The sequence below is a fragment of the Somniosus microcephalus genome, chromosome 3 (assembly GCF_052327205.1).
Source record: "Somniosus microcephalus isolate GS21.2 chromosome 3, FLI_Smic_1.0, whole genome shotgun sequence".
In the NCBI taxonomy this organism is placed as follows: domain Eukaryota; kingdom Metazoa; phylum Chordata; class Chondrichthyes; order Squaliformes; family Somniosidae; genus Somniosus; species Somniosus microcephalus.
In genome coordinates this window covers 263962343-264106521 of record NC_140989.1, presented here as the reverse complement: position 1 = coordinate 264106521, position 144179 = coordinate 263962343, and the positions used below count along the sequence as shown (strand labels likewise).

The 144179-nt window shown below is 46.4% G+C and overlaps 1 protein-coding gene across 1 annotated transcript; it reads left to right on the top strand.

Moving 5' to 3' along the window:
* Positions 1–32542: 32542 nt before the first annotated feature.
* Positions 32543–136315, top strand: LOC147121886 (uncharacterized). Its single transcript, XM_085977714.1, has 2 exons — positions 32543–32607; positions 134358–136315. Exon 2 carries the CDS (start codon positions 134362–134364, stop codon positions 136168–136170), a length of 1809 nt encoding a protein of 602 aa, XP_085833840.1. The 5' UTR covers positions 32543–32607; positions 134358–134361; the 3' UTR covers positions 136171–136315.
* Positions 136316–144179: the final 7864 nt, after the last annotated feature.

Genomic DNA, 144179 nt, shown 5'->3' with positions numbered 1-144179 from the left:
TCCAAACCCACACTCTGAGCGTCAGCAAAATTCAGCCCTTGAGAGGGAAAGAGAAAGAGAGAAAGAAAAGAATTAGATCTGAAGCAGAGACAGAACTCAGCGGACAGTAAGGATGGGCAGAAATAAAACTCACTTTGTTTTCCTGTCTGCTGGTGAAGACTGTCCTTGGGTTGTTAATTATGGTCTATATTACTGTCTGATGCATGGGAGCCTATCTGTAATCTCATACTCTCATCGTAAGGCTTGTTGCCACAATTTGTTTTCTTGATATAAAAGTAGCCTATGTATTATTAATATAACAGTAGCCTATTGGCAGGTAACTCCTCGTGTAAAGGTAGGGATGCAGCTGCAGAAGGCATTATGCACTAAAGCTCATGCACATTAGCCTCCAATGCAAACATTGCTGAGCGAGATCAAGGCAGCCAAAAACCATGGGCATGTGAAAGGCTTCCACTCACCTCAGTACAAGCAATGAATCACTCTCACTCTGGCGAGTCAGTACTCACCTCTCCCTGCCATTACAACAGGTCCTGGCATCAAGGAAAATAGCCCCAAGATCGATTTCACTGTTGCAGCCCATCTTTGTGGTTATTGGTTGCTCTACACTCTACAACCACTCTGCAATATCGACTGGGCGGTTTCAGCAGCAGAAGCATGGTTATTAGCCAGGAGAAGACTTCATAAAGGGAGTACTCCAATAGCAATGGGCTGTATGAGGAACTTATTAGAGGATGTATTACAGCCTTGGGGCTTCATACAATGCTTACAAATCACTCAGGCTTCACTCTCATTGTCATAACATTATCAAGTTACCTTAATGGTGTCAATGGCTTGTAACTTTTGGGCTCTCTGTTATTCTCATTATATTCAATCCAAGTTCTAGGCACACAAAGACCATGTTCATTAGACCACAGTGTATGCATCTGCTCAGAATACCATGAGAATCAAATGAGACCATAAATCCTAATAGCTTTGCAGCTGCTCGTAAAATATCATGTGCTCTCCAAAAGTGCATTGTTGTTCTTCACAAGAAATCAGTTTTGAAAAGCAAAGCAGTGCAATCACTGGAAACTTCCAGCAAATAAATTGCTCCACGGTGACAGGGCTGCTAATATACTTCATGAAAGGATTTGTGAAAGCCCTCCATTCACCATTTGTGTAGCCACTCTGACAATAGAATGTTCAGAGTGCTTTGGGTTTCAAATTTGTACCTCAGGATTATAATGCAAACAAGAAGCCCAACCATTGAAAAAATTATGACAGTTGAGTTGTTATTTACCACTGCAATGATGTGCATTTTAGAACATTATAGAATCATTGAATCATACGGCACAGGAAGCCATTCAGTCCTTCATGCCTGTGCCTGCTCTTTGAAAGAGCTCTCCAATTGGTCCCACCCACCCTGCTCATTCCCCATGGCCCTGCAAATTTTTCTTTTAAAATATATACCCAATTACCTTTTGAAAGTTACTGTTGAATCTGCTTCCACAACCCTTGCAGGCAGTGAATTGCAGATTATAACAACTCACTGCGTCATTTCTTTCCCTTAGCTCCCCTCTTGGTTCTTTTGTCAATTACCTTAAATCTGTATCCTTTGGTTAACGACCCTCCTTCCAGTTTTTAAAAATGTGTTAATGGGATGTGGGCGTCGCTGGCAAGGCCAGCATTTATTGCCCATCCCTAATTGCCCTTGAGATGGTGGTGGTGAGCCACCATCTTGAACCGCTGCAGTCCATGTGGTGAAGGTACTCCCACAGATCTGTTAGGTAGGGAGTTCCAGGATTTTGACCCAGCGACGATGAAGGATCGGCGATATACTTCTAAGTCAGGATGGTGTGTGACTTCAAGGGGAACTTGAAGGTGGTGGTGTTCCCATGCGCCTGCTGCCCTTGTCCTTCTAGGTGGAAGAGGTCGAAGGTTTAGGAGGTGCTGCCGAAGAAGCCTTGGCGAATAGATGATGGAAAGGCTTTGGGGAGTTAGGAGGTGAGACAGTTTCTCATTATTTACTCTAATAAAACCCTTCATACCTCATTCAGCTGCACAACAAGAGGACTCCAAAGCAACTAATTTACAGAAGCAACACATTCCTACAGCGGAGAGAAGTGGTACAAAGCCACCTTGCAAAAACTATTTTAGGTCTTGCAACATCCCACTGAGAAGCCTTTCCACCATCTACAAGGCACAAGTAAGGAGTGTGATGGAATACTCTCCACTTGCCTGGATGAGTGCAGCTGCAACAGCACTCAAGAAGCTCGACACCATCCAGGACAAAGCAGCCCGTTGATTGGCAACCCATCCACCACCCTAAGCATTCGTACCATGGCTGCAGTGTGTACCATCTACAAAGTGCACTGCAGCAACTCGCCAAGGCTTCTTCGGCAGCACCTCCCAAACTCACGACCTCGTCCACCTAGAAGGACAAGGGCAGCAGGCGCACGGGAACACCACCACCTCCAAGTTCCCCTCCAAGTCAGACACCATCCTGACTTGGAAGTATATTGCCGATCCTTCATCGTTGCTAGGTCAAAATCTTGGAACTCCCTACCTAATAGCACTGTGGGAGTACCTTCACTACACAGACTGCAGCGGTTCAAGAAGGCGGCTCACCACCACCTTCTCAAGGGCAACTAGGGATGGGCAATAAATGCTGGCCTTGCCAGCGACGTCCAGATCCCATAAGCGAATAAAAAAACACATGGCACTGGATGGGCCATCATGGCATATTGCTCTGCATCCTGTAGTCTCATTTCAAAAACAAACACGTTGACAAGAAAATCGCAAAGCTACACAATGGCAACAGCAACTGGCGGACTCAAACCAAACTATTTCATGGTGTGACTAGTGCAGGAAAATTTGTGGTTTGCAAAACTTGTGGGTTCATCACTCACTGGAGGATTTGAGATACTTGTGATAGTCCAGCCATCCTTGATAATCCAGTCAGTTATATTTTTATCCTTTTGACGTATATTCAACTTCTAATGAAGCACTGCATTCATATAATTCTGTGTATGAGGCTCACGTTATTTTGTTCATGATTCACACTAAGCTTAACTTCAGTACTGGAGTTTTAATCCAGCATGGCAGAGTCATGACTGAACACCTCCATTCGGTCGGCAAGCATGACCCTGAGCTTCCGGTCGCCTGTCACTTTAATTCTCCGCTCCACTCCCACTCTGATCTCTCCGTCCTCGGCCTCTTACACTGTTCCAATGAAGCTCAACGTAAGCTCAAGGAACAGCACCTCATCTTTCGATTAGGCACTTTACAGCCTTCTCGAGTTCAACAATTTCAGACTATAACCTCTGCCCCTATATTTTTTTTTTTTTTTTTCCCCTTGTCTTCTCACATGGTAGTTGTTGATGATTCTGCCATCACCATTCACATCTCATCTAGAATCATTTTTTGTTTCTTAACTTCTCCCATTACCTCTCTTTATGCCTTGCACCATCATCCCTTTTGTCAGTCAATCTCTCCTGCCTTCCAGCCTGTCACAGACCTTCCCCTTGTTCTTTCCTCCCCTCCTCCCTGCCCCTGCTTAAAAATCTCTCTTCTCTAGCCTTTTCCAGTTCTGACGAAGGGTCCTTGACCCAAAACGTTGACTCTGTTTCTCTCTCCTCGATGCTGCCTGACCTGCTGAGCGTTTCCAGCATTTTCTGTTATTTCAGATTTCCAGCATCCGCAGTATTTTGCTATTGTGGCAGAGTCTTTTCTTGTGTGAAGCTGAGTTATAATGAAACAGTGCAATGCCAGTTGCAATGGTTGCAACTGAGGATTGCTAGTACTAGAGTGAGCACACAGCTCTGAGATTCTTACTCAGTCACATCTAGCAAAGCAGATGGGTTGGCATCTTGCATAAGTTGAACATGGAATTTTTTCCACATCGATGAGATAAATATCTGTCACATTGGGAGGAGATTTTTTCTGTGCTCCATTTAGAGCAAAATTGTAAACCGATGATTACATTGTCGCTCCACCTAGCACAAAAGGAAAATCTTTCCCCTTTGTTTGATTAACCAGATGCATGCGTGTGCATGATATAATTCAATTTAACACCAACATCCCAAATAAAACCACAGTCAAAGTGCATTTGTGACAAGCTGGGAGATTTATCAGCTAGGGGTCAGTGTGGTACTGGTCTGAAATGTCACACCTGCCTAAATTGAGTTTGATCAGCCAGCTTGGGCTTAGATTGTATGGAAAATGGGGGTTTCTCCCGTAGTATTAGAAATGGAAGCTCGAATGGTCAGCTGAAGACATTTTTCCTTCTTGTTCGGTGCTCAGAGAACAATTTCCATACTTCAGATCTTATTTGGTGGCTGGGATCATAGAAACATAGAAGATAGGAGCAGGAGTAGGCCATTCGGCCCTTCGAGCCTGCTCTGCCATTCAATGAGATCATGGCTGATACATCAATTTGTGTCAAATCAAATTGAAAAACTGAATGGAGGCCAATGCACTCACTGTAGCTACTCCACTTTGGCAAATAGTGTCAAATAAAGCAGGAATGATTTGAGCCAAAGAAAATGCTCCCTTTGAAAGAGTTGTAAGAATACGCTATGAATACATGGAAGAAGAGCAAACCATTTTGGCCCATCAATCCCACTCCTCCCAGTGACCATGCACAATGTATTCTGTTGTGAGGGAAAGTTCTGAGCTCACTCATCTCAAGAGGCAATCAAGCAAAATTTCCAACTCTTCATCCATCCTCACTTCTCATATTTAACCCTCCACCTTGCCCAGCCCATAGCATGGAAATCATTCTGACTCATGGAATATATCATCGTCTCAGTCGATATCTATCCTTATACTCACTCCGAGCCCATTCTCAACGCTCCATAATTCCTTCATCAATGAATGAATTGTCTCAGCTTCATCAGTGTCTTGCTTGCAGAACTGTTCTATACATTGCCTCTCCCTCCCGATCACTCCCTGCCGATTGCCAACCCCTTCTCAATCGCCATCCCCCTTTCCAGGACCTACCTGAGGTCTGCTGCCAGTGACGCAATTGCCAATTTGCTGGCAAGCGCCCTGGGGATGCCCAGCATGCGTCCACAGATTACTGGTCTCATTTAAATGAGGCCAGAGGCCTAATATCAGGTGTGCCTCAGGCCTACCCACTCTGACACAGGGATCGTTCCACAGTTCATACCAACAGGCTGCCGCGAATACATTTCTGGGCCATCAGCGCTCTATGTACTGAAGACATAAAAGTGTTTGTGCTGTGGGAGCTTGGCAATAGTGTCTTTAAATGTACTGCTGCAGGTACAGTAGTGCAGCAGTTTATAATAAGCTTGTTAGTTCTTACTATGTCTTCATGGAACTTAATATTAAACTTGTTTAACTAAAGCCCAGGGATCTTACTGAGTCTTTATACAACCAAAGAAGATTAAAGATATCTCCCAATCCCCAAAGAAATAATGTGAAAGTGCTCTAGAAATAAAAATAATAGGTTCAATTATGAAACTAAAAACCAGTATGAAGAAAAAAAAACAGTGACTATCCTTCTTTGGGGAGGAAGGGGAGACGGAGAGAAAAATCCTCTTTGGTGTCAAGTTGGCATGCTTGGTGAAGGAAATTGGAACCAAATCAGTAATTTATTTCCCAAGCCAAGAAAGTCCACAGTACTCCAGGGTAAATCATAGGATTACATAGGATATATGGCACAGAAACAGGCCATTTGGCCCAACCAGTCCATGCTGGCATTTATGCTCCACATGTCTTTCCTCATCTAACTCTATCAGCATAACCCTCTAATCTCTTTTCCCTCATATACTTGTCTAGCCTCCCCTTAAATGCATCTATAATATTCACTTCAACCACTCCCTGTGGTAGCGAGTTCCACATTCTCAAATCTGAATACTAAATAGCCAGACTGGCTCATTAATGGGCGGTGAAGGGGTAGGACCTGTAACTTGGGTTAGGAGCCTTCCCGCTTGGCTTGAGATAATGTTACAAGCCAATACTCTAACAGGTCGGGTCATCCTAGTTAGACCAGCAGTGGGACGCTAACAGTCATACCCTTATGCATAATTGAGGACCTCTAAGCCTCGGGCCTTGCCCTGAGAACTGGGTCTAAGTTCTCTGGGCTTAGCTAAATGGTATTATACCTCGGGGCAAAGAATGTGGACCCCATCTCAGGAAATTGGTAACTGCTTCTCTGGATTTTTCAGTAGCCATGATGATGGGATTTTGCAGCTTCTATGTTACTTTATTTTCTTTAACTGTCTGGCTGTTAACTTAAGCACAAATCTAGTGGCGTGCATTATGCAGTTTTTTTTATTTAGCTGATTGCAGCTGAGTCATTTCTTTTTAGCATAAACTACAAAAAGTAACTCCTCACATGTGCTCCTACTTTCCTGCTGCAGTAAGGGATTTTTTGAATGATAATAGGCCAATGAAAATAAACTTAGAAGTGAAGCTCAGAATTTATAATTAGTGTTTTGCTGTCATTGACTCCTCCCCTGGTTACTGGCTATAACTCATGAATCAATCACAACAGTTAGAAGCCATTGGTTAATTAATCACTGATGACAGCGCATGCAGAGTATGACTTTACAGTTTCATGAAGAGTGCAAATTTGCAGTTCTTGCAGTAATTTCAGAATTAAAAAAAAGAGATCCAAATAAATGTCTTTAATTTATATTTTCTATTTCTTGCACCCAGTGTCACATTAGAGAACTTCCAGTTAAGGTGTATTATGGATAAGGAATAAATGATATATGGAGTTTGTCTCTGCTCCTTCCCAACAATAGGCAAAGATATCCGTAGTTGTCTGGGGCAACACAATCCTTATTGTCCTCATACACACGAGCTGCCATGTTAAATTACACAAAAGTGATTTGGAGATCATTTTAGGACTTGGGCAAATAAGACACTGGGCACAAGACAAAAGGCAAGTGTCTGAAGGTACTTCGATGAGAACATGTTTTATTCATGAGCTTGGGACAGTATTCCTTTCTGCCATCCATAGACAAAATGTATTTTAGAGCATTCCACTGTCACCTCTCAAGCTGGCGACATTGATACCAAGACTAGACTACCAGCAATAACAACAGAAAATGCTGGAAATACTCAGCAGGCCAGGCAGCATCCATGGAGAGAGAAACAGAGTTAACGTTTCAGGTCTGGGACCCTTCATCCAGACCTGAAACGTTAACTCTGTTGCTCTCTCCACGGATGCTGCCTGGCCTGCTGAGTATTTCCAGCATTTTCTGTTGTTATTTCAGATTTCCAGCATCCACAGTATTTTGCAACTAGACTACCAGCATATTGCTTGATGGCTCCAGTGCATAATCAAATCAAATCAAATCAACTTTTATTGTCATTGTTAGTGCACAAGTGCAGTACAATGAAATGTAGGCTTGCGGCTCCCAAGAGTGTACATTTAGATTAAGACATTTAAACATTCAACATACATTTGGCTTGTAATACATTAACATAAACATAACCATAATAAAGTGCATTGGCAGATGTGCAGGCTTTAGAGTTTATTTGTGGAGTTCAGTAGGATGACAGCCCTGGGAAAGAAGCTGTTCCTAAATCTGGTCGTACGGGTGCGAATGCATCTGTAGCGTCTCCCAGATGGCAGGAGGGCAAACAGACTGTGGCTGGGGTGGGTAGGGTCTTTGATGATGGACCGTGACCTCCGTAAACAGCGTTTCTGGTATTTGACCCATTTGACCTTTACCCCCTCACCTCCACACACATTGGCCCTGAATTTGCGGTCAGAGGTGTACCGCCAGAGTACGATTCCGGCCCGAAAAAAAATCAGAAAATACCTGGTGTCTCCGGAGCTTCGGAGTCTTTGGGTCCTGGGCCTCCAGGCGTAAAGGCCTATGGAGCCAAGGGCTGCAGACGGTTCAGAAGCGACCCTGGAATCACGTGGGCCAGGCCAACCAATTAGAAAGGGGGATTCCTCATAAGCTTTTGAGAAATCACCAAATAAAACACAATTTTAATAAAAATAAATATTCCCATGTTCATAATTAATTAAAAGTCCCTTTGATTAAGCATTTAAAATAAAAATTTAATTTTTTGAAAAATAATAAAAACATTTTATTATGGCCCAAAATTTACATGAACTAATTTTAAATGTTTTTGTATGTTTTAATCATTTTCAAAATTTTAATTTAACATTTATTTTAACCCATGCACTGGTAAAAGCAGGCGTAAGGGTTTTGTGGGCATTTGCTGGGCTGTAGTTGGGCAAATAGCGCAACTCTGTGCCAGTGAGTGTTTTTGGGGCGCATGCGGACGATCTATCAAGGAGAAACTTGACAGATCGCAAGTTCCGGGTTTTCACGCATGCGCAGTGCATACGGAAACCCAGAACCTGTGGGGCCATTTTGAGGACTTACGACGACTACGCTATCATCGGCCCTGCAAGGTCCGGGCCAATATGTTTGTGCCAATAGAAGATTTTAGTCAACTTATTTACATGACATTTTCTATCTTCCAAATCAAGCATCCTTATTGCTCCCAAGTGCAGTTGCCAAATTAATACCAATTTGTGCTAAATTGTGGGCTTGTGCCCACTGAAACCTGGTCTGAGACTATCCGAAAACCAAACTCGTTCCATTTTCACCAAATCACCTTCTAAGGCTTCAAGCATGAGCTCAAAACAAATTGGGAACAGATAGATTCCTGACCTTTACGTGCCTAACTTAATGCCGTGGTCTTTGTGTGATTATGCAGTACACGTGATAAACAATGATTCTTGTGGAGGTTTTTAGAGTTGATTGAGTTTTTTTTATTGAAAATCTACTGACCCACTTTCTGTACATCTGCCTTAGAAAGCAGAGATTAATTTGGCATGGTCTAATCACACAAATCGCTTTTGAGTGGTGAGGGTCTTATATGCTATAAGCTTTGGCAGTAAAGCACACAGAGTTCTTAACATTTCCATTCCAGGATATCACTGTTTACTCATAAACAATCCAGTGTGCATTTAAATGCTATTGCACTGAATGGGGGGGGGAAGTGTCTCTCTACACAGGGTTAGCAACTGCATTACATTATCCAAAAGAATGTTGTAATGTATCCTGTGCCGTACTCGGCAAAACACGGCCCATAACATAGTGTCATAATATATTCGCAATAAATACGGATGCAACAGTGCAGAGTTATTTTAGTCTGAAGTGATTGTTCCATCTGGAGAGCTGATGCTGTCTGAGTTCTTCTAATAAAGCTTACCACCCTCAATCTATTCAACCACAATCAAACTGATGAGCTCCAGACTTTTCAAAACCATTTAGGTCGCAATTGTCAATTCACCATGTCTGTTGCTAGGGGAAACCACGAGGTATTCTGTACTCTTACACACCCATGTTGTTTGAAATGCCAGCAGACCCCAAGACAAATTCAATAATTGGAAACTAAATGAAAAATATTTATTTTCCATTCCTGGATTCATAGAATAATATTAACGTTATGTCATATGAAATGATAAGCAATTTAAAAAAACATGGTTCCACTATTTATTCTTTTCCTCTCATAACAGATTCCAAAACTGGAGTGTTGTACATTGAAACACATTTGTTCTTTAGAAGTGAGGGCAGATTAATTTTTGCGGCTCAGATACGCGTTCACTCAAGCAGAAATGAAAATAATATACTCAAGTGACTTATCACTTAACACCCTGCCCCCAAACCATATTTCAATACTCTGCAAACATCCACTGTCCAGTAAATAGGGACTAATGAGCACCTTGGAGTGATTACCTGACAATATTCTGATCAAGGATTTTCAGATGATGTCGAACTAAGAGTACGAAGCATGGAATAAAGTCGAGCTATGTTTTTGAATAGTGAATAGTGTACTTCAGGGTCCTTATCTTTTTATAATCTGCATATTGGTATAGTTTCAATTTTTTTAAATTTGCTTATGGGATGTAGGCGTCGCTGGCAAGGCCAGCATTTATTGCCCATCCCTAATTGCCCTTGAGATGGTGGTGGTGAGCCACCGTCTTGAACCGCTGCAGTCCGTGTGGTGAAGGTACTCCCACAGTGCTATTAGGTAGGGAGTCCCAGGATTTTGACCCAGCGATGATGAAGGATCGGCGATATACATCTAAGTCAGGATGGTGTGTGACTTGGAGGGGAACTTGGAGGTGGTGGTGTTCCCGTGCGCCTGCTGCCCTTGTCCTTCTAGGTGAAAGAGGTCGTGGGTTTGGGAGGTGCTGCCAAAGAAGCCTTGGCAAGTTGCTGCAGTGCATCTTGTAGATGGTGCACACTGCAGCCACGGTATGCCGGTGGTGGAGGGAGTGAATGTTTAAGGTGGTGGATGGGGTGCCAATCAAGCGGGCTGCTTTGTCCTGGATGGTTTTGAGCTTCTTGAGTGTTGTTGGAGCTGCACTCGTCCAGGCAAGTGGAGAGTATTCCATCACACTCCTTACTTGTGCCTTGTAGGTGGTGGAAAGGCTTTGAGGACAGTACTGGAGGACCACTTCGACCTGTCGAACTGTACACCAGCTTGAACTGCCACCCTCAGGAGAGGATGGAAAAAAAGCTTTCGTGCTGCTTTTATTTTAAAAGAAATCTGTGCATGGGTGTTTTCCTCAGCAACAGTGAAGCAGACCTTTTGCCTCAGAACCCCAGCACGTTTTCTCCACCATAATTTTATTTATTCTCCCTCCCCTCCTACGCTGAAGGCATTAACTCCTTGCTGGGGTATGGTTCCATGGGCGCCTCACGTCTTCTGGTAGCTCACTGGAGTACCCATTATTCATCGATAGGCATGACTGGAATTTTCAACAGGTTGCTGGACCACAGGGGGCACTACAGCCCAGCCTGAGCCTGTCTCCATCCACTACGCACATCAGGAATGGGAACCCTGCTGACATGCCCTTTCCCCAACCTGAGGCCAAGTGTAGTGGCCCTACCCTCCACAGCGGGCAGGCAGCACCTAGCCCAGCACAGGCTGGGGATCAAACCTTGGCCTTGCTGGTGTGCATGGCTCTGCCACTTACTGGATAAACTCAGTGAACCTTTGGTAAGTCTAGGTTTTGAAAACATCTTTCAGAACCACCTCCTACACATCATTCATATCCTGAGCCAGTATGTTTCATAAATAGCCTCGTTTTTAACATTGAATGCTGGACTCATCCAAGCAGAGATTATGTACTTCAACTTTAGTGCTCCAAAGCAAATAAATAAATTGGCTGCTGTGTGCTCAACGATGATTTATGCTGCCTTAAATACAAATTACCTGAATTGTTCTTTGAAAAACTGAAGCAAACTGACAGAAAATAATATCCACAAAACCTGACGGAAGACATGCAGTTAATTGAGTGCGGTGGTGCTGTGAGGTCAGTTGGAAGCCAGCTTGTGCTCACATTCCCCATGTGGGAGCTACTAATCTCAGCTGGATACTTCCTTACGGGGAAGGAGGAAGGTGGGAGGGGAAATAATCAGAGACTAGGTCATTGTGGGTCACACTGGCATGCCTCCCAGTCACTGGGTACAAAGCAGCATTGGCAGAAGGCAGAGACTGGCCAACGTCCCACCTACTTGGCCGGCCAATCATGTAGGGGGGACATTTAAAATTTTTAAAGAAGTACAGGAGAAAATAATTACTTAGCTGATATTTTTTAGCAATATAATTAAATAGCATTTATACACCAAACTAATTAAGAGATAACACTGAACATCAAGTAAATTCTCTGATGAATGTTTATTAAATGCCTCATTATCTGAATTAATAAATAATGCAGCATGATTCATAGACCAAACAGGAAGGAATGGAATGCAAAAACAAACCATTGTATAACTTTTTGTGAATATGTAATTAAGCCTTGGTTATGTTATTGCCAATTTTCCTCTAATTTAGACAGTCAGTTTTTCCATTAAAATTCTGTCTGCTGAGTAAAGAAAATATTGAGAACACAAGTTTATCACAAAATCGGCAGCCCCTCTCAGCAGGGCCATCTTGCAAAAATAAAACAAACCATCACATTGTGGGCATAGCTCTCTTTGTAATATTGATGCAGTCGGTACTGTTGGAAATTCAGACTCTACTTATTCCTGTGAAAGGTATTTATTCCAGTTATACTCTATACTATTCCAGTGAAAGATATTTATTCCAGTTATACTCTATACTATTCCAGTGAAAGATATTTATTCCAGTTATACTCTATACTATTCCAGTGAAAGGTATTTATTCCAGTTATACTCTATACTATTCCAGTGAAAGATATTTATTCCAGTTATACTCTATACTATTCCAGTGAAAGATATTTATTCCAGTTATACTCTATACTATTCCAGTGAAAGATATTTATTCCAGTTATACTCTATACTATTTCAGTGAAAGGTATTTATTCCAGTTATACTCTATACTATTCCAGTGAAAGATATTTATTCCAGTTATACTCTATACTATTCCAGTGAAAGATATTTATTCCAGTTATACTCTATACTATTCCAGTGAAAGATATTTATTCCAGTTATACTCTATACTATTCCAGTGAAAGGTATTTATTCCAGTTATACTCTATACTATTCCAGTGAAAGGTATTTATTCCAGTTATACTCTATACTATTCCAGTGAAAGATATTTATTCCAGTTATACTCTATACTATTCCAGTGAAATATATTTATTCCAGTTATACTCTATACTATTCCAGTGAAAGATATTTATTCCAGTTATACTCTATACTATTCCAGTGAAAGATATTTATTCCAGTTATACTCTATACTATTCCAGTGAAAGATATTTATTCCAGTTATACTCTATACTATTCCAGTGAAAGATATTTATTCCAGTTATATTCTATACTATTCCAGTGAAAGATATTTATTCCAGTTATACTCTATACTATTCCAGTGAAAGGTATTTATTCCAGTTATACTCTATACTATTCCAGTGAAAGGTATTTATTCCAGTTATACTCTATATTATTCCAGTGAAAGGTATTTATTCCAGTTATACTCTATACTATTCCAGTGAAAGGTATTTATTCCAGTTATACTCTATACTATTCCAGTGAAAGGTATTTATTCCAGTTATACTCTATACTATTCCAGTGAAAGGTATTTATTCCAGTTATACTCTATACTATTCCAGTGAAAGGTATTTATTCCAGTTATACTCTATACTATTCCAGTGAAAGATATTTATTCCAGTTATACACTATACTATTCCAGTGAAAGGTATATATTCCAGTTATACTCTATACTATTCCAGTGAAAGGTATTTATTCCAGTTATACTCTATACTATTCCAGTGAAAGGTATTTATTCCAGTTATATTCTATACTATTCCAGTGAAAGATATTTATTCCAGTTATACTCTATACTATTCCAGTGAAAGGTATTTATTCCAGTTATACTCTATACTATTCCAGTGAAAGGTATTTATTCCAGTTATACTCTATATTATTCCAGTGAAAGGTATTTATTCCAGTTATACTCTATACTATTCCAGTGAAAGGTATTTATTCCAGTTATACTCTATACTATTCCAGTGAAAGGTATTTATTCCAGTTATACTCTATACTATTCCAGTGAAAGGTATTTATTCCAGTTATACTCTATACTATTCCAGTGAAAGGTATTTATTCCAGTTATACTCTATACTATTCCAGTGAAAGATATTTATTCCAGTTATACACTATACTATTCCAGTGAAAGGTATTTATTCCAGTTATACTCTATACTATTCCAGTGAAAGATATTTATTCCAGTTATACTCTATACTATTCCAGTGAAAGATATTTATTCCAGTTATACTCTATACTATTCCAGTGAAAGATATTTATTCCAGTTATATTCTATACTATTCCAGTGAAAGATATTTATTCCAGTTATACTCTATACTATTCCAGTGAAAGGTATTTATTCCAGTTATACTCTATACTATTCCAGTGAAAGGTATTTATTCCAGTTATACTCTATATTATTCCAGTGAAAGGTATTTATTCCAGTTATACTCTATACTATTCCAGTGAAAGGTATTTATTCCAGTTATACTCTATACTATTCCAGTGAAAGGTATTTATTCCAGTTATACTCTATACTATTCCAGTGAAAGGTATTTATTCCAGTTATACTCTATACTATTCCAGTGAAAGGTATTTATTCCAGTTATACTCTATACTATTCCAGTGAAAGATATTTATTCCAGTTATACACTATACTATTCCAGTGAAAGGTATTTATTCCAGTTATACTCTATACTATTCCAGTGAAAGGTATTTATTCCAGTTATACTCTATACTATTCCAGTGAAAGGTATTTATTCCAGTTATATTCTATACTATTCCAGTGAAAGATATTTATTCCAGTTATACTCTATACTATTCCAGTGAAAGGTATTTATTCCAGTTATACTCTATACTATTCCAGTGAAAGGTATTTATTCCAGTTATACTCTATATTATTCCAGTGAAAGGTATTTATTCCAGTTATACTCTATACTATTCCAGTGAAAGGTATTTATTCCAGTTATACTCTATACTATTCCAGTGAAAGGTATTTATTCCAGTTATACTCTATACTATTCCAGTGAAAGGTATTTATTCCAGTTATACTCTATACTATTCCAGTGAAAGGTATTTATTCCAGTTATACTCTATACTATTCCAGTGAAAGATATTTATTCCAGTTATACACTATACTATTCCAGTGAAAGGTATTTATTCCAGTTATACTCTATACTATTCCAGTGAAAGGTATTTATTCCAGTTATACTCTATACTATTCCAGTGAAAGGCATTTATTCCAGTTATACTCTATACTATTCCAGTGAAAGTATTTATTCCAGTTATACTCTATACTATTCCAGTGAAAGGTATTTATTCCAGTTATACTCTATACTATTCCAGTGAAAGACATTTATTCCAGTTATACTCTATACTATTCCAGTGAAAGGTATTTATTCCGGTTATACTCTATACTATTCCTGTGAAAGGTATTTATTCCAGTTATACTCTATACTATTCCAGTGAAAGGTATTTATTCCAGTTATACTCTATACTATTCCAGTGAAAGGTATTTATTCCAGTTATACTCTATACTATTCCAGTGAAAGGTATTTATTCCAGTTATACTCTATACTATTCCAGTGAAAGACATTTATTCCAGTTATACTCTATACTATTCCAGTGAAAGGTATTTATTCCAGTTATACTCTATACTATTCCAGTGAAAGGTATTTATTCCAGTTATACTCTATACTATTCCAGTGAAAGATATTTATTCCAGTTATACTCTATACTATTCCAGTGAAATGTTTGTGGGTGTGCGTTTTCATTTTTATTTTACCGCTGTTTGCTTACATTTTAAGGAGACAATTTCAACCAGGTAGAAAGCAGCACAGTGAAACAATAAGTTGTTTTTATTTTTAAATTGGGCTTTATTGTGTTTGTGGGATGCTAAAATGGAACACTTTCCTATTTTGGGGTGCACGGTGGTGCCGTTAAGTATTCCCAGCTCAAACAGAACATGGGTTAGAAGCAAAATACAGCCGGCACCAATTTGCCAGCCTTGACCTCAAAGAGGCATCTTCCATTGCACTAGTGTGACCATTTTTATTTCCAACACCAGCCATCCTGTGGAATCTGTCTGTATATGCCAATTTAGTGCCAGTAAAGGCAACAACAACATGCATTTACGTCACTAGGACCAAGTCTTCATAATTTACACATGCAAAGTACAAAGGCTTGGTGTGATATCATTGCTGCTTCACTCATGGGACATCATAAATCAAACATATAAGATACAAAAATGGGGGATATTTTGCAAATTTACAATACGTTCTTATCCAGACAGCCTGCTCCTATTCCCTCCCCGCCCCCCCCCCCCAATCCCTCACCTCCATATTGACAAGGACGTTTGTTATTGTCCAGGGATGAAAAGTGAAGGGTATATCTAGCCAACTCTTTCATAAGTCATCACTTCTGAAGTAGAGAGAGGTTTTAGTGCTCATCAGTTTCCCGAATCCAACATGAGTCCATTTGTGAGAAATGATTAATGCAGATCTCCAGTGATAGCAAAGAAGTACGTTAGCTTCAAATACAACAGTATGAAAACTTGATCATTCCCTCTTTTGCTCCCTGTCCAGGTCCGATCAAGTCAGGTGCTCCCTGCAGATGGCCTGCTCCAGACCTCCTCCAACACCTTTCTTTGGTTTGCAGCTCAAGTGCATGCAATTCAGCAGATTACAAAATGCTGCGCTACAGAGGGATCTGGGGACCCTTGTACATGAATCACAAAAAGTTAGCATGCAGGTACAGCAAGTAATTAGGAAGGCAAATGGAATGTTGGCCTTTATTGCAAAGGGAATGGAGTATAAAAGTAGGGAAGTCCCATTACAACTGTACAGGACGTTGGTGCGACCACACCTGGAGTACTGCGTACAGTTTTGGTCTCCTTATTTAAGGAAGGATATACTTGCATTGGAGAGGGTTCAGAGAAGGTTCACGGGGTTCATTCCAGAGATGAAGGGTTTGTCTTATGAAGAAAGGTTGGGCCTATACTCATTGGAGTTTAGAAGAATGAGAGGGGATCTTATCGAAACATATAAGATTCTGAAGGGGCTTGACAGAGTAGATGCAGAGAGGATGCTCCCCTTGTGAAGGCATAATTTTAGAATAAGGAGGCACCCTTTTAAACTGGAAATGAGGAGGAATTGCTTCTCTCAGCGGGTCGTGAATCTTTGGAATTCTCTTCCCCAGAGAGCTGTGGCGGCTGGGTCATTGAATATATTTAAGGCGGAGATAGACAGATTTTTGAAAGGTAAGGGAGTCGAGGGTTATGGGGAGCGGGCAGGGAAGTGGAGTTGAGGCCAAGATCAGATCAGCCATGATTTTATTGAATGGCAGAGCAGGCTCGAGGAGCCAAATGACCTATTCCTGCTCAAACGTCCTACGTCTTATGTTCAATTGTACATCATGGCAACCCTCCCTGTGATTTTCTCCTTTCCATAACCTTGCAGTTGAAAATGGGAACTCTGCCGAGTGGGAGATCGAAAATTCACCTCTCCGTTCCTTGGCACTGTACACTTGCTTTTCGAACATATATGCCACCTTGCCACTTTCAGTTTAAAATAAAATCTCTTGATATGCATTAACTATTGGTAAAAATAGATCCTCCTCCCTCCACTTAATCTGCTCTCATTAATTCATTCATTTATTGCCTCAGAGACATGGACCATATACAGCAGGCACCTCAAAGCACTGGAGAGGTACCACCAACGCTGCCTCCGCAAGATCCTGCCAATCCATTGGCAGGATAGGCACACCAATGTCAATGTTCTTGCTCAGGCCAACAGCCCCAGCATCGAAGCTTTGACCACGCTCAATCAGCTCCGATGGACGGGTCACATTGTCTGCATGCCCGAAACGAGACTCCCAAAACAAGCGCTCGACTCGGAACTCCGACACGGCAAGAGAGCCCCAGGTGGGCAGAGGAAACGCTTCAAGGACATCCTCAAAGCCTCCTTGAAAAAGTGTAACATCCCCACCGACACCTGAGAATCCCTGGCCCAAGACCACACAAAGTGGAGGAGAAGCATCCGGGAAGGCGCCAAACACCTCGAGTCTTTTCGACGGGAGCAAGCGGAAGCCAAGCGCAGGCAGCGCAAGGGGCGCACGTCAACCCAAGCACCCCACCCACCCGCCCCTTCAACCACCGTCTGACCCACCTGTGACAGAGACTGTAGGTCCCGCATTGGACTCATCATTCGCCGGAGAACTCATTTTTAATTTGGCAGCAAGTCATCCTCGGTTTCGAGGGACTGCCTAAGAAGAAGAGTTAAGTACAAACCAGTTGACTTCTTTTTTAAGTATACTGATGACATGATCTGAAAACTCTGGTAAATTTATCATGTGGGCAGCATGAAGAAGCCGGTGTTTGATACCATTGGAAAGTTAAGGCAGTGACAAAGGGATCCCTGTGCTGCCTGTGCCAGCTGCCCAGGCTGATTATGGGAGGGTCCCTATCCTTTACAGTGCCCCCGTTCACTTAGAGAAACAGAACTCTTTGACCTTACTGCTGTATGCTCCGAGTGTGCAGGGACTGCAGATATACTTTTAAAGACAGAGTGGGGTAGATCTTGACTCTGTACGATTAGTGTGAGACGGGTGATAGCAAGTCGACAGCCCGTTTTACATTGAAGTTAACGGAAATAAACATCGGGAGAGACGTAAAACAGGCTCCTGACTCGTTATCACCCGTTTCACGCTAATCGTACATGTGAGTCAAGATTTACCCCAGTAAGTTTAGATCATTTACAAGGTTCTTACATTTGCACAGATAAATTAACTCCCATGTTACACACAGATGCATGTACAGTATCCAAAATAGCAAACGTATGTCCTGCTTTAAAAAAACATTTTATTTCAGTCCTGCAGCTAAAGGTTACAGTAAGTATACAATCCAAAGCCTCCCCACTACAGTTTCATTGACCTTTTGCTCTAATTTCGGGTGTCAGTGCAGTGTGTGCAATTCACTGCGATCCAGGGACACAAAGGGACACATTACATCATACAAGTGAGCAATGTAAATGAGTGCTTTTGAAAGCGCAAACTTCAATTTGAAGAACAGCTTTGATTTCCATTTAACTTAACTTTTACGTAATACTGCCAGATTGTAGCTGAGCACAGCAAAAACATTCCATAGCCCAGGCAATTAACATTTTACTGTACGTTACTGTGTTAACTTTACAGTGCGCTAAGTGAAAGCAGATTTATTCTGCAGATGTGCAATACGGTCATTTCTGAACAAAGTTGCCTGTTGCAAACCTGGTGTAATAAAAGAGTAATCAGGGTGAGCCTTTATTTATGACACTTTGCAGCCCCAGGTTCAAGTTCATTTTCTGTCTCATTCCTAAAAATCTCACTGACTTTACACAGTGGTGCTAATCCAGTTGTAACCCATCCCTACCCAGCTAAAACTTCCGGTCGTTTTTTTTTCCCCCAATGAGAATTCAAAGTGGTTTTCTTTGGGTGGAAAGGAGTTCCTCTTTGAATGTAATGCTCAAACCAAGTCTGCTGCAAACGCCGAACTGATCACAGAAACCTGCTGGCACAATCAGCATGGAGGGCCAATTCATGAACAGTACAAACGCTGAGCATGTATTGGGGAAGTCAGAAGAGATTTTCAGAGCAGCCTAGGCGTCACACTTTTTTAATGTATATGCTTACAGATTCTGTATATCTCCGTTTCAGATCATGTGTTCATCTTTTACCTTACACTCTGTCCTCTATAGTTTCATAATAGAGGGGAAAACATCCCCACAGCCATCTTGTAACTACGTAGCAGAGTGCCTCGCCTAAAAACTAGTCCAGCAGCAGCCCGTTAAGAAATCTGTGGCTCAAAGCTTGTACTGTGCTAGTTGTTCTTCCGCCACAGCTGAAAAATGCTTTGAAGATTATAGCTGCTTCCTGTGTGGAGATACTGTTTCCCCCTCCTAACGACCATTTCCCATCGATACCCACAGAAGCCTACCTTCTTAACCACTGTTTTAACGGTTTCTCACCACTTCCACCTCTTGCACTTTCTGCAGATACTGTGGTATTTGTTTTGGTGGGTGCTCATAATGGTGTCCAGGTGAAGCTGCCGAGGTAGATAAGATCTCCGAGGACAGGGGGAAGAAAGTCGGTAGCTTTGCATGATAAACAGTTCTGATTACGGCATATGTCACCTAAAGCAGTAACAGGCGCAATAAATAAAAAGCAGAGCTGGTCATTTCAACTGAAAGGGCTTTCAGGATTTTCATGCTCATTATTCATTTTTGTTGGTGGGTGGGTGGGGGTCCTTTATCTTGCTCTTCAAATGAAAACATTTAGATACAGTGTTGAACTACTGGTTTTCTTTTCTCCATCGCATTTAAAACATATTTTATCAACCCACCTCCCCCAACTCAAGAAAGTCATATCCTCGCAGCCAATCACACTGTTGGAGAGACATGTGCATTCCAGATGTCCCTGCCAGCTCGAGGAGCAAGCGTGTTGGTGAAAGTAAGGATCTCAAGGTGGGTCAATGAGGAGAAAAAAGTCAATCTAAAGGAGACACTGTTCTACTGCATCTTTATCACACGTATTTGATATGCAGAATACAAGTAAACAGCAAAAAACAAACCAACACTCCTCGTAGATTGGAGGCCCAGATGAACTTATTTTTATGTGCTTGTTTGTGAAAAGGTTACAATCTTTAGAAGCAGTCATTGATACCTTTATGCTAGTAATATAAAATACAACACATTATTAGATGACACTTTTGTCATTATTTGTATTGTCTTAAAGGCAAGTTTATTTTTTAATACTAGTCATTTCCAAATTCTCGATTCCTCTCATAGTTTTCCATAATTTTACGAATGTGCAAATATATTAATGCTGACCATCGTATGAGTCATGGTTCAAATCGTTTTTTTGTTATTATAAAATATATTTGGACTGGCAAAAACTCAAAAGTGGTTACACAGAATGTACTAGAAATGCAAATAACGCTCTCAGAACTGTGAATGCAGTTTTCACAAACGTTAAAATACTTCTGAATTTTGTTTTAGATATCTCATTCATCAACATTTCAATATATTTATCATTCAGACTGCTGCTTTGCAATTTAAATCAACACATTGCACATCTTAAGAGTAATCTGACATAAGCTTTCTTCTCCTCAACTCGTGCTGACTTAGTGACTTTGGTACAGTAATAAGATTGTGACCAGAGCTTTAAAAAGGGACCAGTTACATCATAAGGGCCTGTTCAGAAACATGGTCAGGATTAATATCCTTTTGTTTTTTCAATTTCTGTAAAAAAAAACCAAATCATTTTGTTTGAGCAGTGAATGCTGATGACAGTGTTGGCGGGAACTGGCACGGAGGAGTTAATCAGGCCTGACAGGATGAGTGAGCTGAATTAGTATGCTTCGGTGGTCATGTCATTTCAACAGTGTACAATAATTCAGCTCCTTTTGCTTGGTTTGGTTCAGTGACTCCAAGGCTGTTCCCCCATGTCATCATCGCCATTCACTCTTAAAACAGAAATACGACGCACAAAAACGCAGAGAAAGAAAAGAGTCTTGCATTTATGTAGCGCCTTTCACGGCCACCGGACGTCTCATAGCGCTTTACAGCCAATGAAGCACTTTTGAAGTGGAGCCGCTGTTGTATTGTGGGAAATGCGACAGCCAATTTGCGCACAGCAAGGTCCCACAAACAGCAATGTGATAATGACCAGATAATCTGTTTTTGTTATATTTTGTTACATTGAGAGGTCAATGAAAATGAAAGACATTTAAGTGAAGCCATGGTTTTTTGTAGCAATGATACTGCCGATAAGACAGCTTCCAAACTACTGCTAAAAAATATCCCTGAATATTGACACCTTAACCAAGGCATCTTTCCACAAGTCTTTCTGAGCACATACTGCTGTGGAATGTTGGATTGTCTGGTTCAATATCAAAAAACACGGATTTATGAAAAATGCAAGCTCGTATCAGAGGTATTGTTCTTAGCTTATAATTGTTGAAACCTTCTATACTGAAAATGCAGGAGTTTGAAGAGACAGTCGAGTCTACTGGGCTGAAAACTCCTGGCAGAATCTCTGGGGTCACTCAGACATACAGGATGACTTTGAGCTCCCAGCGTTAGAAACGGTGATCATTGGGAGCGTGCCTTTTGCGGGGTTGCGGGATTTAAAGAGATGCAGCAGCTTAAAGGGGCAGCACTCCAGAAGGACAGCAGCTCTGAAAGCTCGTCCAAAGAAATGCGTCTGTTGGGTTTTCAGGAGGGATGAGGACCTCTGGCTTCGCCAATGATGAGACTGTGAAAATGCTTCTCAATGAATTTAGGCAGGGAGGCATTATTTGAAACCCTGTGCTTCAACCCGCAAGGATAGCATCGCATCACAGCATGCAGTGGTATGTGATGATCAGGGCAGTCAGTGCCAACTCAATGAGCCCACGTGTGGCAACTCAATGTCACAACAAGTTTAATGACCTTACCTGAGGTTGGTAAGGTAGGAAGAGCCAGCCCTGAACTAAGCATGTCTGTAACTTGAAGTCATCCCCCCCCCCCCCATGTGTTAACAATGCTTCAATAGCTCAGCATCAGGGCCCATGAGGTAATGTGAGGCTATTAGCATCCCTTGGCCTCCACCTGCAAGGGTTCCTTCACTCATCGGGTCAATTTGCTTCCCGTTCATCTCATCATATTGTACTCTGCGTTACTTGTCAGCAAACTAGATCACGAAACCGAGATTACAAAACCTTCATGCTGCTCCTACTGAAAGTGATATGTGAACTCTGCTGCTCAGCAAACCCACTCTAAAGCTCTTCCTCTTTTCCTGCTCTAGATGTCCCTGAGGAAGAAGCAGCTGCGGGCCCCTCTGCATCCAACTCTTGTCAGCACGTCAAATCGCAGGCCGCTACTCAGTCTTTTCATCTCAGGCATAGGCCAAGTGACATCCACCCGGTGAGAATTAGAGAGTGAGGCAGAGGGTAATGTACTGGGTGGAACGCAGACTACAGGCAAACAGGGGTGGAACGTGAGCAGGAAAATGTTGCTGACTGGAAGGTCGGAAAACACCATCCCTCGACTGAAGAGCATGGGGGCTCAGATTTTGTGGCTCCTGCCTTTAAAAGGAGGATGATTCTACTGCATGAAACTATGTATAAGATGCCAGGTAACCTGCATATACTCTGTTGGATTGCTTAGCACCACTGCCAAACTTGCAGCATGTGGCAAGCCGATCCAATTGAGGCTCCCATGACACAGGCTGTAAGGGAGGTCTGTGCTTCCTCCATGGACTGCTGCCTGGGGCACCAGACTGGGCAGAATTGCCTCTTCCAGCCACCAAGAAACTGGGGCTGGGTTACGGACAAGCATATCTCTGGGGCTTCTCTGATCTCATTGGCACCATTAGGTCTGCTTTCCTGCAGGTCCTTGGCCAGGCGGAGTCAATGCCCTCCAAATAGTGCCACGGCAGGAATGCGTCACGTGATGCTATTGCCTCTCAGGTAAGCAGTATGCCCTCAGATTAGTGCACGTGGCAGAAAGAGGCAGGGCCAGGCTGCCCACGGAGCAGCTGAAGAGAAACAGTCCCCACCAGGTCACTCTCAGGACTTAGTTGCTCTGAGATGAGGAATCGTTTTTTTATTTACTCATTTATGGGGTGTGGGCGTCGCTGGCAAAGCCAGCATTTATTGCCCATCCCTAATTGCCCTTGAGAAGCTGGTGGTGAGCCGCCTTCTTAAACCACTGCAGTCCGTGTGATTAATGTACTTCCACAGTGCTATAGGTAGGGAGCAACGTTCCCACTAAGCTGCCAGTCCCACGCAGCCCAGGACCGGCTTTTCCCATTTTAAATTTCGCGTATACACATCCAAAATAAATTAGAGGGAACATTGGTAGGGAGTTCAAGGATTTTGACCCAGCAATAATGAAGGAACGGCAATATATTTCCAAGTCAGGATGGTGTGTGATTTGGAGGGGAACTTGGAGCTGGGGCTGTTCCCATGCGCCTGCTAGGTGTTAGAGGACACGGGTTTGGGAGGTGCTGTCGAAGAAGCCTCGGCGAGATGTTGCATTGCATCTTGTAGATGGTACACACTGCAGCCACGTGTTACGCCAATGGTGGAGGGAGTGAATGTTTAAGGTGGTAGATGGGGTGCCGATCAAGTGGGCTGCTTTGTCCTTGATGGTGTTGAGCTTCTTGAGTGTTGTTGGAGCTGCACTCATCCAGGCAAGTGGAGAGTAGTCCATCACACTCCTGACTTGCACCTTGTAGATGGTGGAAAGGCTCTGGGGAGTCAGTACGCGAGTCGCTCACTGCAGAATACCCAGCCTCTGACCTGCTCTTATTGCCACAGTATTTATGCGGCTGGTCCAGTTAAGTTTCTGGTCAATGGTGACCCCCCCCCCCAGGATGTTGATGGTGGGGGATTTGACAATGGTAATGCCATTGAATTCAAGAGAAGCTGGTTAGACTCTCTCTTGTTGAAGATAGTCATTGCCTGGCACTTGTGTGGCGTGAATGTGACTTGCCACTTATCAGTTCCAGTCGGCCGATATTGGCAGACAGTAGACAGCATGTATCTCTGCCAGTCAAGTAGCACCTGGGAGGAGCACTGTCTTCGGGTTAAGAATTCCCACTTCCCACATTAGGATTGGTGGTGTGTAGCATTGAGAACAAATGTTTACTTCCCCCAACCCCCACTAGATAAATTTTAATTATTGAAACTACAATCAATTACTTATTCCACCATGAGCTGCTTAATTTTACTTCAGAGGCACAGCTCAACTTAGAGACAACCAACAACACCTACACTTTCTTTTGTTTATAGTTAGAAATCCAAAACAAGGATGTTATAGGAAATGTATTTAGTGTTTTCAGTGGAAAAGTTGAATGTGCATTTTCTCATTACTTCAGTATGTTTTTCCAAATAATTTGAAACCTAGGTGGAACATGAACTTGAATTATTGGGTTGGACTGTAAATGCCTTAGTCCCTCCTGATTGGTTACTATCCATGTCAATCATGGCAATCCATCCTTCTTCATCTTGGCTCCAAATGGCAGTTAAAAATCATTATTTTGTGAGTTGAATGAATATTCTTAGAGCCTTTGTTTGTAAGGCTGTTTGCTGTTACTTGGAAAAACCCAGAAGTGTGAGAGATTGTTGAATTCGTTTTGATTTTAAAACAATGCAAACCATGAATTTTGGGACTTTAATCTGAGGTAAATAATCTTTCCTGGAGCAAAATATCAGGATTTTTTATGACCGCAGCAAGACTGGTCATTCAGTGTCCATTGTAAGTTCCAAGCCCAGCCACTTTTCAAGCATTGCAAACATTATTGACATAGCTAAGCAATTTTGGGGGTTAATAATAAATGTTTTTGCATCAAAATATGGTGAACAGAATAAAGGATGATCTATTAAAGACTCTATGTGGAGTAATTTTTGAAACAATGTATATGCTCGGGTATTTATAATTTATGCAATGAAAGCAACCGGGTGTTTAATTGTTCCCCAGAACTAACGAGTGGCGCAGAGGCACAGAGTAGGATCTTTATATTTTACCACCTTTTATCTTTCTGTGCCCCATTTCTCTACTCAATCCTGCCAGACATTGTACCCTCCCGAACCCCCAGTGCTGCCAGATCCCAGGAATTCCCCATTAGATGAAATCCCACAATCCACCCCCAATTCTGCCAAACCCTAGGTGCCCATTTATCAAATTTCTAGGCCATTTTGTATAAGAGGAAAGACGCAAATAAGAGATAAAGGTTCATAAATGTCTTGGTGTTCACTATGATATGCTACATTTAAACAGATAGACAGGAAAGAGCTGTTTCCCACATGCAGTGAGATATTTATATAATTCTGGTATTTAATTATTTCTTTACCTACCTGGAGTGGGTAAGGAAAATACTATTCATTTATTTTCAAGGAACTAACTACTTCACTGTCTCTGAAGAGATCTCTTACAAGCATTTCCCAAATTCTTTCACTGGACTTGTGTACTACTCGTCTATTTCCATGCTGCCACCTCCCCTGGCAAAAGTGTAACATTTGACTGAGTGAAAAATGTCACAGGAGATCTACTATTATTAAGAATTTTCTGGATTTACTGTAACAAACTTCTCAGTGTAAATTATGCAATTTTGATCAGTGTAAGCCAGAGATGGACTTAAATAGGCGACCAGAACATCATTTGATTACGGTGGGGTCTGTGATCAGCATTTATTCTGGTCTTGTATCTGTTTAGTTAAGGCATGTACAGATTGGTGGTGCTGTAAAATAATCCACCTTTTTGTCACAACCCAGCATTTTAATTGCATTCATTTATTCATTTTATCAAGGAGACAGCGCAGTTAAATCTGCTAATCTATGATATTTGAGAGAAGTGTACCATTTGATTTGTGAATCCAACCAGATTACAGGGATCATTACACACAGCTCGTGGGAATCGGGCCAATCACGGCAAGGGGCAACTAATAGTTACCTTTACAAAATGACTATGTACCATTCAGACTTACAAAAGCTCAATGTACACACACACTAACAATTCCTCCTGTGACATTCCTTTCTGAAACTATTTTTGTCTGTACTTTGTTCGCATGCTACAGTTTTACAAGAGAAACATAGTTAATTGAGGGCTTTCTGCCTTTTGATTTTCCGTGTGGTTTCCTGCACAATCAGAGACTTAGCCCACATAAAACCTATGTTTAAACTCAGTAAATTTGGACATTCATGTAAACCTGAGCAACCTCCCAAATCCTCAGACTGTCTGGTGGTTTTTCTCTCTCTGTATATACAGAGGGTTCATTCTCTGGGTAGATGCAGCTCATTCCTGGAGACCTTTTTTTTAACTGGTCTGATCCAGCCTCACTACTCAGCCTGTGCCCTGATGAAGTCAGTCTTCCATTTCCTGCCACAGGATATTGTGCATTAAATCCCAGTTATAAATCAGCCAGTCGGCCACCAGTTATATAAAAGAAGTTCAGATCCCAATATGACGTAGAAAAACTCGATGTCATGTCAGGCTTTTGGGGATTTTCTTCTGAAGCACCGTCAGTAAGACATGCACAGGCCTCTTAATGCTCTGATGGGAGGGGAGGGGAATCAATTAAACAACACCTTGCTGTCCAAATAAATCTATCAGGATGCAATTCAAAAGTCCCAAGGATCCATAAGGAACCAATCTCGAGCACTCAGCTGATCAAGTGGCCCAGACTTCCGCAGTGCTGATATACTGTACAATACTTTCCGGTGTTCTCTACATTTCAGCCCAACAGTATCCCTTAGATCAATGGAAATAAAATAGATTGCAATGTACTTTGTTGCTCGGCCCTGCATCTTAAGTGTTCTTTGAACATGTGTTACAGATTAAGAGCAGGGACGTCGTTTTCCAGGGGTTGCTTTGTTCTGCTCGCAAACTTTATTAGTGGGTTTAATTTCCAATTTCCAAATGGAATCTTTGATTAATAATTGCATCGTTCGAGCCATATTCTCTGCAGCTTTTTCCACATGAGTTGTTTTCTCGTCAAATATTCTTAATGGTTTATAAATAAAAACCGTCAGGCAGTTGGAAACAAAGGAACTTTTCATTTTATTTCCAAGGACCCTTCGATAATGCACACTTTTCCTGAAGTACTCAGTTCAGTATTTTACCTTTACAGAAAAATCATAGATACAGAGATAGAAATGTGTACTGCAAGTCGTGAGGAATTTTGAATATTGAAAATAAGAAGAACTGGAAGTAGATTGGATTTGGCACCGGAAAAAAATGTGTCCTTGATGAATGTTTATTTGTGTGTGCCCAACTGGCCTTATTTGTATTGTTACGGGTTCAATTATTAAAAATTTGCACCAGTGTGCTACTCTTATGAATGGGACTCGCATAAAACAGATGCAATCTAGTGGGGACTTGGGCAGGGTCGTAAAAACGATCATCAGCAATTAAAACACAAAAGGACCATTCAGAAACAATTTCACAGCCACCAGAAGCGAGTGCTACACTGAGAACTTCAGAGTCATCACAATAAGCCAGTATAAGGACGAAACACTTACAAGCAGCTGTCGTACAACATCATTGCAAACTGTTCAGGAGATATAAAATAATGTATGGTCAGCCCTAAGTCTAAAACCAGGCGGACTGGCAATTTTATTCTTGTATATAAAGTCTGAGCTGCTTTGTGAAGTGCAGTGGAGATTCCACCTGAACAATGAAAATAATTTGTCCTAACTGCAGCCTTGGAATAATGAAATTGCCATGTCTAGATTGCTCGTCACAGGAAGTTAAATCCATTAACTCGTTCAGTGCACACTGTCATTTAGATGTCACTTACCACATCCCAGGTCCATTCTGCACAGATGCAGTAATGACACCATCTGGCATTGTCCCAGAATCAGAAATGAGGGTGGGAATGATGCCAAACGGCGTCTTCAGTCGCCGAACAAGTTAAAGGAACCGCCTTGCGTGAGGCAGCCACATTGTATAAGCACTGCTCAGTTCTTCCTGACAGGTTACTGACAGGCCGGCACACATTGAAAATGTACTTCTTATTCACAATGAAAATGATAACTTGCGTTCAAAATGGGAAAAAACACCTTTGGAAGCTTGGTGCTAGAAGATTTTGAAAATGATTGCACTGTCCAGATTTCCTGGTTCGTAATGATGAAATTCCTGACATAAACAATTGCCCAATTGGTTGGAGGACTTCAGGTCTTTCCAAGCTCTGCTGATCTGAAGACGATATACAGTGCAATCTCTATATAGAGAACCTCGAAATAACGGCGCTTTTTTGCTTAATAGAAGCACAGTCATCAAGGTGGGTTGTTCAGGCAAGCTGTTTCTGGCTTGCAAGTCAGAGAAGACCGTGTCCACCTCCCTCCACCCCACTCCCCCCGATCCTCATAACAAATCCTACAGGCATCAAGACATTTAAAATGAGGGTGGTTTACAGGTCTCTTTGAAATGGGTTTTTGCCACCCAATCGCGAGAATTCTTACACCTAAACACTGAGCACAGGGAACCAACAGCAGATTTTCCAAAAGCACAGTTCGGGAGTGTTTGAACTGTAATGCTTTCAGGGAATCTCCACTGTACAAACATTTCTTTCCCCCCAAAAGTATATACTGTTCTAAAGATCAACGAAAACTTGCTACCCATCGTTGTTCTGGATAGAATTGTTGACATTAACTATTTTAAACCATTCGAACTAATCACCCAAACTACCTCATTTCCTTTTCCAGTTTCAAAAGTTTTAAACTTTTGAAAACAGCATCATTGAAAATATTGCACAAGATTCACAGAGTCATAAAGTCATAGAGTTATACAGCACGGATAGAGGCCCTTCGGCCCATCGTGTCCGTGCCAGCCATCAAGCCCTGTCTAATCTAATCCCATATTCCAGCATTTGGTCCGTAGCTTTGTATGTTATGGCATTTCAAGTGCTCATCCAAATGCTTCTTAAATGTTGTGAGGGTTCCTGCCTCCACAACCCTTTCAGGCAGTGAGTTCCAGACTCCAACCACCCTCTGGGTGAAAAAGTTCTTTCTCAAATCCCCTCTAAACCTCCCGCCCTTTACCTTGAATCTATGCCCCCTAGTTATTGACCCTTCTACTAAGGGAAAAAGCTCCTCAGTATCCATCCTATCTATGCCCCTCATAATTTTGTACACCTCAATCATGTCCCCCCTCAGCCTCCTCTGCTCCAAGGAAAACAAACCCAATCTGCCCAGTCTTTCTTCATAGCTGAAGCGCTCCAGCCCTGGTAACATCCTGGTGAATCTCCTCTGCACCCTCTCCAAAGCGATCACATCCTTCCTGTAGTGTGGCGACCAGAACTGCACACAGTATTCCAGCTGTGGCCTAACCAGTGTTTTATACAGCTCCATCATAACCTCCTTGTTCTTATATTCTATGCCTCGGCTAATGAAGGCAAGTATCCCATATGCCTTTTTTACCACCTTATCCACCTGTTCCGCCGCCTTCAGGGATCTGTGTACTTGCACACCCAGATCCCTCTGCCCCTCCGTCTTGCCTAGGGTCTTACCATTCATTGTGTATTCCCTTGCCTTGTTAGTCCCCCCAAAGTGCATCACCTCGCACTTTTCCGGGTTAAATTCCATTTGCCACTGTTCCGCCCATCTGACCAACCCATCTATATCGTCCTGCAGACTGAGGCTACCCTCCTCGCTATTTACCACCCTACCAATTTTTGTATCATCCGCGAACTTACTGATCATACCTTTTACATTCATATCCAAGTCATTAATGTAGACCACAAACAGCAAGGGACCCAGCACCGATCCCTGTGGCACCCCACTGGCCACAGGCTTCCAGTCACAAAAACAACCTTCGACCATCACCCTCTGCCTTCTGCCACTAAGCCAGTTTTGTATCCAATGTGCCAAGGCACCCTGGATTCCATGGGCTCTTACCTTCTTGACCAGTCTCCTGTGCGGGACTTTATCGAAGGCCTTACTGAAATCCATGTATACCACATCCACTGCGTTACCCTCATCCACACACCTAGTCACCCCCTCAAAAAATTCAATCAAATTAGTCAGACATGATCTTCCCTTGACAAAGCCATGTTGACTATCCCTGATTAATCCTTGTCTCTCCAAGTGGAGACTAATTTTGTCCCTCAGAATTTTTTCCAATAATTTTCCTACCACTGATGTTAGGCTCACTGGCCTGCAGTTCCCCGGTTTTTCCCTACTTCCCTTCTTGAATAATGGTACTACATTAGCGGTTCTCTAGTCCTCTGGCACATCCCCTGTGGCCAGAGAGGTCCTGAATATATGTGTTAGAGCCCCCGCAATCTCTTCCTTTGCCTCACACAGCAGCCTGGGATACATTTCATCCGGGCCTGGGGATTTATCCATTTTTAGGCCTGCTAAAACCGCCAATACCTCCTCCCTCTCGATGTTAATATGTTCGAGCATATCACAGTCCCCCCGCCCTATTTCTATGTCTACATCGTCCTCCTCCATAGTGAAAACAGATGCAAAAAATTCATTTAGAACCCCTCCTACATCTTCCGGCTCCACACACAGATTGCCACTTTTGTCCCTAATGGGCCCTATTTTTTCCCTAGTTATCCTCTTACCCTTAATATACTTATAAAACATCTTAGGATTTTCCTTTATTTTGCTCGTCAGTGTTATTTCATGGCCCCTCCTTGATCTCCTAATTTCTTTTTTAAGTATCCCCCTGCACTTTTTGTACTCCTCTAGGGCTTCCTCCGTCTTTAGCCTTTTGTATCTGCCAAAAGCCCTCCTTTTTTTCCTAATCCATTCTCGTATATCCCCTGACATCCAAGGTTCCCTGTGGTTTTTGGAACCACCCTTGACCTTTACGGGAACATGTTGCCATTGTATGATCTCAATCTCCCTTCTGAAAGCCTCCCATTGCTCCGATGCGGATTTTCCTACAAGTAGTTGATCCCAGTCCATTTTGGCCAGATCCTGCCTTATCCTATTAAAATCGGCCTTCCCCCAATTTAGAACCTTTATTTCCGGCCCATCCCTGTCCTTTTCCATGACCACCTTAAATCTCACCATATTATGGTCACTGTCACCAAAGTGCTCACCTACTAGCACTTTTTCCACTTGGCCGGCCACATTCCCTAGAATTAGGTCCAGTACCGCCCCCTCTCTTGTAGGACTTCCTACATGCTGGCTCAAAAAGCTCTCCTGGATGCACTTTAAGAATTCTACACCCTCTGAGCCTTTCAGACTTTGACTATCCCAGTTAATATTGGGGAAGTTGAAATCCCCCATTATTATTACCCTATTATTTGCACATTTCTCTGAGATTTGCCTACATAGCTGTTCCTCTATCTCCCCCTGACTGTTTGGAGGCCTATAGTACACTCCCAGCAAAGTGCTTGCCCCCTTTTTGTTTTTAAGCTCCACCCATATGGCCTCATTAGAGGAACCTGCTAATATATCATCCCTCCTTACTGCAGTAATTGACTCCTTAATTAATATTGCGACACCCCCTCCTCTTTTACCTCCCCCTCTGTCTCGCCTGAAGATTCTGTACCCCGGAATATTGAGCTGCCAGTCTTGCCCCTCCCTCAACCATGTCTCCGTGATAGCAACAATATCATACTCCCATGTGTTTATCAACACCTTCAGTTCATCCACCTTATTTGCAAGACTCCTTGCATTAAAATAGATGCCATCCAGCCTTGCCCTTATATATTTGCCCTGTCTACCAAGCTGACTTGTTTTTTTCTCTATAATTGGCAGCACATCACCCCCTATTTCAGCTCCCCTCTGTATCCCATCCCCCTGCCAAGTTAGTTTAAACCCCCCCCAACAGTGCTAGCAAACCTCCCCGCAAGGATATTTGTCCCGCTCTGGTTCAGGTGCAACCCGTCCGACTTGTACAAGTCCCACCTTTCCCAGAAGCAGGCCCAGTGATCCAGGAAACTAAAACCCTCCCTCCTACACCAACTCTTTAGCCACGCATTCATCTGCACTATCCTCCTATTCCTATACTCACTAGCACGTGGCACTGGGAGTAATCCAGAGATTACAACCTTTGAGGTCCTGCCCTTTAATCTGTTACCTAGCTCCCTAAATTCTTGATGCAGGACCTCATCCCCCTTCCTACCTATGTCGTTGGTCCCAATGTGGACCACGACCTCTGCCTGCTCACCCTCCCCCTTAAGAATGCCCTGTAGCCGCTCAGACTACAGCCATCTTAGGTATTGTCAAAAGCATATATAAAAAAAGAAAGTCTTGCATTTATATAACGCCTTTCACAGCCTCAGGACGTTCCAAAGTGCTTTACAGCCAATGAGGTACTTTTGATGTGTAGTCACTATTGTAATTTAGGAAATGCGGCAGCCAATTTGCACAGAGCAAGCTCCCACAAACAGCAATGAGATAAATGACCAGATAATCTGCTTTTTATTGATGCTGTTTGAGGGATAAATATTGGCCAGGACACCGGGAAGAACTGCCTGCTCAAAATAATGCTGTGGGATCTTTTATGTCCACCTCAAAGGGCAGACAGGGCTTTGATTTAACATCCCATGTGAAAGACGACACCTCCAACAGTGCACCGCTCCTTATACTGAATTGGAATGTAAGCCTAGATCTCCGGAGTGGGACTTGAATCCTCAAACTGCTAACTCAGAAGTGAGTATGATGTTACTGAGCCACAACTCAGTGCTGTTGGTAACAGTTTAAGTTGTCCGAAGCTGGTATCACAATTACTCAGCTATTTATCCTCCACAGCAGGGCAGTCCAACCACCTTAAAAAGCTTCTCAGTGGGGCATAGATGGAACTGCTCAAGGCAATGTTAATTTATTTAAAAAGTGACCAACAATCATGAGAGAATGTCTTTAACCTACTGATGCTGTGAGAATTTCAGAATGCACACAAGAAATCAGCAGGGATAAAAGGTGGCATAATACCTTGAACTGGTAGGTTCACAGCCACAGACCTACACGTGGTACACTTCTGATCTCAGTCTCGTCACAATGAGCTGGGTATAGTCCAAGTGGACAGAGAAAGAATGGGCTGGATATTAACGTGGAGGTGGGAAGAAACGTGGGGGGATGGCTGGCGGGGTGAGGCTGGTTTGAGGTAAGGAAACCCGGAAGAATGGGTTTCCCTCGGGCCTTGCCGAATTTAATGGCAGGACTTGCTTACCATTTTATGTCTCTGGTTCCCGGCTGCAGCCAGCCAGATTGAGAGGCTGGCTGGCTGTCGGGTGGGTGGGACTCCGGCACCAGGCCACAAGCTGGGATGCGGAAAGGAGGGAGGGAGAGATTGGGGAGGCCAGGTAGAGTGGGGGAGGGAGGCGCGGGAGGAGGGAGTGAAAGATTGGAGTCTGTAGCTGGGGAGAAAAATCGGAGACCGGAGCCAGGCAACAGCGGAGGGCGAAGCAGGGGGTATTCAGAGTCCGGAGCCAGATCGGAGGCCGGGATTGTGGGTGATCGGAAGCCACAAGAAAGATTGGAGGCCAGAGCAGGGGACAGGTCGGAGGTGTTGGGGGGGGGGGGGGGTGGGGTGAGATCGAAAGGGTCGGGATGTGGTCGGGGGGAGATCGAAAGGGTCGGGATGTGGGGGAGGGGTGTTCTGATTGCGAGGGGTGGGTGAAGCAGGTAAACTGGATCCACTAGGGAAGTGGAAAGGCACTTACTGCCTGGATCCAGCAGTCCTCACCTCCCTTTACCTGCCGGGTTTCCTGAGGCCCGGAAAACTTGGCCGGCTAAGGTTAAATTTAAAATGGTGGTTAAATATGAGGCTCGCAGCCTCATTATAATATTTAAATTGCCAACCCGCCTCCTGCGAGCGGGTTGGTTGCCTGCATCCCATTCCTCCTCCGATAAAATTGAATGGGGGGGTTGGAGGCGGGTTGGAGACAAATTCAGCTTTTTAACATATTATCATGCCACCCAATCCAAAACAGCACGATTTTGGGGTTTAAAATGCACCCCAATGGCTCGGCTCATCCTTATGCAGTCCTCGTTGGGCAGTAGCCTTGGCATAGAGCTGTAAGCAGGTTCTCTGCTTGTCCTCTCGACTAGGGTACGTTATGAGGCCTGGCAGACAGTGGAGTGGAACAGAGAGCAAAGAATGATTACATTTCTTAATGGGGTGTAGAGACATCGTATTGAACCTATCTCCAGGTGTAGAGATTCGGTATTGAACCTATCTCCAGGTGTAGAGATACAGTATTAAACCTATCACCAGGGGTAGAGACTGGGTCTTGAACCTATCTTCAGGTGTAGAGACATGGTCTTGAACCTATCACCAGATGTCGAGACTTGGTATTGAACCGATCTCCAGGTGTAGAGACCTGGTATTGAACCTAATCCAGGTATAAAGACTCCGTATTGAACCTATCTCCAGGTGTAGAGACAAGGTATTGAACCTATCTCCAGCTGTAGAGACTCAGTATTGAACCTATCTCCAGGTGTAGAGACATGGTATTGAACCTATCTCCAGGTGTAGAGACACGGCATTGAACCTATCTCCAGGTGTAGAGACACAGTATTGAACCTACCCCCAGGTGTAGAGACTCAGTATTGAGCCTATCTCCAGGTGTAGGGACCCGGTATTGAACTTATATCCAGGTGTAGAGACTCGGTATTGAACCTATCTCCAGGTATAGAGACATGATATTGAACCAATCTCCAGGTGTAGAGACTAAGTATTGAACCTATCTCCAGGTGTAGAGTCACAGTTTTGAACTTATCTCCAGGTGTAGAGACTTGGCATTGAGACTATTTCCAGGTGTAGAGACTCGGTATTGAACCTATCACCAGGTGTAGAGACTTGGTATTGAAACTATCTCCAGCTGTAGAGACATGGTATTGAACTTAACTCTAGGTGTAGAGACATGGTATTGAATTATATCCAGGTGTAGAGACTCGGTATTGAACCTATCTCCAGGTGTAGAGACTCGGTATTGAGCATATCTCCAGGTGTAGAGACACGGTATTGAACTTAACTCTAGGTGTAGAGACATGGTATTGAACTTCTATCCAGGTGTAGAAACTGGGAATTGAACCTATCTCCAGGTGTAGAGTCACAGTTTTGAACTTATCTCCAGGTGCAGGGACTCAGTCTTGAGTCTATCTCCCGGTGTCGAGACTTGGTATTGAAACTATCTCCAGCTGTAGAGACACGGTATTGAACCTATCTCCAGGCATGTAGACACTCGGTATTGAAGCTATCTCCAGGTGTAGAGACACGGTATTGAACCTACCTCCGGGTGTAGCACTCAGAATTGAACCTATCTCCAGGTGTAGTGACTCAGAATTGAACCTATCTCCAGGTGGAGAGACACGGTATTGAACCATTCTCCAAGTGTAGAGACACAGTATTGAGACTATCTCCAGGTGTAGAGACACGGTATTGAACCTATCTCCAGGTGTAGAGACACAGTATTGAACCTACCTCCAGGTGTAGAGACTCGGTATTGAGCCTATCTCCAGGTGTAGGGACTTGGTATTGAAATTATATCCAGGTGTAGAGACTCGGTATTGAACCTATCTCCAGGTATAGAGACATGATATTGAACCTATCTCCAGGTGTAGAGTCACAGTATTGAACTTATCTCCAGGTGTAGGGACTCGGTATTGAGTCTATCTCCAGGTGTAGAGACTCAGTATTGAACCTATCTCCAGGTGTAGAGTCACAGTATTGAACTTATCTCCAGGTGTAGGGACTCGGTATTGAGTCTATCTCCAGGTGGCGAGACTTGGTATTGAATCTATCTCCAGGTGTAGAGACACGGTATTGAACCTAACTCCAGGTGTTGCGACACGGTATTGAACCTATCTCCAGGTTTAGAGACTCAGTATTCGACCCATCTGCAGATGTAGAGACATGGTATTGAACCTAACTCCAGGTGTAGAGACTCGGTATTGAACCTTACTCCGTGTGTAGCACTCGGTATTGAACCTAACTCCAGGTGTTGCGACACGGTATTGAACCTATCTCCAGGTTTAGAGACTCGGTATTGAACCTATCTACAGGTGTAGAGACACAGTATTGAATGTATCTCCTGGTGTAGAGACTTGGTATTGAACCTATCTGCAGGTGTAGAGACTCGGTATTGAACCTATCTCCTGGTGTAGAGACTCGGTATTGAACCTATCTACAGGTGTAGAGACACAGTATTGAATGTATCTCCAGGTGTAGAGACACGGTATTGAACCTATCTGCAGGTGTAGCGACTCGGTATTGAACCTATCTCCAGGTGTAGAGAGTCGGTATTGAACCTATCTCCAGGTGTAGGGACTCGGTATTGAATGTATCTGCAGGTGTAGAGACATGGTATTGAACCTAACTCCAGGTGTAGAGACTCGGTATTGAACCCATCTCCGGGTGTAGCACTCGGTATTGAACCGAACTCCAGGTGTAGAGACTCGGTATTGAACCTATATCCAGGTGTAGAGTCACAGTTTTGAACTTATCTGCAGGTGCAGAGATTCAGCATTGAGACTATTTCCAGGTGTAGAGACTCGGTATTGAAACTAGCATCAGGTGTAGAGACTTGGTATTGAAACTATCTCCAGCTGTAGAGACAGGGTATTGAACTTAAATCTAGGTGTAGAGACATGGTATTGAACTTATATCCAGGTGTAGAGACTCGGTATTGAACCTATCTCCAGGTGTAGAGACTCGGTATTGAGCATATCTCCAGGTGTAGAGACACGGTATTGAACCTATCTCCAGGTGTAGAGACACGGTATTGAACCTATCTCCAGGTGTAGAGTCACAGTTTTGATCTTATCTCCAGGTGTAGGGACTCGGCATTGAGACTATATCCAGGTGTAGAGACTCGGTATTGAACCTGTCACCAGGTGTTGAGACTTGGTATTGAAACTATCTCCAGCTGTAGAGACATGGTATTGAACTTAACTCTAGGTGTAGAGACACAGTATTGAACTTATATCCAGGTGTAGAGACTCGGTATTGAACTTATCTCCTGGTGTAGAAACTGGGAATTGAACCTATCTCCAGGTGTAGAGACCCAGTATTGAACCTATCTCCAGGTGTAGGGACTCGGTATTGAGTCTATCTCCAGGAGTAGAGACACGGTATTGAGCCTATCTCCAGGTGTAAAGACTCGGTATTGAATCTATCTCCAGGTGTAGAGACATGGTATTGAACCTAACTCCAGGTGTAGAGACTCGGTATTGAACCTTACCCCGTGTGTAGCACTCGGTATTGAACCTAACTCCAGGTGTTGCGACACGGTATTGAACCTATCTCCAGGCTTAGAGACTCGGTATTGAACCAATCTCCAAGTGTAGAGACTCGGTATTGAACCTATCTCCAGGTGTAGAGACACAGTATTGAATGTATCTCCTGGTGTAGAGACACGGTATTGAACCTATCTCCAGGTGTAGATACTCGGTATTGAACCTATCTCCAGGTATAGAGCCATGAAATTGAACCTATCTCCAGGTGTAGAGACTCAGTATTGAACCTATCTCCAGGTATAGAGCCATGAAATTGAACCTATCTCCAGGTGTAGAGTCACAGTTTTGAACTTATCTCCAGGTGTAGAGACTCGGCATTGAGACTATTTCCAGGTGTAGAGACTCAGTATTGAAACTATCACCAGGTGTAGAGACTTGGTATTGAAACTATCTCCAGCTGTAGAGACATGGTATTGAACATAACTCTAGGTGTAGAGACATGGTATTGAACTTATATCCAGGTGCAGAGACTCGGTATTGAACCTATTTCCAGATGTAGAGACTTGGTATTGAGCCTATCACCAGGTGTAGAGGCTTGGTATTAAACCTATCTCCAGGTGTAGAGACTTGGTATTGAAACTATCTCCAGCTGTAGATACATGGTATTGAACTTAACTCGAGGTGTAGCGACACAGTATTGAACTTATATCCAGGTGTAGAGACTCGGTATTGAACTTATCTCCAGGTGTAGGGACTCGGTACTGAGTCTATCTCCAGGTGTAGAGACTCGGTATTGAACCTATCTCCAGGTGTCGAGACTTGGTATTGAACCTATCTCCGGGTGTAGCACTCGGAATTGAGTCTATCTCCAGGTGTCGAGACTCGGTATTGAACCTATCTCCAGGTGTCGAGACTTGGTATTGAAGCTATCTCCAGGTGTAGAGACACGGTATTGAAACTATCTCCGGGTGTAGCACTCGGGATTGAACCTATCTCCAGGTGCAGAGACTCGGAATGGAACCTATCTCCAGGTGTAGAGACTCAGTATTGAACCTATCTCCAGGTGTAGAGTCACAGTATTGAACTTATCTCCAGGTGTAGGGACTCGGTATTGAGTCTATCTCCAGGTGTAGAGACTCGGTATTGAACCTATCTCCAGGTCTCGAGACTTGGTATTGAATCTATCTCCAGGTGTAGAGACACGGTATTGAACCTAACTCCAGGTGTTGCGACACGGTATTGAACCTATCTCCAGGTTTAGAGACTCGGTATTCGACCCATCTGCAGATGTAGAGACATGGTATTGAACCTAACTCCAGGTGTAGAGACTCGGTATTGAACCTTACTCCGTGTGTTTCACTCGGTATTGAACCTAACTCCAGGTGTTGCGACACGGTATTGAACCTATCTCCAGGTGTAGAGACTCGGTATTGGACCCATCTCCAGATGTAGAGACATGGTATTGAACGCATCTCCAAGTGTAGAGACACAGTATTGAACTTATCTGCAGGTGTAGAGACTCGGTATTGAACCAATCTCCAAGTGTAGAGACACGGTATTGAACCTATCTCCAGGTGTAGAGGCTCGGTATTGAACCTATCTTCTGGTGTAGAGACTCGGTATTGAAGCTATCTCCTGGTGTAGAGACTCGGTATTGAACCTATCTACAGGTGTTGAGACTTGGTATTGAAACTATCTCCAGCTGTAGAGACATGGTATTGAACTTAACTCTAGGTGTAGAGACACAGGCCTAGAAATTCAGTATATCCACTTTTGGGGCGGTAAAGTCGGGCGGGCGCTAAAGTTTGCGCCCGCCGGAAAGTGGAGGCCACTTCGCCGATATTCAGTAGCTTTGGCCAAGGAGTTTGCTCGAGCGCTAAAACTGGCGTTGCACCCCTATCTTTAGGCGCTAAGCCGGCGGTGCAGACTGATACCGCCGAGGCCGGGCGCAGCGCAGGTGCGGTCATGTTTTGATTGACAGCAGACACCCTGGCGCCGGCCAGCTCTTAAAGGGGGAAGGGTCGACTTGGTCTGCTGCCACGCCCTGGATACTGCAGCCCTCCAGCTAGGCCTAAACACTGCTGCTGGAGAGAAATAGCGCCAGCAAGGATGCAGAGGGCCCGTGAGCGAGCGCAGCGCTTCTCTGCCCATGATTTAAAGGTGCTGGTTAGGGCTTTGGAGAGGAGAAGAGATATCTTGTTCCCGGACAGTGGTAAGAAGGCTCCCAAGAGGCTGTACAGGAGAGCCTGGAGGGAAATCGGCCAGAGGGTCACAGCCAACAGCGATGTCCCCAGGACTGGTGACCAATGCCGGAAAAAGTTTAACGACCTCACTCGGTTGGTCAGGGTGAGTACCCTTTCCAGTGTCCTCCTCATCCTTGCATGTGCACCTCACATTATGGGCAAAGGGACCTCAAAGGCCTAATGGCCAGCCCTCCTCCAGCAGCTATGGCACTGGCATGAACATCAATAGCACTTTCTGCACTTTACACACTGGCCAAGCTATTCGACCATGGGAGGCAGTGCACACAACAACAGGGCACCACACTGGCCAAGCTATTCCACCATGGGAGGCAGTGCACACAACAACAGGGCACCACACTGGCCAAGCTATTCCACCATGGGAGGCAGTGCACACAACAACAGGGCACCACACTGTACTTAGAAGCCGTCCTTTCTCTTGCAGACCAAGCTGGCTGAGAATCTGAAGAGCCGGACTGTCACCGGGGGAGGCCGTGCCCAGTTCCAGGAGCTCAGTGACCTGGAGGAGCGCGTGGGTCGACTCATGGGTGCCCGGGTGATTGGCCCCGTTGCAATTGGAGATGCCGACCCTGTGCTGGGCCCCAATGGTAAGGACATGACCGTTTGGACCTCTCTCATTCCCCTTGCGCTTCAGATCTACATCCTTTGCCACTGTCCGACCAATGCGCATAATGCCACCACTCATGCCTCCCTCGCTGACGCCCTGTCCTCACTCTAAAGCTACTCTTGTGCCTTCCTGCTTTCAGCTGGTGAGGAGGAGGTCCCTGAAGCTGCGAGTGTCAGTCCCTCGGAAGAGGAGGACGACGAGGAGCAAGAGGAAGGCGGCACATCGGGGGAACCCTCATCCGCGCCAGGGGATGGCAATGGAGGGGACACGTCTTGCCTGGAGGAGAGCCAGGGGGAAGTGTTGCAGGGGGGTGTAGCTCCTGTGCCCAGTGGCGTCCAGCCACGCGGGAAGGGTCGGACAGCTCGGCGGCCTTCTCCCCAGAGGGGGGAAGTGTTGCAGGGGAGTGCAGTTGCTGGGCCCAGTGGCGTCCAGCCACGCGGGAAGGGTCGGCCAGCTCGGCGGCCTTCTCCCCAGAGGGAGAGTCCGGCCTCCAGTCCGGAGACGGTCCTCGCCCAGGAGGTGCGCCTCCTTGATCAAATGTCCGCGGACTCGGATCGTCGCCACACCGAGTTCATGGGGGTTGTGGCACGGTTGCCTGAGGCCATTGAGTCCCTGGCTCATAGTGTGGCCGATTTCGGGGCCTCACAGGCCAGGGGTTTCGACCAACTCGCGGCAGCACAGGCCAGGGGTCTCGAACAATTCGGGGCATCACAGGACGCGAGTCGGGCAGAATTCAGGGCATCACAGGACGCGAGTCGGTCCGAATTCAGGGCAGCACAGGCAGCGAGTGGAGAGTTGATGAGTGGTGCTGTGCAGTCACTGGCTGGTCTGATGCGGGCACAGACCAGGGCAGTACGGGCACTCACTGCTGCCACACTCGCTGTGTCACGCACGCATCGCCAGGGCACCCGCCGCGCTGCTGCAGCACAGCGGTCTGGCCTTCACCAGATTGCTGCGCTTGCTGCAGTGCCAGCCTGGCCGAGTGCCAGTGTCTCTGGCGACCAGCGAGCGCCTGGCATCAGCCAGCTTGCCCCCATTGCTGCAGCCGCCACTGCCACTCCCCCAGCAAAGCTGCGACGAGCTGCTGGAGAGACTGATGCTGCCCAGCCACAGCTGCAGCAGTCAGCAGCCGGCCCCTCCAGGGCGGGAGCTCGTCTAGGCCGACCCCCAAGGGCATCTGCCGTCACGCATTGTGCCCCTCAGGAGCCTTCCCCCAGCCTTGCAACACCCACAGGGCCCAGGTTGAGGCGGAGCAGCAGGTCGGCCAGGGGCCGGAAAAGCCTGGACAAGGACTCGCCCTCTCGGCACACAAAGTAGAGTGTGTTGCCAAATGTTTTTTTATATGGGGGTGTTTGTGTTCTGTATGGGGGGGGTTTATTTTGGTAAGGCCGAAGATGAAGGCAAATGTTTTTTTATATGGGGGTGTTTGTGTTCTGTATGGGGGGGTTTGTCTTGGTAAGGCCGAGGATGAAGGCCATTTGGATGGACAAGTTTTGTTATTCCTCCCCAGGTTGTGGGAGTGAGATATGTTTTTGACTGTTTTTTGGGGGTCTTGTCTGTTTTTGGGTTTCATGTGGGAAGGGCCCTGAGTTTGTTCAATAAAGCTTTTTATTTATTCAGCTTGTCCATGTGTGATGTTTCAAATGGTTGTTGCGTTAACCGGCTGAGGGCTTGCGGAGCGGCTGCATTCATGTGCCTTCATTGCCACAAGCCATTCCCTGACAGGGGGCCTAGAAGTGTCGTTCAATAAGCCGCCGACGGACGGCCCTTGGACCTTGTGGCTCCCTCCTGGGCTGGTACTCCTCCTCCTCCTCCTCCTCCTTCTCATGGTCTTCCTGCTCATCCTCCTGAGGTGGTGGTCCAACATGAGGTGGCAGTGCCTGAGTCCTGCGGATAGCCAGGTTGTGCAGCATGCAGCAAACGACGACGAACTGGGAGACTCTATCCGGCGAATACTGTAGAGATCCGCCGGAACGATCCAGGCAGCGGAACCGTTGCTTGAGGACGCCAATCGTTTGCTCTATGATGTTCCTTGTGGCTTGATGGCTTTCGTTGTATGCCTCCTCAGCAGGGGTCCTGGGCGCGCGGAGCGGGGTCATGAGCCATGTACACAAAGGATAGCCTTTGTCCCCGATAAGCCATCCTCTTGGGGGAGGCTGTGCCTGGAACATGTCAGCCACAGTAGTCTGGTGCAGGATAAATGCATCGTGGCTGCTGCCTGGAAAGCGGGCATTGACAGCTAGGATGCGCTGCCTGTGGTCACACACCAGCTGTACATTGAGGGAATGGTAGCCCTTCCGGTTGCGGTAATCCTCGGCATTGTCGATAGGTGCCCGCATAGCCACATGCGTGCAGTCAATGGCGCCCTGCACCATGGGGAAGTCGGCGATCCTCGCAAATCCGACTGCACGCTGGTCCTGCCTCTCTAGGGTCATGGGGAAGGAGATGAATTGGTGTCTCCTTGCGAAAAGGGCATCGGTGACCTGCCGGATGCAGCGATGCACGGCGAACTGGGAGATGTTCGCTATGTCCCCAGCAGCGGCAGTCATGGTGAGATAGGACACCTGCTGGCGGTATTCCCTGAGTGGGTAAGGCCTACGTTGCCAACGCCTGATGGCCCCTCTGCGTCTAGGCATGGCTGCCCCTCTCACACAGCGTCTGCGAGCCCTTCGCACATAATGCTGGAACTGAGGGTTGGAACCCCATGCAGCCCCCATAATATACATGCAAACAGTGAAATCACAATGAGTCAAATTTCCAAGCTCTTGCCAGAAGCCAAAAATACCTCTCCTATGTTGGCCCAAATCAGTAAGGTCTCTTCCTTGGTCTCTGTCCAGATATCCGTAGCACTAAAGTCATTGCAGCAAAATGGCTGGCCTTTATAGTTCAGTCTAAGTGCCCTTTAATTAGCGCTCCCCGAGGCCCGCAGGGCCTCTGCTGCGTTCCACTTCACAGTTCTTAACAGCGCCACGCCCACATTGGGCGGGCGACACTGAATTTCCGGTTTGGGGCGCACAAACGGCGTTGCACGACGAAATGACGTCATAAGCTAAATGTCAACTGAAGTTGGGCGTAGGCACAGGTCGGTCTGCGCCCGGGCGCTAAGTGCCTAGCGCTCGAAATCTACTCTTATGGCGCTAACGGCTGGTGAACGCAACTGAATTTCTAGGCCACAGTATTGAACTTATATCCAGGTGTAGAGACTCGGTATTGAACTTATCTCCTGGTGTAGAAACTGGGAATTGAACCTATCTCCAGGTGTAGAGACTCAGTATTGAACCTATCTCCAGGTGTAGAGTCACAGTATTGAACTTATCTCCAGGTGTAGGGACTCGGTATTGAGTCTATCTCCAGGAGTAGAGACTCGGTATTGAACCTATCGCCAGGTGTCGAGGCTTGGTATTGAAGCTATCTCCAGGTGTAGAGACACGGTATTGAACCTATCTCCGGGTGTAGCACTCGGAATTGAACCTATCTCCAGGTGCAGAGACTCAGAGTTGAACCTATCTCCAGGTGGAGAGACATGATATTGAACCACTCTCCAAGTGTAGAGACACAGTATTGAGCCTATCTCCTGGTGTAGAGACTCGGTATTGAATCTATTTCCAGGTGTAGAGACATGGTATTGAACCTAACTCCAGGTGTAGAGACTCGGTATTGAACCTTACTCCGTGTGTTGCACTCGGTATTGAACCTAACTCCAGGTGTTGCGACACGGTATTGAAAATATCTCCAGGTTTAGAGACTCGGTATTGGACCCAGCTCCAGATGTAGAGACATGGAATTGAACCCATCTCCAAGTTTAGAGACACAGTATTGAACCTATCTCCAGGTGTAGAGGCTCAGTATTGAACCTATCTTCTGGTGTAGAGACTTGGTTTTGAAGCTATCTCCTGGTGTAGAGACTCGGTATTGAACCTATCTACAGGTGTAGAGACACAGTATTGAATGTATCTCCTGGTGTAGAGACTCGGTATTGAACCTATCTGCAGGTGTAGAGACTCGGTATTGAACCTATCTCCAGGCGTAGAGACTCGGTATTGAACCTATCTCCAGGTGTAGAGAGTCGGTATTGAACCTATCTCCAGGTGTAGGGACTCGGTATTGAATGTATCTGCAGGTGTAGAGACATGGTATTGAACCTAACTCCAGGTGTAGAGACTCGGTATTGAACCCATCTCCGGGTGTAGCACTCGGTATTGAACCGAACTCCAGGTGTAGAGACTCGGTATTGAACCTATCTGCAGGTGTAGAGACTCGGTATTGAACCTATCTCCAGGCGTAGAGACTCGGTATTGAACCTATCTCCAGGTGTAGGGACTCGGTATTGAATGTATCTGCAGGTGTAGAGACATGGTATTGAACCTAACTCCAGGTGTAGAGACTCGGTATTGAACCTATCTCCGGGTGTAGCACTCGGTATTGAACCTGTCTCCAGGTGTAGAGACTCGGTATTGAACCTATATCCAGGTGTAGAGTCACAGTTTTGAACTTATCTGCAGGTGTAGAGATTCAGCATTGAGACTATTTCCAGGTGTAGAGACTCGGTATTGAACCTATCACCAGGTGTAGAGACTTGGTATTGAAACTATGTCCAGCTGTAGAGACATGGTATTGAACTTAACTCTAGGTGTAGAGACAAGGTATTGTACTTATATACAAGTGTAGAGACACGGTATTTAACCTATCTCCAGGTGTAGAGACATGGTATTGAACCAATCTCCTGGTGTAGAGACTCGGAATTGAACCTACCTACAGGTGTAGAGACTCCGTATTGAATGTATCTCCAGGTGTAGAGTTACGGTATTGAACCTATCTCCAGGTGTAGAGGCTCGGTATTCAACCTATCTCCAGGTGTAGAGACTCCGTATTGAATGTATCTCCAGGTGTAGAGACAAGGTATTGAACCTATCTGCAAGTGTAGAGACATGGTAGTGAGCCTATCTCCAGGTGTAGAGACTCGGTATTGAATCTATCTTCAGGTGTAGAGACATGGTATTGAACTTATCTCCAGGTGTAGAGACTCGGTATTGAACCTATCTCCGGGTGTAGCACTCGGTATTGAACCTGTCTCCAGGTGAAGGGATTCAGTATTAAACCTATCACCAGGTGAGAGACTCGGTATTGAACCAATCTGCAGGTGTAGAGGCTCGGTGTTGAACCTATCTCCAGGTGCAGAGACTCCGTATTGAATGTATCTCCAGGTGTAGAGACTCGGTATTGAACCTTACTCTGTGTGTAACACTCGGTATTGAACCTAACTCCAGGTGTAGAGACTCGGTATTGAACCTATCTCCGGGTGTAGCACTCGGTATTGAACCTGTCTCCAGGTGTAGAGACTCGGTATTGAACCTATATCCAGGTGTAGAGTCACAGTTTTGAACTTATCTGCAGGTGTAGAGATTCAGCATTGAGACTATTTCCAGGTGTAGAGACTCGGTATTGAACCTTACTCTGTGTGTAGCACTCGGTATTGAACCTAACTCCAGGTGTTGCGACACGGTATTGAACCTATCTCCAGATTTAGAGACTCGGTATTGAACCCATCTCCAGATGTAGAGACTCGGTATGGAGCCTATCTCCAGGTGAAGGTATTCGGTATTAAACCTATCACCAGGTGTAGAGACTCGGTATTGAGTCTATCTCCAGGTGTAGAGACACGGTCTTGACCTTAACTCTAGGTGTAGAGACATGGGATTGAATATATATCCAGGTGTAGAGACTCCGTATTGAATGTATCTCCAGGTGTAGAGACTCGGTATTGAACCTTACTCCGTGTGTAGCACTCGCTATTCAACCTTACTCCAGGTGTTGCGACACGGTATTGAACCTATCTCCAGGTTTAGAGACTCGGTATTGAACCTTACTCCGTGTGTTGCACTCGGTATTGAACCTAACTCCAGGTGTTGCGACACGGTATTGAAAATATCTCCAGGTTTAGAGACTCGGTATTGGACCCTTCTCCAGATGTAGAGACATGGAATTGAACCCATCTCCAAGTTTAGAGACACAGTATTGAACCTATCTCCAGGTGTAGAGGCTCAGTATTGAACCTATCTTCTGGTGTAGAGACTTGGTTTTGAAGCTATCTCCTGGTGTAGAGACTCGGTATTGAACCTATCTACAGGTGTAGAGACACAGTATTGAATGTGTCTCCTGGTGTAGAGACTCGGTATTGAACCTATCTACAGGTGTAGAGACACAGTATTGAATGTGTCTCCTGGTGTAGAGACACGGTATTGAACCTATCTGCAGGTGTAGAGACTCGGTATTGAACCTATCTCCAGGCGTAGAGACTCGGTATTGAACCTATCTCCAGGTGTAGGGACTCGGTATTGAATGTATCTGCAGGTGTAGAGACATGGTATTGAACCTAGCTCCAGGTGTAGAGACTCGGTATTGAACCTATCTCCGGGTGTAGCACTCGGTATTGAACCTGTCTCCAGGTGTAGAGACTCGGTATTGAACCTATATCCAGGTGTAGAGTCACAGTTTTGAACTTATCTGCAGGTGTAGAGATTCAGCATTGAGACTATTTCCAGGTGTAGAGACTCGGTATTGAACCTATCACCAGGTGTAGAGACTTGGTATTGAAACTATGTCCAGCTGTAGAGACATGGTATTGAACTTAACTCTAGGTGTAGAGACAAGGTATTGTACTTATATACAAGTGTAGAGACATGGTATTTAACCTATCTCCAGGTGCAGAGACATGATATTGAACCAATCTCCTGGTGTAGAGACTCGGAATTGAACCTACCTACAGGTGTAGAGACTCCGTATTGAATGTATCTCCAGGTGTAGAGTTACGGTATTGAACCTATCTCCAGGTGTAGAGACTCCGTATTGAATCTATCTTCAGGTGTAGAGACATGGTATTGAACTTATCTCCAGGTGTAGAGACTCGGTATTGAACCTATCTCCGGGTGTAGCACTCGGTATTGAACCTGTCTCCAGGTGAAGGGATTCGGTATTAAACCTATCACCAGGTGAGAGGCTCGGTGTTGAACCTATCTCCAGGTGTAGAGACTCCGTATTGAATGTATCTCCAGGTGTAGAGACTCGGTATTGAACCTATCTCCGGGTGTAGCACTCGGTATGGAGCCTATCTCCAGGTGAAGGGATTCGGTATTAAACCTATCAGCAGGTGTAGAGACTCGGTATTGAGTCTATCTCCAGGTGTAGAGACACGGTCTTGACCTTAACTCTAGGTGTAGAGACATGGGATTGAATATATATCCAGGTGTAGAGACTCCGTATTGAATGTATCTCCAGGTGTAGAGACTCGGTATTGAACCTTACTCCGTGTGTAACACTCGCTATTGAACCTAACTCCAGGTGTTGCAACACGGTATTGAACCTATCTCCAGGTTTAGAGACTCGGTATTGAACCCATCTCCAGATGTAGAGACTCAGTATGGAGCCTATCTCCAGGTGAAGGGATTCGGTATAAAACCTATCACCAGGTGTAGAGACTCGGTATTGAGTCTATCTCCAGGTGTAGAGACACGGTCTTGACCTTAACTCTAGGTGTAGAGACATGGGATTGAACATATATCCAGGTGTAGAGACTCGGTATTGAACTTATCTCCAGGTGTAGAAACTCGGTATTGAACCTATCTCCAGGTGTAGAGACTCAGTATTGAACCTATATCCAGGTGTAGAGTCACAGTTTTGAACTTATCTGCAGGTGTAGAGACTCAGCATTGAGACTATTTTCAGGTGTAGCGACTCGGTATTGAACCTATCACCAGGTGTAGAGACTTGGTATTGAAACTATCTCCAGCTGTAGAGACATGGTATTGAACGCAACTCTAGGTGTAGAGACAAGGTATTGTACTTATATCCAGGTGTAGAGACTCGGTATTGAACATATCTCCAGGTGTAGAGACATGGTATTGAACCCATCTCCAAGTGTAGAGACACAGCATTGAACTTATGTCCAGGTGTAGAGACTCGGTATTGAACCTATCTTCTGGTGTAGAGACTCGGTATTGAAGCTATCTCCTGATGTAGAGACTTGGTATTGAACCTATCTACAGGTGTAGAGACACAGTATTGAATGTATCTCCTGGTGTAGAGACACGGTATTGAACCTATCTGCAGGTGTAGAGACTCGGTATTGAACCTATCTCCAGGTGTAGAGACTCGGTATTGAACCTATCTCCAGGTGTAGGGACTCGGTATTGAATGAATCTGCAGGTGTGGAGACATGGTATTGAACCTAACTCCAGGTGTAGAGACTCGGTATTGTACCTATCTCCGGGTGTAGCACTCGGTATTGAACCTGTCTCCAGGTGTAGAGACTCGGTATATTACCTATCTCCAGGTGTAGAGAGACGATATAGAACCATTCTCCAAGTGTAGAGACTCGGTATTAAAGCTATATCCAGGTGTAGAGTCACAGTTTTGAACTTATCTGCAGGTGTAGAATTCAGCATTGAGACTGATTCCAGGTGTAGAGACTCGGTATTGAACCTATCACCAGGTGTAGAGACTTGGTATTGAAACAATCTCCAGGTGTAGAGACTCGGTATAGTACCTATCTCCAGGTGTAGAGAGACGATGTTGAACCATACTCCAAGTGTAGAGACTCGGTATTCAATCTATCTCCAGGTGCAGAGACATGGTATTGAACCTAACTCCGTGTGAAGCACTCGGTATTGAACCTAACTCCAGGTGTTGAGACACGGTATTGAACCTATCTCCAGGTTTAGAGACTCGGCATTGAACCCCTCTCCAGATGTAGAGACATGGTATTGAACCCATCTCCAAGTGTAGAGACACAGTATTGAACTTATCTCCAGGTGTAGAGACTCGGTATTGAACCAATCTCCAAGTGTAGAGACACGGTATTGAACCTATCTCCAGGTGTAGAGGCTCGGTATTGAACCTATCTTCTGGTGTAGAGACTCGGTATTGAAGCTATCTCCTGGTGTAGAGACTCGGTATTGAAACTATCACCAGGTGTAGAGACTTGGTATTGAAACTATCTCCAGCTGTAGAGACATGGTATTGAACATAACTCTAGGTGCAGAGACTCGGTATTGAACCTATTTCCAGATGTAGAGACTCGGTATTGAACCTATCACCAGGTGTAGAGACTTGGTATTGAACTTATCTCCAGGTGTAGAGACACGGTATTGAACTTAACTCTAGGTGTAGAGACATGGTATTGAACTGCTATCCAGGTGCAGAGACTCGGTATTTAACTTATCTCCAGGTGTAGAAACTGGGAATTGAACCTATCTCCAGGTGTAGAGACTCAGTATTGAACCTATCTCCAGGTGTAGCGTCACCGTTTTGATCTTATCTCCAGGTGTAGGGACTCGGCATTGAGACTATATCCAGGTGTAGAGACTCGGTATTGAACCTAACTCCAGGTGTAGAGACTCGGTATTGAACCTATCTCCGGGTGTAGCACTCGGTATTGAACCTATCTCCAGGTGTAGAGACACGGTATTGAACCTATCTCCAGGTGTAGAGACTCGGTATTGAAGGCATCTCCAGGTGTAGCATTACAGTATTGAACCTATCTCCAGGTTTAGAGGCTCGGTGTTCAACCTATCTGCAGGTGTAGAGACTCCGTTTTGAATGTATCTCCAGGTGTAGAGACAAGGTATTGAACCTATCTGCAGGTGTAGAGGCTCAGTATTGAACCTATCTTCAGGTGTAGAGACGCGGTATTGAACATATCTCCAGGTGTAGAGACTCGGCATTGAATCTATCTTCAGGTGTAGAGACATGGTATTGAACCTAACTCCAGGTGTAGAGACTTGGTATTGAACCTATCTCCGGGTGTAGCACTCGGTATTGAACCTAGCTCCAGGTGTAGACACTCGGTATTGAACCTATCTCCAGGTTTAGAGACTCGATATTGAACCTAGCTCCAGGTGTAGAGACTCGGTATTGAGCCTATCTCCAGGTGTAGGGACTCAGTATTGAACCTATCTCCAGGTGTAGAGTCACAGTTTTTAACTTATCTCCAGGTGTAGAGACTCGGCATTGAGACTATGTCCAGGTGTAGAGACTCGGTATTGAACCTATCACCAGGTTTAGAGATTTGGTATTGAACCTATCTCCAGGTGTAGAGACATGAAATTGAACCTATCTCCAGGTGTAGAGACTCGGTATTGAACCAATCTCCAGGTGTAGAGTCACAGTTTTGAACTTATCTCCAGGTGTAGGGACTCGGTATTGAACCTAACTCCAAGTGTAGAGACACAGTATTGATCCTATCTCCAGGTGTAGAATCACAGTATTGAACTTATCTCCAGGTGTAGGGACTCGGTATTGAGTCTATCTCCAGGTGTAGAGACTCGGTATTGAACCTATCTCCAGGTGTCGAGACTTGGTATTGAATCTATCTCCAGGTGGAGAGACACGATATTGAACCATTCTGCAAGTGTAGAGACACGGTATTGAGCCTATCTCCAGGAGTAGAGACTCGGTATTGAATCTATCTCCAGGTGTAGAGACATGGTATTCAACCTAACTCCAGGTGTAGAGACTCGGTATTGAACCTTACTCCGTGTGTAGCACTCGGTATTGAACCTAACTCCAGGTGTTGCGACACGGTATTGAACCTATCTCCAGGTTTAGAGACTTGGTATTGAACCTATCTCCAGGTGTAGAGGCTCGGTATTGAACCTATCTACAGGTGTAGAGACACAGTATTGAATGTATCTCCTGGTGTAGAGACACGGAATTGAACCTATCTCCAGGTGTAGAGACTCGGTATTGAACCTATCTCCAGGTATAGAGTCATGAAATTGAACCTATCTCCAGGTGTAGAGACTTGGTATTGAAACTATCTCCAGCTGTAGAGATATGGTATTGAACATAACTCTAGGTGTGGAGACATGGTATTGAACTTATATCCAGGTGCAGAGACTCGGTATTGAACTTATTTCCAGATGTAGAGACTCGGTATTGAGCCTATCACCAGGTGTAGAGACTTGGTATTTGTAAAGTCGGTGGGTTGTATTGCGAAGTAATACACAGACTACAAGAGTAACTTAAACAGGACTTTACTATTCGAAGGTCAGGGCGAATCTGCCCAATACATTCTGCCACAGCACTTATATACCGGTGTGGTCACCGTCGGTATTACAGTATACAGCAGCCAGGATAAAGTAGTGCCACACCTAAAATAGTTCTCTTAAAGGTGGACGGTTACATACAATAGTTCTCTTAAAGGTAGAACAGTTACATACACTACAATCCTCCCTTTTTAGCTTACAACATACTTATTCCCCATTAACATAACATCATAACATATCCAACTTCATGTTACAACAGTTCACAGAGGTAGTCTCTGCGGAAACAGTTCACAGATTCAGTCTCTGCGGGAAACAGTTCACAGATTCAGTCTCTGATCTTCTTGACTCGGTCCGGACCACGCCTCCGTGGTGTAGTCGGGTCACCTTGCTAGAGGGACTCATCCCATAGTCCTTCCCTAGACTTAACAGCTTTACTTCCATCACTTCTGAACCAGCATTGCTGACTTTTTTAAAACAAACAAAAAGCAGTTGGATTGCCTTGGGAAATTTTCCTACTTTCCAACTGATTTGGCTCCGTTCGGGGGACCACGTGTGTGATCGGGTAGAGGTAATAATGGTTCAGATGGTTATCATCTTCTGCTTCGTCTTTTCCTTTTTTGCTTCTTGGAGACTCTCGGGGCTCCATTGTCAGCTGCCAGCTGTAACGCCACCATCTCCCTATGTTCCTTAGACTTTAAGTGATTCATCCTGATTTCGGCACTTTGGGAGTTCTCGGCACAAGCTGGGCAGACCAGGTCCTCGTAATATTCAGTGTCACTCAACAGATCATGGTAATATTCGGTGTCGTCCTGAGCTAGGCCAGCGAGAGGGTCTTCTCTTTCCTCCTTACCCAGCTGGACGTTAGCCGACTTTTGTTCCAAATCCCGACATCTGTCCTGAAGAGACTTCATCATGCGTTCAGATTCATCCCGCTTTTTCTGGGCTTCCTGCAAGTCTTTTACTAATGACCTCATTTGTGATTTCAATGCTTCAACTTCATTCGGAGATTGATTGATCGGACTATTCAATCCCTCTACTGAAGTAGCTGTTTCAGTATTCTGTTGTTCTACATTGCCGTGCGTCAGCGTACTTTTGGCATCCAAGGGCTGTTCTGCTGCAGACTTCTCAGTCTGGGTTGCCACCTCAGCTCTTCCAATGACTTTTGAGAGCTCCCTTCCCTTTGAAGATTGAGGCTCGTATTTAAGTTTTTCCCATTTTAGAGTTTTATCCCTCAGCATATGAATGAGTTGGCTGACTGTTAACTCTTCTGCCATCATCCCCTTTCCATTAACTACAGGGCTGTTTATAACCTTGCCCTGGAGGAGTTGGCTGACTGTTAACTCTTCTGTCCTCATCCCTTTTCCATTAGCTGCAGGGCTGTTTAGAACCTTGTCCTGGGGCTCCTTTGCTGCTTCTACTTCGCCATCATCCGCAGCCCCCATCATTCGAATTTCCACAAATGAATCGTCCGGTGATGCTGCACCCAACTTCAGTAGGAGCTCGGAAGTCATGTCGACCAACTCAGCTTTTTCTGCCTGCAACCTGCTAACCAGCGCCTTCAGTTGCGGCACATCTTGTTCCACCGGATTGGAGCACGCCCCTTCAGAAGCCGAATCAGCTTTGATTCGTTTGGCCTCCTCGTGCAGACGGTTTGTGTGCTCCTGCTCCCTTTTCTTCCCCAGCTGCTTCTGTTGTCTTTCCAGATTCTCCCATTCGGTATCATAGAACTTTTTCATTGCTTTCATCTCTTGCTCGAGACAGCAATTCAATTGTTCTAATTGCTGTCGTAATCTGAAATAAGTTTGCGTTCGAGCTCGATGTTCCTCAGTAATATATATGTCTGTAACTTGAACAGACTCAGAATTCTCTGTCAAGCTATGTTGTTGTTGTTCAGAGGAATTCTGTTCTGAAGCTTTGTTCTCCTCTGGAGCATGAGCCTTTATGCCCACATTCGTTCTACCAACCTTAGTCAGCAAGTTCATTTTAGACTTGTCTTTCATGCTTGGGCTGGTCTTATCGTCATCCGTTTCAAAGTCTGAGCTGATTGTCTGCCCCGAGTCCTCATTCGTTATTGCTTTGAGGTAGTGCCATTCCATGTCTATTTTCTTGATCCACTCCCGTCCTAGAAGTGGCGGTCCTCCCTCAGGTAGTACGTATAAGTCCATTCCGGGGTGTTCTTTGCCCCTGTCTCTCACCTTGACTCTTATCTTTCCCATGGGGTATACTTTATGCCCCGTGTATGTCTGCAATACGAACTTGGTATCTCTCAAGGGTATATGTGAGAATAGCCGGTTGTAATCCCTTCGATTTATGACTGATAGGGCTGATCCAGTGTCCAATTCCATTCTCACTTGGACTCCGGCTATTTTTAGCATGACCCAGATAGTTTGTAGGTCAGCTTCCTTACTCACATTATGAATTCTCAGACTACCCAGTTCCTGGCCGCTTGGGTCTGAATCCGAATTCTGTTCATCTGAACTCTTCTCAACCACCTTGTGTACTTTGTTGTACTTTTCCTGTGATGGCTTTTTTTTTTGGTTGTTGGTCTTCTTCCCTGACCGGCATACTTTGGCTATGTGACCCAGTTTGCCACATTTCCTACAGTCCTGGTTTTTAAACCAGCATTGGTTCTGGTCGTGTGTTGTCTTCCCACAACGATAACATTTCGTTGCACCCGAAGTAATTTGATCCACACTGAGGACCGCTGCCTTCAGCTGCATTTCCGCAGTTCCTTTCGCTGCGGCTTCGTGTGATGCTGCAATAAGGACAGCCCTATCCAGTGTAAGGTCGTTCTCTTCGAGCAGTCGCTTTTGCGTTCCTTCCTTCGACAACCCGCACACGAACTTGTCTCGCAATGCCTCTGTCAGATTTCCTCCAAACTGGCAGTATTTCGCTAGCCTACGCAGTTCGACCAAGTATTCTGCGTTGCTTTCCTCTTTCCGTTGCGTTCTCGCATAAAATTTGAATCGTTCCGCCAACATCAGCGGTGTGGGGTTCAAGTGATCCTTCAGAACAGCAACAATATTATCGAAGGTTTGATCCGCCGGTTTAACTGGTGCTAGAAGATGCTTCAATAGCCCGTATGTCTTCGCCCCCATCGAGTTTAGCAAGGTTATAGCTTTATCATCATCCTCTATTTTATTGGCCTCACAATATATCTCAATGCGTTCGACATACGTGGCCCAATCTTCTACCTCGGAATCGAAATCGTTGATGTTACCACGCTTAGGCATCTTCACCTCCCTGATAAACAACAACGAAATATTTCTTTAACTCTTTTTTTTTTCCAAGATGGCGGTTTCCCCGCGCTTATCTTCTTTCCCCGCCCCTTTCAAAATGGCGGTTCCCGCTTCTGTCTTTTTCTCCGCCTACTGGCGGCTTCCCGCGGTTTCCCACGCTTATCTTCTTTCCCCGCCCACTTTCAAGATGGCGGTTCCCGTTTTTCTTCCCCTGGCAGGAGGGGTAAGCTTTTCCCTCGGGCGACGGCCGCTGGCTTTCGGGGTTCGCAGCCTGCGCTTCGGCTTCAGTGCGTTCCCTTCTCTCGGCCGGGCAACCGGCTCTGGGTACAACCCGTTGACGGCGAACAGTTTCAGCCGCTGGGCTGGATCTCGCTCAGCCTCCCTCGCTCGGGCTCTGTCTCTCCGGTGCTGGGTACAACCCGTTGACGGCGAACAGTTTCAGCCGCTGGGCTGGATCTCGCTCAGTCTTCCTCGGGCTCTGTCTCTCCCGCTCGCGCGGCTCTCGCTCGCTCTCTCTCGGGCTCTGTCTCTCCCGTTCGCGCGGCTCTCGCTCGGGCTCTGTCTCTCCCGCTCGCGCGGCTCTCAATCGCGCCTCCCAGCCCTCTCGCAGTCCGGTGCTTCCCTCCCCGGCTGCAGCTGAGTTCTCCGCGATTTATTTATTTTATCTCTTCCCGCGCCTTACGATCCCGGTCGCAGCGCTTCGTGGCCTCGGTCACTGTCCGACCTTTTTCACCCAATCGCTCTTCCCAGCCTCTCGCAGTCCGGTGCTTTCCTCCCCGGCTGTGGCTGAGTTCTCCGTGGCTTATTTATGTTTATATCTTCCCACGCCTTACGATCCCGGTCGCAGCGACTTGTGGTCGCGGTATTTGTCCGGCCTTTTTCGCCGTCGCGGTCTAGTCGTCTCACGACGCTCCCCAGCCCGCTTGTACCGCGGCTTCTGCTCCACGCTGCCCCAGTCTCAGCGCCTCTGGGCCCGACTTCTGTCCGGCTCCTTTCCCCCTCGACCGTGTTCGAGTGCACCGCCCTTATCCTCCGTTTATTTGTTTCTATTTTCCCTTTACTCACAGTCACCGTGGCCGACTTGCTTCTCGTGTTGATCGGCTCACTCACCACCGTGGCAGAAGGGACAATTCGTGCCTGTTGCTGATGGAAGACTTCGTGTTTGAATCTTCCTCCTTTCTTGGTCTGCAGACTCGAGTTTTCTCTCAGCAAAACGACGAGGGCGGGTGCCTCTTTTCGACGCTCGTTTACTTCTTCAGAAGTATTGTTGCCGCAGGGTAAGATCGAACTCGTCGCCACTGTAAAGTCGGTGGGTTGTATAGCGAAGTAATACACAGACTACAAGAGTAACTTAAACAGGACTTTACTATTCGAAGGTCAGGGCGAATCTGCCCAATAAATTCTGCCACAGCACTTATATACCGGTGTGGTCACCGTCGGCATTACAGTATACAGCAGCCAGGATAAAGTAGTGCCATACCTAAAATAGTTCTCTTAAAGGTGGACGGTTACATACAATAGTTCTCTTAAAGGTAGAACAGTTACATACACTACAGTATTGAACTTATCTCCAGGTGTAGAAACTGGGAATTGAACCTATCTCCAGGTGTAGAGACTCAGTATTGAACCTATCACCAGGTGTAGAGTCACAGTATTGAACTTATCTCCAGGTGTAGGGACTCGGTATTGAGTCTATCTCCAGGTGTAGAGACTCGGTATTGAACCTATCTCCAGGTGTCGAGACTTGGTATTGAAGCATCTCCAGGTGTAGAGACATGGTATTGAATCTAACTCCAGGTGTTGCGACACGGTATTGAAGCTATCTCCAGGTTTAGAGACTCGGTATTGGACCCATCTGCAGATGTAGAGACATGGTATTGAACCTAACTCCAGGTGTAGAGACTCGGTATTGAACCTTACTCCGTGTGTAGCACTCGGTATTGAACCTAACTCCAGGTGTTGCGACATGGTATTGAACCTATCTCCAGGTTTAGAGACTTGGTATTGGACCCATCTCCAGATGTAGAGACTCGGTATTGAACCAATCTCCAAGTGTAGAGACACGGTATTGAACCTATCTCCAGGTGTAGAGGCTCGGTATTGAACCTATCTGCAGGTGTAGAGACTCGGTATTGAACCTATCTCCAGGCGTAGAGACTCGGTATTGAACCTATCTCCAGGTGTAGAGACTCGGTATTGAACCTATCTGCAGGTGTAGAGACTCGGTATTGAACCTATCTGCAGGTGTAGAGACTCGGTATTGAACCTAACTCCAGGTGTAGAGACTCGGTATTGAACCTATATCCAGGTGTAGAGTCACAGTTTTGAACTTATCTGCAGGTGCAGAGATTCAGCATTGAGACTATTTGCAGGTGTAGAGACTCGGTATTGAACCTATCACCAGGTGTAGAGACTTGGTATTGAAACTATCTCCAGCTGTAGAGACATGGTATTGAACTTAACTCTAGGTGCAGAGACTCGGTATTGAACCTATTTCCAGATGTAGAGACTCGGTATTGAACCTATCTCCAGGTATAGAGACATGATATTGAACCTATCTCCAGGTATAGAGACATGATATTGAACCTATCTCCAGGTGTAGAGTCACAGTTTTGAACTTATCTCCAGGTGTAGAGACTCGGTATTGAACCTATCACCAGGTGTAGAGACTTGGTATTGAAACTATCTCCAGCTGCAGAGACATGGTATTGAACTTAACTCTAGGTGTAGAGACATGGTATTGAACTTATACCCAGGTGTAGAGAATCGGTATTGAACCTATCTCCAGGTGTAGAGATTCGGTATTGAGCATATCTCCAGGTGTAGAGACACGGTATTGAACCTAACTCCAGGTGTAGAGACTCAGTATTGAACCTTACTCCGTGTGTAGCACTCGGTATTGAACCTAACTCCAGGTGTTGCGACACGGTATTGAACCTATCTCCAGGTTTAGAGACTCGGTATTGGACCCATCTCCAGATGTAAAGACATGGTATTGAACCCATCTCCAAGTGTAGCGACACAGTATTGAACTTATCTCCAGGTGTAGAGACACGGTATTGAACCTATCTCCAGGTGTAGAGACTCGGTATTGAACCTATCTGCAGGTGTAGAGACTCGGTATTGAACCTATCTCCAGGCGTAGAGACTCGGCATTGAACCTATCTCCAGGTGTAGGGACTCGGTATTGAATGTATCTGCAGGTGTAGAGACATGGTATTAAACCTAACTCCAGGTGTAGAGACTCGGTATTGAACCTATATCCAGGTGCAGAGTCACAGTTTTGAACTTATCTGCAGGTGTAGAGATTCAGCATTGAGACTATTTCCAGGTGTAGAGACTCGGTATTGAAACTATCATCAGGTGTAGAGACTTGGTATTGAAACTATCTCCAGCTGTAGAGACATGGTATTGAACTTAACTCTAGGTGCAGAGACTCGGTATTGAACCTATTTCCAGATGTAGAGACTCGGTATTGAACCTATCTCCAGGTATAGAGACATGATATTGAACCTATCTCCAGGTGTAGAGTCACAGTTTTGAACTTATCTCCAGGTGTAGAGACTCGGTATTGAACCTATCACCAGGTGCAGAGACTTGGTATTGAAACTATCTCCAGCTGTAGAGACATGGTATTGAACTTAACTCTAGGTGTAGAGACATGGTATTGAACCTATCTCCAGGTGTAGAGTCACAGTTTTGATCTTATCTCCAGGTGTAGGGACTCGGCATTGAGACTATCTCCAGGTGTAGAGACTTGGTATTGAACCTATCTCCAGGTGTAGAGTCACAGTTTTGAACTTATCTCCAGGTGTAGGGACTCGGTATTGAACCTAACTCCAAGTGTAGAGACACAGTATTGATCCTATCTCCAGGTGTAGAGTCACAGTATTGAACTTATCTCCAGGTGTAGGGACTCGGTATTGAGTCTATCTCCAGGTGTAGAGACTCGGTATTGAACCAATCTCCAGGTGTCGAGACTTGGTATTGAAGCTATCTCCAGGTGGAGGGACACGATATTGAACCATTCTCCAAGTGCAGAGACACGGCATTGAGCCTATCTCCAGGTGTAGAGACTCGGTATTGAATCTATCTCCAGGTGTAGAGACATGGTATTGAACCTAACTCCAGGTGTAGAGACTTGGTATTGAACCTACTCCAGGTATAGAGTCATGAAATTGAACCTATCTCCAGGTGTCGAGTCTTGGTATTGAAACTATCTCCAGCTGTAGAGACATGGTATTGAACATAACTCTAGGTGTAGAGACATGGTATTGAACTTATATCCAGGTGCAGAGACTCGGTATTGAACCTATTTCCAGATGTAGAGACTCGGTATTGAGCCTATCACCAGGTGTAGAGACTTGGTATTGAACTTACCTCCAGGTGTAGAAACTGGGAATTGAACCTATCTCCAGGTGTAGAGACTCAGTATTGAACCTATCTCCAGGTGTAGAGTCACAGTTTTGATCTTACCTCCAGGTGTAGGGACTCGGCATTGAGACTATATCCAGGTGTAGAGACTCGGTATTGAACCTATCACCAGGTGTAGAGACTTGGTATTGAAACTATCTCCAGCTGTAGAGACTTGGTATTGAACTTAACTCTAGGTGTCGAGACACAGTATTGAACTTATATCCGGGTGCAGAGACTCGGTATTGAACCTATCTCCAGGTGTAGAGTCACAGTATTGAACTTATCTCCAGGTGTTGGGACTCGGTATTGAGTCTATCTCCAGGTGTCGAGCCTCGGTATTGAACCTATCTCCAGGTGTCGAGACTTGGTATTGAAGCTATCTCCAGGTGTAGAGACACGGTATTGAAACTATCTCCGGGTGTAGCACTCGGAATTGAACCTATCTCCAGGTGTAGAGACTCGGAATGGAACCTATCTCCAGGTGTAGAGACTCAGCATTGAACCGATCTCCAGGTGTAGAGTCACAGTATTGAACTTATCTCCAGGTGTAGGGACTCGGTATTGAGTCTATCTCCAGGTGTAGAGACTCGGTATTGAACCTATCTCCAGTTGTCGAGACTTGGTATTGAAGCATCTCCAGGTGTAGAGACATGGTATTGAAGCTAACTCCAGGTGTTGCGACACGGTATTGAACCTATCTCCAGGTTTGGAGACTCGGTATTGGACCCATCTGCAGATGTAGAGACATGGTATTGAACCTAACTCCAGGTGTAGAGACTCGGTATTGAACCTTACTCCATGTGTAGCACTCGGTATTGAACCTAACTCCAGGTGTTGCGACACGGTATTGAACCTATCTCCAGGTTTAGAGACTCGGTATTGGACCCATCTCCAGAAGTAGAGACTCGGTATTGAACCTTACTCCATGTGTAGCACTCGGTATTGAACCAATCTCCAAGTGTAGAGACACGGTATTGAACCTATCTCCAGGTGTAGAGGCTCGGTATTGAACCTATCTGCAGGTGTAGAGACTCGGTATTGAACCTATCTCCAGGCGTAGAGACTCGCTATTGAACCTATCTCCAGGTGTAGGGACTCGGTATTGAATGTATCTGCAGGTGTAGACACATGGTATTGAACCTAACTCCAGGTGTAGAGACTCGGTATTGAACCTATATCCAGGTGTAGAGTCACAGTTTTGAACTTATCTGCAGGTGCAGAGATTCAGCATTGAGACTATTTCCAGGTGTAGAGACTCGGCATTGAAACTATCATCAGGTATAGAGACTCGGTATTGAACTTATCTCCTGGTGTAGAGTCACAGTATTGAACTTATCTCCAGGTGTAGGGACTCGGTATTGAGTCGATCTCCAGGTGTAGAGACTCGGTATTGAACCTATCTCCAGGTGTCGAGACTTGGTATTGAAGCTATCTCCAGGTGTAGAGACACGGTATTGAACCTATCTCCGGGTGTAGCACTCGGAATTCGACCTATCTCCAGGTGTCGAGACTTGGTATTGAAGCTATCTCCAGGTGTAAAGACACGGTATTGAACCTAACTCCAGGTGTTGCGACATGGTATTGAACATATCTCCAGGTTTAGAGACTCGGTATTGGACCCATCTGCAGATGTAGAGACATGGTATTGAACCTAACTCCAGGTGTAGAGACTCGGTATTGAACCTTACTCCGTGTGTAGCACTCGGTATTGAACCTAACTCCAGGTGTTGCAACACGGTATTGAACCTATCTCCAGGTTTAGAGACTCGGTATTGGACCCATCTCCAGATGTAGAGACATGGTATTGAACCCATCTCCAAGTGTAGAGACACAGTATTGAACTTATCTCCAGGTGTAGAGACTCGGTATTGAACCAATCTCCAAGTGTAGAGACACGGTATTGAACCTATCTCCAGGTGTAGAGGCTCGGTATTGAACCTATCTCCAGGTGTAGGGACTCGGCATTGAGACTATATCCAGGTGTAGGGACTCGGCATTGAAACTATCTCCAGCTGTAGAGACTTGGTATTGAACTTAACTCTAGGTGTCGAGACACAGTATTGAACTTATATCCAGGTGTAGAGACTCGGTATTGAACTTATCTCCTGGTGTAGAGTCACAGTATTGAACTTATCTCCAGGTGTAGGGACTCGGTATTGAGTCTATCTCCAGGTGTAGAGACTCGGTATTGAACCTATCTCCAGGTGTCGAGACTTGGTATTGAAGCTATCTCCAGGTGTAGAGACACGGTATTGAACCTATCTCCGGGTGTAGCACTCGGAATTGAACCTATCTCCAGGTGTAGTGACTTGGAATGGAACCTATCTCCAGGTGTAGAGACTCAGTATTGAACCTATCTCCAGGTGTAGAGACTCAGTATTGAACCTATCTCCAGGTGTAGAGTCACAGTATTGAACTTATCTCCAGGTGTGGGGACTCGGTATTGAGTCTATCTCCAGGTGTAGAGACTCGGTATTGAACCTATCTCCAGGTGTCGAGACTTGGTATTGAAGCATCTCCAGGTGTAGAGACATGGTATTGAATCTAACTCCAGGTGTTGCGACACGGTATTGAACCTATCTCCAGGTTTAGAGACTCGGTATTGAACCTTACTCCGTGTGTAGCACTCGGTATTGAACCTAACTCCAGGTGTTGCGACACGGTATTGAACCTATCTCCAGGTTTAGAGACTTGGTATTGGACCCATCTCCAGATGTAGAGACTCGGTATTGAACCCATCTCCAAGTGTAGAGACACAGTATTGAACTTATCTCCAGGTGTAGAGACTCGGTATTGAACCAATCTCCAAGTGTAGAGACACGGTATTGAACCTATCTCCAGGTGTAGAGACTCGGTATTGAACCTATCTGCAGGTGTAGAGACTCGGTATTGAACCTATCTCCAGGCGATGAGACTCGGTATTGAACCTATCTCCAGGTGTAGGGACTCGGTATTGAATGTATCTGCAGGTGTAGAGACATGGTATTGAACCGAACTCCAGGTGTAGAGACTCGGTATTGAACCTATATCCAGGTGTAGAGTCACAGTTTTGAACTTATCTGCAGGTGTAGAGATTCAGCATTGAGACTATCTCCAGGTGTAGAGACTCGGCATTGAAACTATCATCAGGTGTAGAGACTTGGTATTGAAACTATCTCCAGCTGTAGAGACATGGTATTGAACTTAACTCTAGGTGCAGAGACTCGGTATTGAACCTATTTCCAGATGTAGAGACTCGGTATTGAACCTATCTCCAGGTATAGAGACATGATATTGAACCTATCTCCAGGTATAGAGACATGATATTGAACCTATCTCCAGGTGTAGAGTCACAGTTTTGAGCTTATCTCCAGGTGTAGAGACTCGGTATTGAACCTATCACCAGGTGTAGAGACTTGGTATTGAAACTATCTCCAGCTGTAGAGACATGGTATTGAACTTATATCCAGGTGTAGAGAATCGGTATTGAACCTATCTCCAGGTGTAGAGACTCGGTATTGAGCACATCTCCAGGTGTAGAGACTCGGTATTGAACCTATCTCCAGGTGTAGAGACATGGTATTGAACCTATCTCCAGGTGTAGAGTCACAGTTTTGATCTTATCTCCGGGTGTAGGGACTCGGCATTGAGACTGTCTCCAGGTGTAGAGACTCGGTATTGAACCTATCTCCAGGTGTAGAGTCACAGTTTTGAACTTATCTCCAGGTGTAGGGACTCGGTATTGAACCTAACTCCAAGTGTAGAGGCACAGTATTGATCCTATCTCCAGGTGTAGAGTCACAGTATTGAACTTATCTCCAGGTGTAGGGACTCGGTATTGAGTCTATCTCCAGGTGTAGAGACTCGGTATTGAACCAATCTCCAGGTGTCGAGACTTGGTATTGAAGCTATCTCCAAGTGGAGAGACACGATATTGAACCATTCTCCAAGTGTAGAGACACGGTATTGAGCCTATCTCCAGGTGTAGAGACTCGGTATTGAATCTATCTCCAGCTGTAGAGACATGGTATTGAACCTAACTCCAGGTGTAGAGACTTGGTATTGAACCTATCTCCAGGTATAGAGTCATGAAATTGAACCTATCTCCAGGTGTAGAGACTTGGTATTGAAACTATCTCCAGCTGTAGAGACATGGTATTGAACATAACTCTAGGTGTAGAGACATGGTATTGAACTTATATCCAGGTGCAGAGACTCGGTATTGAACCTATTTCCAGATGTAGAGACTCGGTATTGAGCCTATCACCAGGTGTAGAGACTTGGTATTGAACTTACCTCCAGGTGTAGAAACTGGGAATTGAACCTATCTCCAGGTGTAGAGACTCAGTATTGAAGCTTGTGGTAAACCACTGTTTGTATTCCTGTTTGTCCTGTTTGTATTCCACTGTGTACATGCCTGGACATGCCTCGGCTGACTCCTCCCACAGGTCCTAGTGTAAAGGTGACTGCTCCCCAGCCCTTTGTATCCTGGACCGGTCGACCACGCGAGGCAGACCTCCATTCTGTTGTTAATAAAAGCCTTTAGTTACTCTTCTAACTCTCAGTCTTTTATGAGTAATTGATAGCGCATCAATTTTATTAACAACATTTTTATAATGGAGAAGATCCTCACACCAGCATGCCTGGACTTAGATCATCGGGAGGCGGACTCATCCACCAAGTTTACTCACTGGCTTAAGTGTTTTGAAAAATTCCTGACCCTCCGAAGCAATCAAATCGGACGAGGACAAACTGGATGTCCTGACCTCCAAAGTGAACCACCGAGTGTACTCGGTCATCCAAGACGCGACCTCGTACGCGGACGCTATCAAGCTCCTCAAGGACCAGTACACGCGCCCAGTGAACGAAGTGTACGCCAGGCACCTCCTGGGGAGTCGTAAACAACAACCTGGGGAATCGACCGTGGAATACCTTCAGGCACTGTCTGTGCTTGGCCGGGCCTGTGGTTGTAAGGATGTAAAGGCCACCGTGTACACAGAGGAACTTATCCGGGACGCTTTTGTAGCGGGCCACAGATCCAATTACACCCGACAGCGACTGTTGGAGCAGAGTAACCTCGACCTCAACAAGGCCTCTGAACTCGCACTATCGTTGGATGCAGCCTACCAGGGCATGGATGCCTACTCCTCTGCACCGTGGACGCCGCGGGGAATGACAGCCTGGGACACGGTAGGACCGCCTCATAGCGCCGTGCCACCCCAGCCACACCCCAGCAACGGCCCAACTACCGCAGCAGTGTCCCAAGGCCAGACAGCAGTGCCCCAAGGCCAGAAATGCTACTTCTGTGGCCAGGCAAAACACCCCAGAGCGCGCTGCCCGGCGAAAAACGCGATCTGCTCGGGCTGCGGGAAGAAGGGACACTACGCTAGCGTCTGCAGGGCCAAAGCCACCCCGAACCCCAGCAGCGCCGCATGTGGGCCATGCGGGCCGCCATCTTGGACCTCCCCGGCCATGTGCGAATCACCGGTACAGCAGCCATTTTGGACGCCTCCAGCCACATGGGGATCATGGACGCCGCCATCTTGGACGACAGCCGGGATGCAGCAGGCCCCTGACACCGCCTCATCTGATACCCGCAGCGACACACCGACCCCTACGCTGGCATCCGTTACACTGGACCAAGCGAGACCGCACCAACTGGCCAGTTCCACAATGGACATTAAGGTAAACGGTCACGATACAATCTGCCTTTTTGACTCTGGGAGCACGGAGAGCTTCATCCACCCCGACACGGTGCGGCGTTGCTCTCTCCCAGTCCTGCCTGCGCAACAGCGGATTTCTATGGCCTCCGAGTCCCAGTCGGCGGACATCGGCGGCTACTGCGTGGTGACACTCGTAGTAGACGGGACCGTGTACGATCATTTTAAACTTCTGGTCCTGCCTGACCTCTGCGCTGCCGTCCTGCTGGGGTTAGATTTTCAGTGCCACCTTAAAAGTGTTACGATGGCGTACGGTGGACCCCTACCCCCACTCACAGTCCGCAGCCAGCAGCTTCCAAATTGCCCGCCGCGCACCAGGTGCAACCTCTCCACACTCAGAGTCACCCCCCCACCACTGTTTGCTAACCTCACCCCCGACTGTAAGCCCATCGCCACAAAGAGCAGGCGATACAGTGCCGGGGACAGGGTTTTCATTAAAACCGAAGTGGAGCGGCTCCTGAAAGAAGGGATTATTGAGGGCAGCACCAGCCCCTGGCGAGCCCAGGTTGTGGTCGTTAAGACCGGCGAGAAGCAGCGCCTGGTCATCGACTACAGCCAGACAATAAACCGCTACACCCTGCTGGACGCCTACCCACTCCCCCGTATAGCTGATATGGTCAACCAGATCGCGCAGTACCGCGTCTTCTCGACCATTGACCTGAAATCAGCGTACCACCAGCTCCCCATCCACCCTGAGGACCGCCAGTACACTGCCTTTGAGGCAAACGGCCGCCTCTATCACTTCCTTAGGGTTCCCTTTGGCGTCACCAATGGGGTCTCCGTCTTCCAAAGGGAGATGGACCGGATGGTAGATCAAAATGCGTTGCAGGCCACTTTCCCATATCTGGACAATGTGACCATCTGCGGCCGTGACTTGCAGGACCATGACGCAAACCTCGAAAAATTCCTCCGCACCGCCCAACTCCTAAACCTGACATATAACAAGGAGAAGTGCATATTCCGCACAAACCGCCTCGCCATCCTTGGCTGTGTTGTGGAACACGGAGTCCCCGACCCCGACCGGATGCGTCTCCTTATGGAACTTCCACTGCCCCACTGCCTCAAGGCCCTGAAGAGGTGCCTAGGGTTTTTCTCCTATTACGCCCAGTGGGTCCCCTACTATGCGGACAAGGCCCATCCGCTGATCAAGTCCACCTCTTTTCCCTTGACGGCAGAGGCCCGCTTAGCCTTCCACCGTATCAAGGAGGACATTGCCAAAGCCACCATGCACGCAGTGGACGAATCCATCCCCTTCCAGGTGGAAAGCGATGCGTCCGACTTTGCCCTGGCCGCTACCCTCAATCAGGCGGGGAGACTCGTGGCCTTCTTTTCACGAACCCTCCAAGGCCCGGAGACCAGACACTCCGCTGTTGAGAAGGAGGCCCAGGCGATTGTGGAGGCTGTGCGTCATTGGAGGCACTACCTGGCCGGAAAACGATTTACCCTGCTCACTGACCAGCGTTCAGTTGCTTTTATGTTTAACAACAAGCAGAGGGGCAAAATCAAAAATGACAAGATCTTGAGGTGGAGAATCGAACTTTCCACCAACAACTACGAGATCTTGTACCGGCCCGGGAAGCTAAATGAACCCCCGGATGCGCTATCGCGTGGCACCTGCGCCAGCGCGCAGATCGATAGACTGCGGGCCCTCCACAATGACCTCTGCCACCCGGGGGTCACCAGGTTCTTCCACCTCATCAAGGCCCGCAACCTGCCTTACTCTATTGAGGAGGTCAGGACCATGACCAGGAACTGCCAAGTCTGCGCTGAGTGCAAACCGCACTTTTATAGACCAGACAGGGCCCACCTGATAAAAGCCACTCGCCCCTTCGAGCGCCTGAGCGTTGATTTTAAAGGGCCTCTCCCCTCCTCCGACCGCAATGTGTACTTCCTCAATATTATTGATGAGTACTCCCGTTTCCCGTTTGCCTTCCCCTGCCCGGACATGACCAGTGCCACGGTCATTAAATGTCTGAACAACCTCTTCACCCTGTTCGGCTTCCCCAGCTATATCCATAGCGACCGGGGCTCATCGTTTATGAGCGACGAACTCCGTCAATACCTGCTAACTAGGGGTATTGCCACAAGCAGGACCACCAGTTACAACCCCCGGGGGAACGGACAGGTGGAAAGAGAAAATGCGACAGTTTGGAAGGCCGTCCTGCTAGCCTTAAAGTCTAGGGGCCTTCCAACCTCCCGCTGGCAGGATGTGCTCCCCGATGCGCTCCACTCTATTCGGTCACTGCTCTGCACTGCCACTAACGCCACCCCTCATGAGAAAATGTTTGTCTTCCCAAGGAAGTCCACATCGGGGACATCGCTACCGCCATGGCTGACGTCCCCAGGGCCGGTCCTACTGAGAAGACACGTGAGGACCCATAAAACGGACCCCCTGGTCGAGAGGGTCGACCTCCTCCACGCCAACCCCCAGTATGCTTACATCGCATACCCGGACGGGCGGGAGGACACAGTCTCCATAAGAGACCTTGCACCCTCGGGGGCCGCAGTAACCCACTACCCACTACCACCCCCCCCCACGATCCGATATCCAGCCCCAGCAGACAGCAGGCCTGGGCCCCGCGACCCGCTCGACATCTACGAGGACGACACGCCTGTGCCACAGCCTACGCTGGACTCGACGCCGGAAGCTTCACTACCCCTGCCGTCGCCACGCCGATCACAGCGGCAGACAAGACCTCCGGAGAGACTCCAATACACTAACTTTTAATACACTTCACCCCGCCGGACTCAATTTTAAACAAGGGGTGAATGTGGTAAACCACTGTTTGTATTCCTGTTTGTCCTGTTTGTATTCCACTGTGTACATGCCTGGACATGCCTCGGCTGACCCCTCCCACAGGTCCTAGTATAAAGGTGACTGCTCCCCAGCCCTTTGTATCCTGGACCGGTCGACCACGCGAGGCAGACCTCCATTCTGTTGTTAATAAAAGCCTTTAGTTACTCTTCTAACTCTCAGTCTTTTATGAGTAATTGACAGCGCATCAAACCTATCTCCAGGTGTAGAGTCACAGTTTTGATCTTACCTCCAGGTGTAGGGGCTCGGCATTGAGACTATATCCAGGTGTAGAGACTCGGTATTGAACCTATCACCAGGTGTAGAGACTTGGTATTGAAACTATCTCCAGCTGTAGAGACATGGTATTGAACTTAACTCTAGGTGTAGGGACACGGTATTGAACTTATCTCCAGGTGTAGGGACTCGGTATTGAGTCTATCTCCAGGTGTCGAGACTCGGTATTGAACCTATCTCCAGGTGTCGAGACTTGGTATTGAAGCTATCTCCAGGTGTAGAGACACGGTATTGAACCTATCTCCGGGTGTAGCACTCGGAATTGAACCTATCTCCAGGTGTAGAGACTTGGAATGGAACCTATCTCCAGGTGTAGAGACTCAGTATTGAACCTATCTCCAGGTGTAGAGTCACAGTATTGAACTTATCTCCAGGTGTAGGGACTCGGTATTGAGTCTATCTCCAGGTGTAGAGACTCGGTATTGAACCTATCTCCAGGTGTCGAGACTTGGTATTGAAGCATCTCCAGGTGTAGAGACATGGTATTGAAGCTAACTCCAGGTGTTGCGACACGGTATTGAACCTATCTCCATGTTTGGAGACTCGGTATTGGACCCATCTGCAGATGTAGAGACATGGTATTGAACCTAACTCCAGGTGTAGAGACTCGGTATTGAACCTTACTCCGTGTGTAGCACTCGGTATTGAACCTAACTCCAGGTGTTGCGACACGGTATTGAACCTATCTCCAGGTTTAGAGACTTGGTATTGGACCCATCTCCAGATGTCGAGACTCGGGATTGAACCAATCTCCAAGTGTAGAGACACGGTATTGAACCTATCTCCAGGTGTAGAGGCTCGGTATTGAACCTATCTGCAGGTGTAGAGACTCGGTATTGAACCTATCTCCAGGCATAGAGACTCGGTATTGAACCTATCTCCAGGTGTAGGGACTCGGTATTGAATGTATCTGCAGGTGTAGACACATGGTATTGAACCTAACTCCAGGCGTAGAGACTCGGTATTGAACCTATATCCAGGTGTAGAGTCACAGTTTTGAACTTATCTGCAGGTGCAGAGATTCAGCATTGAGACTATTTCCAGGTGTAGACACTCGGCATTGAAACTATCATCAGGTGTAGAGACTTGGTATTGAAACTATCTCCAGCTGTAGAGACATGGTATTGAACTTAACTCTAGGTGCAGAGACTCGGTATTGAACCTATTTCCAGATGTAGAGACTCGGTATTGAACCTATCTCCAGGTATAGAGACATGATATTGAACCTATCTCCAGGTATAGAGACATGATATTGAACCTATCTCCAGGTGTAGAGTCACAGTTTTGAACTTATATCCAGGTGTAGAGAATCGGTATTGAACCTATCTCCAGGTGTAGAGATTCGGTATTGAGCATATCTCCAGGTGTAGAGACATGGTATTGAACCTATCTCCAGGTGTAGAGTCACAGTTTTGATCTTATCTCCAGGTGTAGGGACTCGGCATTGAGACTATTTCCAGGTGTAGAGACTTGGTATTGAAACTATCTCCAGCTGTAGAGACATGGTATTGAACTTAACTCTAGGTGTAGAGTCTCGGTATTGAACCTATCTGCAGGTGTAGAGACTCGGTATTGAACCAATCTCCAGGTGTCGAGACTTGGTATTGAAGCTATCTCCAGGTGGAGAGACACGATATTGAACCATTCTCCAAGTGTAGAGACACGGTATTGAGCCTATCTCCAGGTGTAGAGACTCAGTATTGAATCTATCTCCAGGTATAGAGTCATGAAATTGAACCTATCTCCAGGTGTAGAGACTTGGTATTGAAACTATCTCCAGCTGTAGAGACATGGTATTGAACATAACTCTAGGTGTAGAGACATGGTATTGAACTTATATCCAGGTGCAGAGACTCGGTATTGAACCTATTTCCAGATGTAGAGACTCGGTATTGAGCCTATCACCAGGTGTAGAGACTTGGTATTGAACTTACCTCCAGGTGTAGAAACTGGGAATTGAACCTATCTCCAGGTGCAGAGACTCAGTATTGAACCTATCTCCAGGTGTAGAGTCACAGTTTTGATCTTACCTCCAGGTGTAGGGACTCGGCATTGAGACTATATCCAGGTGTAGAGACTCGGTATTGAACCTATCACCAGGTGTAAAGACTTGGTATTGAAACTATCTCCAGCTGCAGAGACATGGTATTGAACTTAACTCTAGGTGTCGAGACACAGTATTGAACTTATATCCAGGTGTAGAGACTCGGTATTGAACTTATCTCCAGGTGTAGAGTCACAGTATTGAACTTATCTCCAGGTGTAGGGACTCGGTATTGAGTCTATCTCCAGGTGTCGAGACTCGGTATTGAACCTATCTCCAGGTGTCGAGACTTGGTATTGAAGCTATCTCCAGGTGTAGAGACACGGTATTGAAACTATCTCCGGGTGTAGCACTCGGGATTGAACCTATCTCCAGGTGCAGAGACTCGGAATGGAACCTATCTCCAGGTGTAGGGACTCAGTATTGAACCTATCTCCAGGTGTAGAGTCACAGTATTGAACTTATCTCCAGGTGTAGGGACTCGGTATTGAGTCTATCTCCAGGTGTAGAGACTCGGTATTGAACCTATCTCCAGGTGTCGAGACTTGGTATTGAAGCATCTCCAGGTGTAGAGACATGGTATTGAAGCTAACTCCAGGTGTTGCGACACGGTATTGAACCTATCTCCATGTTTGGAGACTCGGTATTGGACCCATCTGCAGATGTAGAGACATGGTATTGAACCTAACTCCAGGTGTAGAGACTCGGTATTGAACCTTACTCCGTGTGTAGCACTCGGTATTGAACCTAACTCCAGGTGTTGCGACACGGTATTGAACCTATCTCCAGGTTTAGAGACTTGGTATTGGACCCATCTCCAGATGTAGAGACTCGGGATTGAACCAATCTCCAAGTGTAGAGACACGGTATTGAACCTATCTCCAGGTGTAGAGGCTCGGTATTGAACCTATCTGCAGGTGTAGAGACTCGGTATTGAACCTATCTCCAGGCATAGAGACTCGGTATTGAACCTATCTCCAGGTGTAGGGACTCGGTATTGAATGTATCTGCAGGTGTAGAGACATGGTATTGAACCTAACTCCAGGTGTAGAGACTCGGTATTGAACCTATATCCAGGTGTAGAGTCACAGTTTTGAACTTATCTGCAGGTGTAGAGATTCAGCATTGAGACTATTTCCAGGTGTAGAGACTCGGCATTGAAGCTATCATCAGGTGTAGAGACGTGGTATTGAAACTATCTCCAGCTGTAGAGACATGGTATTGAACTTAACTCTAGGTGCAGAGACTCGGTATTGAACCTATTTTCAGATGTAGAGACTCGGTATTGAACCTATCTCCAGGTATAGAGACATGATATTGAACCTATCTCCAGGTATAGAGACATGATATTGAACCTATCTCCAGGTGTAGAGTCACAGTTTTGAACTTATCTCCAGGTGTAGAGACTCAGTATTGAACCTATCACCAGGTGTAGAGACTTGGTATTGAAACTATCTCCAGCTGCAGAGACATGGTATTGAACTTAACTCTAGGTGTAGAGACATGGTATTGAACTTATATCCAGGTGTAGAGAATCGGTATTGAACCTATCTCCAGGTGTAGAGATTCGGTATTGAGCATATCTCCAGGTGTAGAGACATGGTATTGAACCTATCTCCAGGTGTAGAGTCACAGTTTTGATCTTATCTCCAGGTGTAGGGACTCGGCATTGAGACTATATCCAGGTGTAGAGACTTGGTATTGAACCTATCACCAGGTGTAGAGACTTGGTATTGAAACTATCTCCAGCTGTAGGGACATGGTATTGAACTTAACTCTAGGTGTAGAGTCTAGGTATTGAGACTATCTCCAGGTGCAGAGACTCGGTATTGAACCAATCTCCAGGTGTAGAGACTCGGTATTGAACCAATCTACCGGTGTAGAGACTCGGTATTGAACTTATCGCCAGGTTTAGAGATTTGGTATTGAACCTATCTCCAGGTGTAGAGACACGATATTGAACCTATCTCCAGGTGTAGAGACTCGGTATTGAACCTATCTCCAGGTGTATAGTCACAGTTTTGAACTTATCTCCAGGTGTCGGGACTCGGTACTGAATCTATCTTCAGGTGTAGAGACATGCTATTGAACCTAACTCCAGGTGTAGAGACTCGGTATTGAACCTATCTCCGGGTGTAGTACTCGGTATTGAACCTATCTCCAGGTGTAGAGACACGGTATTGAACCTATCTCCAGGTGTAGAGACTCGGAATTGAAACTATCTCCAGGTGTCGAGACTCGGTATAGTACCTATCTCCAGGTGTACAGACATGATATTGAACCATTCTCCAAGTGTAGAGACTCGGTATTGAACCTATCTCCAAGTGTAGAGACACGGTATTGAGCCGATCTCCAGGTGTAGAGACTCGGTATTGAACCTATCTCCAAGTGTAGAGACACGGTATTGAACCTAACTCTAGGTGTTGAGACACGGTATGGAACCTATTTCCAGGTGTAGAGACTCGGTATTGAACTTATATCCAGGTGTAGAGACTTGGTATTGAACCTGTCTCCTGGTGTAGAGGCTCGGTGTTCAACCTATCTCCAGGTGTAGAGACTCCGCATTGAATGTATCTCCAGGTGCAGAGACACAGTATTGAATCTATTTGCAGGTGTAGAGGCCTCATCTTCAGGTGTAGAGGCTCAGTATTGAACATATCTCCTGGTGTAGAGACTCGGTATTGAAGCTATCTCCTAGTGTAGAGACTTGGTATTGAACCTATCTCCAGGTGTAGAGACACGGTATTGAACCTATCTTCAGGTGTACATGCTCGGTAGTGAACCTAATCCAGGTGTAGAGACTCGGTATTGAACCTATCTCCAAATGTAGAGACTCGGTATTGAACCTATCTCCTGGTGTAGAGACTCGGTATTGAACCTATCTCCTGGTGTAGAGACTCGGTGTTGAACCTATTTTCAGGTGTCGAGACTAGGTATTGAACCTATTTTCAGGTGTAGAGACTCGGTATTGAATCTATCTCCGGGTGTAGCACTCGGTATTGAACCTATCTCCAGGTGTGGAGACTCGGAATTGAACCTATCTCCAGGTGTAGAGACTTGGTACAGTACCTATCTCCAGGTGTAGAGACATGATATTGAACCTATCTCCAGGTGTAGAGACTCGGTATTGGACCTATCTCCAGGTGTAGAGTCACAGTTTTGAACTTATCTCCAGGTGTAGGGACTCGGTACTGAATCTATCTTCAGGTGTAGAGACATGCTATTGAACCTAACTCCAGGTGTAGAGACTCGGTATTGAACCTATCTCCGGGTGTAGTACTCGGTATTGAACCTATCTCCAGGTGCAGAGACACGGTATTGAACCTAACTCCAGGTGTAGAGACTCGGTATTGAACCTATATCCAGGTGTAGAGTCACAGTTTTGAACTTATCTGCAGGTGTAGAGATTCAGCATTGAGACTATTTCCAGGTGTAGAGACTCGGCATTGAAGCTATCATCAGGTGTAGAGACTTGGTATTGAAACTATCTCCAGCTGTAGAGACATGGTATTGAACTTAACTCTAGGTGCAGAGACTCGGTATTGAACCTATTTTCAGATGTAGAGACTCGGTATTGAACCTATCTCCAGGTATAGAGACATGATATTGAACCTATCTCCAGGTATAGAGACATGATATTGAACCTATCTCCAGGTGTAGAGTCACAGTTTTGAACTTATCTCCAGGTGTAGAGACTCAGTATTGAACCTATCACCAGGTGTAGAGACTTGGTATTGAAACTATCTCCAGCTGCAGAGACATGGTATTGAACTTAACTCTAGGTGTAGAGACATGGTATTGAACTTATATCCAGGTGTAGAGAATCGGTATTGAACCTATCTCCAGGTGTAGAGATTCGGTATTGAGCATATCTCCAGGTGTAGAGACATGGTATTGAACCTATCTCCAGGTGTAGAGTCACAGTTTTGATCTTATCTCCAGGTGTAGGGACTCGGCATTGAGACTATATCCAGGTGTAGAGACTTGGTATTGAACCTATCACCAGGTGTAGAGACTTGGTATTGAAACTATCTCCAGCTGTAGGGACATGGTATTGAACTTAACTCTAGGTGTAGAGTCTAGGTATTGAGACTATCTCCAGGTGCAGAGACTCGGTATTGAACCAATCTCCAGGTGTAGAGACTCGGTATTGAACCAATCTACCGGTGTAGAGACTCGGTATTGAACTTATCGCCAGGTTTAGAGATTTGGTATTGAACCTATCTCCAGGTGTAGAGACACGATATTGAACCTATCTCCAGGTGTAGAGACTCGGTATTGAACCTATCTCCAGGTGTATAGTCACAGTTTTGAACTTATCTCCAGGTGTCGGGACTCGGTACTGAATCTATCTTCAGGTGTAGAGACATGCTATTGAACCTAACTCCAGGTGTAGAGACTCGGTATTGAACCTATCTCCGGGTGTAGTACTCGGTATTGAACCTATCTCCAGGTGTAGAGACACGGTATTGAACCTATCTCCAGGTGTAGAGACTCGGAATTGAAACTATCTCCAGGTGTCGAGACTCGGTATAGTACCTATCTCCAGGTGTACAGACATGATATTGAACCATTCTCCAAGTGTAGAGACTCGGTATTGAACCTATCTCCAAGTGTAGAGACACGGTATTGAGCCGATCTCCAGGTGTAGAGACTCGGTATTGAACCTATCTCCAAGTGTAGAGACACGGTATTGAACCTAACTCCAGGTGTTGAGACACGGTATGGAACCTATTTCCAGGTGTAGAGACTCGGTATTGAACTTATATCCAGGTGTAGAGACTTGGTATTGAACCTGTCTCCTGGTGTAGAGGCTCGGTGTTCAACCTATCTCCAGGTGTAGAGACTCCGCATTGAATGTATCTCCAGGTGCAGAGACACAGTATTGAACCTATTTGCAGGTGTAGAGGCCTCATCTTCAGGTGTAGAGGCTCAGTATTGAACATATCTCCTGGTGTAGAGACTCGGTATTGAAGCTATCTCCTAGTGTAGAGACTTGGTATTGAACCTATCTCCAGGTGTAGAGACACGGTATTGAACCTATCTTCAGGTGTACATGCTCGGTAGTGAACCTAATCCAGGTGTAGAGACTCGGTATTGAACCTATCTCCAAGTGTAGAGACTCGGTATTGAACCTATCTCCTGGTGTAGAGACTCGGTATTGAACCTATCTCCTGGTGTAGAGACTCGGTGTTGAACCTATTTTCAGGTGTCGAGACTAGGTATTGAACCTATTTTCAGGTGTAGAGACTCGGTATTGAATCTATCTCCGGGGGTAGCACTCGGTATTGAACCTATCTCCAGGTGTGGAGACTCGGAATTGAACCTATCTCCAGGTGTAGAGACTTGGTACAGTACCTATCTCCAGGTGTAGAGACATGATATTGAACCTATCTCCAGGTGTAGAGACTCGGTATTGGACCTATCTCCAGGTGTAGAGTCACAGTTTTGAACTTATCTCCAGGTGTAGGGACTCGGTACTGAATCTATCTTCAGGTGTAGAGACATGCTATTGAACCTAACTCCAGGTGTAGAGACTCGGTATTGAATCTATCTCCGGGTGTAGTACTCGGTATTGAACCTATCTCCAGGTGCAGAGACACGGTATTGAACCTATCTCCAGCTGTAGAGACTCGGTATTGAACCTATCTCCAGGTGCAGAGAAACGGTATTGAACCTACCTCCAGGTGCAGATACTCGGAATTGAAACTATCTCCAGGTGTCGAGACTCGGTATAGTACCTATCTCCAGGTGTACAGACATGATATTGAACCATCCTCCAGGTGTAGAGACACGGTATTGAGCCTATCTCCAGGTGTAGAGACTCGGTATTGAACCTATCTCCTTGTGTAGCACTCGGTATTGAACCTAACTCCAGGTGTTGAGACACGGTATGGAACCTATTTCCAGGTGTAGAGACTTGGTATTGAACTTATATCCAGGTGTAGAGACTCGGTATTGAACCTATATCCAGGTGTAGAGACTTGGTATTGAACCTGTCTCCTGGTGTAGAGGCTCGGTGTTCAACCTATCTCCAGGTGTAGAGACTCCGTATTGAATGTATCTCCAGGTGTAGAGACACAGTATTGAATCTATTTGCAGGTGTAGAGGCCTCATCTCCAGGTGTAGAGGTTCAGTATTGAACATATCTCCTGGTGTAGAGACTCGGTATTGAAGCTATCTCCTAGTGTAGAGACTTGGTATTGAACCTATCTCCAGGTGTAGAGACACGGTATTGAACCTATCTTCAGGTGTAGATGCTCGGTAGTGAACCTAATCCAGGTGTAGAGACTCGGTATTGAACCTATCTCCAAGTGTAGAGACACGGTATTGAACTTATCTCCAGGTGTAGAGGCTCGGTATTGAACCTATCTCCTGGTGTAGAGACTCGGTGTTGAACCTATTTTCAGGTGTAGAGACTCGGTATTGAACCTATCTCCTGGTGTAGAGACTCGGTGTTGAACCTATTTTCAGGTGTAGAGGCTCGGTATTGAATCTATCTCCGGGTGTAGCACTCGGCATTGAACCTGTCTCCAGGTGTGGAGACTCGGAATTGAACCTATCTCCAGGTGTAGAGACTTGGTACAGTACCTATCTCCAGGTGTAGAGACATGATATTGAACCATTCTCCAAGTGTAGAGACACAGTATTGAGCCTATCTCCAGGTGTAGCGACTCGGTATTGAACCTATCTCCATGTGTAGGGACTCGGTATTGAACCTATCTCCTGGTGTAGAGACTCGGTATTGAACCTATCTACAGGTGTAGAGACACAGTATTGAATGTATCTCCAGGTGTAGAGACATGGTATTGAACCTAACTCCAGGGGTAAAGAATTGGTATTGAACCTAACTTCATGTGTAACACTCGGTATTGAACCTATCTCAAGGTGTAGAGACTCTGTATTGAACCAATCTCCAAGTGTAGAGACTCGGTATTGAACCTATCTCCAGGCGTAGAGACTCGGTATTGAACCTATCTCCAGGTGTAGAGACTCCGTATTGAGTCTATTTCCAGGTGTAGAGACTCGGTATTGAACCGATCACCAGTTGTAGAGACTTGGTATTGAACCTATCTCCAGGTGTAGAGACACGGTATTGAACTTAACTCTAGGTGTAGAGACATGGTATTGAATTTATATGCAGGTGTAGAGACTCGGTATTGAACTTATCTCCAGGTGTAGAAACTCAGTATTGATAATATCTCCAAGTGTAGAGACTCGGTATTGAACCTATATCCAGGTGTAGAGTCACAGTTTTGAACTTATCTGCAGGTGTAGAGACTCACCATTGAGACTATTTCCAGGTGTAGAGACTCGGCATTGAACCTATCACCAGGTGTAGAGACTTGGTATTGAAACTATCTCCAGCTGTAGAGACATGGTATTAAGCTTAACTCTAGGTGTAGAGACTCGGTATTGAGACTATCTCCAGGTATAGAGTCACAGTTTTGAACTTCTCTCCAGGTGTAGAGACTCGGCATTGAGACTATTTCCAGGTGTAGAGACTTGGTATTGAAACTATCTCCAGCTGTAGAGACATGGTATTGAACTTAACACTAGGTGTAGAGACATGGTATTGAACTTATATCCAGGTGTAGAGACTCGGTATTGAACCTATCTCCAGATGTAGAGACTCGGTATTGAGCATATCTCCAGGTGTAGAGACTCGGAATTGAGCCTAACTACAGGTGCAGAGACTCGTTATTGAACCTATCACCAGGTGCAGAGACTTGGCATTGAACATATCTCCTGGTGTAGAGACTCGGTATTGAACCTATCTACAGGTGTAGAGACACCGTGTTGAATGTATCTCCAGGTGTAGAGACATGGTATTGAACCTAACTCCAGGGGTAAAGACTTGGTATTGAACCTAACTTCGTGTGTAACACTCGGTATTGAACCTATCTCAAGGTGTAGAGACTCTGTATTGAACCAATCTCCAAGTGTAGAGACTCGGTATTGAACCTATCTCCAGGTGTAGAGACTCCGTATTGAGTCTATTTCCAGGTGTAGAGACTTGGTATTGAACCTATCTCCAGGTGTAGAGACACGGTATTGAACTTAACTCTAGGTGTAGAGACATGGTATTGAATTTATATACAGGTGTAGAGACTCGGTATTGAACTTATCTCCAGGTGTAGAAACTTAGTATTGAACATATCTCCAAGTGTAGAGACTCGGTATTGAACCTATATCCAGGTGTAGAGTCACAGTTTTGAACTTATCTGCAGGTGTAGAGACTCACCATTGAGACTATTTGCAGGTGTAGAGACTCGGCATTGAACCTATCACCAGGTGTAGAGACTTGGTATTGAAACTATCTCCAGCTGTAGAGACATGGTATTGAACTTAACTCTAGGTGTAGAGACTCGGTATTGAGACTATCTCCAGGTATAGAGACATGATATTGAACCTATCTCCAGGTGTAGAGACTCAGTATTGAACCTATCTCCAGGTATAGAGTCACAGTTTTGAACTTATCTCCAGGTGTAGAGACTCGGCATTGAGACTATCTCCAGCTGTAGAGACATGGTATTGAACTTAACACTAGGTGTAGAGACATGGTATTGAACTTATATCCAGGTTTAGAGACTCGGTATTGAACCTATCTCCAGATGTAGAGACTCGGTATTGAGCATATCTCCAGGTGTAGAGACTCGGAATTGAGCCTAACTACAGGTGCAGAGACTCGTTATTGAACCTATCACCAGGTGCAGAGACTTGGCATTGAACATATCTCCTGGTGTAGAGACTTGGGCCTAGAAATTCAGTCGCGTTTGCGCCCACTTATTGGCTATAAAGTGGTTTGCGCCTGAAGTTTTTTATCGCCCGAAATTCAGATGGACCCTAACATCGGCGTTAGCCGGTAGCGCTGCGCTGGCACCGATGACGTCATCGGTGTGCGCAGCGCCCCGGTTGCAATGCTATTCCGGCCCGATGGCCAAATTCAGTTGCGGCCGCCTCGCCCGTGGCAGCCGCAAACAGCGTTTGTGAAACGGGGTCTTGCAGCTCCGAAAGGCCGGCGCATAAAGGTGGAGCGGCGGCCGGCTGCTTTCCCGGCGGCCGCCTGCCCGCACCTCCCTCCCCGGACTCCTGCACCACCCCCCCGCGGCATTGATGCCTGAGTCCTGTGAGCCCGGCACTTCTCCGTGGTGCCGGGTTCATTTGCCGGGGGAATCCACCGGTGATCTGACGGCTGCAGGCAGCTCCTCCTTAAGAGAAGGAGGAGGCCTGCAGTACCCCAGCCTGCCGCACCGCATCGGGTGCCGCAGCGGGAGCTGGACGCCTGAAAGTGACATTCATCGCCCCTAGCGAGGCGGCCAAACCCTGCAATAGCGCCCGCCGCCGTCTTGGCCCGTCGCAACTGAATTTTAGGCGGGCGCTACGGGAATCCTGGCGGGCGCAAAATTTCGGGCGCAAAAGACCTGGCGGGGCCATACCGAATTTCTAGGCCTTGGTATTGAACCTATCTCCTGGTGTAGAGGCTCGGTGTTCAACCTATCTCCAGGTGTTGAGACTCCGTATTGAATGTATCTCCAGGTGTAGAGACACGGTATTGAACCTACCTGCAGGCGTAGAGGCCTCATCTCCAGGTGTAGAGACTCGGTATTGAACATATCACCAGGTGTAGAGACTCGGTATTGAACCTATCTCCAGGTGTAAAGACTCGATATTGAACCAATCTCCAAGTGTCGAGACACGGTATTGAACCTATCTCCAGGTGTAGAGGCTCAGTATTGAACATATCTCCTGGTGTAGAGTCTCGGTATTGAAGCTATCTCCTGGTGTAGAGACTTGCTATTGAACCTTTGTCCAGGTGTAGAGACATGGTATTGAAGCTATCTCCAGGTGTAGAGACACAGCATTGAGCCTATCACCAGGTGTAGAGACACGGTATTGAACCTATCTGCAGGTGTAGAGACTCGGTATTGAACCTGTCTCCAGGTGTAGTGACTCGGTGTTGAACCTATCTCCAGGTGTAGAGACTCGGAATTGAGCCTATCTCCAGGTGTAGAGACTCGGTATTGAACCTATCTCCTTGTGTAGCACTCGGTATTGAACCTAACTCCAGGTGTTGAGACACAGTATGGAACCTATTTCCAGGTGTAGAGACTTGGTATTGAACCTATTTCCAGGTGTAGAGACTCGGTATTGAACCTGTCTCCTGGTGTAGAGGCTCGGTGTTCAACCTATCTCCAGGTGTAGAGACTCCGTATTGAATGTATCTCCAGGTGTAGAAACACAGTATTGAATCTATTTGCAGGTGTAGAGGCCTCATCTCCAGGTGTAGAGGCTCAGTATTGAACATATCTCCTGGTGTAGAGACTCGGTGTTGAAGCTATCTCCTAGTGTAGAGACTTGGTATTGAACCTATCTCCTAGTGTAGAGACTCGGTGTTGAAGCTATCTCCTAGTGTAGAGACTCGGTGTTGAACCTATCTCCAGGTGTAGAGACATGGTATTGAACCTGTCTTCAGGTGTAGATGCTCGGTAGTGAACCTAATCCAGGTGTAGAGACTCGGTATTGAACCTATCTCCAAGTGTAGAGACACGGTATTGAACTTATCTCCAGGTGTAGCGGCTCGGTATTGAACCTATCTCCTGGTGTAGAGACTCGGTATTGAACCTATCTCCTGGTGTAGAGGCTCGGTATTGAACCTATCTCCAGGTGTGGAGACTCGGAATTGAACCTATCTCCAGGTGTGGAGACTCGGAATTGAACCTATCTCCAGGTGTAGAGACTTGGTACAGTACCTATCTCCAGGTGTAGAGACATGATATTGAACCTATCTCCATGTGTAGGGACTCGGTATTGAACCTATCTCCTGGTGTAGAGACTCGATATTGAACCTATCTACAGGTGTAGAGACACAGTATTGAATGTATCTCCAGGTGTAGAGACATGGTATTGAACCTAACTCCAGGGGTAAAGACTTGGTATTGAACCTAACTTCGTGTGTAACACTCGGTATTGAACCTATCTCAAGGTGTAGAGACTCTGTATTGAACCAATCTCCAAGTGTAGAGACTCGGTATTGAACCAATCTCCAAGTGTAGAGACTCCGTATTGAACCTATCTCCAGGTGTAGAGACTCCGTATTGAGTCTATTTCCAGGTGTAGAGACTCGGTATTGAACCTATCACCAGTTGTAGAGTCTTGGTATTGAACCTATCTCCAGGTGTAGAGACACGGTATTTAACTTAACTCTAGGTGTAGAGACTCGGTATTGAACTTATCTCCAGGTGTAGAAACTCAGTATTGAACATATCTCCAAGTGTAGAGACTCGGTATTGAACCTATATCCAGTTGTAGAGTCACAGTTTTGAACTTATCTGCAGGTGTAGAGACTCACCATTGAGACTATTTGCAGGTGTAGAGACTCGGCATTGAACCTATCACCAGGTGTAGAGACTGGTATTGAAACTATCTCCAGCTGCAGAGACATGGTATTGAACTTAACTCTAGGTGTAGAGACATGGTATTGAACCTATCTCCAGGTGTAGAGACTCGGTATTGTACCTATCTCCAGGTGTAGAGATTCGGTATTGAGCATATCTCCAGGTGTAGAGACATGGTATTGAACCTATCTCCAGGTGTAGAGTCACAGTTTTGATCTTATCTCCAGGTGTAGGGACTCGGCATTGAGACTATATCCAGGTGTAGAGACTTGGTATTGAACCTATCACCAGGTGTAGAGACTTGGTATTGAAACTATCTCCAGCTGTAGGGACATGGTATTGAACTTAACTCTAGGTGTAGAGTCTAGGTATTGAGACTATCTCCAGGTGCAGAGACTCGGTATTGAACCAATCTCCAGGTGTAGAGACTCGGTATTGAACCAATCTACCGGTGTAGAGACTCGGTATTGAACTTATCGCCAGGTTTAGAGATTTGGTATTGAACCTATCTCCAGGTGTAGAGACACGATATTGAACCTATCTCCAGGTGTAGAGACTCGGTATTGAACCTATCTCCAGGTGTATAGTCACAGTTTTGAACTTATCTCCAGGTGTCGGGACTCGGTACTGAATCTATCTTCAGGTGTAGAGACATGCTATTGAACCTAACTCCAGGTGTAGAGACTCGGTATTGAACCTATCTCCGGGTGTAGTACTCGGTATTGAACCTATCTCCAGGTGTAGAGACACGGTATTGAACCTATCTCCAGGTGTAGAGACTCGGAATTGAAACTATCTCCAGGTGTCGAGACTCGGTATAGTACCTATCTCCAGGTGTACAGACATGATATTGAACCATTCTCCAAGTGTAGAGACTCGGTATTGAACCTATCTCCAAGTGTAGAGACACGGTATTGAGCCGATCTCCAGGTGTAGAGACTCGGTATTGAACCTATCTCCAAGTGTAGAGACACGGTATTGAACCTAACTCCAGGTGTTGAGACACGGTATGGAACCTATTTCCAGGTGTAGAGACTCGGTATTGAACTTATATCCAGGTGTAGAGACTTGGTATTGAACCTGTCTCCTGGTGTAGAGGCTCGGTGTTCAACCTATCTCCAGGTGTAGAGACTCCGCATTGAATGTATCTCCAGGTGCAGAGACACAGTATTGAATCTATTTGCAGGTGTAGAGGCCTCATCTTCAGGTGTAGAGGCTCAGTATTGAACATATCTCCTGGTGTAGAGACTCGGTATTGAAGCTATCTCCTAGTGTAGAGACTTGGTATTGAACCTATCTCCAGGTGTAGAGACACGGTATTGAACCTATCTTCAGGTGTACATGCTCGGTAGTGAACCTAATCCAGGTGTAGAGACTCGGTATTGAACCTATCTCCAAATGTAGAGACTCGGTATTGAACCTATCTCCTGGTGTAGAGACTCGGTATTGAACCTATCTCCTGGTGTAGAGACTCGGTGTTGAACCTATTTTCAGGTGTCGAGACTAGGTATTGAACCTATTTTCAGGTGTAGAGACTCGGTATTGAATCTATCTCCGGGTGTAGCACTCGGTATTGAACCTATCTCCAGGTGTGGAGACTCGGAATTGAACCTATCTCCAGGTGTAGAGACTTGGTACAGTACCTATCTCCAGGTGTAGAGACATGATATTGAACCTATCTCCAGGTGTAGAGACTCGGTATTGGACCTATCTCCAGGTGTAGAGTCACAGTTTTGAACTTATCTCCAGGTGTAGGGACTCGGTACTGAATCTATCTTCAGGTGTAGAGACATGCTATTGAACCTAACTCCAGGTGTAGAGACTCGGTATTGAACCTATCTCCGGGTGTAGTACTCGGTATTGAACCTATCTCCAGGTGCAGAGACACGGTATTGAACCTAACTCCAGGTGTAGAGACTCGGTATTGAACCTATATCCAGGTGTAGAGTCACAGTTTTGAACTTATCTGCAGGTGTAGAGATTCAGCATTGAGACTATTTCCAGGTGTAGAGACTCGGCATTGAAGCTATCATCAGGTGTAGAGACTTGGTATTGAAACTATCTCCAGCTGTAGAGACATGGTATTGAACTTAACTCTAGGTGCAGAGACTCGGTATTGAACCTATTTTCAGATGTAGAGACTCGGTATTGAACCTATCTCCAGGTATAGAGACATGATATTGAACCTATCTCCAGGTATAGAGACATGATATTGAACCTATCTCCAGGTGTAGAGTCACAGTTTTGAACTTATCTCCAGGTGTAGAGACTCAGTATTGAACCTATCACCAGGTGTAGAGACTTGGTATTGAAACTATCTCCAGCTGCAGAGACATGGTATTGAACTTAACTCTAGGTGTAGAGACATGGTATTGAACTTATATCCAGGTGTAGAGAATCGGTATTGAACCTATCTCCAGGTGTAGAGATTCGGTATTGAGCATATCTCCAGGTGTAGAGACATGGTATTGAACCTATCTCCAGGTGTAGAGTCACAGTTTTGATCTTATCTCCAGGTGTAGGGACTCGGCATTGAGACTATATCCAGGTGTAGAGACTTGGTATTGAACCTATCACCAGGTGTAGAGACTTGGTATTGAAACTATCTCCAGCTGTAGGGACATGGTATTGAACTTAACTCTAGGTGTAGAGTCTAGGTATTGAGACTATCTCCAGGTGCAGAGACTCGGTATTGAACCAATCTCCAGGTGTAGAGACTCGGTATTGAACCAATCTACCGGTGTAGAGACTCGGTATTGAACTTATCGCCAGGTTTAGAGATTTGGTATTGAACCTATCTCCAGGTGTAGAGACACGATATTGAACCTATCTCCAGGTGTAGAGACTCGGTATTGAACCTATCTCCAGGTGTATAGTCACAGTTTTGAACTTATCTCCAGGTGTCGGGACTCGGTACTGAATCTATCTTCAGGTGTAGAGACATGCTATTGAACCTAACTCCAGGTGTAGAGACTCGGTATTGAACCTATCTCCGGGTGTAGTACTCGGTATTGAACCTATCTCCAGGTGTAGAGACACGGTATTGAACCTATCTCCAGGTGTAGAGACTCGGAATTGAAACTATCTCCAGGTGTCGAGACTCGGTATAGTACCTATCTCCAGGTGTACAGACATGATATTGAACCATTCTCCAAGTGTAGAGACTCGGTATTGAACCTATCTCCAAGTGTAGAGACACGGTATTGAGCCGATCTCCAGGTGTAGAGACTCGGTATTGAACCTATCTCCAAGTGTAGAGACACGGTATTGAACCTAACTCCAGGTGTTGAGACACGGTATGGAACCTATTTCCAGGTGTAGAGACTCGGTATTGAACTTATATCCAGGTGTAGAGACTTGGTATTGAACCTGTCTCCTGGTGTAGAGGCTCGGTGTTCAACCTATCTCCAGGTGTAGAGACTCCGCATTGAATGTATCTCCAGGTGCAGAGACACAGTATTGAATCTATTTGCAGGTGTAGAGGCCTCATCTTCAGGTGTAGAGGCTCAGTATTGAACATATCTCCTGGTGTAGAGACTCGGTATTGAAGCTATCTCCTAGTGTAGAGACTTGGTATTGAACCTATCTCCAGGTGTAGAGACACGGTATTGAACCTATCTTCAGGTGTACATGCTCGGTAGTGAACCTAATCCAGGTGTAGAGACTCGGTATTGAACCTATCTCCAAGTGTAGAGACTCGGTATTGAACCTATCTCCTGGTGTAGAGACTCGGTATTGAACCTATCTCCTGGTGTAGAGACTCGGTGTTGAACCTATTTTCAGGTGTCGAGACTAGGTATTGAACCTATTTTCAGGTGTAGAGACTCGGTATTGAATCTATCTCCGGGGGTAGCACTCGGTATTGAACCTATCTCCAGGTGTGGAGACTCGGAATTGAACCTATCTCCAGGTGTAGAGACTTGGTACAGTACCTATCTCCAGGTGTAGAGACATGATATTGAACCTATCTCCAGGTGTAGAGACTCGGTATTGGACCTATCTCCAGGTGTAGAGTCACAGTTTTGAACTTATCTCCAGGTGTAGGGACTCGGTACTGAATCTATCTTCAGGTGTAGAGACATGCTATTGAACCTAACTCCAGGTGTAGAGACTCGGTATTGAATCTATCTCCGGGTGTAGTACTCGGTATTGAACCTATCTCCAGGTGCAGAGACACGGTATTGAACCTATCTCCAGCTGTAGAGACTCGGTATTGAACCTATCTCCAGGTGCAGAGAAACGGTATTGAACCTACCTCCAGGTGCAGATACTCGGAATTGAAACTATCTCCAGGTGTCGAGACTCGGTATAGTACCTATCTCCAGGTGTACAGACATGATATTGAACCATCCTCCAGGTGTAGAGACACGGTATTGAGCCTATCTCCAGGTGTAGAGACTCGGTATTGAACCTATCTCCTTGTGTAGCACTCGGTATTGAACCTAACTCCAGGTGTTGAGACACGGTATGGAACCTATTTCCAGGTGTAGAGACTTGGTATTGAACTTATATCCAGGTGTAGAGACTCGGTATTGAACCTATATCCAGGTGTAGAGACTTGGTATTGAACCTGTCTCCTGGTGTAGAGGCTCGGTGTTCAACCTATCTCCAGGTGTAGAGACTCCGTATTGAATGTATCTCCAGGTGTAGAGACACAGTATTGAATCTATTTGCAGGTGTAGAGGCCTCATCTCCAGGTGTAGAGGTTCAGTATTGAACATATCTCCTGGTGTAGAGACTCGGTATTGAAGCTATCTCCTAGTGTAGAGACTTGGTATTGAACCTATCTCCAGGTGTAGAGACACGGTATTGAACCTATCTTCAGGTGTAGATGCTCGGTAGTGAACCTAATCCAGGTGTAGAGACTCGGTATTGAACCTATCTCCAAGTGTAGAGACACGGTATTGAACTTATCTCCAGGTGTAGAGGCTCGGTATTGAACCTATCTCCTGGTGTAGAGACTCGGTGTTGAACCTATTTTCAGGTGTAGAGACTCGGTATTGAACCTATCTCCTGGTGTAGAGACTCGGTGTTGAACCTATTTTCAGGTGTAGAGGCTCGGTATTGAATCTATCTCCGGGTGTAGCACTCGGCATTGAACCTGTCTCCAGGTGTGGAGACTCGGAATTGAACCTATCTCCAGGTGTAGAGACTTGGTACAGTACCTATCTCCAGGTGTAGAGACATGATATTGAACCATTCTCCAAGTGTAGAGACACAGTATTGAGCCTATCTCCAGGTGTAGCGACTCGGTATTGAACCTATCTCCATGTGTAGGGACTCGGTATTGAACCTATCTCCTGGTGTAGAGACTCGGTATTGAACCTATCTACAGGTGTAGAGACACAGTATTGAATGTATCTCCAGGTGTAGAGACATGGTATTGAACCTAACTCCAGGGGTAAAGAATTGGTATTGAACCTAACTTCATGTGTAACACTCGGTATTGAACCTATCTCAAGGTGTAGAGACTCTGTATTGAACCAATCTCCAAGTGTAGAGACTCGGTATTGAACCTATCTCCAGGCGTAGAGACTCGGTATTGAACCTATCTCCAGGTGTAGAGACTCCGTATTGAGTCTATTTCCAGGTGTAGAGACTCGGTATTGAACCGATCACCAGTTGTAGAGACTTGGTATTGAACCTATCTCCAGGTGTAGAGACACGGTATTGAACTTAACTCTAGGTGTAGAGACATGGTATTGAATTTATATGCAGGTGTAGAGACTCGGTATTGAACTTATCTCCAGGTGTAGAAACTCAGTATTGATAATATCTCCAAGTGTAGAGACTCGGTATTGAACCTATATCCAGGTGTAGAGTCACAGTTTTGAACTTATCTGCAGGTGTAGAGACTCACCATTGAGACTATTTCCAGGTGTAGAGACTCGGCATTGAACCTATCACCAGGTGTAGAGACTTGGTATTGAAACTATCTCCAGCTGTAGAGACATGGTATTAAGCTTAACTCTAGGTGTAGAGACTCGGTATTGAGACTATCTCCAGGTATAGAGTCACAGTTTTGAACTTCTCTCCAGGTGTAGAGACTCGGCATTGAGACTATTTCCAGGTGTAGAGACTTGGTATTGAAACTATCTCCAGCTGTAGAGACATGGTATTGAACTTAACACTAGGTGTAGAGACATGGTATTGAACTTATATCCAGGTGTAGAGACTCGGTATTGAACCTATCTCCAGATGTAGAGACTCGGTATTGAGCATATCTCCAGGTGTAGAGACTCGGAATTGAGCCTAACTACAGGTGCAGAGACTCGTTATTGAACCTATCACCAGGTGCAGAGACTTGGCATTGAACATATCTCCTGGTGTAGAGACTCGGTATTGAACCTATCTACAGGTGTAGAGACACCGTGTTGAATGTATCTCCAGGTGTAGAGACATGGTATTGAACCTAACTCCAGGGGTAAAGACTTGGTATTGAACCTAACTTCGTGTGTAACACTCGGTATTGAACCTATCTCAAGGTGTAGAGACTCTGTATTGAACCAATCTCCAAGTGTAGAGACTCGGTATTGAACCTATCTCCAGGTGTAGAGACTCCGTATTGAGTCTATTTCCAGGTGTAGAGACTTGGTATTGAACCTATCTCCAGGTGTAGAGACACGGTATTGAACTTAACTCTAGGTGTAGAGACATGGTATTGAATTTATATACAGGTATAGAGACTCGGTATTGAACTTATCTCCAGGTGTAGAAACTTAGTATTGAACATATCTCCAAGTGTAGAGACTCGGTATTGAACCTATATCCAGGTGTAGAGTCACAGTTTTGAACTTATCTGCAGGTGTAGAGACTCACCATTGAGACTATTTGCAGGTGTAGAGACTCGGCATTGAACCTATCACCAGGTGTAGAGACTTGGTATTGAAACTATCTCCAGCTGTAGAGACATGGTATTGAACTTAACTCTAGGTGTAGAGACTCGGTATTGAGACTATCTCCAGGTATAGAGACATGATATTGAACCTATCTCCAGGTGTAGAGACTCAGTATTGAACCTATCTCCAGGTATAGAGTCACAGTTTTGAACTTATCTCCAGGTGTAGAGACTCGGCATTGAGACTATCTCCAGCTGTAGAGACATGGTATTGAACTTAACACTAGGTGTAGAGACATGGTATTGAACTTATATCCAGGTTTAGAGACTCGGTATTGAACCTATCTCCAGATGTAGAGACTCGGTATTGAGCATATCTCCAGGTGTAGAGACTCGGAATTGAGCCTAACTACAGGTGCAGAGACTCGTTATTGAACCTATCACCAGGTGCAGAGACTTGGCATTGAACATATCTCCTGGTGTAGAGACTTGGGCCTAGAAATTCAGTCGCGTTTGCGCCCACTTATTGGCTATAAAGTGGTTTGCGCCTGAAGTTTTTTATCGCCCGAAATTCAGATGGACCCTAACATCGGCGTTAGCCGGTAGCGCTGCGCTGGCACCGATGACGTCATCGGTGTGCGCAGCGCCCCGGTTGCAATGCTATTCCGGCCCGATGGCCAAATTCAGTTGCGGCCGCCTCGCCCGTGGCAGCCGCAAACAGCGTTTGTGAAACGGGGTCTTGCAGCTCCGAAAGGCCGGCGCATAAAGGTGGAGCGGCGGCCGGCTGCTTTCCCGGCGGCCGCCTGCCCGCACCTCCCTCCCCGGACTCCTGCACCACCCCCCCGCGGCATTGATGCCTGAGTCCTGTGAGCCCGGCACTTCTCCGTGGTGCCGGGTTCATTTGCCGGGGGAATCCACCGGTGATCTGACGGCTGCAGGCAGCTCCTCCTTAAGAGAAGGAGGAGGCCTGCAGTACCCCAGCCTGCCGCACCGCATCGGGTGCCGCAGCGGGAGCTGGACGCCTGAAAGTGACATTCATCGCCCCTAGCGAGGCGGCCAAACCCTGCAATAGCGCCCGCCGCCGTCTTGGCCCGTCGCAACTGAATTTTAGGCGGGCGCTACGGGAATCCTGGCGGGCGCAAAATTTCGGGCGCAAAAGACCTGGCGGGGCCATACCGAATTTCTAGGCCTTGGTATTGAACCTATCTCCTGGTGTAGAGGCTCGGTGTTCAACCTATCTCCAGGTGTTGAGACTCCGTATTGAATGTATCTCCAGGTGTAGAGACACGGTATTGAACCTACCTGCAGGCGTAGAGGCCTCATCTCCAGGTGTAGAGACTCGGTATTGAACATATCACCAGGTGTAGAGACTCGGTATTGAACCTATCTCCAGGTGTAAAGACTCGATATTGAACCAATCTCCAAGTGTCGAGACACGGTATTGAACCTATCTCCAGGTGTAGAGGCTCAGTATTGAACATATCTCCTGGTGTAGAGTCTCGGTATTGAAGCTATCTCCTGGTGTAGAGACTTGCTATTGAACCTTTGTCCAGGTGTAGAGACATGGTATTGAAGCTATCTCCAGGTGTAGAGACACAGCATTGAGCCTATCACCAGGTGTAGAGACACGGTATTGAACCTATCTGCAGGTGTAGAGACTCGGTATTGAACCTGTCTCCAGGTGTAGTGACTCGGTGTTGAACCTATCTCCAGGTGTAGAGACTCGGAATTGAGCCTATCTCCAGGTGTAGAGACTCCGCATTGAATGTATCTCCAGGTGCAGAGACACAGTATTGAATCTATTTGCAGGTGTAGAGGCCTCATCTTCAGGTGTAGAGGCTCAGTATTGAACATATCTCCTGGTGTAGAGACTCGGTATTGAAGCTATCTCCTAGTGTAGAGACTTGGTATTGAACCTATCTCCAGGTGTAGAGACACGGTATTGAACCTATCTTCAGGTGTACATGCTCGGTAGTGAACCTAATCCAGGTGTAGAGACTCGGTATTGAACCTATCTCCAAATGTAGAGACTCGGTATTGAACCTATCTCCTGGTGTAGAGACTCGGTATTGAACCTATCTCCTGGTGTAGAGACTCGGTGTTGAACCTATTTTCAGGTGTCGAGACTAGGTATTGAACCTATTTTCAGGTGTAGAGACTCGGTATTGAATCTATCTCCGGGTGTAGCACTCGGTATTGAACCTATCTCCAGGTGTGGAGACTCGGAATTGAACCTATCTCCAGGTGTAGAGACTTGGTACAGTACCTATCTCCAGGTGTAGAGACATGATATTGAACCTATCTCCAGGTGTAGAGACTCGGTATTGGACCTATCTCCAGGTGTAGAGTCACAGTTTTGAACTTATCTCCAGGTGTAGGGACTCGGTACTGAATCTATCTTCAGGTGTAGAGACATGCTATTGAACCTAACTCCAGGTGTAGAGACTCGGTATTGAACCTATCTCCGGGTGTAGTACTCGGTATTGAACCTATCTCCAGGTGCAGAGACACGGTATTGAACCTAACTCCAGGTGTAGAGACTCGGTATTGAACCTATATCCAGGTGTAGAGTCACAGTTTTGAACTTATCTGCAGGTGTAGAGATTCAGCATTGAGACTATTTCCAGGTGTAGAGACTCGGCATTGAAGCTATCATCAGGTGTAGAGACTTGGTATTGAAACTATCTCCAGCTGTAGAGACATGGTATTGAACTTAACTCTAGGTGCAGAGACTCGGTATTGAACCTATTTTCAGATGTAGAGACTCGGTATTGAACCTATCTCCAGGTATAGAGACATGATATTGAACCTATCTCCAGGTATAGAGACATGATATTGAACCTATCTCCAGGTGTAGAGTCACAGTTTTGAACTTATCTCCAGGTGTAGAGACTCAGTATTGAACCTATCACCAGGTGTAGAGACTTGGTATTGAAACTATCTCCAGCTGCAGAGACATGGTATTGAACTTAACTCTAGGTGTAGAGACATGGTATTGAACTTATATCCAGGTGTAGAGAATCGGTATTGAACCTATCTCCAGGTGTAGAGATTCGGTATTGAGCATATCTCCAGGTGTAGAGACATGGTATTGAACCTATCTCCAGGTGTAGAGTCACAGTTTTGATCTTATCTCCAGGTGTAGGGACTCGGCATTGAGACTATATCCAGGTGTAGAGACTTGGTATTGAACCTATCACCAGGTGTAGAGACTTGGTATTGAAACTATCTCCAGCTGTAGGGACATGGTATTGAACTTAACTCTAGGTGTAGAGTCTAGGTATTGAGACTATCTCCAGGTGCAGAGACTCGGTATTGAACCAATCTCCAGGTGTAGAGACTCGGTATTGAACCAATCTACCGGTGTAGAGACTCGGTATTGAACTTATCGCCAGGTTTAGAGATTTGGTATTGAACCTATCTCCAGGTGTAGAGACACGATATTGAACCTATCTCCAGGTGTAGAGACTCGGTATTGAACCTATCTCCAGGTGTATAGTCACAGTTTTGAACTTATCTCCAGGTGTCGGGACTCGGTACTGAATCTATCTTCAGGTGTAGAGACATGCTATTGAACCTAACTCCAGGTGTAGAGACTCGGTATTGAACCTATCTCCGGGTGTAGTACTCGGTATTGAACCTATCTCCAGGTGTAGAGACACGGTATTGAACCTATCTCCAGGTGTAGAGACTCGGAATTGAAACTATCTCCAGGTGTCGAGACTCGGTATAGTACCTATCTCCAGGTGTACAGACATGATATTGAACCATTCTCCAAGTGTAGAGACTCGGTATTGAACCTATCTCCAAGTGTAGAGACACGGTATTGAGCCGATCTCCAGGTGTAGAGACTCGGTATTGAACCTATCTCCAAGTGTAGAGACACGGTATTGAACCTAACTCCAGGTGTTGAGACACGGTATGGAACCTATTTCCAGGTGTAGAGACTCGGTATTGAACTTATATCCAGGTGTAGAGACTTGGTATTGAACCTGTCTCCTGGTGTAGAGGCTCGGTGTTCAACCTATCTCCAGGTGTAGAGACTCCGCATTGAATGTATCTCCAGGTGCAGAGACACAGTATTGAATCTATTTGCAGGTGTAGAGGCCTCATCTTCAGGTGTAGAGGCTCAGTATTGAACATATCTCCTGGTGTAGAGACTCGGTATTGAAGCTATCTCCTAGTGTAGAGACTTGGTATTGAACCTATCTCCAGGTGTAGAGACACGGTATTGAACCTATCTTCAGGTGTACATGCTCGGTAGTGAACCTAATCCAGGTGTAGAGACTCGGTATTGAACCTATCTCCAAGTGTAGAGACTCGGTATTGAACCTATCTCCTGGTGTAGAGACTCGGTATTGAACCTATCTCCTGGTGTAGAGACTCGGTGTTGAACCTATTTTCAGGTGTCGAGACTAGGTATTGAACCTATTTTCAGGTGTAGAGACTCGGTATTGAATCTATCTCCGGGGGTAGCACTCGGTATTGAACCTATCTCCAGGTGTGGAGACTCGGAATTGAACCTATCTCCAGGTGTAGAGACTTGGTACAGTACCTATCTCCAGGTGTAGAGACATGATATTGAACCTATCTCCAGGTGTAGAGACTCGGTATTGGACCTATCTCCAGGTGTAGAGTCACAGTTTTGAACTTATCTCCAGGTGTAGGGACTCGGTACTGAATCTATCTTCAGGTGTAGAGACATGCTATTGAACCTAACTCCAGGTGTAGAGACTCGGTATTGAATCTATCTCCGGGTGTAGTACTCGGTATTGAACCTATCTCCAGGTGCAGAGACACGGTATTGAACCTATCTCCAGCTGTAGAGACTCGGTATTGAACCTATCTCCAGGTGCAGAGAAACGGTATTGAACCTACCTCCAGGTGCAGATACTCGGAATTGAAACTATCTCCAGGTGTCGAGACTCGGTATAGTACCTATCTCCAGGTGTACAGACATGATATTGAACCATCCTCCAGGTGTAGAGACACGGTATTGAGCCTATCTCCAGGTGTAGAGACTCGGTATTGAACCTATCTCCTTGTGTAGCACTCGGTATTGAACCTAACTCCAGGTGTTGAGACACGGTATGGAACCTATTTCCAGGTGTAGAGACTTGGTATTGAACTTATATCCAGGTGTAGAGACTCGGTATTGAACCTATATCCAGGTGTAGAGACTTGGTATTGAACCTGTCTCCTGGTGTAGAGGCTCGGTGTTCAACCTATCTCCAGGTGTAGAGACTCCGTATTGAATGTATCTCCAGGTGTAGAGACACAGTATTGAATCTATTTGCAGGTGTAGAGGCCTCATCTCCAGGTGTAGAGGTTCAGTATTGAACATATCTCCTGGTGTAGAGACTCGGTATTGAAGCTATCTCCTAGTGTAGAGACTTGGTATTGAACCTATCTCCAGGTGTAGAGACACGGTATTGAACCTATCTTCAGGTGTAGATGCTCGGTAGTGAACCTAATCCAGGTGTAGAGACTCGGTATTGAACCTATCTCCAAGTGTAGAGACACGGTATTGAACTTATCTCCAGGTGTAGAGGCTCGGTATTGAACCTATCTCCTGGTGTAGAGACTCGGTGTTGAACCTATTTTCAGGTGTAGAGACTCGGTATTGAACCTATCTCCTGGTGTAGAGACTCGGTGTTGAACCTATTTTCAGGTGTAGAGGCTCGGTATTGAATCTATCTCCGGGTGTAGCACTCGGCATTGAACCTGTCTCCAGGTGTGGAGACTCGGAATTGAACCTATCTCCAGGTGTAGAGACTTGGTACAGTACCTATCTCCAGGTGTAGAGACATGATATTGAACCATTCTCCAAGTGTAGAGACACAGTATTGAGCCTATCTCCAGGTGTAGCGACTCGGTATTGAACCTATCTCCATGTGTAGGGACTCGGTATTGAACCTATCTCCTGGTGTAGAGACTCGGTATTGAACCTATCTACAGGTGTAGAGACACAGTATTGAATGTATCTCCAGGTGTAGAGACATGGTATTGAACCTAACTCCAGGGGTAAAGAATTGGTATTGAACCTAACTTCATGTGTAACACTCGGTATTGAACCTATCTCAAGGTGTAGAGACTCTGTATTGAACCAATCTCCAAGTGTAGAGACTCGGTATTGAACCTATCTCCAGGCGTAGAGACTCGGTATTGAACCTATCTCCAGGTGTAGAGACTCCGTATTGAGTCTATTTCCAGGTGTAGAGACTCGGTATTGAACCGATCACCAGTTGTAGAGACTTGGTATTGAACCTATCTCCAGGTGTAGAGACACGGTATTGAACTTAACTCTAGGTGTAGAGACATGGTATTGAATTTATATGCAGGTGTAGAGACTCGGTATTGAACTTATCTCCAGGTGTAGAAACTCAGTATTGATAATATCTCCAAGTGTAGAGACTCGGTATTGAACCTATATCCAGGTGTAGAGTCACAGTTTTGAACTTATCTGCAGGTGTAGAGACTCACCATTGAGACTATTTCCAGGTGTAGAGACTCGGCATTGAACCTATCACCAGGTGTAGAGACTTGGTATTGAAACTATCTCCAGCTGTAGAGACATGGTATTAAGCTTAACTCTAGGTGTAGAGACTCGGTATTGAGACTATCTCCAGGTATAGAGTCACAGTTTTGAACTTCTCTCCAGGTGTAGAGACTCGGCATTGAGACTATTTCCAGGTGTAGAGACTTGGTATTGAAACTATCTCCAGCTGTAGAGACATGGTATTGAACTTAACACTAGGTGTAGAGACATGGTATTGAACTTATATCCAGGTGTAGAGACTCGGTATTGAACCTATCTCCAGATGTAGAGACTCGGTATTGAGCATATCTCCAGGTGTAGAGACTCGGAATTGAGCCTAACTACAGGTGCAGAGACTCGTTATTGAACCTATCACCAGGTGCAGAGACTTGGCATTGAACATATCTCCTGGTGTAGAGACTCGGTATTGAACCTATCTACAGGTGTAGAGACACCGTGTTGAATGTATCTCCAGGTGTAGAGACATGGTATTGAACCTAACTCCAGGGGTAAAGACTTGGTATTGAACCTAACTTCGTGTGTAACACTCGGTATTGAACCTATCTCAAGGTGTAGAGACTCTGTATTGAACCAATCTCCAAGTGTAGAGACTCGGTATTGAACCTATCTCCAGGCGTAGAGACTCGGTATTGAACCTACCTCCAGGTGTAGAGACTCCGTATTGAGTCTATTTCCAGGTGTAGAGACTCGGTATTGAACCTATCACCAGTTGTAGAGACTTGGTATTGAACCTATCTCCAGGTGTAGAGACACGGTATTGAACTTAACTCTAGGTGTAGAGACATGGTATTGAATTTATATACAGGTGTAGAGACTCGGTATTGAACTTATCTCCAGGTGTAGAAACTTAGTATTGAACATATCTCCAAGTGTAGAGACTCGGTATTGAACCTATATCCAGGTGTAGAGTCACAGTTTTGAACTTATCTGCAGGTGTAGAGACTCACCATTGAGACTATTTGCAGGTGTAGAGACTCGGCATTGAACCTATCACCAGGTGTAGAGACTTGGTATTGAAACTATCTCCAGCTGTAGAGACATGGTATTGAACTTAACTCTAGGTGTAGAGACTCGGTATTGAGACTATCTCCAGGTATAGAGACATGATATTGAACCTATCTCCAGGTGTAGAGACTCAGTATTGAACCTATCTCCAGGTATAGAGTCACAGTTTTGAACTTATCTCCAGGTGTAGAGACTCGGCATTGAGACTATCTCCAGCTGTAGAGACATGGTATTGAACTTAACACTAGGTGTAGAGACATGGTATTGAACTTATATCCAGGTTTAGAGACTCGGTATTGAACCTATCTCCAGATGTAGAGACTCGGTATTGAGCATATCTCCAGGTGTAGAGACTCGGAATTGAGCCTAACTACAGGTGCAGAGACTCGTTATTGAACCTATCACCAGGTGCAGAGACTTGGCATTGAACATATCTCCTGGTGTAGAGACTTGGGCCTAGAAATTCAGTCGCGTTTGCGCCCACTTATTGGCTATAAAGTGGTTTGCGCCTGAAGTTTTTTATCGCCCGAAATTCAGATGGACCCTAACATCGGCGTTAGCCGGTAGCGCTGCGCTGGCACCGATGACGTCATCGGTGTGCGCAGCGCCCCGGTTGCAATGCTATTCCGGCCCGATGGCCAAATTCAGTTGCGGCCGCCTCGCCCGTGGCAGCCGCAAACAGCGTTTGTGAAACGGGGTCTTGCAGCTCCGAAAGGCCGGCGCATAAAGGTGGAGCGGCGGCCGGCTGCTTTCCCGGCGGCCGCCTGCCCGCACCTCCCTCCCCGGACTCCTGCACCACCCCCCCGCGGCATTGATGCCTGAGTCCTGTGAGCCCGGCACTTCTCCGTGGTGCCGGGTTCATTTGCCGGGGGAATCCACCGGTGATCTGACGGCTGCAGGCAGCTCCTCCTTAAGAGAAGGAGGAGGCCTGCAGTACCCCAGCCTGCCGCACCGCATCGGGTGCCGCAGCGGGAGCTGGACGCCTGAAAGTGACATTCATCGCCCCTAGCGAGGCGGCCAAACCCTGCAATAGCGCCCGCCGCCGTCTTGGCCCGTCGCAACTGAATTTTAGGCGGGCGCTACGGGAATCCTGGCGGGCGCAAAATTTCGGGCGCAAAAGACCTGGCGGGGCCATACCGAATTTCTAGGCCTTGGTATTGAACCTATCTCCTGGTGTAGAGGCTCGGTGTTCAACCTATCTCCAGGTGTTGAGACTCCGTATTGAATGTATCTCCAGGTGTAGAGACACGGTATTGAACCTACCTGCAGGCGTAGAGGCCTCATCTCCAGGTGTAGAGACTCGGTATTGAACATATCACCAGGTGTAGAGACTCGGTATTGAACCTATCTCCAGGTGTAAAGACTCGATATTGAACCAATCTCCAAGTGTCGAGACACGGTATTGAACCTATCTCCAGGTGTAGAGGCTCAGTATTGAACATATCTCCTGGTGTAGAGTCTCGGTATTGAAGCTATCTCCTGGTGTAGAGACTTGCTATTGAACCTTTGTCCAGGTGTAGAGACATGGTATTGAAGCTATCTCCAGGTGTAGAGACACAGCATTGAGCCTATCACCAGGTGTAGAGACACGGTATTGAACCTATCTGCAGGTGTAGAGACTCGGTATTGAACCTGTCTCCAGGTGTAGTGACTCGGTGTTGAACCTATCTCCAGGTGTAGAGACTCGGAATTGAGCCTATCTCCAGGTGTAGAGACTCGGTATTGAACCTATCTCCTTGTGTAGCACTCGGTATTGAACCTAACTCCAGGTGTTGAGACACAGTATGGAACCTATTTCCAGGTGTAGAGACTTGGTATTGAACCTATTTCCAGGTGTAGAGACTCGGTATTGAACCTGTCTCCTGGTGTAGAGGCTCGGTGTTCAACCTATCTCCAGGTGTAGAGACTCCGTATTGAATGTATCTCCAGGTGTAGAAACACAGTATTGAATCTATTTGCAGGTGTAGAGGCCTCATCTCCAGGTGTAGAGGCTCAGTATTGAACATATCTCCTGGTGTAGAGACTCGGTGTTGAAGCTATCTCCTAGTGTAGAGACTTGGTATTGAACCTATCTCCTAGTGTAGAGACTCGGTGTTGAAGCTATCTCCTAGTGTAGAGACTCGGTGTTGAACCTATCTCCAGGTGTAGAGACATGGTATTGAACCTGTCTTCAGGTGTAGATGCTCGGTAGTGAACCTAATCCAGGTGTAGAGACTCGGTATTGAACCTATCTCCAAGTGTAGAGACACGGTATTGAACTTATCTCCAGGTGTAGCGGCTCGGTATTGAACCTATCTCCTGGTGTAGAGACTCGGTATTGAACCTATCTCCTGGTGTAGAGGCTCGGTATTGAACCTATCTCCAGGTGTGGAGACTCGGAATTGAACCTATCTCCAGGTGTGGAGACTCGGAATTGAACCTATCTCCAGGTGTAGAGACTTGGTACAGTACCTATCTCCAGGTGTAGAGACATGATATTGAACCTATCTCCATGTGTAGGGACTCGGTATTGAACCTATCTCCTGGTGTAGAGACTCGATATTGAACCTATCTACAGGTGTAGAGACACAGTATTGAATGTATCTCCAGGTGTAGAGACATGGTATTGAACCTAACTCCAGGGGTAAAGACTTGGTATTGAACCTAACTTCGTGTGTAACACTCGGTATTGAACCTATCTCAAGGTGTAGAGACTCTGTATTGAACCAATCTCCAAGTGTAGAGACTCGGTATTGAACCAATCTCCAAGTGTAGAGACTCCGTATTGAACCTATCTCCAGGTGTAGAGACTCCGTATTGAGTCTATTTCCAGGTGTAGAGACTCGGTATTGAACCTATCACCAGTTGTAGAGTCTTGGTATTGAACCTATCTCCAGGTGTAGAGACACGGTATTTAACTTAACTCTAGGTGTAGAGACTCGGTATTGAACTTATCTCCAGGTGTAGAAACTCAGTATTGAACATATCTCCAAGTGTAGAGACTCGGTATTGAACCTATATCCAGTTGTAGAGTCACAGTTTTGAACTTATCTGCAGGTGTAGAGACTCACCATTGAGACTATTTGCAGGTGTAGAGACTCGGCATTGAACCTATCACCAGGTGTAGAGACTGGTATTGAAACTATCTCCAGCTGCAGAGACATGGTATTGAACTTAACTCTAGGTGTAGAGACATGGTATTGAACCTATCTCCAGGTGTAGAGACTCGGTATTGTACCTATCTCCAGGTATAGAGTCACAGTTTTGAACTTATCTCCAGGTGTAGCGACTCGGCATTGAGACTATTTCCGGGTGTAGGGACTTGGTATTGAAACTATCTCCAGCTGTAGAGACATGGTATTGAACTTAACTCTAGGTGTAGAGACTCGGTATTGAACCTATCTCCAGATGTAGAGACGCGGTATTGAGCCTAACTACAGGTGCAGAGACTCGTTATTGAACCTATCACCAGGTGGAGAGACTTGGCATTGAACCTATCTCCTGGTGTAGAGGCTCGGAGTTCAACCTATCTCCAGGTGTAGAGACTCCGTATTGAATGTATCTCCAGGTGTAGAGACACGGTATTGAACCTACCTGCAGGCGTAGAGGCCTCATCTCCAGGTGCAGAGACTCGGTATTGAACATATCACCAGGTGTAGAGACTCGGTATTGAACCTATCTCCAGGTGTAAAGACTCGGTATTGAACATATCTCCAGGTGTAGAGACACAGCATTGAGCCTATCACCAGGTGTAGAGACACGGTATTGAACCTATCTGCAGGTGTAGAGACTCGGTATTGAACCTGTCTCCAGGTGTAGTGACTCGGTGTTGAACCTTTCTCCAGGTGTAGAGACTTGGAATTGAACCTATCTCCAGGTGTAGAGACACGGTATTGAACTTAACTCTAGGTGTCGAGACATGGTATTGAACTTATATCCAGGTGGAGAGACTCGGTATTGAACTTATCTCCAGGTGTAGAAACTCAGTTTGGAACTTATCTGCTGGTGTAGAGACTCACCATTGAGACTATTTGCAGGTGTAGAGACTCGGTATTGAACCTATCACCAGGTGTAGAGACTTGGTATTGAAACTATCTCCAGCTGTAGAGACATGGTATTGAACTTAACTCTAGGTGTAGAGACAGGGTATTGAACTTATCTCCAGGTGTAGAGACTCGTATTGAACCAATCTCCAGGTGTAGAGACTTGGTATTGAAACTATCTCCAGCTGTAGAGACATGGTATTGAACTTAACTCTAGGTGTAGAGACACAGTATTGAACTTATCTCCAGCTGTAGAGACTCGGCATTGAAACTATCTCCAGAAGTAGAGACTCGGTATGGAGCCTATCTCCAGGTGTAGGGACTCGGTATTAAACCTATCACCAGGTGTAGAGACTTGGTATTGAACCTATCTCCAGGTGTAGAGACATGGTATTGAACCTGTCTCCAGATGTAGAGACATCGTATTGAACCTAACTCCAGGTGTAGAGACTCGGTATTGAACCTATCTCCGGGTGTAGCACTCGGTATTCAACCTATCTCCAGTTGTAGAGACACGGTATTGATCCAACCTCCAGGTGTAGAGACTCGGAATGGAACCTATCTCCAGGTGTAGAGACTCAGTATTGAACCTATCTCCAGGTGTAGAGTCACAGTATTGAACTTATCTCCAGGTGCAGGGACTCGGTATTGAGTCTATCTCCAGGTGTAGAGACTCGGTATTGAACCTATCTCCAGGTGTCGAGACTTGGTATTGAAGCATCTCCAGGTGTAGAGACATGGTATTGAAGCTAACTCCAGGTGTTGCGACACGGTATTGAACCTATCTCCAGGTTTGGAGACTCGGTATTGGACCCATCTGCAGATGTAGAAACATGGTATTGAACCTAACTCCAGGTGTAGAGGCTCGGTATTGAACCTTACTCCGTGTGTAGCACTCGGTATTGAACCTAACTCCAGGTGTTGCGACACGGTATTGAACCTATCTCCAGGTTTAGAGACTTGGTATTGGACCCATCTCCAGATGTAGAGACTCGGGATTGAATCAATCTCCAAGTGCAGAGACACGGTATTGAACCTATCTCCAGGTGTAGAGGCTCGGTATTGAACCTATCTGCAGGTGTAGAGACTCGGTATTGAACCTATCTCCAGGCGTAGAGACTCGGTATTGAACCTATCTCCAGGTGTAGGGACTCGGTATTGAATGTATCTGCAGGTGTAGACACATGGTATTGAACCTAACTCCAGGTGTAGAGACTCGGTATTGAACCTATATCCAGGTGTAGAGTCACAGTTTTGAACTTATCTGCAGGTGCAGAGATTCAGCATTGAGACTATTTCCAGGTGTAGAGACTCGGCATTGAAACTATCATCAGGTGTAGAGACTTGGCATTGAAACTATCTCCAGCTGTAGAGACATGGTATTGAACTTAACTCTAGGTGCAGAGACTCGGTATTGAACCTATTTCCAGATGTAGAGACTCGGTATTGAACCTATCTCCAGGTATAGAGGCATGATATTGAACCTATCTCCAGGTATAGAGACATGATATTGAACCTATCTCCAGGTGTAGAGTCACAGTTTTGAACTTATCTCCAGGTGTAGAGACTCGGTATTGAACCTATCACCAGGTGTAGAGACTTGGTATTGAAACTATCTCCAGCTGTAGAGACATGGTATTGAACTTAACTCTAGGTGTAGAGACATGGTATTGAACTTATATCCAGGTGTAGAGAATCGGTATTGAACCTATCTGCAGGTGTAGAGACTCGGTATTGAACCAATCTCCAGGTGTCGAGACTTGGTATTGAAGCTATCTCCAGGTGGAGAGACACGATATTGAACCATTCTCCAAGTGTAGAGACACAGTATTGAGCCTATCTCCAGGTGTAGAGACTCGGTATTGAATCTATCTCCAGGTGTAGAGACATGGTATTGAACCTAACTCCAGGTGTAGAGACTTGGCATTGAAACTATCTCCAGCTGTAGAGACATGGTATTGAACATAACTCTAGGTGTAGAGACATGGTATTGAACTTATATCCAGGTGCAGAGACTCGGTATTGAACCTATTTCCAGATGTAGAGACTCGGTATTGAGCCTATCACCAGGTGTAGAGAATTGGTATTGAACTTACCTCCAGGTGTAGGGACTCGGCATTGAGACTATATCCAGGTGTAGAGACTCGGTATTGAACCTATCACCAGGTGTAGAGACTTGGTATTGAAACTATCTCCAGCTGTAAAGACATGGTATTGAACTTAACTCTTGGTGTCGAGACACAGTATTGAACTTATATCCAGGTGTAGAGACTCGGTATTGAACTTATCTCCTGGTGTAGAGTCGAAGTATTGAACTTATCTCCAGGTGTAGGGACTCGGTATTGAGTCTATCTCCAGGTGTCGAGACTCGGTATTGAACCTATCTCCAGGTGTCGAGACTTGGTATTGAAGCTATCTCCAGGTGTAGAGACACGGTATTGAACCTATCTCCGGGTGTAGCACTCGGAATTGAACCTATCTACAGGTGTAGAGTCACAGTATTGAACTTATCTCCAGGTGTAGGGACTCGGTATTGAGCCTATCTCCAGGTGTAGAGACTCGGTATTGAACCTATCTCCAGGTGTCGAGACTTGGTATTGAAGCATCTCCAGGTGTAGAGACATGGTATTGAACCTATCTCCAGGTTTGGAGACTCGGTATTGGACCCATCTGCAGATGTAGAGACATGGTATTGAACCTAACTCCAGGTGTAGAGACTCAGTATTGAACCTTACTCCGTGTGTAGCACTCGGTATTGAACCTAACTCCAGGTGTTGCGACATGGTATTGAACCTATCTCCAGGTTTAGAGACTTGGTATTGGACCCATCTCCAGATGTAGAGACTCGGGATTGAACCAATCTCCAAGTGTAGAGACACGGTATTGAACCTATCTCCAGGTGTAGAGGCTCGGTATTGAACCTATCTGCAGGTGTAGAGACTCGGTATTGAACCTATCTCCAGGCATAGAGACTCGGTATTGAACCTATCTCCAGGTGCAGGGACTCGGTATTGAATGTATCTGCAGGTGTAGACACATGGTATTGAACCTAACTCCAGGTGTAGAGACTCGGCATTGAACCTATATCCAGGTGTAGAGTCACAGTTTTGAACTTATCTGCAGGTGTAGAGATTCAGCATTGAGACTATTTCCAGGTGTAGAGACTTGGTATTGAACCTATCACCAGGTGTAGAGACTTGGTATTGAAACTATCCCCAGCTGTAGAGACATGGTATTGAACTTAACTCTAGGTGTAGAGTCTCGGTATTGAACCTATCTGCAGGTGTAGAGACTCGGTATTGAACCAATCTACCGGTGTAGGGACTCGGTATTGAACTTATCGCCAGGTTTAGAGATTTGGTATTGAAGCTATCTCCAGGTGTAGAGACACGATATTGGACCTATCTCCAGGTGTAGAGACTCGGTATTGAACCTATCTCCAGGTGTAGAGTCACAGTTTTGAACTTATCTCCAGGTGTAGGGACTCGGTACTGAATCTATCTTCAGGTGTAGAGACATGCTATTGAACCTAACTCCAGGTGTAGAGACTCGGTATTGAACCTATCTCCGGGTGTAGTACTCGGTATTGAACCTATCTCCAGGTGTAGAGACTCGGTATTGAACCTATCTCCAGGTGCAGAGGCTCGTTATTGAACCTATCTCCAGGTGTAGAGACTCGGTATTGAACATATCTCCAGGTGTACAGACTCGGTATTCAACCTACCTCCAGGTGTGGCGACATGGTATTGAACTTATCTGCAGGTGTAGAGACTCGGTACTGAACCTATCTCCAGGTGTAGAGACTCTGTATTGAACCTATCTCCAGGTGTAGAGACTCTGTATTGAACCTATCTCCAGGTGTATATACTCGGTATTGAACCTATCTCCAGGTGTAGAGGCTCGGTATTGGACCTATCTCCAGGTGTAGAGACTCTGTATTGAACCTATCTCCAGGTGTATATACTCGGTATTGAACCTATCTCCAGGTGTAGAGACTCGGAATTGAACCTATCTCCAGGTGTAGAGACTCGGTGTTGAACCTATCTCCAGGTGTAGAGACTCGGTATTCGACCTATCTCCAGGTGTAGAGACTCAGCATTGAACCTAACTCCAGGTGTAGAGTCTCGGTATTGAACCTATCTCCAGATGTAGATACTCGGTATTGGACCTATCTCCAGGTGTAGAGACTCAGTATTCGACCTATCTCCAGGTGTAGAGACTCGGTATTGAACCTATTACCAGGTGTAGAGACACGGTATTGAAGCTACCTCCAGTTGTAGAGACACGGTATTGAACCTATCTCCAGGTGTAGAGACTCGGTATTCAGCCTATATCCCGGTGTAGATACACGGTATTGAGACTTTCTCCAGTTGTAGAGACTCGGTATTGAATCTATCTCCAGGTGTTGAGACTCGGTATTGAGCGCATCTCCTGGTGTAGAGACTCGGTATTGGACCTATCACTAGGTGTAGAGATACTGTTTTGAACCTATCTCCAGGTGGAGAGACACAGTATTGAACCTATCTCCAGGTGTAGAGACTCGGTGTTGAACCTATCTGCAGGTGTAGAAACTTGGTATTCAGCCTATCTCCAGGTGTAGAGACTCGGTATTGAACCTATCTCCAGGTGTAGAGACTCGGTATTGAACCTATCCCCAAGTGCAGAGACACGGTATTGAGCCTATCTCCAGGTGTAGAGACTTGGTATTGAATCTATCTCCAGGTGTAGAGGTTCGGTATTGAACCTATCTCCAGGTGTAGAGACTCGGTATTGAACCTATCTCCAGGTGTACAGCCTCTGTATTGACCTATCCCCGTGTGTAGCACTCGGTATTGAACCTATCTCCAGGTGTAGAGACTCGGTATTGAACCTATCTCCAGGTGTAGAGACATGGTATTGAACCTACCGGCCGGTGTAGAGGCTCAGGCATTGAACCTGTCTCCAGGTGTAGAGACACGGTACTGAACCTATCTTCAGGTGTAGAGACATGGTATTGAACCTATCTCCAGCTGTAGCACTCGGTATTGAACCTATCTCCAGGTGTAGAGAGTCGGTATTGAACCTATCCCCAAGTGTAGAGACACGGTATTGAGCCTATCTCCAGGTGTAGAGACTTGGTATTGAATCTATCTCTAATTGTAGAGACATGGTATTGAACGTAACTCCTGGTGTAGAGACTCGGTATTGAACCTATTACCAGGTGTAGAGACACGGTATTGAAGATACCTCCAGTTGTAGAGACACGGTATTGAACCTATCTCCAGGTGTAGAGACTCGGTATTCAGCCTATATCCCGGTGTAGATACACGGTATTGAGACTTTCTCCAGTTGTAGAGACTCGGTATTGAATCTATCTCCAGGTGTTGAGACTCGGTATTGAGCGCATCTCCTGGTGTAGAGACTCGGTATTGGACCTATCACTAGGTGTAGAGATACTGTTTTGAACCTATCTCCAGGTGGAGAGACACAGTATTGAATCTATCTCCAGGTGTAGAGACTCGGTGTTGAACCTATCTGCAGGTGTAGAAACTTGGTATTCAGCCTATCTCCAGGTGTAGAGACTCGGTATTGAACCTATCTCCAGGTGTAGAGACTCGGTATTGAACCTATCCCCAAGTGTAGAGACACGGTATTGAGCCTATCTCCAGGTGTAGAGACTTGGTATTGAATCTATCTCCAGGTGTAGAGGTTCGGTATTGAACCTATCTCCAGGTGTAGAGACTCGGTATTGAACCTATCTCCAGGTGTACAGCCTCTGTATTGACCTATCCCCGTGTGTAGCACTCGGTATTGAACCTATCTCCAGGTGTAGAGACTCGGTATTGAACCTATCTCCAGGTGTAGAGACACGCTATTGAACCTATCGGCCGGTGTAGAGGCTCAGGCATTGAACCTGTCTCCAGGTGTAGAGACACGGTACTGAACCTATCTTCAGGTGTAGAGACATGGTATTGAACCTATCTCCGGCTGTAGCACTCGGTATTGAACCTATCTCCAGGTGTAGAGAGTCGGTATTGAACCTATCCCCAAGTGTAGAGACACGGTATTGAGCCTATCTCCAGGTGTAGAGACTTGGTATTGAATCTATCTCTAATTGTAGAGACACGGTATTGAACCTGTCTCCAGGTGTAGAGACTCGGTATTGAACCTATCTCCAGGTGTAGAGACACAGTGTTGAACCTATCTTCAGGCATAGAGACACGGTATTGAACACCTATCTCCAGCTGTAGAGACTTGGTATTCAACCTATCTCCAGGTGTAGAGGCTCGGTATTGAACATATCTCCAGGTGTACAGACTCGGTATTCAAACTACCTCCAGGTGTAGAGATTCGGTATTGAACCGATGTCCAGGTGTAGAGACACGGTATTGAACCTATCTCCAGGTGTAGAGACTCGGTTTTGAACCTATCTCCAGGTGTAGAGACTCAGTATTGAACCTATCTCCAGGTGTAGAGACTCGGTATTGAACCTATCACCAGGTGTAGAGGCTCGGTATTCAACCTATCTCCAGGTGTAGAGATGCTGTATTGGACCTATCGCCAGATGTAGAGACTCGGTATTGGACCAATGTCCAGGTGTAGAGACTCAGTATTCAGCCTATATCCAGGTGTAGAGACTCGGTATTGAACTAATTTCCAGGTGTACAGACTCGGTATTGAACCTATCTCCAGGTGTAGAGACATGGTATTCAGTCTATCTCCAGGTGTGGAGACTCGGTATTGAACGTATCTCCAGGTGTAGAGACATGGTATTGAACATATCTCCAGGTGTAGAGGCTCGGAATTCAACCTATCCCCAGGTGTAGAGATGCTGTATTGGACCTATCTCCAGGTGCAGAGACTCGGTATTGGACCAATGTCCAGGTGTAGAGTCTCGGTATTCAGCCTATATCCAGGTGTAGAGACTCGGTATTGAACTTATTTCCAGGTGTACAGACTCGGTATTGAACCTATCTCCAGGTGTAGAGACACGGTATTGAACCTATCTCTAGGTGTAGAGATTCGGTTTTGAACCTATCTCCAGGTGTAGAAACTCGGTATTCAGCCTATCTCCAGGTGTAGAGACTCGGTATTGAACATTTCTCCAGGTGTAGAGACTCGGTATTGAACCTATCTCCAGGTGTAGAAACTCAGTAATCCGCCTATCTCCAGGTGTAGAGACTCGGTATTAAACCTATGCCCCGGTGTAGAGACACGGTATTGAAGCAATCTCCCGGTGCAGAGACACGGTATTGAACATATCTCCAGGTGTACAGACACAGTATTCAAACTATTTCCAGGTGTAGAGACTCGGTATTGAACCTATCTCCAGGTGTAGAGGCTCGTTATTGAACCTATCTCCAGGTGTAGAGGCTCGTTATTGAACCTATCTCCAGGTGTAGAGACACAGTATTGAACCTTTCTCCAGGTGTAGAGACTCGGTATTCAACCTATCTCCAGGTGTAGAGACACGGTACTGAACCTATCTCCACGTGTAGAGATTTGGTATTGAGCCTATCTCCAGGTGTAGAGACTCGGTATTCAACCTTTCTCAGGGGTAGAGACTCGGCATGGAATGCATTTTCCAGGTGTAGACACACCGTATTGAACCTATCTCCAGCGCTAGAGTCTCAGTATTGAACCTATCTCCAGGTGTAGAGACTTGGTATTGAACCTATCTCCACGTGTAGAGACTCGGTATTGAACCTATCTCCCGGTGTAAAGACTCCGTATTGAACCTATCGGCAGGTGTAGAGACTCAGCATTGAACCTATCTCCAGGTGTAGAGACTCGGTATTGAACCTATCTCCAGGTGTAGAGGCTCAATGTTGAACCTATCTCCAGGTGTAGAGACTCAGTATTGAACCTAACTCCAGGTGTAGAGACTCGGTATTCAGCCTATCTCCAGGTGTAGACACTCGGTATTGGACCTATCTCCAGGTGTAGAGACTCAGTATTTGACCTATCTCCAGTTGTAGAGACTCGGTATTGAATCTATCTCCAGGTGTTGAGACTCGGTATTGAGCGCATCTCCTGGTGTAGAGACTCGGTATTGAACCTATCTCCAGGTGTAGAGACACAGTATTGAACGTATCTCCAGGTGTAGAGAATCAGTATTGGACCTATCTCCAGCTGTAGAGACTCGGTATTGGACCTATCACTAGGTGTAGAGATACTGTTTTGAACCTATCTCCAGGTGGAGAGGCACAGTATTGAACCTATCTCCAGGTGTAGAGACTCGGTGTTGAACCTATCTCCAGGTGTAGAAACTCGGTATTCAGCCTATCTCCAGGTGTAGAGACTCGGTATTGAACATATCTCCAGGTGTAGAGACTTGGTATTGAACCTATCTCCAGGTGAAGAGACTCGGTATTGGACCTATCTCCAGGTGTGCAGACTCGGTATTGAACCTATCTCCATGTGTAGAGACACGATATACAACCTATCTCCAGGTGTAGAGACTCGGTTCTGAACCTATCTCCAGCTGCAGAGACTTGGTATTACATCTATCTCCAGGTGTAGAGACTCAGTATTCAGCCTATCTCCAGGTGTAGAGACTCGGTATTGAACATATCTCCAGGTGTACAGACTCGGTATTCAACCTACCTCCAGGTGTGGAGACATGGTATTGAACTTATCTGCAGGTGTAGAGACTCGGTACTGAACCTATCTCCAGGCGTAGAGATTTGGTATTGAGCCTATCTCCAGGTGTAGAGACTCGGTATTCAACCTTTCTCCAGGTGTAGAGACTCGGCATGGAACCTATCTCCAGGTGTAGAGAGACCGTATTGAACCTATCTCCAGCGCTAGAGTCTCAGTATTGAACCTATCTCCAGGTGTAGAGACTCGGTATTGAACCTATCTCCAGGTGTAGCGACTCGGTATTGAACCTATCTCCAGGTGTAGAGTCTCGGTATTGAACCTATCTCCAGGTGTAGAGACTCGGCATTCGACCTATCTCCAGGTGTAGAGACTCAGTATTGAACCTAACTCCAGGTGTAGAGTCTCGGTATTGAACCTATCTCCAGGTGTAGAGACTCGGTATTGAACATATCTCCAGGTGTAGAGACTCGGTATTGAACCTATTACCAGGTGTAGAGACACGGTATTGAAGCTACCTCCAGTTGTAGAGACACGGTATTGAACCTATCTCCAGGTGTAGAGACTCAGTATTCAGCCTATATCCCGGTGTAGATACACGGTATTGAGACTTTCTCCAGTTGTCGAGACTCGGTATTGAATCTATCTCCAGGTGTTGAGACTCGGTATTGAGCGCATCTCCTGGTGTAGAGACTCGGTATTGGACCTATCACTAGGTGTAGAGATACTGTTTTGAACCTATCTCCAGGTGGAGAGACACAGTATTGAACCTATCTCCAGGTGTAGAGACTCGGTGTTGAACCTATCTCCAGGTGTAGAAACTTGGTATTCAGCCTATCTCCAGGTGTGGAGACTCGGTATTGAACATATCTCCAGGTGTAGAGACTTGGTATTGAACCTATCTCCAGGTGTAGAGACTCAGTATTGAACCTATCTCCAGGTGTAGAGGATCGGTAGTGAACCTATCTCCAGGTGTAGAGATTCGGTATTGGACCTATCTCCAGGTGTAGAGACTCGGTATTGAACCTATCTCCATGTGTAGAGACTCAGTATTGAACCTATGTCCATGTGTAGAGACTCGGTATTGAGCCTATCTCCAGGTGTAGAGACTCGATATTGAACCTACCTCCAGGTGTAGAGACTCAGTATTGAACCTATGTCCATGTGTAGAGACTCAGTATTGAACCTATGTCCATGTGTAGAGACTCAGTATTGAACCTATCTCCAGGTGTAGAGACTCAGTATTGAACCTATCTCCAGGTGTAGAGACTCAGTATTGGACCTATGTCCATGTGTAGAGACTCGGTATTGAGCCTATCTCCAGGTGTAGAGACTCGCTATTGAACCTATCTCCAGGTGTAGAGACTCGGTATTGAGTCTATCTCCAGGTGTAGAGACTCGGTATTGAACCTATCTCCAGGTGTAGAGACTCGGTATTGAGCCTATCTCCAGGTGTAGAGACTCGATATTGAACCTATCTCCAGGTGTAGAGACTCGGTAGTGAGCCTATCTCCAGGTGTAGAGACTCGATATTGAATCTATCTCCAGGTGTAGAGACTCAGTATTGAACCTATGTCCATGTGTAGAGACTCAGTATTGAACCTATGTCCATGTGTAGAGACTCAGTATTGAACCTATCTCCAGGTGTGGAGACTCAGTATTGAACCTATCTCCAGGTGTAGAGACTCAGTATTGAACCTATGTCCATGTGTAGAGACTCGGTATTGAGCCTATCTCCAGGTGTAGAGACTCGGTATTGAACCTATCTCCAGGTGTAGAGACTCGGTATTGAGTCTATCTCCAGGTGTAGAGACTCGGTATTGAACCTATTTCCAGGTGTAGAGACTCGGTATTGAGCCTATCTCCAGGTGTAGAGACTCGATATTGAACCTATCTCCAGGTGTAGAGACTCGGTAGTGAGCCTATCTCCAGGTGTAGAGACTCGGTATTGAGTCTATCTCCAGGAGGATTACAGTGTTATGGCCTGAACTTGCGTGTCTAACTGAGGACTTGGCAAAGAACCACATTTTAGTTCCTCCTAAGTGAAACTGAAATCTTGAATAAACTCAAATGCTCATCTATAATTTTCCACCTTTCTATCCCTCAGCTAAACAGATACAAGAGAATAAATGCTAACCTCAGACCTCATCGTAATCAAATTATGTTCATGTTACTGATTTATGTCCATTTCTTAGAATCATAGAAGGAGGTCATTCGGCCTGTCGAGCCCGTGCCAGCTCTCTGCAAGAGAATTTCAACGAGTGCTACTCCCCCCTCATCCCCATAGCTCTGCAATTTTGTTTCCTTCAGATACTTATCCAATTCCCTTTTGAAAGCCAAGATTGAATCTGCCTCCACCCCCCCTTTCAGGCAGTGCATTCCAGATCCTAACCACTCGCTGCGTAAAAAAGATTTTCCTCTTGTCGCCTTTGGTTCTTTTGCCAATCACCTTAAATCTGTGTACTCTGGCTCTCGACCCTTTCACCAATGGGAACAGTTTTTCTCTATCTACTCTGTCTAGAACTCTCATGATTTTGAACACCTCTATCAAATCTTCTCTCACCCTTCTCTGCTCTGAGGAGAACAAACCCAGCATCTCTGGTCTATCCACATAACTGAAGTCCCTCATCTCTGGAACCATTCTCGTAAATATTTTCTGCACCCTCTCCAAGGCCTTCACATCCTCTGTAAAGTGCGGGGCCCAGAATTGGACACAATACTCCAGTTGAGGCTGAACCAGTGTTTTATAAAGGTTCATAACTTCCTTGCTTTTGTACTCTATGCCTCTATTTATGAAGCCCAGGATCCCATATGCTTTTTTGACTGCTTTCTCAACCTGCCCTGCCATCTTCAATGATTTGTGCACATATACCCCCAGGTTTCTCTGTTCATGCACCCCCTTTAGGATTGTACCCTTTAGTTTATATTGCCTCTCCTGATTCTTCCTCGCAAAATAATCACTTCGCACTTTTCTGCATTAAATTTCATCTGCCATGTGCCCACCCATTTCATCAGCCTATCTATGTCCTCCTGAAGTCGAACACTATCCTGCTCACTGTTCACTATACAATGCAAGGAGTATAGCGAACAAGGCAGATGAGCTGAGGGCACAGGTAGATACTTGGAACTATGATATTATTGCTATTACAGAGACGTGGCTGAAAGAGGGGCAGGTATGGCTCAACATACCTGGTTATAGGATTTTCAGACGGGATAGAGAGGGAGGTAAAAAGGGAGGAGGAGTCACGGTATTGATTAAAGAAACTATTACAGCTGTGAGGAGGGATGATATGTTGGAGGGATCATCAAACGAGGCCATATGGGTCGAATTGAAAAACAAAAAAGGTGCGATCACACTGCTGGGAGTGTACTACAGACCCCTAAACAGTGAGAGGGAGATAGAAAAGCAAATATGTAGACAGATTTCTGAGAAGTGCAAAAACTATAAGGCACTAATATTAGGTGATTTCAACTACCCCAATATTAACTGGGATAAAATTAGTGTGAAGGGTATGGAGAGTGCGGTATTCCTGAAATGCATCCAGGAGAACTTTTTTAGCCAGTATGTAGCAAGCCCAACAAGGGAGGGGGCGGTTCTGGACTTAGTTTTAGGGAATGAAGCTGGGCAGGTAGAAGGCGTATCAGTGGGGGAGCATTTTGGTGCTAGTGACCATAATTCAGTTAGATATAAGGTAGTTATGGAAAAGGACAAGGATAGACCAGGAATAAAAATTCTAAATTGGGAAAAGCAAATTTTGCTAAGCTCAGAGGGGATTTAGCCATAGAGGCTGGAAACAGCTACTTGAAGGTAAATCAGTGTCAGAGCAGTGGGAGGCATTCAAGGAGGAGATCTGGAGGGTTCAGACCAAATATGTGCCATTAAAGAAAAAAGGTGGGACTAACAAATCTAAAGCCCCCTGGATATCTAGGGACATACAGGATAGGATAAAGAAAAAAAGGGAGGCGTATGACAGATACCGAGGGCTAAATACTCCAGAATCTTTAGAGGAGTACAGAAAGTGCAGGGGTGCAATTAAAAAGGATATTAGGAAAGCAAAGAGAGAGCATGAAAAATTCTTGGCATGTAAAATCAAGGAAACTCCAAAGATGTTTTATAAATATATTAAGGGTGAGAGGATAACTAAAGAAAGGGTGGGGCCTATTAGAGATCATGAGGGTAATCTGTGTGTGGAGGCGGGAGATGCCAATAGGGTTCTTAATGAATACTTTGCGTCTGTTTTCACAAAGGAGAGTGTAACGTCCGTGTGTAATTGAGACATGGACTGCAGAAGTTGGCTATAACAGGTGTTTACTGAATGGAGACAAAACTGGAACTACTATACAAAGTTACTACACAGGCTTATATACAGGGATGGTCACTACTGGTACTGCAGTATACAGGGGCTGCAGAATATAGTTCCTTCTTCAAGGTACATACACTACAATTCCTCCCCTTTTAGCTAAATAGTACATAACATTCGATTAATAATTAAATAACATATTTACAATTACAGTTGCTATATACATTAGCTGAAGTTAATCAATTATAAATTCAGTCTTTGAGGAGGCTTCCTGATTCTGTCCGGATAACGCCTCTTTGGGGTATCAGATTCTTCTGGCAAAGTTGATTCGGGATCAACGTCGTTGTTTGGTTCGTCTGCTTCCAATATCACCGATTCTGAGGTAGATGCAATTGGTACTTCGGTTTCATCACCAGGTGTATAGGATCGTGGTGTAGATTTGACGTTTTCCAGTGACTCTAGAATCTGGTCATCATGGCATCTTACAATGCTCTCTCCAACGTCCACGGTATACATTAGAGGTCCTTGCCGTGTGCAGATCGTTCCTGGCTGCCATTTCTGTGTGCGGTAGTCCCGGGCCAAAACTGGTTGACCTATCTTGAAACTCCTGGTTGGCCTTTCATTCATATTCTGAAACTGCCTGTTCTCCACATCTCTTCTGATGTTTGGCTTAGCCAAATCCAAGCGGCATCTTAGTCTTCGATTGAAGAACATCATGGCTGGAGTTTGGTTGGTAACCGCATGTGTCGCATTCCGGTAGGCAAACAAGAAGTTATCCACCTTGTGTTGTAGGGGTATGTCTTCATTATACATTGCCTTGATAGCCTTCTTGAATGTTTGAATGAACCTCTCAGCCAATCCATTGGTGGCTGGATGATATGGGGCGGATGTGTAATGCTTAACACCATTGTTCTTTAAGAACCTCCGGAACTCTTCAGACACAAACTGTGGTCGATTATCGGAGCAAATCTGTTCAGGCAGCCCATTTCTGGCGAATATGGTTCGTAAGATTGTGATAGTTTTTTCTGTGGTGGTTGAGGACATTTTTATTACCTCTGGCCACTTTGAATGTGCATCCACCGCAATTAAAAACATCGAGTCCATAAATGGACCAGCAAAATCAATGTGTACCCTTTGCCATGGAGATGAGGGCCACTCCCATGGATGTAGAGGGGCTTGTGGTGGGGCGTTTTGGACCTTCTGGCATTCTGTACAGCTCTTGGTCATCTCTTCGATTTCTCTATCGATTCCCGGCCACCACACAAACGCTCTGGCTAAGTTCTTCATTTTTACCCCTCCCAGATGACCCTCATGAAGCTCATTGAGCACTCTATCCTTCAATTTGGGTGGAATTACTACTCTGGATCCACACATCAAGGTTCCTCGGAACAGCTGTTCTCTTCTCAGCGAGAATGCTGGCAACAGTGCTTCGCCATGTGCTGGCCATCCCTTCACCGTTAAATCATAGACCCTGGAGAGTGTCGGGTCATTTCGTGTTTCCTTTTCTATGTTTGCATTCGTCACAGGTAGACATTCGACTATGGTCGAGTGGAATATCTCCACAGGATCCACTGCAGGTGCTTCTTCCACCGTCGGCAACAGTAGGTGCGACAATCCATCAGCATTCCCATGTTGTTTAGTTCCTTTGTACTCGATGTCATATTGGTGTGCCCCTAGGAAAAGGGACCACCTCTGTAGCCGTTGTGCTGTCATTATCGGGACGCCCTTCTTAGGGTTGAAAATGTAGACAAGAGGTTGATGATCAGTTAGTAGAGTAAATTACTGTCCGTGCAGGTAGTGATTGAACTTCTTCACCCCCCACACCAGGCTGAGGGCCTCTCTGTCAATCTGGGCGTAGTTACGCTCGGCTGCAGTTAACGAGCGTGACGCAAAAGCTATCGGCCTCTCTGAACCATCAAGGGATTTATGTGACAGTACCGCTCCAACGCCGTAGGGAGACGCATCACACGCCAGTCTTATCGGTAGTGATGGGTTGTAGTGAGCCAATACTTCTCTTGAAGTGATCAGGCCTTTACACTTCTGAAAGGCCCGCTTACATTCATCGCTCCATTTCCATGCTACTCCAGTTTGTAGCAGGGTGTTCAGTGGGTGCAGAATTGTGGACAAATTCGGCAAAAACTTATGGTAGTAATTCACCAATCCGAGGAATGACCTCAGTTGCGACACATTTTCAGGTGCTGGAGCCTTAACTACCGCTTCAATTTTGTCAGGGGACTTATGTAACCCCTCTTCATCAATCACGTGGCCACAATACGATATTTGTTTCTTAAAAAACTCGCACTTGGGGCGATTGGCTCATAGCCCATGTTCTCTTAGTCTAGTGAGCACCTGCTCTAGGTTGGCAAGGTGTTCACTGTCATTTTCACCTGTCACTAGGATGTCGTCCAAGTAACACTGAGTCCCCGGAATCCCTTGCAGGACTTGTTCCATCGCTCTTTGCCATATCGCCGGAGCTGATGCTACTCCGAATACCAGTCGATTATACTGGTAAAGACCTTTGTGAGTGTTTATCGTGAGATATTTCCTAGAGGATTCTTCAACCTCCATCTGCAAATATGCTTGCGCTAGGTCAATTTTTGTAAAACGTTTCCCTCCAGATAGTGAGGCGAAAATATCTTCTATCCTCGGAAGAGGATACTGTACTGTGTGAAGGACTGGGCTCACAGTCACCTTGAAGTCCTCACAGATGCGAACCTTCCTTGGCTCCTCAGACTTATTGTTTAACGTTTTCTTCATGACAGGAACGATGGGTGTCGCCCACTCGCTCCAGTCTACCTTAGATAACACGCCTGCATTCTCCAGATTCTCCAGCTCTGCCTCGACGGCTGGGCGAATTGCATACGGTACCGGTCTTGCTTTGAAAAACTTGGGAATTGCAATCTCTTCTATTTTTATCGAGGCGGTTATGCCTTTAAGAGTTCCCAGTCCTTGTTGAAATATCTCTTTAGCGTTAGCTAAGATTTTTGACAATCATCCAGGTGTGACGTCGTCATCCTTTTTACCAGCCACAGTCAGTGCCTGAATGGAGTGCCAGTCTAAACTTATCTTTCTGATCCATTCACGTCCCAATAACGGTGGTCCACCATCTTGCAGTATGTACAGATACAATTTCTGTATTTCCTTGCCGTTGTATTCGACAGGCACCCTTATTTTCCCTCTGGGGTATACTTTCTGCCCCGTATATGTCTTCAAGACAATGGATGTGTCTTTCAAGGGTATGTGTGAGAATAGCCGCTCGTAGTCTCGTCGATTCATGACGGTCAGGGCTGATCCTGTATCCAATTCCGTTTTGACTTGGGACCCTGCTATCGTGAGGGTGACCCAAATGGTTCGGTGATCCTCTTTTGCGATTACGTTGTGTAGTTTGAGACAGCTTAGTCCCTTGTTCCCGGATTCACTATCGCTCTTCTGGTCTTCGGAACTACTGTCCGTCATCTTTTGTACTTTCCTGTACTTTTCCTTTGTAGTCTTTTTGTTGTCGTTAGTCTTCTTCCCGGGCCTGCAAACTTGTGCAATGTGTCCCATCTTTCCGCATTGCCTGCATGTTTTGTCCTTGGACCAGCAGTCCTTCTGGTCATGGGTTGTTCTGCCGCAGCGATAACATTTTTCAAATCCCCGTGTCATTTCATGGGTGCCGTATTCCTGTGGCTTTTGCTGTATTTCCGCAGCTCCCCTTGCTGCTTCTTCGTACGATACTGCCACGCTGAAAGCCTTATCTAGCGTCAGCTCTTTCTCTGAGAGTAACCTCTTCTGGGTTCCTTCACTCAGGAGTCCACAGACAAATTTGTCCCGTAGGGTATCTGCCAGTCCTGCTCCGAACTGGCAGTGCTTTGATAGCTTGCGTAGTTCCGTAAGGTAATCAGCATTGCTCTCATCTTTATGCTGATTTCTCTTGTGGAATTTAAATCTTTCTGCTATCAGCAGCGGTGTAGGATTTAGGTGTTCCTGTAGGATATCAACAATTTCATTTAAACTCTTCTCCATCGGTTTGACTGGAGTGATCAGGTTCCGCAATAGGCCGTACGTTCTTGCGCCCATTAAGTTTAGTAGTACCGATGCCTTTTTCTCATCGGCTACTTCATTTGCCTTGCAATATACTTCGACTCTTTCCACATACGTGGTCCAGTCTTCTATTGCATTATCGAAGGCAGTGATATTGCCAGTCTTCGGCATCTTGGAGATCTAAGATGGCGCCTCCCGTGCTTTGCCTTCTTCCCCGATTGAACAAAATGGCGCCTCCCGCGCTTTGCCTTCTTCCCCGCTGGATTAAGATGGCGCCTCCCGCGCTTTCTGCCTTTTCCGCTGCTGCCAGCACTGTTGCTGGCGTTTTTATGTCTTGATGGCGACGCCCTATGGTCTTCGCGCGCATCCCCCCGCGCTGCTGCCAACGCCGCTCTCCCCGGTCCCCGTGGCAAACTGCAGCTCCTCGCGGCTTTCTGCGCTTCTAATTTCTTTTTCTTTTATTTTAATTACTGTTCCCGTCGTCAGAGCAGACCCTATGGGACACTTCCCTCCCTCTTCTCGAGTCTGTACGCTGCCCGGCTTCATAGCACCGGCCGCGCCCTGTGTGCTCCACCCTCTCTCTCTCTCTCCTCTTCCCGACAACGCTGCTCGGCCCCGTTGAAAAGCCACCCGATCGAGCTCTAGCCCGCCGCAGCCCAGGAAGGATCAGTGTACTACCTGCCACCAGCCCGATTAGCTGGAACACCATAGACTGGATAACCAAGCCCAGCTCTCGACAGCCTCTCCTGCAAATCTTCGAATTCGATGAAGCAGAGGGCGGTTGCCCATGGTCGACGCCCGTTTCTTCTGTTTGTTTTTTTTTCTTTTTGGATTTCTTCCTTCTGGCTGCAACCTCTAATAACTTCGCTTCAGGGATGGATCCCCGTGAGGTGGTGCAGAACTGCAGGCAAGTTCAGATCTGTTCGTCGCCAATGTAATGTCCGTGTGTAATTGAGACACGGACTGCAGAAGTTGGTTATAACAGGTGTTTACTGAATGGAGACAAAACTGGAACTACTATACAAAGTTACTACACAGGTTTATATACAGGGGTGGTCACTACTGGTACTGCAGTATACAGGGGCTGCAGAATATAGTTCCTTCTTCAAGGTACATACACTACAGAGAGGGGCGAAGCAGATATTGCTACAGGTACACTATCCCTTATCCGAAAGCCTTGGGACCAGCTGAGTTTCGGTTTTCAGAATTTTTCGGATTTCAGAAGGCATTATTATAAGACTGGGAAATTTGTATTTAATATAAATTTTAAAAGGTCAGGCTACCTCTTGCGACTGTTCCGTGTCTCATTTCCCTTCCTACTTCTCTGGAAAGCCGGATATCGGCTGACTCCTACTAAGCTGGCCCGCAAATCAGGTCGGGTGGGGGGGGAGAAAAGAATATCGGACGGGCCGCGGTTCGGGTCGGGGTTGGGGTCGGGGGGGTCCGGGGGGGGGTGTCAGGGGGGTCCGGGGGGGGGGGGAGTCGGGGTCGGGGGGGGTGCGGGTCGGGGGGGGGTCGGGGGGGGTCCGGGGGGTGGGGTCAGGGGGGAGAAGAGAATATCGGACGGGCCGCGGGTTGGGTCGGGAGAAAAGAATATCGGACGGGTCGGGGGTCGGGTTGGGTCGGGTCGGGTGTGGGGGGGGAGAAAAGAATATCGGACGGGTCGGGGGTCGGGTTGGGTCGGGTCGGGTGTGGGGGGGGAGAAAAGAATATCGGACGGGCCGCGGGTCGGGTCGGGGGAGAAAAGAATATCGGATGGGCCGCTGCAGCTATCGGACCGGCCGCTGTATTGTTTGGTTCACTCTCCCGGTACCTCCTTCACACTGCCCAGCTCAGCCTGCAATCTCCTACCCAGGAGGGAACTCTGTAACCCTCTGCCCTGCTCAGCGTAAGTCATGCACCACTCTGGTCATGTCGTGCGCATGACTTACGCTGAACGAAAAAACTTTCGGTTTTTAGAGGTTTTCGGTTTTCGGAAGTTCGGATAAAGGATAGTCTACCTGTATCAGGGAAGAGGAGTGTGAAATATTAGATGACATAAACATAGTGAGAGAGGAAGTATTAAGGTGTTTAGCAGCTTTAAAAGTGGATAAATCCCCTGGCCTAGATGAAATATATCCCAGGCTGTTAAGCGAAACAAAAGAGGAAATAGCAGAGGTCCTGACCATCATTTTCCAATCCTCTCTGGCTTCAGGTGTGGTGCCGGAAAACCGGAGGACTGCTAATGTGGTGCCCTTGTTTAAAAAGGGAGAAAAGGATAGACTGAGTAATTACAGGCCAGTCAGCCTAACCTCGGTGGTGGGAAAATTATTAGAAAGAATTCTGAAAGACAGGATAAATCTTCATTTAGAAAGACACGGATTAATCAAGGATAGTCAGCACGGATTTGTTAAGGGAAGGTCGTGTCTGACAAACTTGATTGAATTTTTTGAGGAGGTAACAAGGAGGGTAGATGAGGGTAGTATGTTTGATGTAACGTATATGGACTTTAGCAAGGCTTTTGATAAGGTTCCACATGGCAGACTGGCCATGAAGTTAAAAGCCCATAGGATCCAGGGCAAAATGTCAAGTTGGATTCAAAACTGGCTTGGAGGCAGGAAGCAGAGGGTAATGGTTGATGGGTGTTTTTGTGAATGGAAGGCTGTTTCCAGTGGGGTTCCGCAGGGCTCAGTACTAGGTCCCTTGCTTTTTGTGGTATATATCAACGATCATGACTTGAATATAGGGGGTATGATTAAGAAGTTTGCAGATGATACTAAAATCGGCTGTGTGGCTGATACTGAAGAAGGAAGCTGTAGACTGCAGGAAGATATCAATAAATTCATAAGGTGGGCAGAACAGTGGCAAATGGAATTCAATCCGGAGAAGTGTGAGGTAATGCATTTGGGGAGGGCTAACAAGGAAAGGGAATACACATTAAATGGTAGGACACTGAGTAGTGTAGAGGAACAAAGGGACCTTGGAGTGCATGTCCACAGATCCCTGAAGGTAGCAGGCCAGGTAGATAAGGTGGTTAAGAAGGCATACGGAATGCTTGCCTTTATTAGCCGTGGCATAGAATACAAGAGCAGGGGAGTTATGCTTCAACTGTATAAAACACTAGTTAGGCCTCAGCTGGAGTACTGTGTGCAGTTCTGGTCACCACATTAACAGGAAAGATGTGATTGCACTAGAGAGGGTGCAGAGGAGATTTACAAGGATGTTGCCGGGAGTAGAGAATCTTAGCTATGAGGAAAGACTGGATCGGCTGGGTTTGTTTTCCTTGGAACAGAGGAGGCTGAGGGGAAACCTTATTGAGGTGTATAAAATTATGAGGAGCCGAGATAAAGTGGATAGATAGGATCTATTTCCCTTAGCAGAGGGGTCAAAAACCAGGGGGCACAGATTTGAAGTAATTGGTGGAAGGTTTAGAGGTGATTTGAGGGGAAATTTCTTCACCCAGAGGGTTGTGGGGGTCTGGAACTCACTGCCTGAAAGGGTGGTAGAGGCAGAAACCCTAACCACATTTAAAAAGTACTTGGATGTGCACTTGGGATGCTGTAACCTGCAGGGCTATGGACCAAGAGCTGGGAAGTGGGATTAGGCAGGATAGCTCTTTGTTGGCCGGTGCGGACACGATGGGTCAAAATGGCCTCCTTCTGTGCTGTAACTTTCTATGTTTCTATGATGATGATGATACTTCCAAGTTTTGTGTCATCTGCAAATTTTGAAATTGTGCCCTGTAAACCGACATCCAAGTCATTAATATATATCAAGAAAAGCAGTGGTCCTAGTACCGACCCCTGGGGAACACCCTGGGGTATACCTTCTTCCAGGCCAAAAAACAACCGCTCACCACTACTCTCTGTTTCCTGTCACTTAGCCAATTTTGTATCCATGCTGCCACTGTCGCTTTTTATCCATGGGCTTTAACTTTGCTGGCAAGCCTATTATGTGGCACTTTATCAAACGCCTTTTCGAAGTTCATGTAAACCACGTCAACCGCATTGCCCTCATCAACCCTCTCCGTTATTTCATTAAAAAACTTGATCAAGTTGGTAAAACACGATTTGCCTTTAACAATTCCGTGCTGGTTTTCCTTAATTAATCCACACTTGTCCAAGTGACTGTTAACTTTGTCCCTGATTATTGTTTCTGAAAGCTTCCCCACTACGGAGGTTAAACTGACTGGCCTGTAGTTGCTGGGTTTATCCTTACACCCTTTTTTGAACAAGGGTGTAACATTTGCAATTCTCCAGTCCTCTGGCAGCACTCCTGTATCTAAGGAGGATTGGAAGATTATGCCGATTTCCACCTTAACTTCCCTCAGCATCCTAGGATGCATCAAATCTGGTCCTGATGACTTATCTACTTTAAGTACAGCCAGCCTTTCTAATACCTCCTCTTTATCAATTTTTATCCCATCAAGTATCTCAACTACCTCCTCTTTCACTCTGACTTTGGCAGCATCTTCTTCCTTGGTGAAGAAGACAGATGCAAAGTACTCATTTAGTACCTCAGCCATGCCCGCTGCCTCCATGCGTAGGTCTCCTTTTTGGTCCCTAATCAGACCCACCCCTCCTTTTACTATCCCGTTTACTAATTATACGCCTACAGAAGACTTTTGAATTCCCTTTTATGTTAACTGCCAATCTAATCTCATACTCTCTCTTTGCCCCTCTTATTTTCTTTTTCACTTCCCCTCTGAACTTTCTATATTCAGCCTGAAACTCACTTGTATTCTCAACCTGACATCTGTCATATGCGCTCTTTTTCTGCTTCATCTTACGCTCTAACTCTTTTGTCATCCAGGTCGCCCTACCTATCCCCCTTGTGGCAATGTACCTCGACTGTACCTGAATCATCTCCGCTTTATATTAATGACTTGGATGAAGGGACCGAGTGTACTGTAGCCAAATTTGCTGACGATACAAAGATAGGTGGGAGGGCAAGTTGTGAGGAGGACACAAAGGGCTAGATTTTCAGTATAGGCAGTTTTGGGGCGCTAACTTTAGCGCCCGCCCGAAGTTAGCGCCCGCCCCAAAGTAGCGCCCCGTTGCCGGGAATTCAGTGGCTTCGCCCTAAGAGGTTGGTGGAGCGCTAAAAGAGGCGTTCCACTACTCTCTTTAGGCGCTAAGCCGGCGGTCCAGAGGGATAGCGCCCAGGCGGGGCGCAGCACGGGTGCGGTCATTTTTGCACTGACAGCAGACCCCGTGGTGCCGACCAGCTCTTAAAGGGGGAAGGGACGAATTGGTCTGCTGCCACGCCCTGCACACTGCAGCCTTGCAAAGAGGCCTCAACACTACTGCTCAGCCCCAGGGAGTCATGGCAACGCCAGAGAAGGCCCGTCAGCGTGCCCTGCGCTTCTCAGAGGGTGATCTGGACATAATGGTCACAGCTCTGGAGGTGAGGCGCAAGATCTTGTTTCCAGAGAGTGGGAGGAATCCAACCCACCACGACTACACCAAAGCCTGGAAGCAGATCGCCCAGAGGGTGACGTTCACCGGCGAGGCCCCCAGGACCCACAAACAATGCCGTAAGAAATACAACGATCTGACCAGGATTGTGAGGGTGAGTAGCCTTTCCAGTCTCCTCCTCATTCTTGCATGTACACCTGACATGATGGGCAAAGGGACCTGAAAGTCCTTTTGGCCAGCCCTCAGCCAGCAGCATTGGGACAGTCATGAGCATCAAATGGCCATTCGGCACTCTACACTTTGGCCAAGCTATTCCACCATGGGAGGCAGTGCACACTACATCAGGGCTTCACTGCGCACTTACAGCCCGTCCTTTCTCTTGCAGGCTAAAGTAGCGTTTAATCGCCAGGCCCGTGCCAGGGGTGGCCGCGCCAAGCTGCAGAAGCTCACTCGGCTGGAGGAGCGCGTGTGTGTGCTCATGGGAGCCCGTGTGATTGTCCCCACAGCGTGCGGTGTATCCGACCCTCCACTGCCCGGCAATGGTAAGGACCTCGCCTTTTGGCCCTCTCGCGTCGCACTGGCCCATCCGAGCTACCTCCTTTGCCACTGTCCCACCAATGCGCTGAATCCCACCAGTCCTAACTCCCTCGCTGACGCCGTCTCCTCACTCTGAAGCTACTCTTGTGCATTCCTGCTTTCAGCTGGTGACGACCAGGACCCTGAGGCTGCCAGTGACAGCACCTCCAACCAGGAGGAGGAGGAGGAGCAAGCCGGACCTTCGGGGGAACAGTCACGTCCCGCAGGAGAGGAGGAAATGCTTGACACCTCCTCACTGGACGAGTGCCTGGAGGAACTGTCGCAGGGCAATGCAGCTTCTGGGACCAGTGGCGTCCAGCCACCCAGCAGCCGTGCGCGTGGCCCGCGGCCTTCCCCCCAAAGGGGGGAAGGATCAGAGGGGAGTGCTGCTGCTCGGCACACTCGCCGTCACCAACGCGGCAAGGGTCCCCTAGTTCGGCCCCCTCCTCCCCAGCGGGAGAGTCGCGACTCCAGTCCGGACACCTTCACTTCGGAGGAGGTGCGGAAGCTCGATCAGATGGCCGACGACTCGGACCGGCGCCACACGGAGCTCATGAGCGTGGTGGGGCGCATGCCTGAGGCCATCGAGTCGCTGGCGACCAGTGTGCGCGAGTTCGGGGCAGCAACTGCCGCGACTGGCCGCATGCTAACTGATGCCGTCAAGACCCTGGCGGATGTGATGCGCGCGCACACCAGGACCACAGGGCCACTCACTGCTGCCACACGCGCTGTCTCAGGCAGGCATCGCCAGGGCAGGCGCCGCGCTGGACCATCCCAGCAAGCCGGCCGTCGGCTGATTGCTGCGGATCCTGCAGTGCGGGCCCGGCCGAGTGCCACCGCGCCACAGCACCAGCCAGCGCATCCCAGACGCCAGCTGGCCCACATTGCGCCATCCATCGCCGCCATTCCCCCTCTGGGGCGTCGACGGCAAGCGGCTGCAGCTGATGGTGGCCAGGCTCAGGTGCGCCACTCAGCAGACGGCCCCTCGAGGCCCAAACGCCGTGTAGGCCGCCCCCCAGCGGCATCTGGCGGAAGGGCATCTGAGCCTCAGGCGCCTTCCCCCAGCCTCGCAGCAGCCACTGGGCAGAGCTTGCGAAGGAGCAGCAGGCAGGGCAGGGGAGGCAAAATGCTGGCCAAGGTCTCGCCCTCGCGGGCCACTCAGTAGAGGGTGTGGCCAGCTTTCCTTTAATATGGCGGTGGCCATCTTTATTTTGCCCATGGTTGTGCTTTTGGAGGGCTTTTTTTTTGCGTTAGGCCGACGTTGAGGCCCAGTTTCAATAAAGGTGGAGTGGCTCCTCCCCAGTTTGTGCGAGTGAGTCGTTTGTTGGGCTTTTTGTGGGGCCCGTTTATTGTTTTTGGGGATTCATGTGGGAAGGGCTTTTCATTTTTGTGCAATAAAAAATTATCTTTATTCATGCAGTCTCCATGGTTGTTCTTCTTAGTGTTTGTTGGCTTCGCCGGCTGAGGGCTTGCGGAGCGGCTGCATTCATCTTCCCTCATGGCCCCTGGCCATTCCCTGACAGGGGGCTTAGAAGTACCGTGTAATAAGGTGGCGTCGTGCGGCCCTTGGCCCTGGTCGCTCCCTCCTGGGAACGTACTCCTGCTCCTCCTCCTCCTCCTCATGCTCCTCCTGCTCCTCCTCCTGAGGTGCTGGTCCAACGTCAGGTGGCAGTGCCTGAGTCCTGCGGATAGCCAGGTTGTGTAGCATGCAGCAAACCACCACAAATTGGGAGACCCGGTCCGGCGAATACTGGAGAGCTCCTCCGGAGCGATCAAGGCAGCGGAACCGCTGCTTGAGGACCCCAATAGTTAGCTCGATGATGTTGCGGGTGGTTTGATGGCTCTCGTTGTAGGCCTCTTCAGCAGCGGTCCTGGGCGCGCGAAGCGGGGTCATGAGCCAGGTGCACAAAGGATAGCCTTTGTCCCCGATGAGCCATCCTCTTGGGGAAGGCTGTGCCTGGAACATGTCATGCACAGTACTCTGCCGCAGGATAAAGGCATCGTGGCTGCTGCCTGGGAAGCTGGCATTGACTGCCATGATGCGCTGCTTGTGGTCACATACCAGCTGCACATTCAGAGAATGGTAGCCCTTCCTGTTGCGATACTGCTCGCCATGCTCCAGAGGGGCCCGCAAAGCCACATGCGTACAGTCAATGGCGCCCTGCACCAAGGGGAATTCCCCGAGTCTGGCAAATCCCAATGCGCGCTGATGCTGGCTCTCGAGGGCCATGGGGAAGGAGATGAATTGGCTTCTCCTTCTGAACAGTGCTTCGGTCACGTGGCGGATGCAGCGATGCGCGCCGTACTGGGAGATGTTTGCTATGTCCCCAGCAGCGTATTGGAAGGAGCCGGTGGCATAGAAGTTCAATGCCACCGTCACCTTCACTTCCACCGACAGAGACGTCCTGCACCTGAGCTTTGGCCGCAGATCTCGGCGAAGCAGGTGGCAGATCTCTGCAATCACCTCCTTTCGGAATCGGAGCCTTCTAACACATCGCGCGGCACTCATGTTTAGGTAGGAGCGCTGCTGGCGGTATAGCCTGACTGGGTAAGGCCTACGTGGCCGACGCCTGTAGCCCCCTCTGCCTCTAGCCAGGGCTGCCCCTCTCACAATGCGTCTGCGAGCCCTACGGACATGGCGCTGCAGCTGCGCGTTGGCACCCCATGCAGCCCCCATCAAATCCTGGCAAACAGTCTAATTTCCAAATGGCCACTTGCAGCGCTGTTGCCTGAGTCCAAAAATACCTGGCTCTTGCTGCTTGAAACCAGTTAGCTATCCTCCTTGTTGTGTCTCCAGAAATGCGTTGCACAAGACTGTTTTCTGAAAAAAGGATGGCCTTTATACTGGAGAGGACGTTCCCTTTAATTAGCGCCCCCCGGGGCCCGCGCTGGTTGTGTTGCGTTCCTTTTTCCAAACGCTCCGGCCGCCCGCCGCACAATGGGGCGGTCCGACTGAAGTTTGCAATCGGGGCGGCCAAAGGGCGTTGCACGAGGATGTGACGTCATTTTCTGCGCGCGCATCCGGGCGGGCGCTAAACTTTGCGCCGGCGCTAACGGGCAACTTAATTTGGGGCGGAGCGCAAACTGCGCTGCGCCCGGGCGCTACACGCATAGCGCCCGGAAATCACTTCTCTTAAGGCGCTAACTGCTGGCGCAAGCTACTGAAAATCTAGCCCAAAGAGTCTGCAAAGGGATATAGATAGGTTAAGTGAGTGGGCAAAAATTTGGCAGATGGAGTATAATATGGAAAAATGTGAGGTTATCCACTGGTAGGAAGAATGAAAAAGCAAATTATTATTTAAATGGAGTGAGACTGCAAAATGTTGTGGTACAAAGGGATCTGGGTGTCCTAGTACATGAAACACAAAAAGTTAGCATGCAGGTACAGCAAGTAATTAGGAAGGTTAATGGAATGTTGGCCTTTATTGCAAGGGGGGGATGGAGTATAAAAGTAGGGAAGTTTTGATGCAACTTTACAGGGCGCTGGTGAGACTGCACCTGGAGTACTGCGTACAGTTTTGGTCTCCATATTTAAGGAAGGATATATTTGCATTGGAGGCAGTGCAGAGAAGGTTCACTAGGTTGATTCCTGGGATGAAGGGGTTGAGCAGGTTGGGCCTATACTCATTGGAGTTTAGAAGAATGAGAGGTGATCTTATTGAAACATAAGATTCTGAGGGGGATTGACAGGGTGGATGCTGAGAGGATGTTTCCCCTCGTGGGGGAATCTAGAACTAGGGGGCATAGTTTCAGAATAAGGGGTCGCCCATTTAAGACGGAGATGAGGAGGAATTTCTTCTCTTAGAGGGTCATGAATCTTTGGAATTCTCTACCCCAGAGAACTGTGGAGGCGGAGTCATTGAATATATTCAAGGCGGAGATTGACAGACATTTGAACTACAAGGGAGTCAAGGGGTATGGGGAGAGAGCGTGAAAGTGGTGTTGAGGCCAAGATTGGATCAGCCATGATCTTACTGAATGGCGGAGCAGGCTCGAGGGACCGATTGGCCTACTCCTGCTCCTGTTTCTTATGTTCTTTAAAGGCAGCCCATTGTTCGATTACAGTTTTGCCTGCCAATCTTTGATTCCAATTTACCCAGGCCAGATCCGTTCTCAACCCACTGAAATTGGCCTTCCTCCAATTAAGTATTTTTACTCTAGATTGCTCCTGGTCCTTTTCCATAGCTAATCTAAACCTTATGATACTATGATCACTGTTCCCGAAATGTTCCCTTACTGACACTCGCTCCACTTGCCCCACCTCATTCCCCAGAACCAGATCCAGCAATGCCTTCTTCCTCATTGGGCCGGAAACGTACTGATCAAGAAAATTCTTCTGAATACATTTCATAAATTCTTCCCCCTCTCTGCCCTTTACACTATTACTATCCCAGTGAAGTCCCCCATTATCAATACTCTATAGTTCTTGCACCTCTCTGTAATTTCCCTGCAAATTTGCTCTTCTATATCTTTCGCACTAGTTGGTGGCCTGTAGAATACACCTAGTAGTGTAATGGCACCTCTATTGTTTCTTAACTCTAACCAAATAGATTCTGTCCTTGACCCCTCCAGGACATCCTCTCCCTCCAGCACTGTAACATTCTCCTTAACCAATATTGCCACCCCGCCTCCTTTCTTTCCTTCCCTATCTTTCCTGAACATCTTAGATCCAGGAATATTTAATACCCAATCCTGCCCTTTTTTGAGTTAGGTCTCTGTTATTGCCACAACATCATATTTCCATGTGGCTATTTGCGCCTGCAGCTCACCAACCTTATTCACCATGCTTCATGCGTTTACACACATGCACTGTAAACCTCTCTTAGGCCTTCTTTTATTCTCTCTTAGTCTGAGCCCACCTAATACCATACTATTTCTTACTCTAGGGCTATCTGTCTCTCCCAATCCTTTGTGCACTTTGTTTCTCTCTTCTAATGCTACATCCTGGTGCCCATACCCCTGCCATATTAGTTTAAACCCTCCCCAACAGCACTAGCAACCACCCTCCCCCCCCCCCCCAGGTGGATTATGGTCCTGGCTCTGTTGAGGTGCAACCCATCCTGCCTGTACAGGTCACACCTATCCCAGAACCAGTCCCAATGTCCCAGGAATCTAAAGCTCTCCCTCCTGCACCATCTCTCCAGCCACGCATTCATCTGCTAGCTCCCTAAAATCTGCCTGCAGGATCTCATCCCTCTTTCTACCTATGTCATTGATACCGATTATGGACCACAACCTCTGGCTGTTCACCTTACCCCCTCAGAATGTTCTGCAGCTGTTCAGTGACATCCTTGACCCTGGCACCAGGGAGGCAACATACCATCTTGGAATCATGTCTGCGGCCGCAGAAATGACTATCGGTTCCCAATACTATTGAATCCCCTACCACTATTGCTTTCCTGATCTTCCTCCTCCCCCTGTACAGCTCACCCTGATCATGTATGTCATAAGTTTTTCTTGTTGTAAGTCACATCCCAATTGCACAATTTACACAGAGTTTTATGTCACAGTGAGTCGGCTTGGACTCCACTGTGCAGTGAATATGGTAAAGACCCATCTAATATCGATGCAAAAAGTTCCATACCTCTGAATTCAGCTTTCCTAGTGACCTGGTACTATGGGTTCCTGATCTCATTTCCGAGTGAGCCATTGATCTCCTTATACATGAATGACCTATTTAATTTGAGCTGAATGACACATGGTCTGGACATGCTGGACACACTGTTAATCAATTCCAATGCTGCATTGAGGCCTCAAAGTGTGACACCATCCTTAATCTCAGACTAAAGGGAAGACAGACCTGCAGCAAGTAGCCCATTTGTTGGCAGATCTTGGAGTCATGTTGGCCAATGTTCTTGAGATGCCCATGCCAGGCACAGGCATGATGGGCCAAATGGCCTCCTTCTGTCAGATTCTATGATTATTAAATAATGTTTCATTATATTAGTGTGTTTCTGAACAAAATCGAGAAAATGATACAAAACGTCAGATAATCTCCAAAGGACAGTGCCAGCTGCATCATTACACACTTCACTGCCTTCACAAACACGAGGTGCCAATGTCACATATGTGGCAAAATCATATCATATTACATTACACTTGACTAGAAACAGTGATGTATAATGGCAGGACAAAGAAAATGATTAACAGTCTTTCCCCTCATACCATAATCCTCCCTGCCATATTTCCATTAACTTCAACAATACACTTGAAATTCCAATATTTTGGGGTCAAACATCTGTTATAAAACCAAGAATTAAAAACTATGCATGATTATTTGTAGTCACATTGCTGATTATGATTGCTTGTGCTCATTATTTATGACGACTTAGAAAGTAAAAAGATTAAACCAGCTGCAAAATAATGTACAGTATGGAAAGAGAAGGACATTGGCACCAGGTTAAGTAACATGCTTGATGTTTCTGTGAGGTAGACACAGTAAAGCCCAAAATGAACAAATACCAGGTCTTATACCATTAGCTGGGATAGGAGAAATTACCATTGCTATGAGGATTTAAAGCTGATTTTTCTTGCATCTTGCTGAGCTGTTGCATATCTTGGAAGTGCTGACTTAAGAAAATGTGTGCCAGTGTCAAGAGCATTTTATTGCACCACTAAAAATACAATAGCCACCCTTTCATCATTATCTTATTGTACAGTCTTTCATTTCTGTTTGCACTGTATCTGCAAAAAAATTATATACTCTACTGTAGATAGGGCTTTAAACTAAAAAGGGGTGGGAGGGGTCAGGTGAGGAGAAATTTAGAAATCTAAAGAGAAAGGTCAAAGCAATAGAGCAGTGTAGCGATTTGGGTAAAAATAAGCAGAGTGTGACAGGAAGGGACAGAGAGTTTAACAATAGCAGTGCAGCAGAGAATACGGTCAAAGCAGGAAATAATGGTAAAAAAAAATTAATTAAAGGCTCTTTATCTGAATGCATGAAGCATTCGTAACAAGATAGATGAACTAGTGGCACAAATAGAGGTAAATGGGTTTGATCTAATAGCCATTACAGAGACGTGGTTGCAAGGTGGCCAAGGTTGGGAACTAAGGCCTAGAAATTCAGTTGCTTGCGCCACCAGTTTGCGCCCAAAGAGGCCACTCAGAGGCTTTAGCACCACTGGCCACAACCACCACGATATTTAGCGGGGCGCTAATGGCGGCGTTAGCCTGTAGCGCTGCGCCGCCACCGATGACGTCATCGGTGTGCGCAGCGCCCCGCTACCGCCCCGAGCACCATATTAGGTCGCAGCCGCCTCTTCCGCGCCGGCCGCAAATAGCGACCGGTACACAGGGGCCTACCTGTGGCGGTAGTGGGGCGAGTTAAGGTGGAGGTGCGGCCAGCCAGTTTTTCGGCGGCTGCCTGCCCGCACCTCCGTCCCCGGCCTCCTACACCCCCACCCCCGCGGCATTGCCGGCTGTTTCCCGAGAGCCCGGCACTTCTCCTTGGTGCCGGGCTCATTTGCCGGCACTCGCGAGCGGGGATCGTGCTGTTGCAGGCACCTCCCCCTTAACAGCGGGAGGAAGGCCTGCAGTACCGCAGCCTGCCGTGCTGCAGCGGGTGGCGCTGCGGCACTTTGCACGGCGAAATTCAGTTTCAGCTCCCCAAGCGGGGCACCTAAAGCCTTGTTTAGCGGCCGGCTTCCATTTGGGGCGCTGAAACTGAATATCCCGATGGCGCAAGTGGCTCCGCGCGCAGCGGTAATTCCGGCGCCCAGGCGAGCTTGGCGCCCCAAACTGAATTTTTAGCCCTAAATGTTCCAGGGTACTTGGGCCTAGAAATTCAGTATAGCCACGTTTGGGGCGCTACAGCCGGGCGTTCGCTAAATTTTGCGCCCGGCGCAACTTAGCGTCACCTTCGCCGATATTCAGTTGCATCGCCCCAAGAGGTTGCTGCTGCGCTAAAGCAGGCGATGCATGACTATCATAAGGTGCTAAGCCGGCGAGCCAGGGCGCTACCACTGAGGGCGGGTGCAGCGCAGGTGCGGCGAGTTGCTGATTGAAGGCAGACACGCTGGCGTCAGTCAGCTCTTAAAGGGGGAGGGTGGATTTGTTTGGCTGCCACGCCCTGCACACTGCAGCCCTGAATCAAGGCCTGAACACAGCTGCTTCAACAGTTCAACGCCCACGACTATGGAGAAAGCTAGGGAGCGAGCGCAGTGCTTCAGCGAGGGTGCCCTGAAGATACTGGTTGGCGCAGTGGAGCGCAGGCAACTTGTCCTCTTCCCTGATAGTGGCAGGAGGCCGCTGCCCAGCAAGTATCGAAAAGCCTGGAGGGAGGTGGCAAACAGGGTGACCTCCAACAGCATGGTTGGCAGGACTCCTGCGCAATGCAGAAAAAAGTTCAATGACCTCACTCGGGTTGTCAGGGTAAGTACCCTTTCCAGTATCCTCCTCATCCCTGCATGTGCATCTCACTTTATGGCCAAAGGGACCTGAAAGCCCTAATGCCCAGCCCTCATCCAGCAGCTATGGGACTGTCATGAAAATCACTTGCACATTCAGCACTTTACACACTGTCAGGGCTATTCCACCATGGGAGGCAGTGCAGGCAAGATGAGGGCTTGACACTGTCAGGGCTATTCCACCATGGGAGGCAGTGCAGGCAAGATCAGGGCTTGACAGTCAGGGCTATTCCACCATGGGAGGCAGTGCAGGCAAGATCAGGGCTTGACACTGTCAGGGCTATTTCATCATGGGAGGCAATGCAGGCAAGATCAGGGCTTGACACTGTACTTAGAGGCCGTCCTTTCTCTTGCAGGGCAAGCTGGCCCACAACCGCAGGCAGCAGCGACAGACCGGGGGAGGCCGTCCTGACCTCAAACAGCTCAGCGACCTGGAGCAGCATGTGCAGCGTATTATGGCAGGCCGGCTGATTGGCCCCGTCGCCAGTGGAGATGCCGATCCTGTTCTGGGCCCCAATAGTAAGGTCATCACCTTTTTGACCTCTCTCTTTCCACTTGCGCCTCACACCAGCATCCTTTGCCACTATCAAACCAATGCAGTGCATAGCAGCACTCATGCCTCCCTCGCTGCCGCCCTGTCCTCACTCTAAAGCAACTCTTGTGCCTCCCTGCTTTCAGATGGTGAATCGCCAGGTGAGGAGGCGGGCCCTCAAGCTGGCACTGTGTCTGATTCTAAAATCGAGGAGGAGGAAGAGGAAGCCGGCCCATCAGTGACACCCTCAGCCGAGGCAGCCCATGGCCATGATGGGGACACATCTTCCCTGGAAGGGAGCAGGGGGGAAGGGTCTGAGGAGAGTGACGCTCCGGGGCCGAGCGGGCTGCAGCAACGCGGGAGGGGTGGGGAAGCTCGGCGGCCTTCTCCCCGGAGGGAGAGTCTGGCCTCGAGTCCTGCTACGGTGAGCGCAGAGGAGGTGTGGCTCCTTGCTGAAATGGGCACCCAGGCTGAGCGCAGGCACACTGAGCTCATGGCTGCAGTGGCAAGGATGCCTGACTCCATAAAGTCACTGGCAAGGAGTGTACAGGAATTCGGGGCAGCACAGGCCAGGAGTCTGCAGGACTTCGCGGCATGACAGGCGGCTTCCAGCCAAGTGCTCAGTCGTGCCGTGCATTCACTGGCTGGTGTGATGCAGACACAGACCAGGGCCACACGGGCACTAACTACTGCCACCCTCGCTAGATCGGCCAGGCTTCGACGGGGCCCTCTCCGCGCCACAGCAGCCCAGCAGTCTGTGCTTCAGCAGGTTGCTGTGCATGCTGCAGTGCTGGCCCGTGCGAGTGCCAGTGTATCAGCCGACCAGGGAGTGCCTGTGCTCTGTCAGGTTGGCAGCATTCCTGCAGCCAACACTGTCGCTCCTCCACTGCAGCTGCCACCACCCGTAGGACAGACTGCTGCTGCCCAAGCAGAGTTGGAGCAGTCAGCAGCCGGCCCCTCCAGGCCCAGAGCTGGTCCAGGCCGACCCCCAAGGGCATCTGCCGTCTCACCATCTGACCCTAAGCAGCCTTCCCCCAGCCTTGCTGCAGCCACTGGGGTCCCATTGAGGAGGAGCTGCAGGGCGGGAAGGGGCCACTCGCAGAAGCGAGGCGGATCACCCTCGCAGGGGAAAAAGTAGAAGGTGTGGCCAAATGTTTTTTTTATATATGAGGCCGAGAAGGTTTTTTGATATATGAAGGCCGAGACTGTTATTTTTTTTATATATGAAGCCCGAGACTGCTGTGTTTTTTTATATATGAAGGCCGAGACTATTGTGTTTGTTTTTTATAAAGGCCGAGGATCATGGTCATTTTTGTTTAACTGCTTTTGGCATTTTCTGAAGGTTGTGAGAGCCAGTTATGTCTCTGACTGTTTCTTGGGGGGTTTCTCTGAATTAGTTTGTCATGCGGGAAGGGCACAGAGTTTGCACAGTAAAAAAATTTCTTTAATCGCATTGTCCATGTTTGCTTTTGGAAGTATTTGTTGCCTTGACTGGCTGAGGGCTTGCGGAGCGGCTACATTCATCTTCTTTCATTGGCACAAGCCATTCCCTGAGAGGGGGCCTAGAACCGAGTTGCAATAAGCCGCCGACGGACGGCCCGTGCACTTTGTGCCTCCCTCCCGTGTTGGTGCTCCTCCTCCTCCTCCTCCTCCTCCTCTGGTGGTCCTCCAATGTCTGCTGGCAGTGGCTGAGTCCTGCGGATAGCCAGGTTGTGCAGCATGCAGCACACTACAATGAAATGGGAGACTCGCTCAGGCGAGTACTGTAGGGCTCCCCCGGAACGATCCAGACAGCGGAACCATTGCTTGAGCACGCCGATTGTGTGCTCAATGATGTTCCTGGTTGCTTGATGGCTGTCATTGTACCGCTCTTCAGCAGGGGTGCTGGACGCACGGAGCAGGATCATCAGCCAGGTGCACAAAGGATAGCCTTTGTCCCCGAGAAGCCATCCTCGTGGGTGAGCCTGGGCTTCGAACATGTCTGCCACAGAAGTCTGGCGCAGGATGAAGGCATCGTGGCTGCTGCCTGGAAAGCGGGCATTGACAGCTAGTATGAGCTGCCTGTGGTCACACACCAACTGCACGTTGAGCGACTGGTAGCCCTTCCGGTTGCAGTAATCCTCGGCATTCTGTAGAGGTGCCCGCAAAGCCACATGCGTGCAGTCAATGGCATCCTGCACCACGGAGAAGCCCGCTAATACTGCAAATCCCATTGCATGCTCTTGCTGCTTGTCCAGGGTCATGGGGAAGGAGATGAACTGACGTCTCCTTCTGAAAAGGGCATTGGTCATCTGGCGGATGCAGCAATGTACAGCGAACTCGGAGATGTTGGCAATGTCCCCAGTAGCGGATTGGAAGGAGCCGGTGGCACAGAAGTTGAGAGCCACCTTCACTGCCACCGACAGAGACGTCCTGCTCCTCAGCTGTGGCTGCAGATCTCTGCGAAGCAGGTGGCAGATCTCAGTGACCACCTTTCTTCTGAATCGCAGCCTCCGAACTAGGGTTGCAAAGGGGTGGAAAGTTTCCGGGAAATTTCCGGGAAATTTCCGGAAATTTTCCACGGGAAGTTTAGCTTGGGAATTTTGGGAATTTTGCCCAAAAAAGCACATGCTAGCATAATATTGTTTTTTTTGTATTTCTTTCTTTTTTTTCCACAGGTCCTCTCTTAAAATTACTAACAGAGATGGAATCTGAATTATTAAGGAATTTCTTAATCAATATATGTTTATCTTCTTACTTGGCTTGTTTTAATAATTACAAGTTTTGTGTGTGACTGTGAACAAATGTGTCCTGATTGGTTGGATGAGTGGATGAGTGATTAGCTCCCTCTATTTGTAATATTTGCATATCGAATTGTGATTGGCCTGCAGGCATCTGTAAGACTGCTATAGTTTTTTTAAGATCCAGGTTAGGGGTCCTAAGGGAAGCCATTTTGTTTTCTGCTGATGTTGTGATGATGCAGTAAGTAAATCAGACTTTATACCAAATAAACCAGTTACTTGTTGAACTCTGTTGTCCTTCAATTTAAAATATACAAAATAATACACTATTGGTGATGTAGCGTCGTGTGTGTACAGGTCATGCTTCCATCACATGGAGCATCAGCAAAAATGTACTCACCCTGTTGCAGTCGTGCTGATCGACCGCAGTTCGACACAGAGATGAATGCCCTTTATTTCTCTGCATAGAACAATGCCACGTTTACCGTCGGATGTGTGGAAGCATTTTACCCCAGGCATTAAAGATGGAAAGACTGTGTACATGTGCAAACACTGTAGAAAGCCATATGTAAAGAATGCCACAAAGATGCAGCAGCATTTATCCAAATGCAACAACTTCACTCAAAGCTCACAGCAGTCAGCCCAGAGTTCCTCTGCTTCCATTCAAGAAGATGATGGTTCTCATTCAGCATCAGGCTCCTTATCATCAGCAACTCCTGGCCCACTTGGAAGGTTCTTTGATACAATGGATAACCATAGCCAGAAGAATGCAGATGAGTGCCTTGCTCGAGCTGTATATGCAACAGGCTCACCCCTCATGCTCACAGCCAATGTGTACTGGAAGAGATTTTTCAATGTTATTCACCCTGCATACTGTCCTCCCACCAGACATGCTTTGTCTACTTATTTGCTGGAGGCTGAGTATAACAGAGTCCAAGGAAAGCTCAAAGAAACGATAGCGATGGCAGACTGTGTTGCAGTTATCTCAGATGGGTGGTCAAATGTACGAGGGGAGGGCATCATAAACTACATCGTCTCCATTCCTCTCCCAGTGTTCTTCAAGAGCACAGACACGAAGGACAACAGACACACAGGCACATACATTGCTGATGAGCTGAAAGCGGTCATCAACGATCTTGGATCACAAAAGGTCTTTGCAGTAGTTACTGACAATGCTGCGAATATGAAGGCTGCTTGGGCTCAAGTGGAGGAGGCCTACCCTCATATTACGTCTATTGGGTGCGCAGCTCATGGGCTTAACCTGCTCCTCAAGGACATCATGGGTTTGAGAACCATGGAAGCACTGTACAAGAGAGCCAAGCAAGTTGTTAAGTATGTCAGGGGAAAACAGGTAGTTGCAGCAACCTACAACTCCAAGCAAATGACAAAGAACAAGAACACCACACTGAAGCTGCCCAACAACACTAGATGGGGTGGTGTTGTCATAATGTACAACAGCCTTCTGGAGGGTAAGGAGTCGCTGCAAGAAATGGCAATATCCCAGTCTGGGGATATGGAAACCACCATCAAGAAAATACCGCTGGATGATGTGTTTTGGGAGAGAGTGGTTAGCAGCCTTAAACTACTCTCACCAGTAGCATCTGCAATTGCTCAGATTGAAGGAGATGAAGCTGTCTTGTCAGATGTTCTCAGGCTTTTTACTGATTTAAAAGAACAAATCAGCATTGCCCTACCCACATCCCTGCTGCTCAAAGCAGAGGAGAAGGCAATTGTTCAATTCATTCAGACGCGTCAAGAATTTTGTGTCAAGCCGATTCATGCTGCAGCATACATGCTGGACCCAAAGCATGTTGGGAGACCAAAGCTTTCTGGAGAACAGATCAACAGCACTTACAGTGTGATTTCTACCCTCTCACACCATCTCAATCTGGATGTGGGCAAAGTTCTGGGAAGTCTGGCAAAGTTCTCTACCAAGCAAGGTCTTTGGAATGGGGATGGGATATGGGAATCATGCAAGCATATCAGTGCACATACCTGGTGGAAGGGACTTTGTGCATCTGAGGCCCTGTCACCTATTGCATCGATGATACTCCAAATCCCACCTTCATCAGCGGCCTCTGAACGAAACTGGTCACTTTTTGGGAATATGCATACAAAGGTGTGCAACAGGCTGACTAACAAGAGAGTGGAGAAACTGGTGGCTATCCGGGCGAACCTACAACTTATTGAGCCAGATACAGAAGTGTCCACCACACAGCTAGACACTGACACAGAGGAGGAAATGGACACATCAGAGTCAGAGAATCAGGAGGAGCAATGAGGAGTAGAAGACTCAGAAGACTCATGAGTAGAAGACTCAAAGGGACAAAATAAGGACAAATTACAGGCTAAATAAGCTGACGCTCTTTTTATTTTATTTTAGATGGGTCTTTTTTGTGGGGGTTCAATAAAGTTCAAAATTATAACCTAAATAAAGTTTTGAAAGCCTGTTTTTATTTGTATGGAACAGTATGTCTATTTTGACGACAAAGATAATATAAGGGTCAGAGACAAAAACCATCAGTGTGCAAAAAAACTCAAAATTCCCATGAATTCCCATAAATTCCTGAAAATTCCCATGGAAAGTTTCCTGTTTTAAAAATTCCCAGAATTTTGCAACCCTACTCCGAACACACTGCTCCTCAGACATGTTCAGATATGAGAACTGCTGGCAGTATACCCTGGGTGGGTAAGGCCTCCTGTGCCGACGCCTGTTGGCCCTTCTCCGTCTGGCCATGACTGGCACTCTCTCACGGCGTCTCTGAGCCCTTTGAATGCAATGCAGTCAGCCAACGTTTCCACCCATTGCAGCCCCTATTATATGTGTCGAATCAAGGCTATGGCACTGAAAGTTAAATCCAAGTGCAAAGATCTGGCCTGAAGCCAGAATTACCTGTGCGAGCGTTGAGTCAAACCAGCAAGCTATCTCCCTTTGTCTCTCTCCAAATAGCCGTCTCTCACACGGAAGGAGTGGAACAAAATGGCTGTCACTTATACTGCAGGAGGAGTCCCCTTTAATTAGCGCCCCCTGCGCCCCGCAACGACTGGGAAACGTTCCCCTCTACCGGTTGCTGGGAGCGCCAGGCGCACAGAAGGGCGGCGCCACTGAAGTTCCGGTTTGGGGCGCACCAAGGGCGTTGCACCATGAAATGATGTCAGGATCTGCGCGCGCAGCTGAGCGGGTGCTGCGGTTTTGCGCCACCGCCAAATCTTGAGTGAAGTTCGCGAGACACGCAGATCGCGCCGCGCCCGGGCACTAGCCGCTTAGCGCCCCACTTCCGCTCCTCCTAAGGCACTAGCGGCTGGCGCTAACAACTGAATTTCTAGGCCTTGATGTTTTGAAAAGACAGGCAGAATGGAAAAGGAGGGGGAGTAGCCCTGATAATAAAGGATGACATAAGGACAGTAGCGAGAAAGGATCTCGGCTTGGACGATCAGAAAGTAGCATCAATATGGGTGGAGATTAGAAACATAGAAACATAGAAGATAGGAGCAGGAGCAGGCCATTCGGCCCCTCAAGCCTGCTCCGCCATTCAATGAGATCATGGCTGATCATCCAAATTCAGTACCCCGTTCCTGCCTTCTCCCATATCCCTTGATCCCTTTAGTCTAATATATCCAACTCCTTCTTGAATATATTTAATGAATTGGCCTCCACTGCCTTCTGTGGTAGAGAATTCCACAGGTTCACCACTCTCTGGGTGAAGAAATTCCTCCTCATCTCAGTCCTAAATGGCTTACCCCTTATCCTTAGACTATGACCCCTAGTTCTGGACTCCCCGACCATCGGGAACATCCTTCCTGCATGTAGTCTGTCCAGGCCTGCCAGAATTTTATAGGTTTCGATGAGATCCCCTCTCAATCTTCTAAACTCCAGTGAGTACAAGCCCAATCGTCCCAATTTCTCCTTGTACATCATTCCTGCCATCCCAGGTATTAGATTGGTGAATCTTCGCTGCACTCCTTCCATGGCAAGAACGTCCTTCCTCAGATAAGGCGACTAAAACTGCACACAATACTCAAGGCGCGGTCTCACCAAGGCCCTGTACAACTGCAGCAAGACATCCTTGTTCCTGTACTCGAACCCTCTTGCTACGAAGGCCAACATACCATGTGCCTTCTTAACCACCTGCTGCACCTGCATGCTTACCTTCAGCGACTGGTGCACAAGAACACCCAAGTCTCTTTGCATTTCCCCTTCTCCCAATCTATTGCCATTCAAATAATAGTCTGCCTTCCTGTTTTTGCCACCAAAGTGGATAACCTCACTTTTATCCACATTATAGTGCATTTACCATGTTTCTGCCCAATCACCCAACCTGTCCAAATCGTACTGGAGTTTCACAACATCCGTCTCACAGCATACCCGCCCACCCAGCTTTGTGTCGTCAGCAAATTTGGAGATACTACATCCAATTCCCTCGTCCAGATCATTAATATATATTGTGAACAGCTGGGGTCCTAGGACCGATCCTTGCGGTACCCCACTAGTCACTGCCTGCCACTTGGAAAACGACCCGTTTATTCCAACTCTTTGCTTTCTATCTGCCAACCAGTTCTCTATCCAAGTTAATACCTTGCCCCCAATCCCATGTGCCTTAATTTTACAAGCTAATCTCTTATGCGGGACCTTATCAAAAGCCTTCTGAAAGTCCAAATACACCACATCCACTGGTTCTCCCTTATCTATTTTACCAGTTACATCCTCAAAAAATTCCAGTAGATTAGTCAAGCACGATTTACCTTTTGTAAATCCATGTTGAGTTTGTCTGATCCTGTCACTGCTTTCCAAGTGCTCTGCTATTATATCTTTTATAATGGACTCTAGCATTTTCCCCACTACCGATGTCAGGCTTACCAGTCTATAATTCCCTGCTTTTTCTCTACCACCTTTTTTGAATAGTGGGGTAACATTAGCTACCCTCCAATCCATGGGTACTGTTCCAGAGTCTATTGAGTTTTGGAAGATGACCAGCAATGCATCTACTATCTCCAGGGCCACTTCCTTAAGTACCCTAGGATGTAGATTATCAGGCCCTGGGGATTTATCAGCCTTCAATCCCGTCAACTTCCCCAACACCATTTCCCTACAAATATTGATTTCTTTCAGTTCCTCCCCCTCATTAGTCCCTATATTCCCCGACATCTCTGGGAAGTTATTTGTGTCCTCCTTTGTGAAGACAGAACCAAAATATGTATTTAATTGGCCTGCCATTTCTTTGTTCCCCATTATAAATTCCCCTGATTCTGACTGCAAGGGACCCACGCTTGACTTCAGCAATCTTTTTCTCTTCACATATCTATAAAAGCTTTTACAGTCAGTTTTTATGTTCCCAGCAAGCTTACTTTCATAATCTATTTTCCCCCTCTTAATTAATCCCTTTGTCCTCCTTTGCTGAATCCTAAACTGTTCCCAATCCTCAGGTTTGCTGCTTTTTTTGGCCAATTTATATGCCCTCTCTTTGGATCTTATGTTATCCCTAATTTCCCTTGTTAGCCACGGTTGAGTCACCTTTTTTGATTTATTTTTATGCCAAACTGGGATAAACAAATTCTGCAGTTCATCCATGTGATCTTTGAATGTTTGCCAAGGAATAACAAGCGGCAGAAAACACTGGTAGGAGTAGTATATAGGCCCCCTAACAGTAGCTATACTGTTGGACAGAATATTAATCAAGAAACAGTCGGAGCTTGCAACAAAGGTAATGCAATAATCTTGGGGGACTTTAATCTTCATATAGACTGGACAAATCAAATTGGTAAAGGTAGTTTGAAGGACAAGTTTATGGAATGCATTTGGGGCAGTTTGGTAGAACAATATGTCATGGAACCAACCAGGGAACAGGCTATTTTAGATCTTGTATTGTGTAATGAGACAGGATTAATTAGCAATCTCATAGTAAAGAATCCTCTGGGGCAGAGTGATCATAATATGATAGAATGTCACTTTAATTTTGAGAGTGACTTGCCTAAGTCCGAAACTAGAGTCTTAAACTTAAATAAAGCCAGTTACATAGGTATGAGGGGCGAGTTGGCTAAGGTAGATTGGAAAAATAGATTAAAAGGTATGGTGGTAGATAAGCAGTGGCTAGCATTTAAAGAAATATTTCATAATTCTCAACAAAAAAACATTCCATTGAGAAACCAAAACTCCATCGGAAAAGTGATCCAACCGTATTTAACGCGACCCCGAGGCGGCAGGGCAGCAGGTAGGCTCTGCACGGCAGCAGTGCGGACCTGTGTGGGAAGCGGCGGCAGTATTTAACGTGACCCCGAGGTGGCAGATCAGCAGGTAGGCTCCGGAGCGGCAGCAGTGCGGACCTGTGTGGGAAGTAGCGGCAGTATTTAACGTGACCCCGAGGCGGCAGAGCAGCAGGTAGGCCCCGGAGCGGCAGCTGTGCGGACCTGTGTGGGAAGTGGCGGCAGTATTTAATGTGACCCCGAGGCGGCAGAGCAGCAGGTAGGCTTACCAATCTCAGAGCTCTGAGAGCGGGAGAGAGAAGTAAAAAGTAATCGAACTGTGACATCACCAGAAAGCAGGTAAGTGATTGGTTGGTGAGTATTTCTCTCTTTCTCCTTTTTTACAAGCTTAAATTTTGTGTTTTATAGTTTCTAGGGTCTCTGTGGTGTAGCGGGGACAGTTGGTAAATGAGGACCTTTGAGTATATCATTTAATTGGTGGTATGGATTTGAATTATTTTAAATTGAATTAATTTAAGGGTAAGTGATGGCGGGATATCCCGGCCCCGTGGTATGCACCTCCTGTGCTATGTGGGAACTCAGGGACACTTCTTGTGTCCCTGACAACTATGTGTGCAGGAAATGTATCCAGCTGCAGCTACTGGCAGACCGCATTGCGGCGCTGGAGCTGCGGATGGATGCATACTGGACCATTCGCGAGGCTGAGGATGTCGTGGATAGCACATTTAACCAGTTGGTCACACCGCAGGTAAAGGTTGCAAAGGCAGAAAGGGAATGGGTGACCGCCAGGCAGAGTAATAGGCGCAGGCAGGTAGTGCAGGAGTCCCCTGGGGTCATCCCCCTCTCAAACAGATATACCGCTTTGGATACTGTTGGGGGGGTGGCTTATCAGGGGAAGGCAGCAGCAGCCAACTTCCTGGCACCAGGGGTGGTTCTGCTGCACAGGACGGGAGGAAAAAGAGGGGTAGAGCTATAGTAATAGGGGATTCTATTGTAAGGGGAATAGATAGGTGTTTCTGCGGTCGCAAGCGAGACTCCAGGATGGTGTGTTGCCTCCCTGGTGCAAGGGTCAAGGATGTCTCAGAGCAGCTGCAGAACATTTTGGAAGAGGAGGGCGAACAGCCAGTTGTCGTGATGCATATAGGTACCAACGATATAGGTAAAAAACAGGATGAGGTCCTAAAAGCTGAATATAGGGAGTTAGGAAGTAAATTAAAAAATAGGACCTCAAAGGTAGTAATCTCAGGATTGCTACCAGTGCCATGTGCTAGTCAGAGTAGGAATAGAAGGATATTTCAGATTAATACATGGCCAGAGGAATGGTGCGAGGGGGAGGGATTCAAATTCGTGGGACATTGGAACTGCTTCTGTGGGAGGTGGGACCAGTTCAAATCGGACGGTTTGCACCTGGGCAGGGCTGGGACCAATGTCCTAGGGGGAGTGTTTGCTAGTGCTCTGGGGGAGGGTTTAAACTAAAATGGCAGGGGGTTGGGAACCTGAGCAGGGAGACAGAGGAAAGGGAAACAAGGATAAAAGCAAAAGATAGGAAGGAGATAAACAAAAGTGGCAGTCAGAGAAATCAACGGTTTAAATCAAACATGGCCACAGTAAATAATAATTCTAATAGGTCTAAGAGCATTAAAAAAACAAGCCTGAAGGCCTTGTGCATTAATGCGAGGAGCATCCATAATAAGGTGGATGAATTAGAGGTAAACGAATATGATTTGATTGGGATTACGGAAACATGGCTCTAGGGTGGCCAAGGCTGGGAACTCAACATCCAGGGGTATTCAATATTCAGGGAACATAGGCAAAAAGGAAAGGGAGGTGGGGTAGCATTGCTGGTTAAAGAAGGGATTAACACAATTGTAAGGAAGGATATTAGCTCTGATGATGTGCAATCTGTATGGGTAGAACTGAGAAATACCAAGGGGCAGAAAACGTTAGTGGGAGTGGTATATAGACCTCCAAACAGTAATGCGGAGGTTGGGGATGGCATTAAAAGGGAAATTAGAGAAGCGTGCAATAAGGGCACAGCAGTCATCATGGGTGACTTTAATCTACATATAGATTGGGCTAACCAAATTAGTAACAACACTGTGGAGGAGGAATTCCTGGAGTGCTTAAGGGATGGTTTCCTGGACCAATATGTCGAGGAACCAACCAGAGATCAGGCAATCTTAGACTGGGTATTATGTAACGAGAAAGGATTAATTAGCAATCTTGTTGTACTAGGCCCCTTGGGTCGGAGCGATCATAATATGATAGAATTCTTCATTAAGATGAAGAATGAAGTAGTTGACTCAGAGACCAGGGTCCTGAATTTAAATAAAGGAAACTACGATGGTCTGAGGCGCGAGTTGGGTAGGATTGATTGGGGAATGTCACTCATAGGGTTGACGGTGGATAGGCAATGGCAAACATTCAAAGACCGCATGGATGAACTACAGAATTTGTTCATCCCAGTTTGGCATAAAAATAAAACAAAAAAGGTGACTCAACCGTGGCTAACAAGGGAAATTAGGGATAGCATAAGATCCAAGGAGAGGACATATAAATTGGCCAGAAAAAGCAGTAAACCTGAGGATTGGGAGCAGTTTAGGATTCAGCAAAGAAGGACAAAGGGATTAATTAAGAAGGGGAAAATTGAATATGAGAGTAAGCTTGCAGGGAACATAAAAACTGACTGTAAAAGCTTTTATAGATATGTGAAGAGAAAAAGATTGGTGAAGTCAAGCGTGGGTCCCTTGCAGTCAGAATCGGGGGAATTTATAATGGGGAACAAAGAAATGGCAGACCAATTAAATACATATTTTGGTTCTGTCTTTACAAAGGAGGACACAAATAACCTCCCAGAGATGTCGGGGAACATAGGGCCTGATGAAAGGGAGGAACTGAAAGAAATCAGTATTTGCAGGGAAATGGTGTTAGGGAAATTGATGGGATTGAAGGGCGATAAATCCCCAGGGCCTGATAATCTACATCCCACGGTACTTAAGGAAGTGGCCCTAGAAATAGTAGATGCATTGCTGATCATCTTCCAACATTCGATGGAATCTGCAACAGTACCCATGGATTGGAGGGTAGCAAATGTTACCCCACTATTCAAAAAAGGTGGTAGAGAGAAAATGGGGAAGTACAGACCGGTAAGCCTGACATCGGTAGTGGGGAAAATGCTAGAGTCCATTAAAAAAGATGTAATAGCAGAGCACTTGGAAAACAGTGACAGGATCGGACAAATTCAACTTGGATTTACAAAAGGTAAATCGTGCTTGACTAATCTACTAGAATTTTTTGAGGATGTAACTGGTAAAATAGATAAGGGAGAACCAGTGGATGTAGTGTATTTGGACTTTCAGAAGGCTTTTGATAAAGTCCCGCATAAGAGATTAGCGTGTAAAGTTAAGGCACATGGGATTGGGGGGCAAGGTATTGACTTGGATAGAGAACTGGTTGGCAGACAGAAAGCAAAGAGTTGGAATAAATGGGTCTTTTTCCGAGTGGTAGGCAGTGACTAGTGGGGTACCGCAGGGATCGGTCCTTGGACCCCAGCTATTCACAATATATATTAATGATCTAGGCAAGGGAACTAGATGTAATATCTCCAAATTTGCAGACGACACAAAGCTGGGTGGGTGTGTGTGCTGTGAGGAGGATGCCGAGAAACTCCAGGATGATTTGGACAGGTTGGGTGATTGGGCAAAAGCATGGCAGATGCAATATAACATGGATAAATGTGAGGTTATCCACTTTGGTGGCAAAAACAGGAAGGCAGATTATTAACTGAATGGCAATAGATTGGGAGAAGGCGAAGTGTAATGAGACTGGGTGTTCTTGTGCACCAGTCGCTGAAGGTAAGCATGCAGGTGCAGCAGACGGTTAAGAAGGCAAATGGTATGTTGGCCTTCGTAGCGAGAGGGTTTGAGTACAGGAACAAGGATGTCTTGCTGCAGTTGTACAGGGCCTTGGTGAGACCACATCTTGAGTACTGTGTGCAGTTTTGGTCGCCTTATCTGAGGAAGGATGTTCTTGCCATGGAAATTGTTCAGCGAAGATTCACCAGGCTGATACCTGGGATGGCAGGAATGA

What these genes read in the sequence shown, in the direction of transcription:
- LOC147121886 (XM_085977714.1), top strand. Translation starts at nt 134,362, where the DNA reads ATGCCACGTTTACCGTCGGATGTGTGGAAGCATTTTACCCCAGGCATT.